At 45.4% G+C, this 141,316-nt stretch overlaps 6 protein-coding genes and 1 non-coding gene across 8 annotated transcripts; 4 read left to right on the top strand and 3 right to left on the bottom strand.

The window, feature by feature from the left end:
- The first annotated feature begins 4,909 nt into the window (after nucleotides 1-4,909).
- LOC133058222 (small nucleolar RNA U89) lies at nucleotides 4,910-5,190 on the top strand. Its single transcript, XR_009693322.1, has one exon. It is a non-coding gene; the product is annotated as a small nucleolar RNA U89 (small nucleolar RNA).
- Nucleotides 5,191-7,715: 2,525 nt separating this feature from the next.
- ATP5MC1 (ATP synthase membrane subunit c locus 1) lies at nucleotides 7,716-10,485 on the top strand. Of its 2 annotated transcripts, none has more exons than XM_061143805.1 (5): nucleotides 7,716-7,859; nucleotides 8,370-8,418; nucleotides 9,325-9,402; nucleotides 9,787-9,965; nucleotides 10,264-10,485. In XM_061143805.1, the coding sequence occupies exons 2-5, from the start codon at nucleotides 8,380-8,382 to the stop codon at nucleotides 10,376-10,378; spliced, it is 411 nt and encodes a 136-aa protein (XP_060999788.1). In that variant the 5' UTR covers nucleotides 7,716-7,859; nucleotides 8,370-8,379; the 3' UTR covers nucleotides 10,379-10,485. The 2 variants fall into 2 exon arrangements, with proteins under 2 accessions (XP_060999788.1, XP_060999789.1); XM_061143806.1 differs by having other exon boundaries at nucleotides 7,779-7,887.
- Nucleotides 10,486-17,888: 7,403 nt separating this feature from the next.
- On the top strand, nucleotides 17,889-33,081 carry UBE2Z (ubiquitin conjugating enzyme E2 Z). The gene is made up of 7 exons (XM_061143802.1): nucleotides 17,889-18,316; nucleotides 20,445-20,517; nucleotides 22,423-22,610; nucleotides 24,945-25,056; nucleotides 27,392-27,504; nucleotides 28,781-28,871; nucleotides 31,077-33,081. The coding sequence occupies exons 1-7, from the start codon at nucleotides 17,994-17,996 to the stop codon at nucleotides 31,245-31,247; spliced, it is 1,071 nt and encodes a 356-aa protein (XP_060999785.1). The 5' UTR covers nucleotides 17,889-17,993; the 3' UTR covers nucleotides 31,248-33,081.
- LOC133057362 (cytochrome c oxidase subunit NDUFA4) lies at nucleotides 28,051-28,584 on the bottom strand. Its single transcript, XM_061143804.1, has one exon. The coding sequence runs from the start codon at nucleotides 28,469-28,471 to the stop codon at nucleotides 28,223-28,225; it is 249 nt and encodes an 82-aa protein (XP_060999787.1). The 5' UTR covers nucleotides 28,472-28,584; the 3' UTR covers nucleotides 28,051-28,222.
- Nucleotides 33,082-34,455: 1,374 nt separating the features above from the next.
- SNF8 (SNF8 subunit of ESCRT-II) lies at nucleotides 34,456-42,143 on the bottom strand. Its single transcript, XM_061143803.1, has 8 exons — nucleotides 41,998-42,143; nucleotides 41,596-41,646; nucleotides 39,401-39,539; nucleotides 38,471-38,575; nucleotides 37,801-37,873; nucleotides 36,720-36,861; nucleotides 35,734-35,808; nucleotides 34,456-34,728 (listed from the first exon to the last, which is right to left on the bottom strand). Exons 1-8 carry the CDS (start codon nucleotides 42,049-42,051, stop codon nucleotides 34,591-34,593), a joined length of 777 nt encoding a protein of 258 aa, XP_060999786.1. The 5' UTR covers nucleotides 42,052-42,143; the 3' UTR covers nucleotides 34,456-34,590.
- An 11,550-nt stretch (nucleotides 42,144-53,693) lies between these two features.
- On the bottom strand, nucleotides 53,694-59,074 carry GIP (gastric inhibitory polypeptide). The gene is made up of 6 exons (XM_061141113.1): nucleotides 58,974-59,074; nucleotides 58,058-58,166; nucleotides 56,399-56,545; nucleotides 55,752-55,841; nucleotides 54,916-55,017; nucleotides 53,694-53,833 (listed from the first exon to the last, which is right to left on the bottom strand). Exons 2-6 carry the CDS (start codon nucleotides 58,147-58,149, stop codon nucleotides 53,824-53,826), a joined length of 441 nt encoding a protein of 146 aa, XP_060997096.1. The 5' UTR covers nucleotides 58,150-58,166; nucleotides 58,974-59,074; the 3' UTR covers nucleotides 53,694-53,823.
- A 25,133-nt stretch (nucleotides 59,075-84,207) lies between these two features.
- Nucleotides 84,208-125,151, top strand: IGF2BP1 (insulin like growth factor 2 mRNA binding protein 1). Its single transcript, XM_061140757.1, has 16 exons — nucleotides 84,208-84,496; nucleotides 84,777-85,106; nucleotides 85,523-85,583; nucleotides 108,264-108,312; nucleotides 108,831-108,882; nucleotides 114,715-114,778; nucleotides 115,928-116,209; nucleotides 116,930-117,064; nucleotides 118,033-118,155; nucleotides 119,024-119,159; nucleotides 119,784-119,906; nucleotides 120,264-120,383; nucleotides 121,161-121,235; nucleotides 121,946-122,077; nucleotides 122,486-122,599; nucleotides 124,293-125,151. Exons 1-16 carry the CDS (start codon nucleotides 84,208-84,210, stop codon nucleotides 124,383-124,385), a joined length of 2,178 nt encoding a protein of 725 aa, XP_060996740.1. The 3' UTR covers nucleotides 124,386-125,151.
- Nucleotides 125,152-141,316: the final 16,165 nt, after the last annotated feature.

The raw sequence follows: 141,316 nt of genomic DNA, 5'->3' as shown, positions 1-141,316 counted from the left end.
AGTTTTTAAAAAAATATATTATTTATTTATTCTTCAGTGCCAAGTCTTGGTTGCAGTATGTGGGATCTATTTCCCTGACCAGGGGTCAAACCCTGCACTGGGAGAACAGAGCCTCAGCCACTGGACCACCAGGGAAGTCCCTAGTTTTAGTTTTTTGTTTTTCCTTACTGAGAGTCAGGAATAGGCAGACAAGCTTCTTTGTCACCTCTGTGTGGATGGTAGTCCACATTTAAGTCCACCCTTCAAAGGGTGTAGCCTTCTGAGGATCTTAGGTTTATTTGGAAATTTCAATTCTAACTCCTCTTACATAGACTCCAAATCCTTTTCTCCCCATGGGGAATTAAAACTCAAGTCAGTTAATTTCTATAACTGATACCCCTTTCTCTATTCCACCACATTTCCAGACATGGCAGCTTCAGTTTAGTATACGTGTTTATAGCTTTAATTTTGTTTTCTCTTTCTTTAGGGTCTTTAAGGGTGCTCCTTAATTTCTGTGAGTTCAGCTATGCATTTAAAAGCTAGCATTTATCACCATGAATCATCTCTCCCCTAACCACTCCCCCACCAAAAAAAAAAACCCTCCTTTTATATTCATTACTATTGTTGTCACAGAATATATCATCACCAGCTGGGTCATTTGACAAAGGAGGTATTTTTTTCAGGCTGTGGGAAATAGCAATTTGGATATAATATAGAATATACTTTCTTTTAACCCTCAAAAACAAGGTTATGGGACTTCCCTGGTGGTCCAGTGGTTAAGAATCTGCCTGCCAATGCAGGGGACACAGGTTCGATCCCTGGTCCAGGAAGATTCCACATGCCTCACAGTAACTAAGCCTGTGCACCATAACTACTAAGCTCTCACTCTAGAGCCCGTGCTCTGCAACAAGCAAATGGCTCTGTAACCACAATGAAAAGCCCAAGCACCGCAACAAGAGAGTACCCCAGCTCGCTGCAACTAGAGAAAACCTTCGTGCAGCAATGAAGACCCGGAAGAGCCGAAAATAAATAAATAAAGATTTTAAAAAAAACAAGTCTATGCAATATACGTGTTATATTTTATGTAGTGTTTTTAGATGTCATAGCAAGAGAACTTTCAGCATACTTAATCTGGACATATTGCTAGAATTGGAGTGTGGTAGTCATATTTCTGCTGTCCCAAGACCATGACTGATTCGTCTAAGTTTGGCTACATCAGCTCTCCTGGGTTTCTACACATGTTGTTCACTCTGACTGGAGGATCTTCATCCATTCTCACTCTCTCCCTTGACATATCTAGGTAGCCTATTTTATCCTCAAAGCTCAGCCCAAGGCTTCCCCCCTGGCTGGGTGGTAAAGTATCCACCTGTCAATGCAGGAGACACCGGCTCAATCCCTGATCTGAGAAGATCCCACGAGCAATTAGAGTCACCCCCACTTTCCCCAACTAGAGAAAAGTCCATGGAGCAACAAAGACCCAGCACAACTAGAACTAATTAAATAAAATGATATATACGTTTAAAGAAAAGCTCAGCCAGAATTCTTTTTTTTTTTTTTTTTTCAGAAAGGTCTTCCTTGGTTCTCTCCAAATGGAGTCAGTCCCTCCCTTCGTTGTATCTTGCAAGTAGTTTTCTTGTGATGCTCATTAAGATACTAGTATTTAGTATTTATTTGCCTATTTATTTTCTTGCTAATTCTGAGATTACTACTAATCATTGGCAGGACTGATGCTGAAGCTGAAGCACCAATACATTTTGGCTGCCTGATGCAAAGCTCCGATTCATTGGAAAAGACCTTGATGCTAGGAAAGATTGAAAGGAAAAGGAGACAGAAGCAGCAGAGGATTAGATGGTTAGATAGCATCACAGACTCAATGGACATGAATCTGAGCAAACCCTGTGAGATAGTGGAGGACAGAAGAGCCTAGCATGCTACACTCCATGGGGTCGCTAAGAGTCAGACACAACTTAATGTGGAAACTGGTTCTACTCATCTGTGCATTTCGGCACAGCGCACCGCTTGAAGCTGTTAAGTGTTTTAAAATGTTTGTTGAGCTGAATTCCTAAAGGAAAAGTGAAACTGGATTCGAAGGAAAAGAAAGATGATCTGAGATCAGACTCTGGGTGGAAGAGGTAGGTTTTGAAGAGTCAAAAATGTCTTTAGAAAGAGGGACCTGAAAACAAAAAGAAAGAGGGACCTGAAAACAAAAAGAAAGAGGGACTTGCTGGTATTATTATGCACAAGTTTGCCCTCTGTCGCTGTCATCAAAAGCTTTTTTCCCCATACAAATGAACTTATTTACAAAACAGAAAGAGACCCACAGACATAGAAAACAAACTTAGGGCTACCAAAGGGGAAAGCTGGGGAGGGAGGAGGGATAAATTAGGAGTTCAGGATTAACATATACACACCAGCAAGGACCTACTGTATAGCACATTAGGTGCTATACAATACAAAATATTGTATAGCCAATTTTTGTAGTAAGGGAAAGAATCTGAAAAAGAAATATATATATATATATATAGATATATATATATAGATATATATAACTGGATCATTGTGCTGTACATCTGAAATTAACACAGCATTGTAAATCAACTATATTTCAATTAAAATTTTTTTCTAATAAACCACTTTGTAGCCATTAAAAAAAAAGCTTTTTTGCCTACTATGGAATCCTCTCACCTCTCAGAGTTCCCAAAGAAGTTTTTGGGCTTCCTCCAAGTCAGCTGGTACAATCCCGAGATATCAGGTCCAAATTTGAGGTTTCCTAACTACCTTCCACTTCCTATAGCTTCTCCTAGCTTACTAGTACTTTTTACTTCAATAATTAAATGAGCACCTCTACATGTACTACCTCACTCATAAAAATTCTTTCATAGATGATGACAGAGCCTTAGAGAGGTTAAGAGCCTTGCCCCAAACCACAAGGCAGTAAGTGGCAGTGCTAGGACTACTGTTTATTTAACTCCAAAACTCATGTCTAAGCATAGTAATGAAATATCTGATTTCTAGCAGGACACAGGATAGACTTCAGCGTGTTGAAGTTAAGCTATGAGTAAAGCTATGTAATAAATCTGGATATAGGGGGAAAAAATACATGCAAAGTTAGGGATTTCCTCATGAAACTGTAACTTGTCCTAGAGTAGTAACAGAAAGGGAATATTCACCAAATACCAACCTATGCCTGGCATTTATCTTATATTTCTAAAAGATGAATAGTATTAACCCTATTTTATAGATTCTCCAGTTTCAGGGAGGTTCAAGAACTAATGATTAAGCGCTTTGGACCCAGACCTACCTGGACCCACACACTGACTTTACCTCTTACCAAATATGCCAAACTGGAAAAAATGATGCTCTGTAACATCAGGGTAATCTGTAAAATGGGGATAATAATATCCACTTAAAGGGATGTTGTAAATATTAAATCATATAACGGGTAAATGCACTTAACCCAATGCTTGCCATATGGTGAGGCCTCAATAAACAGTAGCTTATTACACTAAAGCCAAAAAAAGATTTGGTAATCTGCTTAGAGAGAGACTTATCTAGTTATATGCTATAGCCATGATGGGAACTCAAGTCTGATTTCAAAACTCCATATTCTTTCCATTGTATGATTCTGGCAGGATATTTTAAATCTCAAATCTCAATCTTAAAATATTTTTTCTAAGAGTCCAGAGTTCTGACTTTCTGGATTGGCATAACTGTTAATACATACAATCAAATTGCCAACATCCACTGGATCATTGAAAAAGCAAGAGAGTTCCAGAAAAACATCTATTTCTGCTATATTAACTATGCCAAAGCCTTTGACTGTGTGGACCACAACAAACTGTGGAAAATTCTGAAAGAGATGAGAATACCAGACCACCTGACCTGCCTCTTGAGAAACCTGTATGCAGGTCAGGAAGCAACAGTTAGAACTGAACATGGAACAACAGACTGGTTCCAAATAGGAAAAGGAGTACATCAAGGCTGTATATTGTCATCCTGCTTATTTAACTTATATGCAGAGTACATCACGAGAAATGCTGGGCTGGATGAAGCACAAGCTGGAATCAAGATTGCTGGGAGAAATATCAATAACCTCAGATATGCAGATGACACCACCCTTATGACAGAAAGTGAAGAACTAAAGAGCCTCTTGATGAAAGTGAAAGAGGAGAGTTAAAAAGTTGGTTTAAAACTCAACATTCCAAAAACTAAGATCATGGCATCTGGTCCCATCACTTCATGGCAATAGATGGGGAAACAGTGGAAACAGTGAGAGACTTTATTTACCTGGGCTCCAAAATCACTGCAGAAGGTGACTGCAGCCATGAAATTAAAAAATGCTTATTCAAAAAAAAAAAAAAAAAAGATGCTTATTCCTTGGAAGGAAAGTTATGACCAACCTAGACAGCATATTAAAAAGCAGAGACATTACCTTGCCAACAAAGGTCCGTCTAGTCAAGGTTATGGTTTTTCCAGTAGTCATGAATGAGAGGAGGACTATAAATAAAGCTGAGCACCGAAGAATTGATGCTTTTGAACTGTGGAGTTGGAGAAGACTCTTGAGAGTCCCTTGGACTACATGGAGATCCAAACAGTCCATCCCAAAGGAGATCAGTCCTGGGTGTTCATTGGAAGGACTGATACTGAAGCTGAAACTCCAGTACTTTGGCCACCTGATGTGAAGAACTGACTCATTTGAAAAGACCTTCCTTGATGCTGGGAAAGATTGAAGGTGGGAGGAGAAGGGGACGATAGAGGATGAGATGGTTGGATGGCATCACCGACTCAATGGACATGAGTTTGAGCAAGCTCCGGGAGTTGGTGAGGGACAGGGAGGCCTGGTGTGCTGCAGTCCATGGGGTCGCAAAGAGTCAGGCACGACTGAATGACTGAACTGAACTCATAAAAATATAAATCAACTTCATTACACCATCCAGAAACAACTATTAATATTATTCTCTTTTCTCTTTCATCTTTTTCTCATTTTTCTTCACAATGCTATACAACTCTGCATGTACATCCTTAAAATTTGTCTTACATCATGTAGATTTTCTCAATATAAAATGTAAAACCAGAAACATGATTTTACTGGCCTTGCCTCAGTATCTGATGCTGCCTCCTCGTTCCTGGCAGCTACCCACAGGGAGGGTTCACAGAGGACCCAAAGTGGGGCTAGGCAGGAGCTATCTTAATGCAACCCTGGATCTGAGAGCCCAGAGGAGGGCTGGGAAAGAGGAGTGTGGCAGTGGAAAGAAAAAGAGAGGAGTGAGTTTCTTTCTTTCCCCTTCCTGAGAACAAAGAAAATAGAACAGTGAGCAGGCCTGAACAGTCCTAGTTTTTTTCTTTTTTTTTTCTACTTTAACTGCTCCTAGCTCTTAACTCTGAAAGCATGTACTAAGTTTGCTTTTCTGCCCCCTATCTCTGCAGGAACTAGACTTCGCACCTATTTTCCTTTGACTCTATGCTAAATGCATCCTGTATCTGGTGTTTACCCTTACAACATCCTTCCCCTTGTATTTACTATCAGAAAGAAGGCCACAGAGCACCGAACTGCCAGACACAATTACTGGGTTACTGACACCAGCCTACAACAATTTTTGACAAGATCCTAACACCTTTGTCCCTCATCACCGACTCCTGACTGCAAGCCATCATCTTATATAAGCCCCTATATACCCTCATAGAGGGTGGCACAGTTCTTGAGGCATGAGTCTACTTTGTTCCCTTCTTTGCCAGCTGAGAATTAAAGTCGCCTTTCTATTTCCTCCAAACCCTGTCTCTGTAATTTTTAGTTGGCTTCAGTGGGCAGAGAAAGTCAAGATATGGGCCAGCAACAGAAGTTGTAAGAATGGGGCCAGGGATTGAGACTTGGTCTTTTTGAACCCACCCTGCTCATCTCGGAGAAGGACTGAGCAAGAACCCAGGCTACACCAAAACTGCACAAGATCTAGGCAGCCCAGAACATCTCCAAGACAATCGCCACATCACACTATCATACCTACCTCATCGCTGACAACCTTGTGCTGAACCTACAGCATGAAAATTTCACCCAGGGAAGTGACATCAAGGGTAAGAAATGAGCCTGGTGACCCAGAACTTGGCCCCCAGAGAAGTGGATCTGTTTTGCCCCTGATTTTTGAGGAGACAGTTTGGGGTCCAGCACACTCCCCTCCTTCCCCCTAGCAACATTTGATGGCTCCCCTAGCATCTGCCCTCCCAATCCTTCTTGGATGAATGAGGACCGACCCATTTTCAGGGAAACAACTTTTCCTCCTTATGTTGGCCAAGGATGTTGGGACTGCATGATTTCCCAGTGATCTCCTAGTGCTCGCTCTTCTCCAGATTGGGTGCCCACAACCACTATCCTAGGATTTTTTTTTTTTTTTTTTTAATTTGTTTATTTGGCTGTGCCAGGTCTTAGTTGTGGCACACAGAATCTTTGATTTTTTTTGCAGGATGCGGGATCTGGATCCCGGACCAGGGATGGAAACTGCGCGCGCCGCCCCCCACCCCCCCTCACCCCCGTCCTGCACTGGGAGCAAAGAATCTGTCACTAGACTGCCAGGGAAGTCCCCCATCCTGGGAATTCTAAATAAATTTTTATTAAACTGAAAGAAAAAGAAACAAACATAATTTAAAATATCTGCTTATTTCATCAAGTGAAAATACGGCAATTTATTTAACCATTTACTTGTTTCAATAAATTCTTCAACATCCTTTGAAGAGAATCTTTGCATTTCTGATTTTTCCCTTCAAGATAGATTTCTATGAGCGATACTCCTGGGTAAAGGGATGGAGAGCTTAAAGGCTCTCAATTTCTGGAGAATTTCTGGGTCAAAGAGGGACCATTCAAAGTCTTTGAACAAATATTGCCAAATAGCTTTCAAGAAATGTTCTAATTCATATTCTCACCAGCAAGTACACAAGTACCTGGCTCACATTAGTAAAAAAAAAAAAAAAAAAAACTCTGCACTTTTGATCAGTGAGAAAAGTTGCATTTAAACTTCTATTTCTTTGTATGGTTTAATTGAAGATACTTTTCCTTCCATTTATATTTCTTTCTGCCTGTTCCCATCGTTTTCCTATCAGGATGTTAAGTGTTTTATCCTTGTAATGTTGTTTTTACAATACGAAAATACTTTAAACAAACAAACAACCAGTTGCTAGTCCATGACTGCTCAACGCTGGCAGTGGTCCAGAACGCTGGCCGGCCTACTAGCGAACTTACAAGGAGGCAGCCTGCCTTTACGCTTCATTGCGGAAGCAAGCCGCCCACAAATCTTGAGGGCGGGAATTGCTGCAAAGGCGTTGGCTCGCCCAGCCTGAGAGTCTCGCGGGATCTCAACCACCTCTGGGGCCTCTGAAGCGACTACAAATCCCAACAGACAACGCGCCTCAGGGCCCGAGCGCTCGAATGAAGGCTAAGGTCCAAGGTCATGTGTCTGTCTGCGTAAGCCGTCCGGTCTCTCTCTCACGCCTTTTTCTTCAGCTTTCCACCTTGGCCGCCATTTTGTGGGGAAGGTTATGGAACCTCTTAGTCCAGCAGACTCTATGGTCGAGCACTTCAGAAATCGGCCAATCAGAAGCCAGATCTCTGAGGAAAACCCCGCCTTTGCCCGCATGGAGGCGGGAACTGCCACGAAGCTCCTGTGGAGAGAGAGAAAGAAGTTGCGCAAGACCAATAAGAAAGGAGGACTCAAGGATGTTAACCAATGAAGGCGCGGGGGGATTGCGGCCAATGAGAGTTGGGGAACCCCGGGACACGTGGGTCCGGGAGCAGTGTGCCGAGTCCTAGAGCTAAAGCCGGGACGTGAGTCAGTCACCTTGAGCCGGGCGAGCGCTTTGGTCTGAGCAGGGGCAGCAGGGCAGTGGGAGTACAGGTGACTTGAAGCCGAAAGCCAGCAATCGGCAAGGATGTGGCTGGGTTGTGTGGAGGGGCATTTGTCCGTAGGGCCGGGGAAGCGATGGGTATCTGTAACCTTAACAGTTAATGTTAATTACCAACGGTAATGAGCGATTAACTGTCCCAGCTTAGGCGGGCGGTGGACTGCTGTTTGAAATGGGCAGGACCCTGAACGGCATCTGTCTAGTTCCTGCCTCCCCAGTCTATCCCGGAGATCATCCTCTTTGAGCATCATTTCCCTGCTGGGCTCGGGCCTTCTTTTACTTCCAATCTCCATGACCTTTCTTTACAGACCTGTCGCGCTGAAAGTGGTGGAACGGGAGTTTGCGCTGTCCCTCTGACCTCTAATGTTCTCAGCTGGGGCATGGTTCGAGGAAGAGCGTGGTCCAGGGAGGACGGGCGGGGTGAAGGGGACGACCGAAGGTCGCAACTGTAAGCAAACAACCAGGCTGTCAATGGATTTTTTTTTTTTTTTTCCCCTCTGCAGACTGAAAAAAATGCAGACCACCGGGGCACTACTCATTTCTCCTGCTCTGGTAAGCTGTGGCTCCTGGGTGCTCTGTAGCACCAGATGTGGGAGCCATTCGTGTTTAATGAATGAACTGAGAGGAGCTTGCATCCTGATGATGTTGCTCCTTTAGCGAAGCAGTAAGATGGATGCAGTTAACCCCTGGTTATTTGTACATGTAAACCAAGCTATCTTGGCTTGGGAATGTGGTCAGAGTTTGGATCTTACGTGTACCCCCAGTCTAGCTTGGCCACAGCAAGACTGTCCTCTGAAACAGTGATTCTCAACCTTGGCTGCACGTTGGAATCATATGGGGAGCTTTAAAAAATCTTGATGCCCAGGCTGCACCCTATGGGGATGAAATCCATGCATCTGTATTGTTTTTAGAACTGAGGTGATTATAATGTTCAACCAAGTTTGAAAACTGCCACATTGTATTTCTTAATATAGCTCAAGAAAGCTTTTTTACAGGAGTCTCTGCTTAGGTGACTGTTCCAGGAGCCTCACCAGGCTTACTGGCCCACTCCATTCAGGGTGTGTAACAGTGACTACATTTTTACCAAAATAAGATTTTCCCCTTCTGATTCCTTTGGTGGTCTGGATACAAATCCTTCCTGTACTTGATTTGATGTTAATGTGGGTTTTTGTGTGTTTTCTTCCCCCATTCTGGGATACTGATTAAGGACTGTGCCCATAGAAGTGAACTTTGTTACCCAGTTTTAAATGGAAAGATTGCCACTGCTGACCGCACCAGGGTCTCTGGTGTAGCCATGTCTGATAGAAACAGTAATGCATTGATTGACCTTGAAATACCTTGGACTTGTTTTATTTATAATATTTGTAATCTTTTTTGACAGAAGCTCAGCAATTAAGAGGGGTTTTCTCTTTTGTCTTCTTGCCTGATTTGGAGGAATGTGTGTTTCTGATTTTATAGATGCGCTCTTGTACCAGGGGTCTGATCAGGCCTGTGTCTGCCTCCTTCCTGAGTAGGCCAGAGATCCCATCTGTACAGGTAAAGGAGAATGGGCCCTGTTAAGAATGTCCCCAGACTAGGTTCCTTTAAGTTTGTGCAGTTGCCTTTCAGGCAAAGTGGGAGGACAGAGAATCTGACATGCTTTAATAGTTCTAAGTACCCGCAAAGTAAGCATTGTAGGTGACATCTGGAAAACTGAAATTGAGTTTTCATGAAATTTCCCTAGCCCTGTCTGGAAATGGACCCTAAGACTAATTCTAATCACACCCTGCGGTCTGAGCATTCTGTACTTGCTAAGCAGCCTTCCAACAATTTCTGGGCTCAGGTGGGTGGAGTGAGGGGCGGAGTCAGACACCTGTCCTTGAGCCTCACTATCTCCTTCTCTCTCCTTCCCTACTTCCCTCTCTCGCCTCCTCCTTCTAGCCTTCCTACGGCAGTGGCCCACTGCAGGTGGCCCGGCGGGAATTCCAGACCAGTGTTGTCTCCCGGGACATTGACACAGCAGCCAAATTTATTGGTGCTGGGGCTGCCACAGTTGGTGTGGCTGGTTCAGGGGCCGGTATTGGAACAGTGTTTGGCAGCTTGATCATTGGCTATGCCAGGTAAGGTCCAGGGTGGTCTAGAGCATCTCCTACTGTAAATTCCACCTTCAGCAAAAGATCCTTCTAGCTTTGCACAGATTTCATCGACCTCCTATTTTCTCAGAATTTAAATGTTTCCAACTTGGCTCACTTAAAACTTACCATGTTGGTACTCTGCTTACCTCTCCAGGCCCCAGGATATATGCAAGCTGGGCCCTCTCCCATTCAGCACTCCCATTCACCTAAACTACTTGAGTCTTCCACCACCACCCATGACCCACGCCCTTACCCTTTTCTTTCCTGTCTCTGTGCCTGATAGGAACCCGTCTCTGAAGCAGCAGCTCTTCTCCTATGCCATTCTCGGTTTTGCCCTGTCTGAGGCTATGGGGCTCTTCTGTTTGATGGTCGCCTTCCTCATCCTCTTCGCCATGTGAGGCTCCGTGGAAGTCACCTACCCACCCCTGCTGCTTCGACTCCAGGCCATGCCCCGTGCTGGAGTGTGCTAACCTTTACCATTAAACACAATGTTTCTCTAAACTCATATGCCAATGCCTCAGTCCTTTGCCCTTGGGGAGGGCCTTCATATATTAATAGAAAGGTGAGACAAGGAAGTGGGATTGGGGCAGCCATTGGTGGTTAAGAACTCCTCAGGGCTGAGAAGTAGCACTGCCATGACTGTAATAACATCTCTCAGAGGAGAGAACATGGATTTGTCTAATGATGATTGGTGCTTTTTTCAAATTTAGTGTAATAATATGTAACATTTTTGAGGGGCTTAATTTGCACCAAGCTCTTTACAGAGTGTTTTGCATTTGTTATCTCAGCAACCCTATGAATTATAAGTGCAGTGATTATACCTGTTTTGCAAATGAGGGGACTAAGGCTTAGGGAAATAAAATAACTTGTTCATCATCTCATAGCTGGTAAGTGGCAAAATTAGGGACTCCCCCCTCAGGCTAGCCTAAGCCTTCATCTGCTGTGTTGTCCCATCTATTTTCATTTTGGCCACACAATTAAGGTTGCATAGACAGGGAAACTGTCCTAAAGAAGTTGTATAGCACGTTGGAGGTGGGCCTCCATCTGCCAGCATTTGGCTCCACTGTAAGTTTCATTTCCATTCTCAATTAGAACATTTAGAGTGCCTAAATGTTCTTGAATAAAGCTGATGAGGGACATGGTCTGTGTTCCTGGAGAATTTAAAATCTTAGCTCTGCTAGAGATGAATAGGATGTTTTAGCAGGAGCCAGTGCAGGGTAAGCAGGCTTCGGGAGTTGGTGATGAACAGGGAAGCCTGGTGTGTTGCAGTCCATGGGGTCGCAAAGAGTCGGACACGACTGAGCGACTGAACTGACTGAGTGCGTGGGTGAACAAACTGCTTACAGAGCTCCTCACAGTATCTTCCCTGGTCTCGTCTGTGATCAGCCAGTGTCCCACACTTGGCTGAAGTGGACTTATAACCCAGGCAAAAGAAAGCTAAGCTGATATATCCATAGAATGAACTCAAGGGTGCTGGTAGACATGACCTGTCTCAAATATGAGACCCACTTTTTGAAAACCTGATACTTAAATATACTGTAAAACTGAACTAGAAACAATAATTAGCACCTTCCAGCTGAAGGGCAGCTAGCGAAGTTTAAAACGTTAAAAAAAAAATGTGAGTCAATAAGAATGAATTCAATTTACATGCAGTTTAAATACAGTCATGCAGGTATTTAGGTGTTAAGCATTCTCCTAGGAGTTTTGGGGAATGCTGAAAACCAACAGTGGAAACAATACCGAACAATGCCACAAATTATCAGCTCTGTGAGTAGACAAGCTATGTGCTGAAGAAGAGGGAAAGCAAGGAGGCAAGTGTTGGTTGCAATAAAACCGGCTAACATTTGGGCACTTGCATGACAGGCATATATGTGCATGTTAGTTGCTCAATCATGTCCGACTTTATGACTCTGTGGACTGTAGCCCCACCAGGCTCCTCTGTCCATGGAATTCTCCAGGCAAGAATACTAGAGTGAGTTGTCATTTCCTTCTCCAGGGGATCTTCCCCATTCAGAGATCAAATTTGGGTCTCTTGCATTGCATGCAGATCCTTTACCATCTGAGCCATCAGGGAAACCTCATGACAGGCATCAGCTCAGTCACTCACTGGTGTCTGACTCTTTGCGACCCCATGGACCACAGCACACCAGGCTTCCCTGTCCATCGCCAACTCCCAGAGCTTGCTCAAACTCATGTCCATCGAGTCGGTGATGCCACCCAACCATGTCATCCTCTGTCATCCCCTTCTCCTCCTGCCTAAAGTCCTTCCCAGCATGAAGGTCTTTTCCAAGGAGTCAGTGCTTCAAATCAGGTGGCCAAAGTATTGGAGTTTCAGCTTCAGCATCGGTCCTTCCAATGAGTATTCAGGACTGATTTCCTTTAGGACTGACTAGTTTGATCTTGCAGTCCAAGGGACTTTCAAGAGTCTTCTCCAACACCACAGTTCAAAAGCATCAATTCTTCAGCACTCAGCTTTCTTTATAGTCCACCTCTCACATCCATACACGACTACCGGAAAAACCACAGCTTTAACTAGACAGACCTTTGTCAGCAAAGTAATATCTGCTTTTTAATATGCTGTCTAGGTTGGATGTAGCATGACAGGCATGGTGATAAGCATTTTCAATTAATAACTTTAAAATCTCTAGGAAATAAGTCACTCTGTTGGTAAGGAAAATGAGGGAGGCACAGAGGTAAGGAATACTATGAAGGTCACACAGCTGGTTAGTAAAGCTGGGATTCAAACTCCAGAACCTGTATTCTAATCACTGTGCTGACTCATCTAAGGTCAGTGATATGCTCAAGGTCATATAGCAGGCCAACGGTTTCGATCCTAGACCACCTAACATTCAATAATCATGGTCTTCTCCCACAGGTTTGCTCACCTGGCACATTTGAGATCAGATAATTCATTGTATGAAGATGTTTAACAACATCCTTAGTCTCTACCCACTAGATGCCAGTGGCAACCATCCCTTCCCCGATTGTGACAGCCAACTGCGAAATGTCAGATATTGACAAATGTCTTCTAGTTAGGGGACAAAATCTCAACTCCCAGTTGAGAACTATTGGTCTACCATAATCTGCTGCGTGTCCTCTTAGCCTCTTCCCCTTATGTAACTCTCATGACGGTCCACAGCAACCCAGTGATAGAACCTAAAGCAGAGCCCAGGAATTTCGGGGCCAAAGAGAAGGAACCAGACTGAGGTTGAAGTGGTAGCTCAGGTATCATCAAGGGAGCAACTGATCAACGTAATGCTGTTGTGCAAATGGAATACAGCAACGTTTTGGAATGTCAGGCTGGCATCCTTGCCAGGTCACTACCCTTGGGCAGTAAATCAAGGAACAGCCCTTAGGGAAGATGGTTGCCTTTTCCTTCCTGTGAAGCCCTGGAAACCTATTTTTTCCCAAGGGGCTAAGAATTTCCTTTCATCATGGGTTCCAATCAGCTTTGAAACTGTTGGGGTTTCAGATCCAGGATTGGGAATGTGGTTTGTGAGCCCATGGAACCTCAGAGTCAAAAGAGAATGTGCTCCTAGCCCGAGCCAGGCAAATAGTCCATTACCATTGAGGTTCTTTTTTTTTTTTTTTAATTTTTTTCCCCCCATTAGGTTCTTTTTCTAAGGTCTATGGCCCATGGGTGGGATCATTTTGCTTACTGCAAAATATTTATGAGTGGAGATGGGTACATTGTTCTTGAGAGAGGGTCCTTTGTTTTCATTATATTTTCAAAGGAGTAATGACACTGAATAACCACTGCCTTAAACATGGTGGCAAAGAGCATGGACTTGCGAGTTAGAAGGGAGTGCAAATCTCAGCCCTGCCATTTCCTATGAAGTTAATTTTCTCTCCTGAGCTTTGATTTTCTCAGCTCTAAAATGGGGATGAGAACAATTCATGGTGGTTGTGACAACACAGTAAGATAATTCAGGAAAATATTGGGTTTCCCTGGTAGCTCAGATGGCAAAGAATCTGCCTGCAATGCAGGAGACTGGAGTTCAATCCCTGGGATGGGAAGATTCCCTGGAGAAGGGAATGGCAACCCAGGCAATCCCACTTGCCTGTAGAATTCCACAGACAGACCATGGGGTCACAGAGTTGGACACAACTGAGCAACTATCACTCACTCACATATGCAAATGATAATACATGTAATATATACATGTATGGATTTTTAATATACATGTACAGTTTTAATATATGTAATATAAAGATGTATTGATATATGTAATAACAATACATATATCCTTAAAAATTTTAATATAGCTATTATTACTTATAATCAGAAGCCTCAAGATACCCAGTCCAAGTTCTGATTTTTCTATTTAGTCCCCAATTTACAACCTGGGTGGGAGTTCTTCATCTATTCCTGGCATGAAGCCCAAGACAAAAGGCTAGGCACTGGGGAGGAGAGGCGCTCCAGGCAGCAAGGGGACACAGGACTTTGGGGAAGGACCATCTTCACGATGTATCTATCTAGAGAGGGTTGAGGCACAGCAGTGACCTGAACTCCAGGGTACTTGGTGGCCTCTGTCCTGGGGAAGAGTGCTTGCCAGGTTGCCATGAGTAAGGTGCTACCAAACTGCTGCACTAAGAGATGGCTCAGTGCAGTCCAGTGTGCTGGGGAGGAAAGAGACGCTTGGATCCAAGTTCCCATAGGGAGACTGCTTGGGTGTGTCATCTATCCCCAGAGGCCATGGGACTGGCTCCAGAAAGCACTCTTGCCCTCTGGCCAAGCTGCCAGGGAAAGGCGCCAGGTACTGCCTTGAAAAAAGTAGCACTGGACCAAGCAATGCCAGTTCACAAAGTCCTGCTAGCCTCTCCCTGGTCCTTCTTCTTTCCAGTTTAGAGGCTTTCTGGAGTTCCCTTAGGAGTTGTGGGCTGGTCCTTTAAGCAGCTGCAGCCCTTCAGGCCTTGAGTTGATGCTTCTTTGTACAAGGCTGGCCAGCCCTTTGGAAAGAAAACAGGCATTTCTGAGGAAAAGGAAGTGAAATCTTAAAGATCCATGGTAAGGGGAAGAGCAACTGGCTACCATGTCTTAATTTCCATTCTATTCACCATTTCTTCGATAACCACAGAATGTCAAGTCCTGGAGATGAAGGTAGGTCCTCCATGCTTACATCCCAGAGAATGCCATATGCAGTAACTAGACAGATGAGTAACAAAACCACTAAAATAAAAAGCAGTTATGTGCTATAACAAAAGTCTGAGTTACTTCAGAGGATGGAGTCGTTTTAAATGGCTAACTAATAATAATATTAATAATATGCCTGGGGGTGTTAAAGTTTGGCAGAGAAAGTAATATTACAGCCAGCTTTGACAATGAGTAAGAATAATAAAAATAATTACTGAACACTTACTCTGGCCAGGTATTGTGTACATTCATTATCACATTATCTCTTCTTTATAGCTGCTATTACTTTATCAATATTACTGATGAGGAATAGAAGCTTAGAGAGTTTAAATAACTAGGATTTTCCCTAATGAAGGGAAAGAGTATTCCAGGTAGAGAAAATTATGAGCACAGGCTCAGAAAAGGTACATGGGCAAGTAAGGTGCCAGTTATTTAGACAATGCTTACCACTTTGCAAAACACATCTGGAAGTGCCACACTTAATCTTCAGAAAAACTCTGAGAGGCAATAATTATCACCATTCTATAAATAGGCTCAAAGAGGATATTTGCAGAGTGGTAAAGATCAAAGGTTGAACCTCATTCTTCTCCTGTAAGGTTGTGTTTTCTGTCACCGTCCCGTTGCTAATGGACCTTATACTTGAAAACAATGGCCCAGTAATAAGGAAGAGACTCACTGAGGTGTCCTCTCACTCCAGGGCCACCCATGGGCCTCTGCAGTCTGTAGTCCTGGAGAAACTATGCTGCTGCTGCTGCTAAGTCGTTTCAGTCGTGTCCGACTCTGTGTGACCCCACAGACAGCAGCCCACCAGGCTCCCCCGTCCCTGGGATTCTCCAGGCAAGAACACTGGAGTGGGTTGTCATTTCCTTCTCCAATGAATGAAAGTGAAAAGTGAAAAGTGAAAGTGAAGTCGCTCAGTCTCCTCTGACTCTTAGGGACCCCATTGACTGCAGCCTACCAGGCTCCTCTGTCCATGGGATTTTCCAGGCAAGAGTACTGGAGTGGGGTGCCATTGCCTTCTCCAGGAGAAGCTATGGAGTAGTGTTTTTCTTTGTGTGAGGTTACCCTATGAGTTGATTTTTGATCATCTTACTAAGTAAGTAATAACCAAGAAAAATTCTGGAATCCTTGAAAAACAAATGAAATACTTTGAATAAGCAATAGATGCACAGCACATATAAAAGGTACAAGTGTGTGAATATGTGTGTGTACATATGTATGTATATTGCAACCAAACCATCAAAAGGCAACCACTGTTACCAGTTTCTTGAGTATCCTTCACAGATACTTGGGCACTATACCAACAAAACAGGAACTCTGTATAGTATATCAATTCATTTTGCTTCATGGTAAGTACCTAAGTTTATGACAGGGCCCCTGCTAGATTCATAGATAATACATGATCTAAAGTCTCAAGAAACAGGGTGGGGGAGTAGGAAGCAACAGGTATCAAATTAGTTGTACCATTACATACCATAATTAGTACAAGGTACAATGTGATAGTGTCAGAGAGTTCCAAGCTGTAACAATATGCCACCTATCAGAAGGGACTAATAACAATACTCACTTCACAGGTTTGTTGATAGGAATAAACAAGACAAAGTATATAAAGCCCTTAGCACATATTAGGCACTCAAATTTTTTTCTTTTTTTTTTAACTCAATAAATGTTAACACAATATTTTAATTCCCAATAAATGCTATTATCATTCAACTCCACAGTCCCCTGTTGGAAAATTCACAAAACTGTGAAGACAGGACTTCCTTTTTAAAAACAAATTTGGCGGCAAAAATATAAAGTGAAGCTATTTTAGTATGAATATTCATAAATTACCCAACCAGTATGAATATTCATATGCTTTCTTGCAGAAATATCAGTATATTTGGTTACTCAGTACTGCCCCAGCTCCCGCTGGGAGTGTTGTTAGATTATGATCCTGTACTCTTGATAGGGAGAAAAGGGAAGGCTTTTTTTTTTTTTTTTTTGATAGCTTGTGTTCCTTAGCCCATAATGTTTTTTCAACTTACATATCTCAATAAAGTCCTGAGAAATCCTTCCAGGATTTCAACTCACATCCCCTTGATTCCTGCATAAAGAATTGTGGGAAGAAATGCTGAGAGTGAAGTCAGGAGGCTTGATTTTTTTTTTTTTTTTCAACCAAGCTTCTCTAGGTCTGTTTCAGTATCCCTATGGCAACGCCTAGCAAAAGTGCCTGGCATTTAGCAGGCCCTTCATAAATATACATTGAATAAATTCTAAAACGAGGTAGTTTTTCCACTCGCAGTTTCTGATTCCTTCCTTCCTTCCTCTTGCTTCTGTTGCAGGCAGGGGGCAATGGCAGCCTGCCCTCCGTGAGTGAGGGTGCAAGAAGGATAAATCACAGACTTTCGGACAGGAAGGGCCCTAAGCGAGTCAACTCCTCTATTCAGCGCCTCCCCACAAAGAGGCTGGAGCCTCAATCCTCCCCCTTGCGCAGGTCTGAGGGTCGCGTTCCTAAATGTGGTAAATGGTCCTCCTCTCTTCCCCTTTCAACGCTTGAAAATAAAATATCCCTTGGAGTTGGGCACCCAACCACACCTAGGAGTTCCAACCGGCCTCAGAACCTACTCTCGCAAAGCGCGGGGTCCGCGCAGGCCCAGTACACACTCTTGCCCGGCGAGCTCCGACCCCCACCCTCTCTGGAGGACTGTGGGTGGACTCTCTTGCAGAGCGCCTCTCGCTGCTCTGGGAGGGGGCGGGCGGAGCCAGCGCCGCCCGGGCCGGGGAAGCGGAGGGTGGGGACACTCTGGCCCGGCTCTCGGTGGTGCAGGAGCGGGAGGGAGCAGCGGCCGCTCTGGTCGGCGGACGTGCTGCCTGGCAGTCCCGGAAGCGAAGAAGCGATGGCGGAGAGTCCGACTGAAGAGGCGGCGACGGCGACAGCAGGCGCCGGGGCGGCGGGCCCTGGGGCAAGCGGCGTTACCGGTGTTGTTGGTGTTAGCGGCAGCGGCGGCGGGTTCGGGCCGCCTTTCCTGCCGGATGTGTGGGCGGCGGCGGCGGCAGCGGGCGGGGCCGGGGGGCCGGGGAGCGGCCTGGCTCCGCTGCCGGGGCTCCCGCCCTCGGCCGCTGCCCACGGGGCCGCGCTCCTTAGCCATTGGGACCCCACACTCAGCTCCGACTGGGACGGCGAACGAACCGCGCCGCAATGTCTACTCCGGATCAAGCGGTGAGCCGGGGTTTTTCCTCCCCCAGCCCCGAGCTCCGGGGCTCGACCTTCCCCGCCCCCCCCCCCCACCTTTTCCCACTACCAACCCCCAACCCCCGCTGCCTCCGCGCTGCCCTCGCGGTGGCCCAACTCCAAGGCCCACGTCTTGCTTACCTGGAGCTACGGGATCCAAGTCCTCTTTCCCCCCGCCCCACAAGCACCAAGCCCCTCCTGGCCTGTCCAGGTCCGACCCCGCCCCTCGGTAACCTCTCGTGAGCCCTTAGTCTCCAGTCCGGACACCCTCCCCCCACACCACCCGACCTCCCGCCCGAAACCCGACCCTTTCGCGCTTCAGTAACACCCCCTCCCGCCCTCTGCACCGCCTCACCCCCCCCTCCCCACCCCAGCCTTTCTAGATGCTGCTGGGAGGCCCCACCCAGCGGTCCCCTGCGTCGTCTCCTCCCGAGCCCCGTTTGTAATATACACACAGCTTGCTTTGCCCGGCCTGAGAGTCCAGGCCAGCCTGGCTTTTTATTCCCGGCCTCCTCAAACCCCCTCCTCAGAGTCCCCTCCCCAAGTCTAGGTCTCTTCTCCCTTATGCCGGCAGCCTTCCCTTGAACCACTTTCCCAGAATCCCAAAACTGTCTGCTCTCACACCTGTTTCAGGAACTCAAGCTTTCTTCACGCTCCGCCCCCACCCCTAGTCTCACTTTGGCTTGTAATATCCCTCTCAAGACTTTGTTTTCTGTAGTCGTTCCCCTGAGTCATGTGATTTACTTTCTGAAGTCAATATACCCAATTCAAATATAGGAACAAAGGTCCAGGTCCCTTCTGTGCTTATTTCTTGGGTGACTGATCTTAGATCATATCATTTAATAGATAATGTTTTTGCGAAATTGCTTAGCGTATAGTACCTATCACAGAGGAAAGGGAAATGCTTTTTAGCTACTGTCAATCCTGAACCTGTTTGCTGACAACCAGATTCTCTCCTCATGCCCCCATCACAGTCATCTTCATCTAGGTAATCACATTCCCCACATTCCAAGTTCCTTCAGTTGTTTGTACCTACTGATTGTTCTGAAAATTAAATCGCATACTGTGTGTAAAGTACCTGGCCCAGTGCCTGACACAGTTTGCCAGCTCCATCGAGTTTGCCACCACTAACTTAAATTCATCACTCCTTAGCTCTTGTACTGCTTTGGCCATTTTCAGCCTTCCAATCCTGACATACCTCTCAGTTCTGCCAATACTTTTCTTTTCCTTTACTCTGTTGCTTATTTGCACTTTTTAATGTCCCTATGTATCCTCAGTTCAGTTCAGTCCAGTCACTCACTCGTGTCCTGACTCTCTGCGACCCCATGGACTGCAGCACACCAGGCTTCCCTGTCCATCACCAGCTCCAGGAGCTTGCTCAAACTCATTTCCATAGCAAGTCCCTAAACTTTCCAACAGAACATCCTTCTGTAAACGCTTGCTCACAACTGATCCATTCTAGTTCATGAGCTATGACCTGGAAGTTTTCTCATCTTATATAGTAATGGTTACATGTCCTCTTCCACATGTGCGATTCTCAGCAGTTTCAGAGGATCCCTTCCCCAGCCTGAGGACATTTGTACCCTGTTAGTCTCCTGGCCAGGAAGGCCATTATTGCTCCCTGTTAGCTCACTTGCTTCATATAATCCACATGCCAACAACAGTCTACTATGTGGTTTATAGAATTAGATTTTTAATGGAATTGATTAAGCTTTCCTAGTAACTGAGAAGTCTTCATTTAGCATTCAGGAGTAGTACCTGGGAATCTCGGAGGTGGGAGTGAATGAAGTCCCATGTGGGAGGAAGTGATAGTAAATGGGATGTGGCTTTTCCAGGGTGACATCTGATGCCATTGGGATGTCTGATTTCCGCCCCCCACTACCCTCCCCCTGAGGAAACAATGCCCCTTTGATAATAATTTGCTCTCTGCTTGCCTGACAAGTACTCCCTCAGCTGAGATTTCTCAGCCAACAAGACAGTGCAAACATTTGTGGTACCAAGTGCCACCTTCTCGAACCCTGGCCTCATTGAGGTGACAACAGCTGTCCTGCTCAAGGGATTCCCCTTTCTTCTCCTCTCCCTCACTCCCTTCCCACTTCCTCTTGGTGTTATACAGGGATATCATGTCCATTTATAAGGAGCCTCCTCCAGGAATGTTCGTTGTTCCTGATACTGTTGACATGACAAAGGTATGTACCTTGGTGGGGTTTGGGGAAATTGGGGCCATTAAGCTGGAAGAGCCTAAAAGAGATTATCCAGTTCACATCTTTGATTATATAGGTGAATAAATCAAAACTGCAAGAGAGTAAGTGGCTTGCCCAAGGTCACACAGTGAGGTGGAGCAGAGCCTTGAACAGGTTATTTGTTTTTGGGATGCCAAAAGGTTCTAGTTGGCTTGGAAAATCCCAGTTTATGCCTGTTGTCCAAGCCTAACTATTAATAGGACTCTCTTTCACTCTCAGAAATGCTCCAGTTTGGGTGATAAATTATATGGACATCCTATTGTACTACCCAACTCTTCCCCTATCCTGCCATTCTTGACCTTTAAATGTGGTGCTATAAATCAGATGGAAAGATGGTTGGGGAAGGGGCAAGCCTGAGTGAACAGTGTTTGTAGTTGCAGGACCTTTTTTAGGCTCCTGTCCTTACTGATCCTTTTGAGTATCCCTTCCACCCCAAAGACCATTCCTGTCTTGTCCACACACAAACACAGAGAAAGCTTAAATTCCACTGGCATAGATACCTAGACTTCTCTGTCACTGATTACTCTACCTTAGAGATGAATTTTCACTTAAACTGATATTAGGAAGAAATTGGATTACCTAAATCTTGTGTTGTTTAAATGAAAATTCCTGATAGTATCATATTTCTTCCAGTAGAAATTCAAATTTGGTATTTTTTTTTGGTGTCTATTTTGTTTTAAATAGGTTTCCCTTTAAATTGAGATTTTCCTTTTTACGTAGTTGGAAATTCTTTCCTGGGACGTCTTGTCCTTAGTTAAGTATCAGTGTTATATACTAGTCCCTGGGATCCCAGAGTTGATGTCATGTTGATACCATTTGAGCTTGCTATTCCAAAGAACTGAAGGCTAAAAGATAGCAAAAGATGCCACCAGGACAAGGTGGGGACTATAGATGGAGGCATTGGATTGCAGGTTCTTTTTCCCTTGCTGTTTAAATTCTGAGCAGACTTAAGTGCCTAGGAGCCTTTGCAGATGAAGAAATATAACTGAGCCAGTTAAAGTTTTCCTCCCTTGGAGAAGAAAAATCTTGTTTGATAATCACAGCTGGAGGAAGAGAGTTTAGTTCTAGGTGCTGATTTTTTTTATTATTATTTTAACCTATGGTGTTGGGGAAAGTTCTGGGGATAGTCTGTGGCTCCGAGTGGACCCTGAGTTTCCCCATTTTTCTTTGTATCTTTCACACAGTTGGATGCTGCCTGAGCCACATCCTCCACAGTAGGTTTGATCCTCTGCAGAGGAGACAGATACCATAGGCCCCCATCACAAACCTCAGCTCTGCCCTGTGATTGGCACTGTTGCTGTGGCCTCCAATCCCTTTCCTCTTTTCTGTTCATCTACCTCCCCTTATGCTACGTAACTGGAGGGTGGAGTTGCATCGTACACATGTTTAACCTAGGTGAATCCAAATACTAGTATTCAGTTAAAAAAAAAAAAGTATTGATTTCTTAAAATTAAACATTGCTAGGATAATATTTTACAGGTGTGTGTTATATTTTGCATGTTGGTGTTCTATTCATTTGTTATATAAAATGCTGATCAGGAAAGTCCAAACGGAAAACATGCTTTAAGGGACACCCAAGGGTGATTTTTGGCTTGATCCAATGTTCACCTTGGGCTCTAACTTTAGAATGTAACCCCTGAGTAAGATGCCACTCCACTGTAATGGGGTTTCTTAAAATTCCAAAAATATTTATTAGTGTGAGTGAGCACAGGCCATTGATTCTTCATGGTGAGGATATGGAATATGGATTCAGATGAAGGTCCTGCTTCTGGTGTGGGTAGCAAGTAGAAGTCAGGAGGGTTTGGGATGGGACATCACCTCACAATTTTGAGATGGGGTTTTATTTTGCAGATTCATGCATTGATCACAGGCCCATTTGACACTCCTTATGAAGGGGGTTTCTTCCTGTTCGTGTTTCGGTGTCCGCCCGACTATCCCATCCACCCACCTCGGGTCAAACTGATGACAACGGGCAATAACACAGTGAGGTTTAACCCCAACTTCTACCGCAATGGGAAAGTCTGCTTGAGTATTCTAGGGTAAGAGGAGACTCCTAAGTGGCCAAGTTGGTTGTCAGCAAATACTACTCTAGGCCAGCCTTTATCAACCAGGGTTTCTCATCTGAATCGCAGAACACGGAAAATAATTGGAATGACTGTTCCCTCAATTCTTCCCTGGATGGTACTTGATTAGTATCATTCTAGAGGCAAAAAACAGAATTTATGATGTACAATGGATGCCTTAGTGAAGTGGTTCACCCCGAGCAGCAGTAGCACCTGGGAATTTATAGCCATACAGAATCTGGGCCCCACCCTAGACTTGCTATATCAAAAGCTCTGAGGGTAGGGCCAGCAATGTGTCTTACAGGCTCTCCAGGTGATTCTGGTGCAGACTGTTGGAGAACCACTACCTTAGGGCATCAGGGCTTAATTCTTTCCTGAGCAGGTTGAGAAAGGCTGCAGATCCTGTGCCATTCAAGGGTGTGAATGTCTTATTTCTGAGTTTCTCGTGAGTGGCTTTGGAGGAAGTGGTGATTATATTTTAACAACTGAATGAAAAATGTTAGATTGGAAATCATCAGCTTTGAAACAAGTTTCAAGTACATTTTTGTTTCTAGGTGATGCTAAGATTTTGCTTCATGTAGTTCTCATCCATTCCCTTTAACCACCTTTGGGGGTTAAAAATTCAGAATGGAAATATCTTCTAGCATTTTCTGGATTGGTCTTTTTATTGTGGTCTGAATTTCCCTGAGTCAGAGAACAAGTAAAAACTGAAGTTAAGAAAGTTGCCCAGACTGGTGATACTGTTCTCTTTTTCCTGTCCAGTCCAATACTTTTTAGGTTTGTGTAGGGAAAAGGCAACTGAAACAAACTTCTCCTCATCCCCATTTCTCTCAAATGTAGGAATTTGTTCCATGATTGTGGCAGTGAGAAAGTCCTTTAAAGGAGATTGTCTTTAAAGAAGCCCTTTATCTTGTTAGGGTAGAGAATTGTCTGTGCTGGAACGATGGTGATATGTGTGTCCCATAGTGGTAAGGAGATTCACTTGTTGCTTCTGTATGGAAGCTGTTCTTGAACATGTTTTTGTGTTAAGTTTTCCTTCGTTAGGCCAGTATAAAACTATTTTGAGCAAACATCAGCTCACAGTAGAAACAGGGGAAGTAAGGGGAAGTAAGACAGTGTGGAGTACAAGTGGCACAAGTATTGGATGGAAAGGAAAGGAAGCTACTCTGAATTTGAAAATTTGCCATCAAGAATCAGAGGAGGAAAAAAAAAAAGAATCAGAGGAGAATATTCCCATGCATACTTAGTTGTCCATTCACTTTATCACCGTCATTCCTTTCCTCCTTAACTATAAAAAACATTGGGCTGACTTACAAAAGACATTGAAAGTTTACCCTGTTGACTTCAGTTCCCACATACTAGAGGCTTCAAAGAGTGTGATGTCTAGGGTTCCTGGGGGAGCAAAGCTGAGAAGCAAAGTTGAGAGGCACTGCAGCGAGCTCTGAGGGAGCTCCTGTTCCTCGGCACTTACTGGCCTTTCCTTAAGACCAGCAGGGAGAAGGACCTGGCCAGTTCACTTGAACAAGCCAGTACTGTTTTAGGTTATGTTCAGCTTCCAGCTCAGGTACCATCTCTTCTATTAATTGAGCTAAAACATAAATGTCTTTATGTCCAAGCTTCCCTCCTCCCAACATTCCATCAGGTTTATGAAAGAGGAGTAATTTTGGTGTTTCTCTGTTGTTGAAGATGTTATTCATGTATTATTTTTAAATCCTCCACACTCTCGGAATGCCCTTTATTTCCTTTCTGTCTTTTGTCAGAGTTATATAGTCTTCAGAGAACTTGACAATCTTTGGGGGCTTGATAGAGACTGGATCCCCGATCATCAGTGCCACCACATGGCCTCTATGTAACCAGATGGCTTCACTCCCTTCTCTGCCTCTGTGCTCAACTTCTCTCTGACTCCATCACCACCCATAAATAAATAAGTAAGCCCTTTGAGATCCATGGAGGTTAACATTTAGACTGTCTTTGGAGTTGTTTTCTTACCTTATTTCTTTCATTTTGGTGAAGGGAACCTCCCCTGTCTACTGTTTCTCTCCTAGCCCTGAAAAAATCCCTTCAAAGTTAGCATGCTTGCTTTACCCTCTTTTGTGCCACTTGATAAGAGGATTAGTCAGTTGACTGATTTCTGGTGAATGAGAGGAGATGGAGGCTGGGAAATTCCAGAGTATTCATAGTGAAGGAGAAAGTGAGTCACTTACGACGGTGCTGCCAGGCCCCAGGGTACTTGTTCACTGGTCTTTCTGTGTGGCCTTTCCCATCTCTCTCTGCCTCACGCGCTTCCCTCCCCTCTGCTGTGTTTTGCAGTACGTGGACCGGCCCTGCCTGGAGCCCTGCCCAGAGCATCTCGTCTGTGCTCATCTCCATCCAATCCCTGATGACCGAGAACCCCTATCACAACGAACCTGGCTTTGAGCAGGTAAGGCCAGGTGGGCCCAGCTCTTCAGTGTAGAATATTGAATATTGGGTTTTAATAGATCTGAAAGATCTGCTTGAGGGTTTTTGTTTCATTTTTGACCTGGCTCAGACCAGTGTATTAAACTTGTCACTGTTGGAACTGGCATGTGTGTGCCTTAAGAATGAATTTTTTTCTTACTAAATGACAATAACATTATCGAGTTATTTCCATTGACTTGGATTAATCTACCATGTGGAAGTCAGTGGAGTCATTTGGAAATTGATTTCCATGTCTTGTTTGGAAGGTTGCAGCCAGTGTTCTTCTGTATGCCTCCATTGTCCAGTATCCCTTTAAGGTGCTCCCAAGTGACTGCTGCTGAGCCAGACTTTTCTTCTGGAGTCCTGAAGTACTGTTACCTACAGAGCCAAAGGAGCAGTTGTTGGCTAGAGCAAGAATATTTTACAAAGAAAAGGTGGAGGAAACTCCTGTTTTCCAAGGGGGTACCATGTCCAGCCACTGCCAAACATTTATATGTAACTTCTCATTTAATCCTCATACTGTCTCTGCAAAATAAATGTTATCCCTATTTTCAGCTGAGGTAATTGTGACTCAGAGAAGTTAGTTAACTTTGACAAGGACACACAGATCAGGATGTAGTCCCAGGAGCCCAAAGTTTTATATTGTTCCAGAGACCCTTCCAGGGTTACTCGTGAGCACAGGAAAAGAATTCCACTGATATCTCAAAGGATAATAATTCATTTTATGTGATCAAAACAGCTTAATTCATTTTGAAACTATTTGAGAAAACATTAACGTTGGTGATTCCTCTGCAGACCTAAAGAAAGGGGGAAATACCCTTTAAGAATGAACAAAAATTATTCCCTAAGCCATCCTTTCAAACATATAGTGAATGCAGTTTCAGGAGTAGTAGAAATGGAAATGGACTGTGTTGGCTAACCAAGGAGCTTATTTTTACATATTGTTTGGAAATTCAAGACATGCGTGCGAAGTTGCTTCAGTCGTGTCGACTCTTTGCAACCCTATGGACTGTAGCCTGCCAGGCTTCTCTGTTCATGGGATTCTCCAGGCAAGAGTGGAGTGGGTTGCTGTGCCCTTCTCCAGGAGATCTTCGCAACCCAGGGATCAAACCTGCATCTCTTATTTCTCCTGCATTGGCAGGCAGGTTCTTTACCACTAGCACCACTAGGAAGCCCATGTCACTTTCAAGACATGTGACTTTTATTCTTAAATCTACCAAACATTCTTGGTTCACCGAACCCTCTTGTCTTGGTGGTTTTTCAGTTTCCCAGGCAGAAAGAAATGCCAGACTCTTCCGTTTGTTAAGTAGTTAGGTCCAAATCACTTACATCCTTCTCAGATGACTACAGTGACTTAATAATAGGATGTGTACACCTGTTGAGTGCCACACAACTTTTAAAATCATGGAATCAGATCAGAGCCACCACCCTCATTTCTGTTCCCTCCTGTTTTCATATGATACTTACTATTTATCAAAGTAGAGACTGAAAATCCAGCTTCACAAAAACAGTATGTCATCAACAGGAATGTAATACAGGTCAGTATTAAAACTGAACTGCTATCTCAAGGTAATAGTTAGCGTCGAGTTTTCTCTTGTTTTCCTCAAAAAGTTTACAGTATCCCACATTGCCCTGTGATTTTGCTCTGATGCGCGTTGGGAACTGAGATAGTAGGCTGAAAGCACGTTTATCTTTCCTGTTCATTTTATGTTTTGATCAGGGGCCAAGGCTCTCATTGATTGATGGTGGTAGGAGGGGGCAACAAGGGAAGAGTTAAAGGTAAAGGTTGGGACGCCAAGCTCTCACATTTTCACATCAGCTCTCTAAACCAAGTTTGGAGTTTTTCTTTTGAAATTTCGAGTTCTACATCTGATAGATAATAGTTGATTCAATGATGGTGGCACCAACGGGCATGTAAAGGAGTTAATCAGGAAGCATCCTGCTGTCTATAGGTTTTTCAGGTTGAGACTCCTAGCATCGTTTATAACTTTTTGTCCCACCATTATTCTTACATATGGTTATTTCCCACTTAATCCTTTCTGCAAGGCTGTTCATTTCAAGCTGAGGGAAATTTGATGCATCTGGTTTGCTGCTTGTAGTCAAATGATCCATAGCAGAGGATGGGTGTTGGTATGCATGGGGAGAGGTGAGTGGTCTCAAGCACTTAGTTCTTCATGTCTGCCATATAGCGGGAAAGGTATCCTCACAGTTAATTTGCTTGGTTCATATACCGTATACTAATCTAAAGTCTCTTCTCACTGGGTTTTCTTTTTACCTGAATTTTACATTTGGATACTGTGCTATCTGTCACATTGTAGGAGAGACATCCAGGAGACAGCAAAAATTACAATGAATGTATTCGGCATGAGACCATCAGAGTGGCAGTCTGTGATATGATGGAAGGAAAATGTCCCTGCCCTGAACCCTTAAGGTATGTGTAAAGAGAGCCCACTTGATACTTGGTATTCCTTTTGGAGATTTAACTTGTTCATACCTTTGGGGCAAAAGGAAAGATGTGGTTCATGCCTTTAAAGAGCAAGTGACCAAAGGGTTATCTAAGAGGAAGTTCAGAGAGCCTCTCAGTTTTTGGAGAGTGCCAGGCCTGATGGGAAAGATGTAGTTCATGCCCTCAGGGAGCCCTTGTTTGATGAGGACCTGGACATATTAAAGACATGGTGACTGTACACAGCCAAATGAGGTGTAGAGCACGTCATAATAAACCCATTTCTTAGTGTTCATGTCTACTTCTAGGTATTAAAACTAGATGAACAAAGAGTTAATGAAACAAACTTTTCTAAGATTTGAAGGGGCTACTTTTCTTTTTTTTAAGTTGATATAGGGTTCATGTACAATGTTTCAGGAGTATCTAGGAGAATTTTGAATAAGGTTTGGGATTAGGGATGGCCTCTGGAAAACGATTGAGCAAGTCATGAGTTGAAGTTGGGGTTTAGGTGATCAGTATTAACAATCACTCCCATTTTTTTTTTTTTCAAGTTTCAGACTATTTATTCACAAGTGTAAACCCCAATACAATACACCAACATGATTCCGTGCATTTAGAGGGGAAATATTTCCTGGTTAAGTGGAAAATTGTGCGGATGGCTTCTGGAAGACCTTCATTCTAAGCAGCTTTAAGTGAAATATTTCATTTAGAAGTCTGGACCTTCTTTCTTCAGTTTGCTGTAATCTACATTCACAGAGTAGAACTTGTACTGATCATTAGGACCTAGTTTGTTCCAGGGTTCTGGGTTATTCTTTCTGTCCCAACTGACATCGGGATTGAACAATGCCAGGCGTGTGACATACAGTGCTGCTCCAGTCCCTCCTGCTCCAATAAATATGAAGAGGGGGATCAAGCTAGGATGCTTCTTGGCCTGACCGATGATCTGGCGGAGCATGGTTGCGACAGAGGCCTCGAGCCCAAACCGAGAGAAAAACTAAGCCGCAAGGCCGGAGATTAAGCACTCACCGCACCTGTGAGGAGCGGATGTCCAATCACTCCCATTTTAAAATCCTTAAAATCTAAGGGAAATAAACCATGGGCAGTCAGTGGTTACTTTCTCTGTTTTCCATTCAAAGATCTTCGTAGGAAACCAAATCTGGTCATGGGAACTCTAGCTGCTTAATTTGGCATTAAAGTTAGATGGTGAAGCAGTGGATGCCTTCCCGTCTTGTGCCTAACTTAAACTTCTCTGCTTGTTTTCCAGAGGGGTGATGGAGAAGTCCTTCCTGGAGTATTATGACTTCTATGAGGTGGCCTGCAAAGATCGCCTGCACCTTCAAGGCCAGACTATGCAGGTAACAACGGAGCCCCTGCTGCTAGTTCCAGAGACCTTACAACCAGACATTTAAACCCCACCCCCCGAAGGGTGACATCCACATCTGTCATAGCATTCAGAACCAAAAGGAACATTTTGATGCATTTTGATGCATTTGAGTCACTAAGACCCAAAGAGAGTGAAGCCATCTGGAGTTAGTTCTAGGTTCCTGGCATAAAGTAGGTGCTCATGAGTAGAATCTGAATCATTCTACTTTCTATCCTGGAACTCCTTCCAATCTTGGTCAGCAGTCTTTTCAAACTAAGAATATCAGCCCTCTCAGAATTTAGGGATTGTAGAGTCAATTATTGGAATTTCATCCATAGTTCAGAGGGGTGTCAAGAGAAAGAATGCTTAGGGAAACATTGCGTGTGCAGTTATTATTACTGAAAGATTCCTGTTACAAGGATGGTAACCAGTTGTTCATTTTCTGCCAGAAATGTGCTTCTGCTTCTAGTAAGAATGCAGAATTCAGGCTTGTTTAAATGAAAAGGTTTTTATTAAACTAAATTGTAAATAGACTCAGATATAAGCAATAGGTTGAGAACCCTCCTGTCCTGAAGGACCAGTCCTGTGTCTTTTGGATCCTTTACTTGCTATAGAAAAGTGGTGACTTGGCTAAGTGACTAAGACATCATCAGGTTTTTTCCAGTTCTTTTTGGTCTGTGTTTCCACACACCCAACACCACCAGCCATGGGAGTAAATATCCTGTTTCCTCAGGTGCTCCTCAGAGATAGTAGTTTCCCTATCCTTCCTTCAAGGACTTCCTCCCTACCTGCCCCATTTAAACTCAGAAGACAGGGCCAGTTCAAGGTTGACTTGTTCCTGAAACTTTTTTCTAAGAGTACATTGAGGACACTGCATGCTTTAGCTTGTTCCCCATCAGGAATTCTCTTTGCTGGTATCTAGCAGTATATCTAATAGTCTGTGAAGGAAAAACAATTTCTGATGAGGGAAGGGTAAGAAAAGCAGCATCTGGGGAAGAGGAGAGTGGGTGGAAATGGAGCCAGTGATGAAAGGAGGAAGATTTGAGAAATTGACAGCTCCAGAGTAAGTGTGAAGTTCAGCCTCTGGGGACCATAACCCTCACATGTGGAAAGTGCAAGCTGTAGTCTCGAGACTGTGGTTTACATCCACTGGCCCCGATCATGAGGGTAATGTGTGTGCAGAAGTGTGGCAGGAGTTTATGTGGGAGAAGCAGACATTATGTGAGAGAGAGGATCATGTACTTTTTTGTAACTGCCAAGGAACGAGGTCTCCACTTGTGTAAACCTTGGCCCAGCTACCTTGCTGCCATAATCCCTATTTAACATTTTTAATTACTTTTTTATATTCTCCACCCCACCCATAGTTATTTTTGAGACTTTAAAGACAGTTATCCCCTTTCTACATGATGTTTGGTGATCTCTGATCTCAAATGACAAGGACTAGAGTGATGCCCAAAAATCTGGACAGGAATGTGGTGACTGATCCCTGGGGAGGAGGGCAGGTGCTTATCCAGAAGTCAGAATTCCTGAGTTCTCTACCCTCCTGTGATCTCAGAAAAGTAAATTACCCTTTTGAGTATAGGGAATGAAGGACAGTTTTTCCCTTGTATAGTTTGTATGAAAGTGAAGTGTTGGTCGCTCAGTTGTATCTGACTCTTTGTGACCCCCATGGACTGTAGCCCACCAGGGATTTCCCAAGGGAATGTCCATGGGATTTCCCAAGCAAGAATACTGGAATGGGTTGCAATTTCCTTCTCCAGGGCATCTTCCGACCCAGAGTTTGAACCCAGGTCTCCTGCATTACAGGCAAACTCTTTACCATCTAAGCCCCAGAGAACCTCTCATAGTTTGTATGAGGTTAACTGAAAACATTGCCATACTTAATGATTACAGTCCTCGTCTTGAATTTCTCTTCTCTCTCTCCCTGTTAGTGTGTCCCCCTTTGGCACGTTGGCTTGCTTTTGGGGAATGCAAACACATTTTAATGTTAGCCCAAGCCAGACCTGTCTGCTGTTGAACGTGCCACAGTATTCTTAAACAAGGATGATGTCTGCTGTTGGGAATCTCTGTGCTATGCCTTCCTCTGTCCCCATGCTCAGAAGTTGAGCATGTACTTCATGCGGGCCTAAAGCTCTCTCTCTAGGGTGAGCCACCCAGACTTGAATCTTCCTTCCCGATTGTCTCCTTTCCCCCACAGGACCCTTTCGGAGAGAAACGGGGCCACTTTGACTACCAGTCCCTCTTGATGCGCCTGGGACTGATTCGTCAGAAAGTGCTGGAGAGGCTCCATAATGAGAACGCCGAAATGGACTCTGATAGCAGCTCATCTGGGACAGAGACAGACCTGCACGGGAGCCTGAGGGTTTAGACCCTGCTCCCCTCACCCCTCCCCCAACTCGAGAGTCCCAGCAAAGTCCCTTTCCCCCACCCCAGGGATGGAGAGGCACTGTGTATCTCCCTCCAAATGTGACATCATCCTGCAAGATGGCAAGAACCAAGCAAGCTCGGATCCCAGGGTGTGGGAGAGGGGAGGCTGTTTCTGCTCTGACTTCCTTGGCTCTCAAGCATCTGGGACTGTGTTCATCCCAAATCAGGGGCCAAGGTACCTATGCAGAAGCACCTAGGGCGAGGGCCTCTGGCAAAAAAACAAAACCAACACACCTCTCCACGGGGCCAGCTCCTTAGGGACAGGTGGGAGACCGAAATTGCAATTCCTAGAGGGAGTGTGCCCAAAAGATTTATGGGAATATCTGGAAGGGAGCTTGGGGTGGGGGGCTGTCTGTGACACTTCAGCAGTCTGGGTGGTTGTCTGTCTGTCTGCAGTCTTGAAGCAGGGCTCCCCAGTGCCCTTTTCCTCCCTGCCTCTACCCCCATTTTTTCCCATGGGCCAGCGTAAACGTTTTTCCTAATTTATAGTCACTGTTCTAGACAGACCAAAGAGAAGGAACAGTGGTGGAGTCTAGGCTGCTGATGAGTAAGCTTTACCTAGCACCTGAGCACCTTTCTCCTCTGTCCCCCATTCCCTCACCCATTTTAGATTTAAGACAGAAGGTAAATGTGACTGGGACTGAACCAAGGTCGTGGTAAAGCCTGCACAGGCACCATAAGAAACTGAAAATGCCATTTGTTCCCACAATCACTGATTTGAAAAGTCCCCAACACAAGCAGCAGCTGTGTGTATGGGATTAGAGCCACTACATAGAATAGTCTCTTTAACAGATTTTTCATAAATACTAGTCACAATGAGGGTATTTCTCTGGGGGGGGGGGGGCGCATACAGAGGAGGCTGATGCTAGTCCTGTTGTATTTTGTTTGGCTGTCCTTGCATATTCTCACTTCAGCCTGTAGTCCCACCTTCTCACTTCAAAGCCCAGGGAGCTGTGGGGAGCAGAGGTAGCCAATGGCAGAGGGGTGGGGGCTGGGACTCTGAAGACTCCTCCCCTTCTCCACCCCGCTCACCTCTAGCTGCTCATCACTGACTGATGGGTGTTTCCCTGGCTGTGTTGCTTCTCTTATCTGTATTTAGCTGCAGTGATCCTTTAGCTGGTTGGCTCAGAAAAACGTGCTTTAGGTGCCCTGTGATACTGGGCATCAAGGGAACCCATCCTTCCGTTTTTGATGTGTTCTGTACTTTCCAGATTCTTACTGTTAGGGCTCCCAGTGGGCTGACAGTGAGCCACATGACGCAGGGCCTCAGTCAGTATCCAGCCACACGTAAGGGGAGGGTAACGGTCATTCATCCCCGCTCTGCCCGCTGCTAGGGAGGCCTCTGCCGTGGATCACGGAACCTCCCAGGGGTGGGAGGGTGGGCACAAAGGAGAATGTCCTACTTGGGAGGGCAGGAAGAAAAACTGGACAGTAAGTGGGCTTGGGGGATGGAGGTTTAGCTTTGTACCTAAAGGCTGGGTCTCTTCACAAGGAGACTCAAAAAGGGACCCTGCTTCCAATTTCCCCTCTTCATTCCCAGAGCTAGTACAGGGCTTAGAAGGATGCCCTTGGTCTGCTGGTCCGGTGTTGTCTGTCATCCATTTAAGTGTTCCCACTTTCAAGTGACAATCCTCCTTGGCCCTGCCATGGGCAGAGCATGTCTGGCATACCAGCCTGACTTTTACGCCCTAAATCTTGAGTTGAGGAAATATATGCACAGGAGTCAAAGAGATGTCTTTATATCTGACTGTACATAAATGAATTTTTTTTTTTTCCTTTTTGGTGCAATAAAGTTTGTTTTGGCAGAAGGAGGAAGCGCCTGTGGGTGTGGGAGGGTTTGTGTAAAAGGAAGAATATGATCATTTTAACAACCACACCTCTCACCTAGGCCTGAAACTGTCACATAAAGATAGTGCTCATTGGAGGCCAGAAACTTGGGTTACATAATGTGGTGTGGAAGCAGGACTGCTAGTGACAAGAGTTTCCATCCATCAGAAATACGGTCCTTTTTTTGAGGCTGTAACTTTGGCAGTCAAGGAGAGGAGTGCCATCTTGGTCTCAGTTGCTTTCAAAGAAATACCTATTCAGGAAGTGAACATGTCCTAAAGGACAGACAGAGCTAGCTAGTCAGACTATATATCCCCTTGGTAAGGGAAAGGTGTATCAGTATGGATATTCCAAACCATTGGGTTTTCAGTTTTCTGATAGCAAACCAACCCTTGGGAATTTAGAATTAAAGACCATGAAGACAGGGCTTAACTCTGGCCACCCAGCTCATCTCTATTTGCTATAGAAGGCTCTTGCTTTCTGGTAGAAAGGCTTCTCTTGGTTGACCATCTGTATAGGAAGAAATTAAATACGAAATCTATTAACCTGTGCCAGGCAAAGCTAGATAAAGGCAAGCCTGGGCTCTGGGGTTAGTTGGCCTAGGCTCTAACTTGAGTTCTGCTTAAGGTGGTAGGTGGCCCCTGTCAATTAAGATTCCTCACCTAAAAAAAAAAAAAAAAAAAATTCCTCACCTGAAAGGTTAGGACACCAACTTGACACTTAACACTGTGAGGGCTATGTAAAAGGTATATAAAACTGGGCGTCTCAAGGGTGGGTGTTCAATAAATGATTCCCACCAATAAGGCTAGAGGGACCTGGTGATCACTATAGGAGGGAAAGTCAGTAAGGAATTTGAGAAATGCTGCATCCACTACTGGTCGATTCCTCTCATTGCATTTCCTTTGCTCTAACCACCATTTAACATTGATCTGTATTTCCTTCACACTCACAGCCACGTCTGCTGCCGTAAGCTGGAACCTCTACAGAGGAAGCTGGAAGAGACTGAAAGTGAATATTTACTGGCCTATTAGGGTCTGCTCATTTGAGATAACATCTTGTGAGGAAGGGGTTAGAATTAACAGAGACTAGAATTTATGTCTCAGGGCTACAGAGACTAGACTGTCTTAGCCAGGAGATAAGACAGCCTTCATTCTAGGCCCGGCTCTACCATGACCTTGTAGTAGATGACCTGTGCAAGTCATTTTATCTGCTCGCTGTTCTCTGTTACTCAGGTTACCCTTAGTGGATAAACAAGGTTTTCTCCAATAAAAATGCAATGTGAAGGCACTTTAAAAAAATAATAAAGTAATGAATGAAGAATATTGGGGGAAGAAAAAAGCTTGGAATTTTTGGTGGGGTTTTTTTGGTTCTTTTTTAAAACAAAGTTGTCCAGGTTTTATTCACCACCAGCTCCTCCCTCTTCTCCCTGCCTGTTGCTGTGCCCACTTCATTCCCAGTCAAGGAAGGGCTTCTCTGGCCTCCTCTGCTGTAATCTCCTGGGAGTAGAGGTCTGTGAAGAGAGCTGGAAGCCAGTAGTGGGCCTCCCCTGGGGCCTGCAGGTCCAGCCAAGCCAGCCCTTCCTTCAGCAGGTGTTCCTGGTGGAAAAAGGAAAAAGTCCGTTGAGAAAGGGGAGTTTCCACAAAGTAGGGTATATAATCCTCAAACCTATCTTGGCTTCAGTAGGGTTTTCAAACTAAATCTACAAGAGTGCCTTCACATATCCACACAGCCAAACTGGAATGATGTGTTTAACCTAGATCTTTGCCCACTGTGTGAGAAATACTACCAAGTTGCTTAATCTGTGCTGCTGGGAAAGAGGATCATGACAAAGGGGGATGTTGTGGAAGGAAGGTAGGGCCACAGAAACATTTGCTACATGGCCTTGAGTAAATCACTGACTCCATTCCCAAAAACAAAATGGAGATCACTAACTTTCAGTTAACTTACTGAGTAACAGACAGCTACAAGACAGGGAAACCCTTCCGGAGAAGTTAATGGAAAGTCTGTATTAGAATGGACTCATAGTTCCTGTAACTGGAAATATGCTCCACATGGGTTTGTTTGACCCAATATTATTAAACAAATGTTTGTGTCATCCCCACTTCACAGATGAAGTTAAGTCTTTAGTTTAACTGCCCGGGTAAGGATATTGAAAGCCAGGGCTCCTACATGTTCATGCTACTCTCTCTTCACATTAGTCTTTCATTAGTACCAGGAAACTTGTATATATAAAACTATATATAAATGCACTAATCATAGAAATGTAATATCATTAATAGTTCCTTCACTCTATATCAACTATTAATTTCAGTCAAACCACATTAACCGTCTGACCAGGCTCTACAGGTTATGAGAAGGTGCTGGTGACTCCCCAGTGGCAGGCTGGCTGTACCCATGTGCCAGTGTTTGAAGCCCCCTCCTTTGTGAGTTCTACCTCTCTGTGCCATCTGCAGAGAAACACTGGGATTACTTCTGTGTGGTAGCAGCAGCCTTCAAGGCAAGAAGTTAGAAGCTGCAGCCCTTGCCTGAGTGGTACCTGTCTACCCACCTCCTCCCATCTGGGGGCCCATCTTTTCTCAGCCATTCCAAAAGTCACGTACCAGCACTTGCCGCGCTCGCTCCGTCTCCCATTTAAGACTGGCCTTGATATCACTGACAGTCACATAGCCATTTTTCTGAAGGAAGGAACAGGGAATGAGTTAAGTGTGTGCTTTCCCTTAGAATCCAGCATCTGCCCAGGGACAAGTAATTTATCCAGACAGGAGGGGGACCTGCCCTTGGGTAAAGCCTAAGGGAGCACAGAAAAGAAAGTTTAGAGGTCCCGGCAGAAGTAAGAAGTGATTTTCAGGATGACAGAGGTAGGCAGACTGAGGTGCTCAGTCTTAAGTAGAATCCCTGGTACTAAATATTAATGTAGACTTTTACCAGAGAATTCGAGAGTATGGCAAAGAAAGATTCAGAATGATTAACTGATAGGAAGGAATGATGATCATCAAAACTGATCATAATCTAAAATAATTAAGAATTCAGCCCTTGTCCAGCCTCACCTGAATCATTCCCCAACCCAGAAGAGCCCCCTCCCTCCCTTGCTCAGTTCTAGTCTACACTACAGCACTGAGAAAACGGAACATGTCTTCCCTAAACACGTGATAAGGATCTGCAGGAAGACGGTACAGCTTAAGGCACTATTAAGGAACAGGAGGATGGCAAACAAGATTAAAAATTTTTTTTCAAAGAATCCATAAAGTAGTTTTACAGAGACATCAAAAAAATCTGATCACCAAGGAAATTCAGTTAGTGGTCTGCATGTCTGTCTACTCCTCCACTAGAATGTAAGCTCTTTGAGAGCAGGAACTATGTGGTACCCATGTTTATTTGCCCCTACAGCCTGGCCCAGTGCTTTGCACTGTAGCTGCTCAATAAACATCTGCTAAATAAGCACAGGTCTGAGTAGTGCATCCATTAGACAGCTGCAGCAAAAGGCATGAGTGATGGTGGGGAGGAGATCAGAAAATACCTTCCCAGACTGCCATGTACATGTATGCACACGCACTCACACACACACACTAAGAAGGCACACCAGTACCTCTGCCAGCTGCAGCACCACAGTGTGATCCATATTGAGCTCAGCAGGTACAGACTGAATGAGGTAAGTGCCACCCACAGGGATGATGCCGAAGCCAGTGCCGAGTGCCTTTAGTTTCTTGATGGCCCTGATCAGGTCGTCTCTGAGGTGAGGAACAGCTGCGTAAAGATCCCTGGCAGACCAGTCCTAGCAACAGTGCAGTTTCAGCTCTGCCCTAGGCAGGATACCCTGATGGAAGACTCCCAAGTCTGCACAACATTTAACTACATCGGTAAAAAGGAAGGGTTAATGTGCACCAAATGGTGCCTGGACATTCAAGGGAGATGGTAGAGGAGTCAGGCTTTCCATTCAGCAAGCCATTCCAACACCAGAGATAAAAACTTGCTTCTAGGAGCCCATCAGGAAATGTGAATAAGCGAGCTGAACTTAATAGGGAGTAGTGTGAACTATGGCAAAATACAGAATGCTTATCTATTTGAAAGGGGGCAACCCAACTGATTACTGCCATTTGGAAATTCAGACCCAGCAGTGTTAGATTTTCTGATTTCTTAGTTGACAAGTGAAATTAGAGAAGAAAATCCACATCTGAAAATGTGCAGACCACATATGCAGTCTACAAACTGATCAGCTTTTTTCACCTTTTCTCAAATTGGAGTCATGCATAAAGGCTAGTGAACCACGGCAATTTAGACCCCATCTTCTGAGCTCAACTCCTTTCCCCAGCCTTTCTCAGTGCCTGCTCTAATCTCCTTGACCACAAATAACATCAAGAGTATACACCACCTCAAGTATGTTTTAAAAAAAATGTGCGTGTATACACACACATTCACATATTTATGCATGCTTAGAAGAAAATCAATCAAAATGTTTAATAGTAATAATCTCTCAGCTGAGAAACAATGGGTGGTTTGGTTTTTTTTGTATCTCTTTTCAGTTTTCTAAAATAAAAACGTTTCTTCTGATCATAAAGAGGAATAAAAAAGATTTCTAAACTAGCCAAACCTACAAACAGAAGAAAAGATTTCCACCTGATTTTTAAAGACCTTTCTATACTCCCAAGAGGTTGGAAGACAAAACCTACTGGCTGACATCCTGGGCGAATTTGCCCCTTCCTTTTAACACCTGTTGATGCAGTTCCTCCAAAGTTATCAGACCTATTGGAGAGGGGGGACAGAAAGCAGTTGAAGGATTACCTTTATGACTTTAAAAAGTCAGCATCATATCTGAAAAACTGTTCTCTTGACACCAAGGCTGTGTCTACAGCCAATGATTTCTAACTGGTTTTAAGCTTTAGGACCATTCAGTATGCTTATTAAGATGACACCACTGGATGACAATTTTGAAGGTCACATTTTGGGGAGCAAAGAGACTCAATTGGCATCAATACACCTTGGAGAAGCAGAGCAGGCCTATCGTTACTAAGGAGAAAATCATAACCCAGACATATCATCTATCGAGGGAAAGGCCTATTTTCTACCTCCCTATATGTTCTGTAACAACTAGGGGCTAAGCTTTCCTGACCAAAGACCTTTGGAGAATAGAGAGAATCATTCATGTTTACCGCTGGCCATGGAGACCAGCCATGAACTCAACTGCATGAAGCACTCATGTGCTTCTCAGGACCAAACAGCTTCTCAAGACCCTATTGGCCTGCAGACTGCCAGACAGGAAAAATCATTTTTCAAGATTTTTTTTTCCCTCTCAGAGAAGCCCAAAGTCCAGTCCACAGGACTCCATTCAGCCACCCTCACCTCCATTCCGGTGCTTCAGGGCCAGGCACACTTCAATAATCTGGACACCCAGCTCATAATAGAAGTCTCCCACGCCTAGCATCTCAGACCAAAATCCTTTTCCAGCTAAAAGACAAAAAGACAAAAGCTAGGTTATTTATTAGTTATAACTTTTTCTTTCAAAGCTAGATTAAAACATCTACTCTATGGGAAGTCTTCTCTGCCCAGTGTTAAGCCCTTCTGGACTCAGGATGCTCAATACAATCTGACTCTTGGTTATTCCTACTAAACAACAGGTTCAAAAAGTTTTAAAGGTGGGCAATATAAAAAGCAGTTCTATTTGGCTGCTATGTCTGGCTCAGGATATACAGAGTGAAATATAATGGGACATATGGTCTAGACAAAGCTAAGAGAAAGAATAAGCAGACATGGCATTCAAAAATCCACTGAAGATATTTTATTAAAAAATGCAGGTTATAAAGTAGTAATTACAGCATAACCCCATATATCTTTAAAAAATAATGTATAAATATGATGAAGGTGTCTAGAAAGTAAATATACCTTAACCATACTTTATCTCTGCAATAACGGGCAGGGTCAAAAGACTTTTACTTTCTCCTTTTATTTTCTTTGTTGACTAACTGAAACACATACCACTTTTATCAAAACTAAATATATTTTTTTTTAATAAAGGGAAAAAATAGTCATAAAAAAATTCCAGAGCACATCATTCCAGGGAAGATCATGTACACTGTCCACTCAGCCTGCACTCCAACCTCTCCATTGTTCCCATCAAACTGGACAGTCATCCTGCCAGGTACTCCCTATAGATAACATCCTCTAGATCTCCCTGTAAGCCTTTACAGAAGATGTTCCAGCAACAGTGATGACAATTAGGTGAACTCTGTCCCTTAGCAACCCTAGAACACCGCACCCCTACGGATTCCTTACAGGCCAGAGGATCCACTCCAATAGTGGCACACATGTCTTGAAACTGCACCCGGAACTCAGGATTCTTCCGGATCTCCTGCTTGTGTTTGCTGGCAAATTCTTCCAGGTTGGTCTTGAACATGTCCAACTGCTTTGACATCTGCAGGATGAACAAGGGGAAGGTTAGGGGCAACCCAAACAAGTGATAACTGAATGCCAAGAGTAGGCCCCTGGGCCAGTGGCACGGCAAAGGCTGAAATAACCTACTGTCTTCAGGACTACCATTATACTGTTAACTATTCCCTTCCCTTTTTTTCCTGCCTCTTCTTCACAGTTCTGCTATAACAGAAACAAGATGCTGTAATGCTGCTTCAATTCTAAAATACATTTTTTCCCTATGTGTTTCTGATCTAAAGTCAGTATGCATCTAACAATTCTTTCTTTCCCATTCTTTCTTTTTTTAAAAATTTTTCTTATTTACTCATTCATTCACTTCCTTCCAGTTTTATTGAGATAAAATTGACTTACAGCACTGTATATACAGCATTATACAACATAATTATCTGACTCATATACATCATGAAATGATCATAGTTAAGTTTTGTGAACATCTATCATTCAGATAGAAAATTACAGAAATAGAAAAAAATGTTTTTCCTTGTGATGAGAACTCTTAGGATTTACTCTCTTAACAACTCTTATTATATAACATGTTGTAAGTGCTTTTCTTTTCCTGGGGGGCGGGGGCAGGGGGGGGAAATGTTATTAAACTGAAGGACCTACAAACGATGACCTACTGTATAGCATAAGGAACTCTACTCAATATTCTATGATGACCTACATGGGGAAAGAATCTGAAAAAGAATACATATATATGTAACTGACTCAACATGCTATACATCTGAATCTAACAGAACATTGTAAATCAACTATATTCCAATATAAAATAAAATTTATTTAAAAATCTAATGAAATTAATTAATTGAAGATGCACCTAATAATCAATTTTGCAGCATTCACACAGTGGGAAATCTTCAGCAACTGACAGAAAAGCTAGATAGGAGAGTATGGAAGCCTGGCATGAATCAGGTGTGTTGTTGAATCAATCTGTGGGTCAAGGACCTCCTTGAGGCTAACCCAGGATAAAGAATCTCTGAGGAACGGTTGTGAGTCTACAGTCTACCACATTACATTCTAAAGCTACATTCTATTTAGCTTCAGGGGATATTCTGATTTCCTATTTGCATTACTCCTTCTCTTTCCCTAATTAACAAAGCCTATCTACAAGCCACCAAGAATAACCACTCCTGGCCCAGCATCTCATTTTCTCCTATTAAAAATTTACATGTTGGGAGAGTAAGAGGGAGAGGATACCATCTGAGTGGAAAAAAGAAAAAAAAAGGAAAAAAGAAAAAAAAAAAAATTTACATGTTATTATAGTCACCATTTCCAGTTGATTCCTGCATGTTATCTCCCTCTATGAGTGGGACCTTTGAAAGAGCACAGCTTGTGTCTACCTTCTTTCCTCAGTTCAAGGGCCCCATTTCCCTGCCTCACTGCCTCCTTTTCTTCACCAGGAAAAATAAGTGAGTACACTAGAGGGCATGTACAGAAAAGGGAAGTACTAGAGAAGGAAACTGCAGGAACCACACCGTCGTTACTGTCACACACTTCTGGTACACACCTAGATGTGATGGTGGTGGGTGTCAGAGGTTAGGCAATATTTCCATGTTATTCTTTGGCATTTAAAGTAAAAACTCAAAAGACGCAAATCAAAGACGCGTCTAATAATCAATTTTGAAGCATTCACACAGTAGGAAATCTTCAGCCACTGACATGGCTGAAGTTTTCTACCACTTACTTACCAAGAGAAATCTTCTACCACTTACTATCTATGTAACCTTGGATAAAGCACTTAACACCTCAGTGCCCTCAATTCTAAACTGCAAAGAACAGAGTTCTTTCCTGATAGAACTGTCAAGAGGAATGAACAAGACAGTGGACATATGCCTGGGATGCTAAAAGTAGGTAATCATTCAAAGATGTCAGCTATCATTGTTATTAGCAAGTCACCTAAATGATCTGAGCAGCACAGAAATCAGGATTTGCCAAATGCCCTATTTTTGGTTGATCCAAACAATCTGGTTTATATCAGAGGAGTCCTGCCCAGCCTTATGGTACCTCCTTTGTTACCTGGAGCCCTCCAACCTACTCACCTGGGCCAGTTGGTCCTCAGCCAAGACAGTCCCTCGCTCCTTGTACTTGGCCTGTCAGGCAAAGAGACCAGGATGAGTTGAGAGAATGGATGCTGCGGGCTCCCACTTGTATTGCCTCCGCAGAAGTATGAAAAAAGGAGGGTCTCGCAAATGGTTTTTCTTAGGGAGAGGAGGGAACAGACGACTCCCTTGTAATCAAACTGGGGGACGTGGGGGAAAGGACTGATGGTTCTGGGGATGGTGACATTCCAATCCACCGGGAGCTGGAGAAACTCAGCTCCCTGGGATCCAAGAAGCCCGCGTCAAATTCTTTGGAGGCTATTTGAGGGTACAGAGCTCTGCTCAGAGAGATTTGTCTCTCGCGAGTCAGGGGTGGCTGTGGGCCCGCCTTCTTCCCCTCACCTCGGCAAGCTTCTTCTTGGCGATGGCGCCAGCTCCCACCCCACGACGGTGCATCCCCGCCGTGGCCCGCGGGCCACCCCGCTGCCGGGACCCCGGGTCTCCACGTCCCGGGATCCGCCACCGGCTCCCTGACGCGGAAGCGCGTGTTATACGTCATCTTCGCGCGACGGAAGTTACGTCAAGACTTCCGGCTACGGGGGTGAGATCGCCCACCGCCAGGGGCCGAGCGGCCCCGCCTCTTGCGCCGGGAAGGAGCTGCAAAACTGCGGCCGGGTGTTCCTACCCACGTGTACTCCTCGGATCCTCTTAACTTCCTGTGACCGTCCTCAACTGCCACCCCGGCTTCCTAGTGGAGGTCCGCAACTGTTTATTGGCTGTCTGCTGAGTACCATTCGCTGAGTTGGACGCCAAGGATTCCGTGTTAAGCAGACAACGATCTATTCTATGCTAATAAGGTTTACCTTTGGGAATCACTCAGAGCTTCTGACTGGGGACGGCCTTATAGTTAAGAACTTGGACTGTGGAATTAGTTTACCTAGCTCGTAGCTTCCACTATATATGATCCAGTTGTTGTTTAGTCTCTTGAGTCGTGTGCTACTCTTAAGACCCCATGGACCATAGCCGGCCAGCCTCCTCTGTCCAAGGGATTTACTGGAGTGGGTTGCCATTTTCTTCTCCAAGGGGATCTTCCCCACGCAGAGATGGAACTCGTGTCTCTTGCATTGGCAGGCGGATTCTTTATCGCTGAGCCACCAGGGAACTTCAGGCAAATACCTTAATCACTTTTGTTCCATCCACAGTTGTGAAAGAGTAATAGCTACTCATGAATTATGAGAAATAAGCCAGAAAATATATAACAAAGCTTTTAGTACAATGCCTGGCACATGAATATCAGCTGTGTTTGTTATTCAGCAGGTCTGTGATAGAATCACCTCTCTGTTTAAAAAGCTCCATAGGTGATTTCCAAGGGCTTCTCTTGTGGCTTAGGTGGTAAAGAATCTGCCTGTAACGCAGGAGACCTGAGTTTGGTCCCTGGGTCAGGAAGATCCCCTGGAGAAGGGAATTGCTACCCACTCCAGTATTCTTGCCTGGAACATCTCATAGGCAGAAGAGCCTGGTGGGCTACAGTTCTTGAGGTAGCAGAGGGAGACAGAACTAAGCGAATAATACTTTCACTTTTTTTTTTTTTTTAAGTAGGTGATTTCCATAACATTATTGAGTCTTGCAAAGGAGGAGCCAGTAGAGGTTTGGAGGAGCCAATGGAGGTTTTGTTTGTTTTTTTGTTTTTTTTGGAGGTTTCTTAAGTCAGGCAGTAGTAATAAATTTTTGTTACAGGAAAATTAATGGCAACCTAGACTTAATTTTTGAGTCAGTTGTAGCAGTCCAAAGAAGAAATGGTAAGGGGGGAACTAAGATGGTGGCAGTAAGGATAGAGAGAATGGGACAAATTCAGGACGTATCAAGGTGGGATGGTAAAACTGATCAGACAGGGGCAGTGAGTGAAAGTCGCTCAGTCGTGTCCGACTCTGTGATCCCACACACTATACAGTCTGTGAAATTCTCCAGGCCAGAATACTGGAGTGGGTAGCTGTTCACTTCTCCAGGGGATCTTTCCAACCCAGGGATTGAATCTAGGTCTCCCGCATTGCAGGTGGATTCTTTACCAGCTGAGCCAACAGGGAAGCCCAAGAATACTAGAGTGGGTAGCCTATCCCTTCTCCAGCAGATCGTTACGACCCAGAGGTCCCTCACATTGTGGGCAGATTCTTTACCAGCTGAGCTACCAGGGAAGCCTGAGATGGGGGCAGAGTGGGTGGGAAAACTTAGCAGGATGTTCAGTTTGCTGGCTTAGGCAACAGGGTGGTGCCATTCAAAGAGGTAGAATAGACTACAAGATGAAGTTGAGGAAATAACTGAGTAGTTTTGAAAATGCTAAAATTGAGGTTTGTGTGACATCATAGGAGAAATGGCCAATTGTCATTCAGATGTACTGGTTTGAAGTTCTACAGAAAAATATGGGCTGGGCTGCATGTCAAGGCAAAACTGTGAATGTGAGTAATGTTACCAGAGTGGTTTCAAGTAAAAGGATAAAAAGAGGATGTGAGGGACTTCCTTGGTGGTCCAGTGGTTAGGAATCCACCTTGCAAAGAGGAAGATGCAGGTTCCATCCCTGGTTAGAAACTAAGATCCTAGATGCTGCAGAGCAACTGAGCCTCTGCACTACAATAAAAGAAGCCCATGGTGCCACAATGAAGACCCAGCGCAGCAAAAAAAAAAAAAAAAAATGGATGGGAGCAGGGACTTCCCTGGCAGTCCAATGGTTAAGACTCTCTGCTCCCAATTCAGGCGGTACAGATCGGGAACTAAAATTGTGCATGCCACGCGGCACAGCCTCAGGAAATAAAAGAGGATGGGAGCAGAGATAGGTGGCAGGATATTTAGTTGGCAGTTGGGGCCCTGAGGGATGGGGGAGCCATGAGTCCAAAGAGTCTAGGTCCCTGAAGATTTCATGGAACAAGCTGTCACACCAGCCCTAGGCTACCTGCCTCTACGTAGAGAAATAATGCTCTATCTTGCTAAAAATATTTAGCACTGTTATTTTGTGTTTTCCTTTCTTTTGAAGCAGAATGTAATGTTAATAGATTCAAGAACTAAGGCCGAAACAGTTATTCAGGCTATCATAGTCCTACCTTTAGGTTCACTCTGATGCATACCCTCAGATACTGAATATAGAACATAAGCCCCCTTAAACACAAACTTACTTTCACAAACACAGATTTGTCCCCTCCAACACATATATTTGACACCCTTTCATACACACTCAGTCCTCCATTTTACGTACCCACCCCGACTATGAAAAACACGTTAACCTCATACATACACACGTTGATTTTTACCTCATATTTTCATATTCTTACTATGCCACTGCTTAACATAAAAAACTCAGTCCTTTAGATCCTCACTGACGCCATCTAGACACACCAACCTCGTTTTTCACTCTGTGACCCCTTAACATGTACAGGCTGACCCCCTCACTCACACTCATTGCTTCAGAGAACTGTGGTGTTGGAGAAGACTCTTGAGAGTCCCTTGGACTGCAAGGAGATCCAACCAGTCCATCCTAAAGGAGATCAGTCCTGGGTGTTCATTGGAAGGACTGATGCTGAAGCTGAAACTCCAATACTTTGGCCACCTCATGGGAAGAGTTGACTCATTGGAAAAGACCCTGATGCTGGGAACGATTGAGGGCAGGAGGAGAAGGGGACAAGAGAGGATGAGATGGCTGGATGGCATAACCGACTCAATGGACATGGGTTTGGGTAGACTCCGACAGTTGGTGATGGACAGGGAGGCCTGGCGTGCTGCGGTTCATGGGGTCGCAAAGAGTTGGACACGACTGAGTGACTGAACTGAAGTAAACCCTGGGTTGGGAAGATACCCTGAGGAGGACATGGCAACCCACTCCAGTATTCTTGCCTGGAGAATCCCCATGGGCAGATGAGCCTGACAGGCTACAGTCCATAGGGTCGCAAAGAGTCATTCAGTGCTAAGACTGAAGAGACGTAGCACACCTGCACCCTCAAATGTACACATACTTCTTGAAGTACACACATTGGCCCTTGATAAACTTCATTGGCACCCATGAGCAGACATGCTTATTTCCTTCCTCAGACACATTTGTTCTCCTCTATAAGAGAAAGTTTGTTGACCAGTAACGTACTGGTAAATAATCACCTCTCTAGGTTGGAAGAGAGGTGCTCTGATTTATAGCATTTGCCAATTTCCATAGTGTAAATACTCTCAGTATGCCCTTTCAAGCTATTGTTGCAAGCTATCAGTGCTTTTGCAACCTGCTCACAAAATTACTGCCAATTTCACAATGCTCTTAGAAGCACTTTGGTCCAGTACACCACTGAATGCTGACCAACCCATATGCCCTCACTTCCTTTAAGTGACTAGTGAGTCACTGGTCTTAGGGCAAAGTGGCTTAGAGCATGGGCTTATAATTCTCTGCCTCATGGAGGCAGTATAGTGCATGGTTAACAGCTATTACATTATCATTATCTTGAAGGATTGTGATGAGGCTTTAAATTAAATGAGATCACCATGATTTTTAAAACTGATATTTACTAGTATGGACAAAAACAGTAAAAAAAAAAAAACACCAAAAGTTGAAAAAAGAAATGTTTAGCAAGTACTGAGCACAAATGCCTGGCGCATAGTAAGACAGTTGTACAAAACTTTTTAAAGTAACCGTTTCAGATTCATGGACTCACAGAGACACTCAAGACTGCAGAAATACAGATCCAAACTCCTCCTCAGTGCAGTCAGCTCTACCATGGAGAATCACTAAAATATATCCTCTGAGTAATGGCATGCTCTAAATTGTGTGATGCATACTTTTAGAACTCAAGGAGTCTATTTATTAATTTATTTATTTGAACTCAAGGAGTTTAAAGGAAAGGAAACCCAAAATGTTACAACTGGAAGAGATTGCAAGCTGGCAGCCCTCAGGCAAATTCAGTTCTCCAAGGAGTTTTATTTGGTCATCAGAATGCCTTTAGGGTCACATTTCTTTCCCATTTTCACAGTCCCAATCTCCCCTTGTTTTACATGCTCCTCACTTAGCTTATTTGGTTTACCAGCCCAGCCATTCAAGCAATCCAGTTTGCCAGTCCCTGATTTTAAACTAATACTTTGGGTTTTGTGGGGGGTTTTTTTGGCCCCACATGCAGCATGCAGAACTTCCCTGTCTAGGGATAAAACCATTTACCTCTGCAGTGGAAACACAGTGTTTTTTGTTTTGTTTTTTTAAATTATGAAAATATGATAACATGTACAGGAGACTTGGAAAATACAGAACAAGTTTACATATAGATCCACTATATATTAAAATTAGTTTTTAAGTAGATAAATTAAGATTTTTAGTTGGAGTTTTAATATCAAACTCTCAAGAATGAATAAAATGAATATACAGAGAAGTAGAAGGATATAGCAGACCTGAAAAGCATTATGAACCAGTTCAACATAATTAAGATTTATACAGTTTTCACAGAAGAGTAGGATACAAATTCTATTCAAGTTCCCACAGACTATAAACTAGGAAACACTGGAAAATATCCAGGGACATAAGACCAAGTGCAGAAACTTCATGGTCTAAATTCCCATTTTCTTTCTTTTTTTTTTTTTTTGGAACATAGTATTTCTTTATATTCTCAGCATTGGATTTGAAGTTTCAAGCCTCATTCAAATTTTTTCTTAAATCAGTAAGATAATAAACTTTCTAGACTTTAATCAGTAATACTAGATACCAAAGTACATGGAACTATATGAAAGTTTTGAATGAATATAAATTAGAAATCTAGCATTCTATTCATATTAAGTCGAACAAGTAGAATCAAAATGTCATAAATTGTTCAGCTAGGCAAAGATTGTAAGTTTTCCAAAATGTATATTATATATATTATTTATGTATACATATGAATACACAGAAGAACTATACAAAAAAAGATGACCCAGATAACCACAATGGTGTGATCACTCACCTAGAGCCAGACATCCTGGAATGTGAAGTAAAGTGGGCCTTAGGAAGCCCACTTGAATCACTAAGAACAAAGCTAGTGGAGGTGATGGAATTCCAGTTGAGCTATTTCAAATCCTAAAAGATGATGCTGTGAAAGTGTTGCACTCAATATGCGAGCAAATCTGGAAAACTCAGCAGTGGCCACAATACTGGAAAATGCCAGTTTTCATCCCAATCCCAAAGAAAGGCAACGCCAAAGAACGTTAAAACTAGCACACAATTACACACATCTCACACACTAGCAAAGTAATGCTCAAAATTATCCAAGACAGGCTTCAACAGTACATGAACCGTGAACTTCCAGATGTTCAAGCTGGATTTAGAAAAGGCAGAGGGACCAGAGATCAAATTGCTAACTGGATCATCAAAGAAGCAAGAGAATTCCAGAAAAACATCTACTTCTGCTTTATTGACTGCACCAAAGCCTTTGACTGTGTGGATCACAACAAACTGGAAAATTCTTAAAGAGATGGGAATACCAGACCACCTGTCCTGCCTCCTGAGAAATCTGTATGCAGGTCAAGAAGCAACAATTAGAACTGTACATGGAACAACAGACTGGTTCAAAATCGGGAAAGGAGTACATCAAGGCTGTATATTGTCACACTGCTTGTTTAACTTACATGCAGGATACATCATGCGAAATGCCAGGCTGGATGAAGCACAAGCTGGAATCAAGATGGCCGGGAGAAATATCAATAACCTCAGATACGCAGATGACACCACCCTTACGGCAGAAAGTGAAGAAGAACTAAAGAGCCTCTTGATGAAAGTAAAAGAGGAGAGTGAAAGTTGCCTTAAAACTCAATATTCAGAAAACTAAGATCATGGCATCTGGTCCCATCACTTCGTGGCAAATAGATGGGGAAACAATGGAAACAGTGACAGACTTTATTTTTTTTGGGCTCCAAAATCACTTCAGATGGTGACTGCAGCCATGAAATTAAAAAACACTTGCTCCTTGGAAGAAAAACTACAACCAACCAACATAGCATATTAAAAAGCAGAGACATTACTTTACCAACAAAGATCCATCTAGTCAAAGCTATGGTTTTTCCAGTAGTCATGTATGGATGTGAGAGGTGGACTTTAAAGAAAGCTGAGCGGCAAAGAATTGATGCTTTTGAACTGTGGTGTTGGAGAAGACTTTTGAGAGTCCCTTGGAGTACATGGGGATCCAACCAGTCCATCCTAAAGGAGATCAGTCCTGAATATTCATTGGAAGAACTGATGCCGAAGGTGAAACTCCAATACTTTGGTCACCTGATTTGAAGAACTGACTCATTGGAAAAGACCCTGATGCTGGGAAAGATTGAAGGCGGGAGGAGAAGGGGGCGACAGAGGATGAGATGGTTGGATGGCATCACTGACGCGGTAGACATGAGTTTGAGTAAACTCTGGGAGTTGGTGTTGAACAGGAAAACCTGGTGTGCTGGGGTCCTTGGGGTTGCAAAGAGTCGGACACGACTGAGCGACTGAATTGAACTGACTGATGAATACAAAAACTTCTAGTATGCTTGATAAAGGCTTGAGAAAGAACATAAAAAAAAAAGAGATGGAGAAATTAGAAAGCATAAACTAAATTAAATGGGAACACTGAATATGAAATAGAAAAAGTGAAACTAACTAGATAAAAGTAAAAAATCATCATATAGTCTAATTGTTTTTAAACATAGCTGTTCATTAGAAACACATCTGGAGCTTTGAAGAAAAAAAAGCAATACCTGGGCATTTGTATTTTTCAAAAAATTCCAGGATAATTCTGATATGCATCTGAATTTTAAAAAGTGATTGCAGGTTTTTCTATTAAATAGTAGTTTTAGTGATTTAGAATTCTATCATTTTCTGTTGGCCAGTCATGATACAGTGCTATTAAGTGAATAATAGTTACATAATTACAATAGTAAAAGATGCTTGTCAACTTTCACAATCAATAGTCAGGCAAAAAATAAAAGATAATTACAGTTGCAAGCCATAATGGAAACATGATTAACCTAACAATATAAAATAGTTACATACAATTTGGGGGGTTAAGTAAAGTGGTGTTTTAAGTGCAAGGGCATCCATGTACATATTTTCATCCACCCAGCCAGTCTATGTCTTTTGGCTGGTGCATTTAATCCATTTACACTTAAGGTAATTATAGGTATGTATGGTCCTCTGGGTGGAGAAGGAAATGGCAACCCACTCCAGTATTCTTGCCTAGAGAATCCCAGGGATGGGGGTGCCTGGTGGGCTGCCGTCTATGGGGTCACATGGAGTCAGACACGACTGAAGTGACTTAGCAGCAGCAGCAGCCTGGTCCTCTGGGTGTCACTAGGGGTAAAGAACCCGCCTACTAATGCAGGAGATGTAAGAGACGTGTGTTTGATCCCTGGGTCAGGAAGATCCCCTGGAGGAGGACATGGCAACCCACTCCAGTATTCTTGCTTGAAGAATCCCATGGACAGAGTAGGCTGGTGGGTCGCAAAGAGTCGTACTCTTGTACTGAAGTGACTTAGCATGCACATTATCATTTTGGTAATTGTTTGGGTTTGTTTTGTGTTGGTCTTTTCCTTCTCTTGTGTTTCCTGCTTAGAGAAGTTCCTTTATTATTTGTTGTAAAGCTGATTTGGTGATGCTGAATTCCCTTAACTTTTGCTTGTCTGGAAAGTTTTCCTTGCTGAGTGGCGTATTCTTGGTTGTAGGTTCTTCCCTTTCAACACTTTAAATAATCTCGTTATTCCCTCTGGCTTGTAGTGTTTCTGTTGAGAAATCAGCTGATAACTTACAGGAGTTTCTTTTTATTTGTTGTTTTTCCCATGTTGCTTTTAGTGTTTTATCTTTGTCTTTGATTTTTGTCAGTTTGATTACTATATGTCTCAGTGTGTTCCTCCTTGGGTTTATCCTGCCTGGGACTCTCTGTGCCTCCTGGATTTGGTTGACTATTTCCTTTCCCATGTTAAGAAAGTTTTCAGCTATTATCTCTTCAAATATTTTCTCAGGTCCTTTCTCTCTCTCTTTTCCTTCTGGAACCCCTGTAATGCAAATGTTGGTGCCTTTAATGTTGTCCCAGAGGTCTCTTAGGCTATCTTCATTTTTTTTTTTTCATTCTTTTTTCTATATTCTGTTCTTCAGTAGTGATTCGCACCATCCTTTCCTTCAGATCACTTAACTGTTCTGCCTCATTTATTCTGCTGTTGATTCCTTCTAATATATTGTTCATCTCTGTTTGTTTTTTAGTTCTTCTGAGTGTTAGTCATTCAGTCATGTCCCACCCTTTGCAACCCCACCCCATGGACTATAGTCCATGCGACCACATGGGCTGTAGCCCACCAGGCTCCTCTGTCTGTGAAATTCTCCAGGCAAGAATATTGGAGTGGGTAGCCATTCCCTTCTCCAGAGAATCTTCCCAACCCAATAGATTAAATATTCGTCTTTTGCATTGCAGACAGATTCTTTACTGTCTGACCTACCAGGGAACCATTTTCTAGGTCTTTGATAAAAACTTCTTGTATCTTCTCCATTCTGTTTCCAAGATCCTGGATCATCCTCACTATCATTCTGAATTCTTTTTCTGGAAGGTTGCCTATCTCCACTCATTTAGTTGTTTTTCTGGGGTCTTATCTTGTCCCTTCATCTGTGACATAACTCTCTACTTTTTCATCTTGATTAACTTTCTGTGGTGTGATTTTCATTCTAACTGCTGTGAGATTGTGGTTCTTCTCACTTCTTCTGTCTGCCCTTTGGTGAATGTGTAAGTTTCCTGATGGGAGGGACTATGTGGGGGAAACTGTGTCTTGTTCTGGTGGGTAGGGCCTTGCTCAGTAAAGCTTTAATCCAATTACCTCTTGATGGGTGAAGTTGATCCCTCCCTGTAAGTTTTTTGGTTTGAGGCCACCCAGCCCTGGGGTCTCTGGGCTCTATGGTAGGGTTAATGGCGAACTCCAAGAGGACTTAAGCCATGGACCAGCTTTCAGGACTGCTGCTGCCAGGGCCCCATCCCTGTGGTGAATCACTGCGAACCTGCCTCCACAGGAGGCCCTCCAACACTAGCAAATAGGTCTGGTTCAGTTTCCTGTGGGGTCACACTGTTCCTTTCCCTTGGGTCTTGGTGCACATAGATTCTGTTTGTGCCCTCCAAGAGTTGAGCCTCTGTTTCCCCTAGTCCTGTAGAAGTCCTGTAATCAAATGTCACTGTCCTTCAAAGTCAGATTCCCTGGAAATTTCCAAATTCCCTTTGCTGGATCCCTAAGCTAGGAAGCCTTACATGGGGCTCAGAACCTTCACAACAGTGGGAGAATTTCTTTGATATTATTGTTCTCCAGTTTGTGGGTCACCCACTTGGCAAGTATGAGATTTGATTTTACCATGATTGTGACCCTGCTACCATCTTGTTGTGGCTTCTTTGTCTTTGGATGTGGGGTGTCTTTTTTGGTGGGTCCAGAGTCCTCCTGTCCATGGTTGTTCAACAACTAGTTGCAATTTTGTTGCTTTTTTTATAGGAGATGAATGCACGTCCTTCTACTGGACTATATTGAACCAGAAGCCAGAAGCAACCAGAAGCCAGAAGCAACCAGAAGCCAGAAGCGCAGTCTTAACCACTGGACCACCAGAGAAGTCCTAATACCCCCATGTTTTTAAATTGATGTTTCACGTGTGAATAATAATAACAAAAGTTACTTTGTGCCAAGCATCTTAAAATTCTTCAACTCTATGAAGTGAGTACTTTTTAATCTTTTTACAGACAAGAAACTGAGCATCAGAGAGAGAGAAACTAACTTGCCAAGTCACAGACCTAGAGAGTGATTTGAATCTAGATGTGTTTGACTCTAGTCTGCTAAAACGTGACTAGATCAAGGGGAGAGGGGGGCATTAGCAAAGATAACCTAAACTAAGTGGGAAGGAGAGACAGCCTTGCCTTCTGTGGATGCAGGGCAGTGAGAGAAGGCAGCACACCAAGGTGGAAAAGTCTTGAAACACAGAAAGAAAGAGGTATTGACTTTTGGACAAACTGAGTTCTCCCACTTTGCTTTACCTTCCCTGCCATCTCCCTAGTGTGAAATCTGGAATCCTGCAAGAGGGATTTCATGTTCATTCCTCTTCATCTCAATATAATTCTCACCATCATCAGTATGATTGGAGATGCAAATAGATCTTCTCTGACTTCCCCCTGCTCAGACTCCTTCAAGGACCTGCGCTTACACTAAGGATAAAATCCCAAAGCTTTAATGTGGCCTTTGAGGCCCTGCTTCTGCCTACCTGCCCAGTCTCCACTTATTCTCTTCTCTCCACCCTGTTGCCCATTTTGCCATATAACAATACTATCGGCTAATATTTATTGTCTCTCCTCACCTTTTGGCCTTTTTATCCTTCAGATCTCACTCAGCTTAGGGTTTCCCTGGTGGTTCAGTGGTAAAGAATCCACCTGTCAATGCATGAAACATGGGTTCCTTCCCTAGTCTGGGAAGATCCCACATGCTGTGAAGCAGCTGAGCACATGTGCCATGACTACTGAGCTTGTGCTCCAGGGCCCAGGAGCCACAGCGACTGAGCCCACAGGCCACAGCCACTGAAGCCCGTGCACCCCAGAGGCTGTGCTCCGCAACCAAAGAAGCCACCGCGATGCGTAGCCCCCACACACAGCAACTAGAGAAAAGCCCACCCAGCAAGGAAGACCCAGGACAGCCAAAAAGAAATAAATACTTTTAAAAAATCTCATTCAGCTTAAACGTCATTTTCTCAGAGAGACCCTCCTGATTGCCTACTCCATCTATGAGGCTTCTCTGTTGCATGCAGAATCTTTAGTTGTGGGATCTAGTTCCTTGACTAGGGAGCAAACCTGGGCCCCCTGCTTTGGGAGTGCACAGTCTTAGCCACTGGACCACCAGGGAAGTCCGTGTTTGTATATTTAAAGATTAAGGTATGTCTCCATCACTAGACTGTAAACCCCTTGGGGACAATGTGTATACTTGCTGTATACCCAGTGTTAAGCATAATCCCTGTAAGTGTTCATGGAAACAACAGATGAATTAACAGATAGGTAAGATCAATACCTCCTTTTCACTGAGTAGTGTACACACAGAGACAAACGTCCAGTTAGTCATCAGTAGACACACGTGAGTAAGTTTTGACAATGAGCACAAACATTTATTTCAGCTTAAACTTCGTTTGGTTTCTTTGGAGTATCTTGGAGTGGAACTGAAGCAGGAGCAGAGTAAATGAAGGGCAGAGTCCAGTTCTGAGCTTGGGTTTGGTCAGAGTCACTGAAACCTGTGCAGAGTGGAGAGAGGAGGGGAATATCAGCTTAGAGTCAGCAAAGTAAGTGTATTCTGGCACCCAGCCATAGTTCAACTCCTCCTACCTCCAAATTGCCTTTCTAATGGTAATTATTCCAAAAAGTGCAGAGACTGTTACCCACTTTACCAAGGAGATTTTCTCATACTCTTTTCTCCATTGTTCTGGCCACATAGGGTCCTTCTAACCCTCTTAGAGGAAGCCATTCCAGATTTGTTCCCTCAATCCCTCAACTTCCCATCACAGAAATCTGAATTTGTTTTGGTTTCTGCACCTTGGTGTCTGCATCTTAAATGAATGTCCTGTCTCACTGTTCGAGTGTCTGGATCCCTCCATGGTTTTGAGCCATCCCTTACTTCTAAGACATGATGTCAATAAATTGAAAGACTTCCTAGATGAGGAGGAGGATTTGAGGATTATTGAGACCAGCTGGAGCTACAGAGAAGGGCAACGTTCCTCCAACTCTAGGGGTTTCATCACTGAGAAGTTGCCATGCATGGCACAAGAGTACTGAGGGAAAGCTGAGGATGGTATGGTTTTGGGTGGGTAGGGCAGGTGAGAGCAGCATCTCACCTGGAGGAAACTGAGGAAGAAGTGAAAATGGTACTAACATCTGTCAACATTGAAAGTGAAGTCGCTCAGTTGTGTCCGACTCTTTGCGACTGTAGCCCACCAGGCTCCTCCACCCACGGAATTTTCTAGGCAAGAGTACTGGAGTGGGTTGCCATTTCCTTCTCCAGGGGATCTTCCCAACCCAGGGATCGAACCTGGGTCTCCCACATTTCGCGCAGACGCTTTACCGTCTGAGCCACCAGGGAATCCACTCTTAATATTCTGCAGATGTTGCTCTCAGCCTTTTCCTAGCATTATCTTATTGAAACCCCACCAAATCCTATGAAGTGGTTTAAATAACCCTGACTTTCACAAAAATGCCAAGTTTCAGAGAGTCTAAGTAATTTGTCAGCCTGTGTTGGGGTGAAGATCTGAACCCACGTCTGACTCCAGAGCGAGAGCTCGCAACCAAATATGCAAGATGCCCAAAACTGCCAAACTCCCACCTGAGCCTGCAGAGCTCCATCTGATCCACCATCCAGGCCAGCAGCTCTCGAATCAGTAAAAGCTTTAGCAAATCTTCATCACTGGGGTTCTTGGGTAGGGAGCTACAAAGGAGAAAGCCTCTGGCAGGCCCCTTAAGCCCAGGCCCCACCCAGAGAGAGTAAATACAGGGGCTGGGACTCGCTGTGGTGGGACAAGGTGGGGCAGGGGTGGGGATGTGCAAGTCAACACAGCTGCCTCTCAGTTGTCTCAGCTTTCAAAGCTCCGCCCAGATCTGTCGCCAGGGAATATAGGCTCTTCCATACAAGCAAAGACAAACAATTCTGGTGGGAGACATCCAACCTACCCACCTCTACAAGTTTCCCAGAGTGTATTCCAACCCCCCCAGAGATTACTTTGGGAATGTTCACTCTTTAGAATAATCTGTGTCAATTCCTCAGCTTCCTACAGAGACAGGGTAACTGATTTCAGGGTTACCCTTGGGAGGGTCCTTGTTCCATAAAAGCTTTCCTGAAGCTTAGCAGACAAAAGGGGAGAAGCCAGTTTCTGAGGTCCCTATCGAGCCTCTCCTGGACTTGGTGACTGCACGTTAAGTCATCAATCTTAGAAACTCTAGCCCCAAATCCCTTCCCAGGACCCCCACCCCCATTCCTCCTGGGCTCTTCCCTTAGGCTTGGGCTGATCTCCAGGAGCTCCGTGAGGACCCCTCTTTGAATTCTGGGTAGAAGAGGACGCTTATCTGGGGCCTAGCCCTGCTCTGGAGTCTGGGAAAGGGAACAATGAGGTGGGAGTGAGTCAGAGGCCCCACCCCCACCCCTTCCCCTGCGGGCCGACTCACCCCTGCTCCTCCTTTGCCTCCTCCTTCCTGTTAGACTGATGGGCCAGCTCTAGGGCCCCTGCCTCCCTCTGGGTGATGTTGTGTTTCCAGCTGGTAAAAGAAAGATTAGGGAATAGGTGAAGCCAGGGGCGATTCCAGATATTCTCCAGTCCAAAGAAGCTCCAACCATTTGGTACCTCAACCCAAAGAGCAGAGGGTACCTCTTTCTTCAGTCAACCTCCCAACTGCTTGTCTCCAGCTGCCAGTGAAAAGCTTTTCAAAAGCTACCATGCAGGTCAAACAGCAAAGGCAGGGAAAGAGACTTTGCAAAGAGAAAACCGATGAGATCAGCTCGTCTTATTTCCAAAGTCTGAAGCTGCCACCACCGAATAGTCATCAGCAGCAGTTCAGCTTCCCTGCCTTCATCCCCAGCCCCCTGGGGATCCTTTCTGAGCCCAATACACCTTCCCTGACCCCTCCCCTTAGAAGAAAAGGATTGGAAAACTGCCCACGTCCTGCCCTCAGGCCATACTGCTGCCTGAGCCAGGAGCCCAGGCAGGACTGCCATGCAATTCAGCTCCCGATCAGCACCTAAGTGAAAGGCATCCCTGGACTTGTGCATCACACGGGGCACAAGGAGCAGGGGGTGGGGAGTGCACACGACTCACTCGCTCTTCTTCCCCTTCTGTGCCAGTAGCCAGTTCACAAAGTCTTGTTGGCGGATCTTGTCCATGGCGATACTGTAGTCACTGATGAAGGTGCCCTCAGCATACCTGGTTGCTCGAGGCTGGGAGTCACTGGCCTTAGAGTGGAACCTGAGGGGCAGGAAGGGGCGAGAGAGGGAAACCGGGGTGCCAGAGAAGGAGCAGAGAGTGCAAAAATAAATGATTGTCACCACCAGGTAACATTTGAAAAGGAAGCAGCCCGTTTCTTGGGAGTCAGTTTTTATGGAGTCACCGTCTTGTCCATGCATCAAGCCTCTGGGACTTTATCCTCAACTCAAGAGCCCACTTCCTGCATCCTCAGTATGTGAGGCTCTGGCTTCTGGGCAAAGATCAAGGGTTCCCCTCATCCCCAAGGACTGAATCACAGTTCCCTCCTTCGCTTCTTCTGTCCTGGTGCCGCCCAATTCAGTTATTTGGTTCTCAGATTCCTAAGAATGGGCTTCCTTGGTGGCTCAGATGGTAAAGCGTCTGCCTGAAATGCAGGAGACCTGGGTTCAATCCCTGGGTCAGGAAGATCCCCTGAGGAAGGAGATGGCAACCCACTCCAGTACTCTTGCCTGGAGAAATCCATGGACGAAGGAGCCTGGTAGGCTACAGTCCATGGGGTCACAAAGAGTTGGACACAACGGAGCGACTTCACTTTCGCTTTTCCTAATGATAGTGAGCTCTTATAAAACAGGACTTCATATGAGTCAGGTCCTCTACAATTCCTTTAATACATAAATTCACTATGTAGGAGGTAGACATACATGTCTTTGGTGAGTGATGAAACCACAACGCAGAGAGATTAATTTAGCACACAGGGTAAGCATGACCAGGGCTACCCTCAGCTAGTCTGGGTCCAGGTCTACAGTCTTTAACTTCTACACGATGTTGTCTCTCCTTGTACGTGTCTGACAGTCGTGCCTCAAAGGTACACGGCCAAATTGATAGGGCCATATGGTTTGTCCTTGCATCTGAGAAGGCCTAACTCTACTCAGACATGTCTCTCTTGATCTCCCCAACACACAGAGTCCCCTACTAAGTGTGTGCGTGTTCAGTCGCTAAGTCCTGTCTGACTGTTTGCAACCCCATGAACTGCAGCACACCAGGCTTCCCCGCCCTTCACTATACTTCCCCCTATCATATTCACTCATAACCTTCTCTGCCTCTCCTCACAGCACTCATGACAGTTTGAAGTTTGCTTAGATGGGTCTCTGTCTTTCCCTTGGATCTATATGCGCCATGAGGACAGGTGGTATTTGTGGACCACTCTTCATGTGTATCCCTTGTGCCGAGCACACAGGAAGCTTCCTATAAAATCTGATCAAAGGCACAAATAAATGAGCAGTTAAGGCTTTCATCAGGCAGATACTATCATCTACTTCAGACACTTCACTGCTGAGAAGTCCTTCCAGAGATTTAACTGCAATCTCTCCAGCTGCAACAGTAGCTGGTAAAAAATACTCCCTGGTTCTAGCCTCTCTCTGCACTCCGATTACTGTAAGGCTTTCCCTTGAGCATCTTTCTTCTTGACCTGGGATATCTCCCTTTCTTACCTGTCTCTTGAAAACCAGAACCCAATCATCCCCCCAGCCCCCACACCTGACCCCTCCTTCTCACCCCAGCTTGGAGTGGTCCTCTTCTTTCTCCCCCAGCACCACCGCCAGGAGCAGAGACACCACCAGCAGGGAGAAGGTCTTCATGGCCAACATCTTCCAAGGGTTCTTTCCTGAGATAAGAGAGAAAAGGACAAGGGTGAGAGGAAGCCCTGTGCTGAAGGAGCAGCCAGTTTGGTGGTGCACTTAGGAGACCTGGAGCCTGGAATCTGGAAGCTGGGGGCCAGGCCTTGGGAGTTGGAGCTTTTCTAAGACACTGGAGAAACACCTTGGGGATGGTGAGGGGTGCTGGCATTAAGTTAGAAGGGACATTAGAAGGTGTGTGGAACCTGGCCAAGGGTGAACCAGTTTTGGGGGTTTTAGGAGGAGTCTAAACAGGGAGGAAGGAGGGCAGTGGGGGGCAATCCTGGCAGGAGAAAGCAGCGAAGGCTTGTATGTCTGGATGGCCCCCTTTCCTGGCCCCCATGGCTAGACATCATGGGCATGTGAACTGGTAAGGTTCTCACCTCCAGAGTCTCCAGCTGGCCTTTCAGCTCTCAAGTTGGCTGTCACCTAAATCATCGCAGCCCTCTTGCCCAAAGTGAAAACCGCAAATAGGAGCCCCCTCCGCTTCTCCGACTTCACTGTCCCCACTCAGGGATGTCTGATGCTTCTGCTAAGGGCGAGCCCCATTTCCGCAGGGCATCTTCAGCAGAACTTTGCTTCCAAGCCCTGAGCACCAAAGCTAGCTCTAGAGATGTGTGGGCTGCAAGACCCTGCCTGCCTGCCTTGTCACCTGGGTGTTAAATTAACCCTTAGCACCATCTTCTTATTACTTGTATAGAAGAAAAGTGCTAGGGTGCTGAACACCTCAGGGGCGCTGAGACCCACCCCCCTCCAGCATCTCGTCCATTGCCACCCCTTCCCAGCTGCTCTCTTACCAGGCTTCCTTTCCAGCTCGCCCAGAAGGACAGAGCAGGGGTCTTCTCCTCCTCCTTCCTGGCCCTTCAGAGCCTGTCTCAGGAAAGTTTGCCCTGGCTCCTTTATATCCAGGCATCACCGATCTGCTGATTAGCCTAAAAGCATCTTATCTCAAGAAATTAAGCCCACAGCTCCCGCCACATTAAGTCCATTTTACACATAATAAAGTTGTCCTTTCCACTTGGACTGTGCTAATTGGTGATTAACATTTGGGAATCTCCAACTGCTGTCTGGGCTTGACCTGTGGGCAGGGTATCTTAAGTGCCCCTTTTCTTCTCCCCTTCCCCTTCTGGGCCCCAGTATCCCCCCACTTCTTTATAGGTGTCCTCGCTTAGAAAGGATGCCCCTGGTGAGGGCAGGGGCAGGTAGGGTGGCACTAACTGGAGTGGGGTCTCTCTCACCGGCCTCAGGCTACTCCTGGCTTGGAGGGCGTGGGGCTGCAGTGGCCTAAGGCTTTGTCAGCTTGGCAGTGTCTCCATCTAGATGTCTAGGAGGGGGTCCAGCTGGCTGGGGAAAGGGCCGAGAGTGACAGGCAGAGGGTTAAGGGAACATGAAGGATGGGGGTTTCCTAGTGAGAGCTGCGAACTGAGAACTTCCACTCAAGCTACCTTCCTGCTGAGGGGCAGGCAGAATGGGGAAAAGAGGCTCATGGACACCATGGGGACACAGAGCAAGGCAGGCCAGCTACAACTCAATTCTAACTGGAGAGATTTATGAACCCCAAGTCTCTCTGCTCAAATGCTCTGCTCTCCTGTAAGAGGGAAGTATATGCCCCTGTCTTTGCTATGGGAGTGGGGCCCCTGAGGCCCTGCTCTCCTCCATCACACCCTGGGCTCTAAGTCCAACACTGAGAACCAGGCTGTGTGCCCCATCGCACGGAGGCTTCCTCAGGCTAAGGGTGGTATCTGATCCTGGGACTGGAGACTTGTTGAGAGGCGCCCTTTTCTTTCTCCAAGCACCTAGTGCATGGCTCTCGGTCCAGAAGGGACAGGGCACAGCCTGCACGTTTGGCTGACCCCCAAGGCCTCCTTCCCCGACTGTCCCTTCTCCACTCACTGTGGGTACTTTGAACCCTAAACAGCCCTGCTAGCTGCAGGGCCGAGTAAAGGCCACTTTCCTTTCCAGGTCAACTCCCCAGCCTGGGAACCGGTCCAGCATGAAATTAAGTGCTTGTGTGGGATGAGAGGTAACTGACTAGGACAGCTACTCACCTCTGCTTCCTAGAAACCTCGCCCACCCATTACCCATTTTCCACCATCTCAGAAAACTTCTCTCTGGGAAAGCTCTGCAAATTCCATCTCCTAGCTAGCAATAGGCAGAGATTAGACATCAGTTCAGATTTGGCCTCCAAAGAGAGTGTGGGGGCTGCTTGTGATCCTGCTTCCTGGTGAGCAACACAGAAAATGGGCTCAGAAGGGTTGATGTCCAAACCTTGGCCTCTGCTGGAGGCACAGTTTATCCAAAAAGGGTGGACATCATTCCTTGGGACCCTTATGTCTCATGTCCAACCGAAGTCAAGGAAGGTTCTGGAATGGGTCCCATCAGTTCTGAGCCCCTGCCGGGTACTCTGGGGACTCGTATGGAGGAGTGGAGGTGCGGGATTGCTTGGAAGACCAGCTGTGCTTTTGGTCCCTACCTCACCCCCTCTTGGAACTGACCTTTATGTCGCCCTCCCCCCTTTTTCTCTTTGATTGGGGCTCTCATGCCCAGCAGTGGACAGATTAGGGAGAAATGTAGCCTGGGTCCTGGGGAAGAAGATCAGAGAAGATGCCAGACTCCAAGGGGAGCCCTCAGGTCCCTCTCCTTGCCAGGCATATTGGGAGGCCAGAGAATGGGAAAGATGACATTGGGAAGTTTCTGGGGATCAGAAGGGCCTGCTGAACTTAACTGAAATAGTTCAGTAGGGAATTCCCTCCAGTGGCTAAGACTCCACACTCCCAATGCAGGGGGCTCAAGTTCAATCCCTGATTGGGGAACTGGATCCCACATGCCACAACTAAGAGTGTACATAGATCCCCCATGCCGAAACAGAGCTCCAGTGGAGTCAAATAAATAAAATAAACATTGAAAAAATAGTTCAGTAAACCCAACTGGCAATGCAGTCGGCCTGTCAATGCCATGATGGGCAGTGCCCCGGTGAGCAGAATCTAGAGCAGTGCAGTGCAGGAGTGGGGCTGGGGCGTGTAGGCTCAGGAGGGAGCAGAGAATTCTACTGTGGAGAATTTCTAGGATGTGAGGGATCAGAGAGGACACAGGGGATGGAGAGGCAGGAAGACATGCCCCACTTGTTGGGAGCCCAGACACAAAGGCTGATGGCCCAGACAGGTGGAGAAGGTCTGTGGATCTGGGGTATCTGAGGAATCAGGGAAGTCAAGGAGTCAGAGCGGGGAAGGGAGGGTGATGGCAGTTCTGTTGCAAAAGAACTCAGCATCCTGCTTCCCTGGCATCTCAATTGAGGCCCTGGGGGCTGGAGCAGCAAAAGAGCTTTGGGGGCTTCCTGGCTTTTCCAGCTCGTGGAGGTGACTCACCCCTGCCCCCCACCGAGGCTTGCAGGGACACCACAGATGTTCCAGGCCTGGCTCCGAAGCCAAGCCAAGGTGACTCAGAGGGCTGGCTGCAGCTTCCCTGCCGTGGATTCTGTTCTAGAAATTCACTCAGTCTTCAAGCTTACCGACTGACTCAGGAAGCAGCCATCCCTCTTGGAGCTTCCTTACACCAGGTGGCAGATTTTATTCTCCTCCTGAAGAGGAGACAAGAGGTGACTGGAACCCTGACAAACTCTGCTGAGTCATCTGGTGTATCCTGATTGCTGGAAGGATTACCTCCAGCTTTCCCCTCCAGTCACATCGCAAACACAGGCGTAGTCCCAGACATTTTTCCCACTTAGCCTCCACTGCCATGCAGATTAAGATACTTTTCAGAAAGATCTTAAAGAAAGTATATACTACCTACAGCCTCTCTTGACCATCTGCTCTAGGGGATTGGTTTGGAAGTCCCCTCTGATGGCTCAGATAGTAAAGAATCTGTCTGCAATGCAGGAGGCTCAGGTTTGATCCCTGGGTCGGGAAGATTCCCTGGAGAAGGGAATGGCAACCCACTCCAATATCCTTGCCTGGAGAATTCCATGGACAGAGGAGTGTGGTGAGCTACACAGTCCATGGGGGTGGAAAGAGTCAGACACGACTGAGTGGCTAACACGCTCACTTTCTTTGCTCTAACTCCAGTCCTTCTTGCTGTTTTCAAAGGTTTGGGATTTTTTGTCTGTTTTGGGGTGGGTTTCTTATTTTGTTTTTGTTTTTGCCTGCTTTTGTTTGTTGAGAAAAGGGCTCAGTCCTTAGTACTTGCAGGAGAAGAGCAGTGAGGAACTAGAATTGGGAGGGGGTGGCTACAGGTTCTCAGTTCCAGGGACGGAAAGAATTGGCCTTTAGGTAATAAAAGGCTAAAGAGCTGGCCCTCCCAGAGAGAACAGCCTTCCTGAGCCTCTCTCTCCTGGGTAGGAGCACATCCCAATGAAAGAAAAAGAGGGGTAGGAAGTGAGGGCTTTTGCTTCCTTTTCCTTGCACGGGGAACATGAAGGATGAAGTGGTTTTCAGGGTCCCCAGTGAGTGCCCCCCATCCTCCCATCAACACAACACACACACTTTCCTGCAATGGGTATGGGGAGAGCCTTCTGCAACTTCAGAAAACATGAAGTTTTCTTTAGATTAGGGAGTAGCCTGGTAGGTTGGAGAGGGAGGAGTAGAAGGATTCAAGCTCCAGCTCCACCCTGTCACCACTCCCGGGGTTGTTTGTCTTTGTTTCCTCGAAGGCTTTACCCACACAGAGTCTTAGCTTCATTGTCTCTAAATTGGGGACCAGAAAACAAAATCTGACTGCCTAGCTTATGGGAAGTGTGAAATACGTGTCTTAATTTGAGGGCTTCCTGCCAGTGTTGGCTGGTGGTTTTCTCTGGAATGACCTTATCTACCTCACTCTGTCATGAGACTTAAATAAGATGAAATAATAAGTCCAGGTTGATTCAGTCCAGCATGCACAACATAGAAGATGCTGAAATTGCCAAAGAGGGCTGAGGGCTTTGGAGACAGGCCCACCTATAAGGGTGATTTGGAGTAATGTTTCTTCCTTGTGCTTTGGTTTTACCTTCCGGCAAAAGGAGGAATATAATAGTTCCTGCTTCAAAGCATTGGTTTGGAAAGCATTATACTTAGAAAAGGATTTGATTTAGGGCATACCTGAATGGCTTAGTGGTTTTCCCTATTTTCTTCAATTTAAGTCTGAATTTGGCAATAAGGAGTTCATGATCTGAGCCACAGTCAGCTCCTGGTCTTGTTTTTGCTGACTGTATAGAGCTTCTCCATCTTTGGCTGCAAAGAATACAATCAATCTGATTTCGGTGTTGACCATCTGGTGATGTCCATGTGTAGAGTCTTCTCCTGTGTTGTTGGAAGAGAGTGTTTGCTCTGACCAGTGCGTTCTCTTGGCAAAACTCTATTAGCCTTTGCCCTGCTTCATTCCATACTCCAAGGCCAAATTTGCCTGTTACTCCAGGTGTTTTTTTTTTTTTTTTTTACTCCAGGTGTTTCTTGACTTCCTACTCTTGCATTCCAGTCCCCTATAATGAAAAGGACATCTTTTTTGGGTGTTAGTTCTAAAAGGTCTTGTAGATCTTCATAGAACTGTTCAACTTCAGTTTCTTCAGCGTTACTGGTTGGGGCATAGGCTTGGATTACCGTTGATATTGAATGGTTTGCCTTGGAAACGAACAGAGATCATTCTGTCATTTTTGAGATTGCATCCAAGTACTGCATTTCACACTCTTTTGTTAACCATGATGGCTATTCCATTTCTTCTAAGGGATTCCTGCCCACAGTAATAGATATAATGGTCATCTGAGTTAAATTCCCCCATTCCAGTCCATTTTATTTTATTTTTTTCCAGTCCATTTTAGTTCGCTGATTCCTAGAATGCATTCACTCTTGCCATCTCCTGTTTGACCACTTCCAATTTGCCTTGATTCATGGACCTAACATTCCAGGTTCCTATGCAACATTGCTCTTTACAGCATCGGACCTTGCTTCTATCACCAGTCACATCCACAGCTGGGTACTGTTTTTGCTTTGGCTCCATCCCTTCATTCTTTCTGGAGTTATTTCTCCACTGATCTCCAGTAGCATATTGGGCACCTACCGACCTGGGGAGTTCCTCTTTCAGTATCCTATCATTTTGCCTTCTCATACTGTTCATGGGGTTCTCAAGGCAAGAATACTGAAGTGGTTTGCCATTCGCTTCTCCAGTGGACCACATTCTGTCAGACCTCTCCACCATGACCCGGCCGTCTTGGGTGGCCCCACACAGCATGGCTTAGTTTCATTGAGTTAGACAAGGCTGTGGTCCTGTGATCAGATTGGCTAGTTTTCTGTGATTATGGTTTCAGCGTATCTGCCCTCTGATGCACTCTCGCAACACCTACCCTCTTACTTGGGTTTCTCTTACCTTGGACGTGGGGTATCTCTTCAGGGCTGCTCCAGCAAAGCGCAGCCACCGCTCCTTACCTTGGACGAGGTTGCCCCTCCTGACCTTGAACGCGTAGTAGCTCCTCTCACCCCTCCTGCGCCCGCTCAGCCACCATTCCTCAGACGTGGGGGTAGCTCCTCTCTGCCGCTCCTGTGCCATCGCAGCCTGGCGCTCTTGGTTGCCGCCCCTGACCTTAGGCGTGGGGTAGCTCCTCTCAGCCGCACTTCTGCGCGGTCCCTCGCAGCCACCGCGCTTCTGGTACATTCACGTGTACCATATCACTTCCAAGATTTTGCTTGGCCCAGTCTTCTATACCTTGCTTCTTTCAACACTGTGAAACGTGTTCCTTCCATGAAGAGTTTTCAGGCACTTCAAATCTGGAAAATCTGCCTGTAAATCTCTGGCTTTTTTGTCTGCTTCTCAGTCACCTGCTTTGTTACGGATCCAACAAAGGTCCGTCTAGTCAAGGCTATGGTTTTTCCAGTGGTCATGTATGGATGTGAGAGTTGGACTGTGAAGAAAGCTGAGCGCCGAAGAATTGTTGCTTTTGAACTGCGGTGTTGGAGAAGACTCTTGAGAGTCCCTTGGACTGCAAGGAGATCCAACCAGTCCATCCTAAAGGAGATCAGTCCTGGGTGTTCATTGGAAGGATTGATGCTGAAGCTGAAACTTCAATACTTTGGCCACCTCATGCGAAGAGTTGACTCATTGGAAAAGACCCTGATGCTGGGAGGGATTGGGGACAGGAGGAGAAGGGGATGATAGAGGATGAGATGGCTGGATGGCATCACCGACTCGATGGACATGAATTTGGGTAAACTCTGGGAGTTGATGATGGACAGGGAGGCCTGGCGTGCTGTGGTTCATGAGGTCGCAAAGAGTCCAACATGACTGAGAAACTGAAATGACTGAACCGATACTTAGGAAATGCATTATGTTACATTATATCTTGATACATTAGGTATCTTATGCTGTTTATCAAAATACTCCAAATTTTATTAGTTTAAAGCAATGAACATTTATTTCTCACAATTTCTGAGGATCACCGATGTGGGAGAGACTTAGCTGGGTGGTTCTGGCTCAGGGTCTCTCATGTCGACTGAGTTGCAGTCTCAGAAGACTCATCTGGGGCCGAAGGCCACCTTCCAAGTTCACTCCGTGACTGTAGGCTGAGGGCTTTAATTCTTCATCATGTGGATGTCTTCACAAGGCTGCTCACTGTGTGGCTTCTTTCCCCCAGAGGCAGGGCACGCAGCTAAGATGAAAGCCCAAGTGTCTTAAAACCTAAACCTGAAAGCGATATACCACATACCATCAGGTCATCTGTGTGCTATTGGTCACAAGGACCTGCATTAGCACAGCGTGGGAGGGACTCCATAAATCCTTGACTAGCAGGAGGCAGGGTCATTGGAGGCCACCTTAGAGACTGGCTATCTTATGCATACTGAAGCAGGCCTTCTTGTCTCTCCTTGCTAGTCTCTGGAACTCAGCATTTAGTTGGGTGTACCTTTCCCTTTCTCCCTTGCTTTTCACTTCTCTTCTTTCCACAGCTATTTGTAAAGCCTCTTCAGACAGCCACTTGGCCTTCTTGCATTTCTTTTCTTTGGGATGGTTTTGTTCGTTGCCTCCTATGTAATATTACGGACCTCTGTCCACAGTTCTTCAGGCACTCTGTTTACTAGATCTAATCCCTTGAATCTATTGGTCACCTCCAATGCATATTCATAGGGGATATTATTTAAGATGTACCTGACTGGCCTAGTGGTCTCCCCACTTTCTTTAGTTTAAGCCTGAATTTTGCTATGAGGAGCTGATGATCTGCGCCACAGTCAGCTATAGGTCTTGTTTTTGCTGACTGTGTACAGCTTCTCCATTTTCGGCTACAAAGAATGTAATCAATCTGATTTTGGTATTGACCATTTGGTGATGTCCATGTGTAAAGTCATCTCTTATATTTTGAAAAAGGGTGTTTGCTGTCACCAGTGTGTTCTCTTGGCAGAATTCTGTTAGCCTTTGCCCTGCTTCATTTTGTACTCCAAGGCCAAACTTGCCTGTTACTCCAGGTATCTCTTGACTTCCTACTTTTGCATTCCAGTCCCCTATGATGAATTTGCTATTCAGTCACTCAGTCATGTCCAACTCTTTGCCACCCATGGACTGCAACACTCCAGGCCTCCCTGTCCTCACCATCTCCTGGAGTTTACTCAAACTCATGTCCATTGAGTTGGTAATGCCATCTAACCATCTCATCCTCTGTCATCCCCTTCTCCTGCCTTCAATCTTCCCCAGCATCAGAGTCTTTTCCAGTAAATCGTCTCTTCACCTCAGGTGGCCCAAGTATTGGAGCTTCAGTTTCAGCATCAGTCCTACCAATTAATATTCAGGGTTGATTTCCTTTAGGATTGACTGGTTTGATCTCCTTGCTATCCAAGGGACTCTCCAGAGTCTTCTCCAGCACCACAGTTCAAAGGCATCAATTCTTCGATGCTCAGCCTTTTTTATTGTCCAACTCTCACAGCCGTACATGACTTCTGGAAAAACCATAGCTTCGATTATACAGACCTTTGTAGGCAAAGTAATGTCTCTGCTTTTTAATATGCTGTCTAGTTTTATCATTGCTTTTCTTCCAAGGAGCAAGTGTCTTTTAATTTCATTGCTGCAGCCACCATCCACTGTGATTGTGGGGACCAAGAATAGGACACCTTTTTTGGTATTAGTTTTGGAGCTCTTCTAGGTCTTCATAGAACTGATCAACTTCAGCTTCTTCGGCACTGGTGGTTGGGGCATAGACTTGAATTACTGTGATATTGAATGATTTGTCTTGGAAATGAACCAGGATCATTCTGTTGTTTTTAAGGTTGCAGCCAAGTACTGCATTTTGGATTCTTTGATTAATTATGAGGGCTACTCCATTTCTTTTATGTGATTCCTGCCCACAGTAGTAATTATAGTGGTCATCTGAATTAAATTCATCCATTCCCGTCCATTTTAGCTCACTGATTCCTAAGATGTTGATGTTTACACTTGCCATCTCCTGCTTGTAACTGAGGATGGTGACTGCATCCATGAAATTAGAAAACGATTGCTTCTTGGCAGGAAAGCTGTGACAAACCTAGACAGTGTGTTAAAAATCAAAGACATTACTTTGCTCACAAAGGTCTATATAGTCAAGGCTATGGTCTTTCCAGTAGTCATGTTCTGATATGAGAACTGGACCATAAAGAAGGCAGAGCATCGAAGAATTGATGCTTTCAAACTGTGGTGCTGGAGAAGACTCTTGAGAGTCCCTTGGAAAGCAAGGGGATCAAATCAGTCAATCTTAAAGGAAATCAACCCTGAATACTCTTTGGAAGGACTGATGCTGAAGCTGAAGCTCCAGTACTTTGGCTACCTGATTTGAAAAACTGACATGTTGGAAAAGACCCTGATGCTGGGAAAGATTGAGGGCAAGAGGGCAAAAGAGGATGAAATGGTTGGACGGCATCACCGATTCAATGGACATGAACTTGGGCAAACTCTGGGAGATGGTGAGGACAGGGAAGCCTGGCGTGCTGCAATCCATGAGGAAGTCAGATATAACTTGGTGACTGAACAACAAGAACATCATATGCATAATCAGTACTAAAAAAATGTTGACCACCATTGTGGCTGTTATAGAAAATGCTAGATTCATTGTTTCTTTTCTATCATCATAAATTCTGGCTGTTTAATATCTCCTTATCCCTATCTCTCCACTTAACAGAGGACAGATAGCAGAATGAATTGCATTCCAAGAGGGTACTTGCTTGGGTAGGCAGCAAATCCTGCATGGGATGTATTTGTAATAAAAAGTGTTTTAACATGGTTGTTTATCTGAAATTCAGATTTAACTGAGCATCCTGTGCTGTTACTTGCCAAATGTGGCAACCTGAACTTTCCTAAGATTTTTAAAATCCTAGTGCCTCAGTGTTCCCAGAGACTCTGTGTGTCATTTGTCTGGAGATTTTTAAAACCTTCTGTTTTGAAATATGTTAAAACTTACAGGGAAGTTGTAAAAATAATATGGAGAACTCCAATATACGCACAGATTCACCAACATTCAACATTTTGCCACTTTTCTTCCATCACTCTATTATCTATCTTTTAAATTGAGAGTGGATTATGCACATTATGCACCTTTACCAGTTAATATTTTCAAGTATATTTCTTACAAACAAGGATATTCACTTATCTAACCACAATAAGTACAATTATGGAATGTGAGACATTTAACGTTGATATAAACATATATCAGTTATTAGAATTTTTTTCAGTTATCCTGCTAACGTCCTTTCAGATATTTCTCCTCCATTCATAGATCCGGTCCAGGATTGTGTACTGTATTTCATTGTTATGTCTCTTTATTCTTTTAATCAGCTTCTCAGTCTTTGTTTCTTTAATGATACTGACATTTTTAAGAGTATAAATTATGTTATAGACTGTTTCCCCATTTGGTTTTGTCTGGTGTTTCTTCTTTTTTTTTTTTCTGATTTCTGATTAGAAAGTGAAGTCGCTCAGTCGTGTCTGACTCTTTGCGACCCCGTGGACTGTAGCCCACCAGGCTCCTCCGTCCATGGGATTCTCCAAGCTAGAATACTTGTCTGGTGTTTCTTCTAGATGAGATTTGGGATATATGTCCTGACCAGAACACTGGAAAATGAAAATGTATGAAAATGAAATGTGTGAAAAGTGAAAATGTTTTTCTCAAGGTATTGCACCTGGAGGAATAAGGTGTCTGCCTTCCCATGACTGATGATAATTTTGATCACCCGAAGTTGGATTTTCCCACTGTACAGTTCCTATTTTTCTCCTTATAATTAATAAGCAATGTACACAGAGACATTTTAGGACAATGCACATACCTGCTTCTTCATCAGAATTCCCCCACCCTCAGACTTATTGAACAACTTTTGATGATTCTTGCATGAACTTATCTCTACTATGATGATGGAAAACGGTTATTTTTCCAATTCACCACTCCTTCCTCAGTATTGGCATTTTTTTTAACGGCATGGTTGAGGTATAACTGACACATACTTAACTGCACATATTTAAAGTGTATAATGCAATGTTTTGACATGTGTCTCCTCCCATGAAATCATCACTCCACTTAAGGCAGAGAACATAACTGCTGTCTCCAAAAGTTTCCTTGAGCCCCTCTCTCTTATGACTTACCCCTCCCATCACCAATCTGCTTTCTGTCACTGTAGATTTGTTGGTATTTTCTTGAATTTTATAAGCATGGAATCACACAGTATGTATTCTTTTTGTCTGGCTTGTTTCATTTAGCATACTTGAGATTCAGTCACATTGTGGCACAATGTCCATTCTTTTTTATTGCTATGTAATATTCTTCCATCATATGGATATATTAGTTTGTTTATCCATTTATCTGTTGGTGGACATTCAGATTATTTCCAGCTTTTGGCTATTACAAATAAAACTACTGTGAATACCTGTGGACAAGTCTTTGTATGGACATATACTCTTATTTGTATGGACATATAAAAGAACAATACCTAGGATTGGGGTATATTTGGCTTTTTAAGAAACTGCCAAGATGTTTTTGAAGTGGTTGTAACATTTTGCATTTCTACAAGTTGTATGAAAGTTCTACCATTTTGCCAAAACTGAATTTGGTCAGTTTTAAATTTTAGTCATTTTAATAGATACATTATATCTCATTGTGATTTTAATTTGCATTTCTCTAATGGCTGATAATGTTAAGTAGCTTCTTTATGGGTTTATTTGCTATCTGTATATCTACTGTGATGAAAGTGAAGTTGCTCAGTTGTGTCCGACTCTTTGTGACCCCATGTAGCTCACCAGGCTCCTCCATCCATGGGATTCTCCAGGCAAGAATACTGGAGATGGATACATTTCCTTCTCCAGGGGATCTTCCCGACCGAAGGATCGAACCCAGGTCTCCCGCATTGCAGGCAGACGCTTTAACCTCTGAGCCACCAGGGAAGTAATGTCTGCTTAAATCTTTCGACTATTTGGGAGGAGCGGTGGTTGTTTGTTTCCTTGTTATTGAATTTTGAGAGTTCTTTGGATGCAAGTCCTTTGTCAGATATATGATTTACAAAACTTTTCTCCCAGTCTATGATGTGTCTCTTTTATTTTGCATTTTTACTTTTTATTTTTCTCTTTCAGTTTAGAGGTATCATTGACATACAGCACTATATATCCAATCAGCACGATGATTGGACTTATACCTACATTGTGAAATTATTACCAGGGTGTTTAGCAGACATCTATGAAAATTTTAAAATGAGAAAAAACATTTTATTATGATGAGACTCTTAGGATTTACTCTCCTAACAACTTTCATATATAGCACACAGCATCATTGATTATAATATTCATGTTGTACATCATATTCCTAGTGCATATTTATCTTATAACTAGAAGTTTGTAACTTTTGACTGCCTTCACCCTCCCCTCCAATTCACCCTTCCCTCACCCACCATCTCTAGTACTACAAATCTGACCTTTTTCTATGTTTGTTTGTTCAAAGTATGATTGACCTACAACACTATATTAGTTCCAGGTACACAACATAGTGTTTCTACAGGATAATCACCACTGTGACTTGTCTTTTCATTTTCTTAACAATATCTTTTGAGAAGCAGTTTTTTTTAATTTTGACAAAGGCCACTTTATCAATTAGGCTTTTTTGTGAATTTTGCTTTTAGTGTCATACCAAAGCTTTGTCTAACCCAAGGTCACAAAGATTTTTCTCTTAGAAGTCTTATAGTTTTTGGTTTTTCAGTTAATTATATAACTTAAATGATTAGATTTAGGTGTATGATTAAGTTAACTTTTGTATATAGGATGGGGTATGAAAGGATATTTATTTTTTGCATATGAATATTTAATTGTTCCAGCACCATTTGTTGAAAAGATTATCCTTTCCCCATTGAGTTGTCTTTACACATTTGTATGAAATACATTGTATGTATACATGGGCTGCATTGGGATTTTTAAATGCTCCACTGATATAATGGCAAGTGCAAGGACTTATGTCTAAGCATACTTGGGTTAGACTCCTGGTCTATCTGTGGCATAGTTGACCTATAGAATAGAAACAATGATACACCAACCCCAGGGTGTTTACCACATTTTCCATTGTTCTTTCGGCATCTCTTTTTTCCTCTTCTGCTCTCCTCCCAAGCAAAGTACTGGAATTAGGAAAGTTGGTCCTGACTAATGTTTCTCAAATTCTAGAGTCCTCAGATGCAGGACTCTAAGAAGGAAGGAAAGAAGGTGGCATGGGTACAGTGTTATCCATGAGCTATTTTCAGAATGATTCAGTGGATAAAGAATCTGCCTGCAATGCAGGAGGCACAGGAGACATGGGTTCAAACCCTGGGTCGGGAAGATCCTCTGGAGGAGGAAATGGCAACCATTCCAGTATTCTTGCCTGAAAAATCCCAAGGACAGAAGAGCCTTGCGAACTACAATTCAAAAGGTTGCAAAGAGTCAGACATGAGACTAAGCATGCATGCACACTAGACATCAAACACAGATTATTCTAGGCACAGCTGTATGGGTAAATTCCAATGCCAAGTCCCTTTGCTTCTGGTGGAAATAGTGTAACCTCTTGCCACTTGTGTAGAAGCTCTGCTTTGTTGTTGAGTCGCTCAGTTGTGTACCGCTCTTTACAACCTTGTGGACTGCAGCATGCCAGGCTTCCCTATCCTTCACCATCTTCTGGAGTTTGCTACAACTCGCCCACTGAGTTGATGATACCATCCAACCACCTCATCCTCTGTTGTCCCCTTCTCCTCATGCCCTCAATCTTTCCCAGCATCAAGGCTTAGCCACTCATTTGTTACCACTTGATCAATGGAATTTTTTGATAACGCAACATTTTGAAAAATGTTGGGCTTATATATGCAAGCATGTTCAGTCGTGTCTGACTCTTTGTGAGCCTGTGGACTATAGCCCCCCCCCCCCCAGACTCCTCTGTCCATGGACTTTTCCAGGAAAGAAAATGAGTGGGTTGCCATTTCCTTCTCCTGGGGATCTTCCCAACCCAGGGATTGAACCCGTGTCTCTTGTGCCTTCTGCATTGCAGGCAGATTCTTTGCTGCTAAACCACAGGGAATTTCTCAATTGATCAATGGAATTTTTTGCTAGGCAGTTGTTTTCAGAATATTGGGCTTATAGGGAAATAATAAAGGAGATCTTAGGTGGTAAAAATAATGAAGCCACTCAGAGAAAGGAAACATGGATCCTGCCATGTGGTTTCCAATGTATTGAAGGACATGATCCCTCAGCATAAACTCCCAAGCTAATGAGCAAGAAATAAGCTTCACCCTATGGGTTTCCAGTGATGCAAATGAAATGCATCTGCAAGATCTAGGATAGACTGGGCAGGTGTGAATCTGGGTGCTTGCTTCCTATTATTCACCAGCTGGTCCTAAGTTGCAGCACAGACCATCTCAGTTTATTATGAATACACGTATAATTAATCAGACCTTTAGCTAAAGTCAAGCCACATCCGTGATTTGGCTTGTAAAGATATTTTGGGATGATTAGTTTAAATATCCATTTTACTTTTTTAAAAAAAAAGTTTGTTATAAAAATGTAATAGACAGTTGGGAAACCCTGAAAAATATAGCAGAGTAAAGAGAGAGAGAAATGGACAGTGGGGGGAGAGAGAGAAACAGGGAGGGGGAACAGAAAGAAATTCACTGATAGTCTTAAAACCAAAGAGTTATTGTTAGTGGTGATAATATTGAAATGTATAGAAATATCAAATCACTGTGTTCTGCATCAGGAGCTAACATAGCGTTGTAGGTCATTACTTCAAACAAACAAACAAACAGAAACAGAGATCAGATTTGAGGTTACTAGAGATGGGGGCAGTGAGGGGAGGGAGAACTGGATGAAGGTGATCAAAAGTTACCAACTCCAAGTTATCAGATAAATAAGTAGTAGGAATGTAAAGAACAAAATGATTAATATAACACTTCTGTATGTTATATATGACAGTTATTAAGAGAGTAAATTCTGAGTTTTCATCACAAGGAAAAACTATTTATTTCTTTAGTTTTGTATCTATATAAGATGATGAATGGTCACTAAACTTACTGTAATCACTTCATGATATACTTAAGTCAACTCATTACACTGTACACAAACTTATATAATGCTGTATATCAACTATAGCTTATTAAAACTGAAAGAAAAAACTATTGTTAACAATAGTTTTCCAAACTTTATTATTAATTTTTATTATGAAACATTTATACTTAACAAAAATAATGCAAACTACATAGAATTTCAGCAATAATAAAACAAATACTTGCAAAGCCATGACTCAGATTAAGAACTAGGACATCCATTCCCAATCTTTGAAGTATCGTATGAGTCTCCCGACATACTGTTTAGTTTTGCATATTTTTTGAACTTAGAAACCATAATGTGTATATTACTCAGTCTCTGGTTTTTCTTTTTAAAATCAAATTATGAAATTCATCCATGATGACACACATTGCCGAAATTCGTTCATTGTCATTGCTCACTAGTATTCCATTGCATAACTATACCTGGTTTTACTTACCCATTCTCCTATCAGTGAACATTTGTAGGGTTTCTAGGTTTTGTTATTATAAACAATGCTGATGTAAATATTCTTGTACATGTCTCTGGGTCTCCATGTACAAGAGTTTCTGTAAGGTAATTTCTAGTCCTTTATGCACATGCAATTTTTATTTTCAATCATACAGACTACATAAGCACAAATATTGTTTTGCGACATGCATTTTTTTATAAACTTCCTGTAAGTTTTTCTAAACTCTAAACATAATTTTGTTTTAACACAAATGTAGTTTTATTTTAATAAGATTTATGCTAGTAACTGAGTTAAGAATTTGTATACTCAGATAAGATAAAGGAGAAAATTCAAAATTGTAGGACTTATGTATTCAAGGAATGTTATACAAAATACTGACTCCAAATAATCTTCCCAAATTTGACTCTATGACAAATGCTAAAGTATCTCTTTTGGCAGTAAAACTAATATTACTGAGGTTACACTTTGAAATGATATTACCTCTTCTGTACTCAATTAAGGAAACAACATAATCCTGTGGCGTTTCTTTTTTTTTCTGTGTCGTTTCTTGAGCTGTCTAAGCAGAAAGTACCATGAAGTAGATTTATGCCTCTCTAATCACAGTCATCAGTGATGATCTATGGAATCTCATTTTCATATCACTTAATGAAAAACTGATCAAATAATTTCACAAATTCTTATTTAAAAATTTGGTCTACTTATAACTTTAATTTTAAACTCAATGTAAATCACAGTTCTCCCTCTACATTGTATGTTCAGGCTTGATCTGGAACTCTTGACAGTTTATTGTGAAGGATGGTAGGAAAGATAAGATATAGGTCAAGTATACAATTTGATAAGCTTTGTCATATGTATAGACGCAGGAAATCACCACCCCAATCAAGAACGTGATTCAGAGTATGTGAGAGCAGGACTTCCCTGGGGGCTCAGACGGTAAGGCGTCTGTCTACAATGCAGGAGACCTGGGTTCGGTCCCTGGGTTGGGAAGATTCTCTGGAGAAGGAAATGGCAACCCACTCCAGTATTCTTGCCTAGAAAATCCCATGGACGGAGGAACTTGGTGCAGGCTACTGTCCATGGGGTCGCAAAGAGTCGGGCACGACTGAGCGACTTCCCTTTCCTTTCCCTTTAAGAGCAGAGTTGCTGTTTCCAGCACCCTTCCAGTTCTTCCAAACACAAGTCCCACTGGCCTTGTGTGAACATAATTTTTAATGACTACATAATATTTTACTAATAAAGTTACTTGAAGAATTTCGTGTCTTAAAGCATTTATAATATATTGCCAACTGTATTTTCTTGACAGATACATAACACATCCTTATTCATTACGTTTTTTTTCTTTTTGAAATTTTCATTAATTTTTTTGCTTTAAAAAAATTTTTTTGGGGGGAAGTGGCGCACTGCACAGCATGTGAGATCTTAGTTTCCCACCCAGAGATTGAACCCATGCCCCCTGCAGTGGGAGCAGGGTCCTAACTAGACTGGACCACCAGTCCACTGGACCACCGGGGAATCTACCTTTTTTGCCTTTTTTAATCATGGTAAAATATATATAACATAAAATTTATAATTTTAACCATTTTAAGTGTAAGATTCAGTGGTATTAAATACATTTACAGTGTTGTCCAATCATTGCACTGTTTCAAGAACTTTCCTGTCCTCTTAAGTTGTAATTCTGCACCCTCAAAACAGTAACTACCCACCTCACCTCCTTCTCCCAAATCTTGGTACTTTATGTCTCTGAATTCATTCTAGGTATCTCAGGTAAGTGGAGTCATATATTTGTCCTGCTGTATCTGGCTTATTTTATTTAGTGTCATGTTTTAAAGGTTCATCTATATTGTAACAGTTGTCAGAAATTCATTTCTTTTTAAGGCTGAATAAAACGTTTTATATACTGGATTTTTGGTAGAAATGTTACTCAAAGTGCAATTTCTTAGTCAAATGGTATGAATTTTTAAAAGTGTTTTTGCTTTAAACTTCTTCTCTTCCACAGTTACATGGAATGTTCTATTTCCCTATATTCTTGCTAGTAAGGAGTATTATAAATTAAAAACCAAACAAAGCATTTTGCTATTTTCATAACTGGCTTAATTTTTTTCTTTAATTCAACCTGCTATTAAAATTTGTTTGCCTTCTCCTTGAGTGTTTATAGTGGTATTGATACCTGTGTGTCCGTACTCAGTTCTGACTCTTTGCTACCCCATGGACTGTAGTCTGCTAGGCTTCTCTGTCCGTGGAATTTTTCAGGCAGGACTATTAGAGTGGGTTGAAATTTCCTACTCTAGGAGATCTTTCCTGAACTAGGGATAGAACCTGCATCTCTTGGGTTCTCCTGCATTGGCAGGCAGATTCTTTACCACTGCATCACCTGGGAAGCCTGTATTGATAGCTAGATACTGTACTGATCTGCTATTGTTGGGTGACTATACCAGATTTTCTGAGAATTATCAAGATGGAGGGCTATCCTGGAATGACATTTTTGCTTTGGATGATGGATAATGGGGAGCCGCCTACATTCCAGAGGAAAGACCCAAAGAGGGATCTTGGCAGGTGGATGTAGATTGGGATTGTCATGCTGGCTGTGTGGCATCAAGGGAGATCAAGATCGTAAAGAGATTGACCAACTCTGTTGGTTGCCAATGACTGCCTGAAACTTTGAGTTGAGAATAACTTCAAGACTATTCCTTTGGCCAGACACGGAAAGAGGATGCTCCACATTGGGCATTGGGCACTGTCATGGCACAAGACTAGGGAGTGAAAAGCCCAGAGATGCCATTTGGTTGCTATTCTTGATGCAGGCCAATCAGTTTTTTGGACGGCTGCATTTACTTGTATTTCAACTGATGACTGTTGAGTATTGTATTTAAAAAAGAAAAGAGGAGGGGAAGGTAGGGGAAATGAAAGGAAGGAAAGAAGGGAGGGAGGAAGGAGGGAGAGAGGGAGGGAGGAAGGAAAGAAAATGCACTTATAAGCTGAATACAGCATTTTATCTGATTACATTGAGATCATCTTCTCAGGTAGCAGCAAAAGATACATATATATATATATATATATATATAAGTCATATATATATATATATATATATATATATATATATATATGTCAGACACCTGTTAGCACTGTGTCCCACTCCCTGGGTAATAGTCTTTGCTCTCAAGGATTTGATGCATAAAATGCTAATAACAAAATTAGTTATAAGCAACACAAGACACAGGAAAATGATACAAAGAAGGAAAAGTGTCTAGGGAATGTTCAGACAATATACACTGGGAGTACAGGGGTGAAGGAGCTCTGGGGTCTGAATAACCCTAGAGTTCTCAAAAATTTAACAAGTTTCCCATTTTGGTGTATAAAATAATTCAAGCATCTCTGTGTCCTTCCACTTCACCGGAAATAACAGTTTAAATGACACGTCAATGATAGTGGGAGAGGAAGCGGGAAGGAATGAAGAAAAGCATAGAAAGTTTGAATAGGTATACTGATTAAGAAGAGGAAAGGAATGGGTTAAGGGGCAAAAGACTCAGAGAATAATAAAAGGGGGAAGAGAAGTAACAAAGAAAAAAGAAAAATTGAAAAGAGGGTAAAGGTAAAGGGGGAGGAGGAAAGGAATTGGCAGTGTCGGGAGTAGGAGGAAAAATGGAGGAACAAAAGGAGAGGAGGGGGAAGAAAAGGGGGAGGGGTGGGGGGAGGGGCGGGGAGGAAGAGGAAGATAGGAAAAGAGATCCTGAACCTCATTTCAAAGCAATTTAGAAGCAACTCTAATATTTGTTCCCTACACACTTTGTAAGCACATTTTAGAAATGAAAAGAAATTCATAAAAAGTATTCAATCATTTATCACACACATGCTCATCAAATACTTTCAGGTTATGTTTAAAACTGGAAGTTGTGCTAATAATAATTCTTAAAAAAATTTTTTAGTATTTATGGGAGAAGTGGATGGACCAAAACTCTAGACTGTTAACCCATTAAAACTGAAATAACTTTTAGAACTGTGTCTCAAGTTTAGTTATACAACCTTTTTTTAAAAAAAAACAATATACTGTTAGGCTGGGTCCTTTTTCTTTTATAAAGAAAAAGTTTGTTTTACAAAGACAGATTGAAGTGTTTTTAATGAGTATTTTGCTGATGAACTATCAGTGAAAAGTATATGTATTAATTTTTTCATCTTAAATATATTTTCAAAAGTATCCCTTTTAAGTACTCAGAAATATTTAAACATTCAAAACACCTCCTTAAAAAAAGAGTCCAACTAGAAACAGGAGTAAGGTAAATTAATTTTATCATCAGAAGTAAAATTTTAATGAAGCAAACAAAAATAGTTTGAGTTCCAGATAGAAAAATTCTTTTAGTCTTGAAAAGCATAGAGGTTATGCAGATAAAATCAAATTAACTCCATGCAATTTAATGTTGTAACTTATTCATTTTGAATTAAAATCATTTACTTAGAAGACATGTAGCTTTCAAGTAAAAAATTGTCTTATTACTATTCCCACTTAAATAATATCCATGTATGCATTTCTTCACTTTTGTTGCTTGTTATAATTTGTTTTATTTGGGAAAATAACATTTACTCCAAAAAATAACATTTATTTCCTTGTCTTTTATTCAGTTGTACAATTTTGCCCCAAACATACCAACTATCTATTTTACATTTTGTGCAAAATAAAGACTAAATAAAGTTGTTTATTATCTTTTAACCAAATGATTTTGCAGTAAAAAAAACTTGTGTAATCTGAGGAATGTTATCACCATTTCTTTTACATGTGTGATTAGGGGTTAGTGTGGTGAAGTTTAATTGACTAACAAATTGAATTTGGAAGCATTTATTTTTTAAAAAGTTAATTAAATAAATTATTCTCTCCCTTATCTAAAAGTTTCTACATTGTAAACCTGAGCCAAAACCAAAAGTTAAGCAGTTTTTGTCACACACATTGTGTGACCCACAGAAAATAAATAACTGTTCTTTAAGTTTTTTTCCTCCATGAATCTCTTCTATCTCTGGAATAAACACATTTCTTTTCAAGGCTTTATATACTGAACACTTCAACAATAATTTGATGGAGGGAATCTCCTTTTCTGCTTATAATTCTCTTACATTTTATGAGTTATCTTAATCATATAATTATCCTTATTGACAGGAGAAAATGCTGAATGTGCTTTAATATTGGGACAAATTTATACTTTTTCAAAGTTTGTAGGCATTTAAAAGAACCACACTAAAACTTTAAGTTGCAGGAAGAAATATCTCAAGACAATAACAATGAAAAACAAGCAAACAACAACAAAATAAACAAAAACCAAGCAAACAAAAGACAAATTCTTTCAAAAACTTTTAAGTCAAAGTGGCCATATGTCAGGAAATGTGCAGTCTTCTTTTTCTGTATTTCATAGAAACCATAAGTTTATTTCAATATTGATCATGATTCATTAGAAAACAAAAATTGTAAAAATTCTATTTTAATGTATTTTCCTTTTAAGTGCTTTCCAATTTGTGTCCTCTTTTTTGCTAAGCATGTGAAGTTTTCGAAAAAGAAAGCCACTGACAACTTTTAGATTTAAAATGCAATATACATTCTGGGGATTTATCCAAAGGAGCTAATTTAAAAGAGGAAAAAGTTATATGCCCTCAAATACCTAGTCAGCAACACTAACAAAAGCAAAAGATTTGATGTAACTTACACACCTAAGAATAATGATTCATGATTAACACATCTATTAGGCTGAATATAACATTTTGGCTAAAGATGGTCATTATCAAAGCTTGGAAGCAGCATGGGAAAATACTTATGGTGCAAGAGTGAGTAAAAAATCAAGATATACAAATAAGATGACAAAATAAAAAATATAAAACTATTACAAATAAACTATAAAGAAATATTAAAATTAATTTGTGGAAATGCTCATTTTTTCACTTTATATTTAAAATTTTTAAGCTGTATTATCTTCTTAAATTTTTTTTTTTCTCTCTGCAAGTATTTGTATGTTTGCACTGAAGGAAAATGGATCAGAACCCCCATCTTTAAGATGGAGTCAAGTTTCAGTATTTCTGAATTCAGAAAACTGAATTATGTAACTAGACCAAACACTTCTTCAGGAAAAATAAAGAAGGAGGAAGAGGAGGAGGAGAACAAAAAGTATGGTAATACTTTTAAAAATCATTATTCTTAAAACAATTTACCCTGCAGCTATACTTTTAACTCTCACAAAGTAAATTTAACTTTGTATTGAAGATTAAATTTTCCCACAGAAGTGATGTAGAAAACAAAATGTAACAAATACAATGTTTACTAGTTGTCTTTATTTTTTAAAAAAGCCCAGGAAAAGAATTATGACAAATTATGGCATCCCAAGTCTTCCCACCCCTATTCCTAACCTGGGAGTGAGTCTTGACAAGAAATAACCCCTCTCTCAGGTTAATTTTAGAGCTAGACTCACTCAGAGGGAAGAGATGAAGCACCAATCAACATCATTCAGTGCCCCCAACCTCAGCCTAAAATAGCCAGGTCACTGAGGCAAAACTGATTTGGGGGGCTAAAAAGGTCTGCATCTCACCCAGCGGTCTCTTTCCCCCAGTGTTCTTGCAGCCTCCTCTTGCAGACTACACACACAAGCTCTTGGTGGTGGGGGGTGGGGGAGGGTTAGAATTCAGTGAAACAGCTGATTTTTAAAAAGTACCAATCAGTTTACGAGCAGTTGGTAAATTTTTTGTTTAATACATTTATATTTTTTCCTTTGTCATTTGAAAACATCTGAAAAAACTGAGTAATTTCAGCTAACCTTTACACTTCTATTATATTTTTAAATGGAAAAATCAAGCTAAAAGCAAACTGAATAATGTTCAGTTATTAACTTAAATTTGTTTCCCTTTGAATTTAGGATAGGAAAATGTGGGCTGCATTTTACAGGCGTTTAGAGAGCTGAATGGAGATTTTTGTGGGGTGTAACTTGCCTTTGTTTTAGGAATAAAGAGATAGAGTAGTGGATATGTTCCCCAGGGAGAAAACCTGAGAGGTGCTTCTATTAATTCCTGAAGATTTAAATTAAATGAGGGAAACAACACTTAAGGTTTCTGGGACCTGGAATGCCCCTCCAAGTACCCTCTTCCTTGTTCCCCAATATACAGAAAAGGTTTCAGGAAGCTGGGTTCCTATTTAGGGAAAGGCCAAGGAACACAACAGCCTTTCTGAGACCATCTTTTAGCCCTTTCAAAAGTAAACACACAGCACCAAGAAGAGTCCCCGGGCAACAGACCCACACATTCTGGCCAAGATAATTTTTTTCCCCTAGCCTCCTAATTTTCCTCTTAATTTTCTTCGCTCTACAGCTTGTATTAGCTTGCTTTTCACTTAAGAGAAATTATTTATTGAATGCCTACTATGTGGCAGGCAGTGGAAACTCGTTGGTTTGTTTAAAATTGTTTATGTCAAGAGCCAAGTATTAAGAGTCTGAAACGGGTAAGGTCGGAGGAATTGGGGGGTGGAATACAGATATTGCCCACCTTCTTGGATAGAAAACATTTTTTGTCTACTCAGCAACTGATGGCTTATAGTATTCAGATTTCTGTAGATCCATGGAAAGAAAAAAAATCACAGAAGTAAAAATTCTACAAACACGTGGCTGGCAAGAACAAAACGCGGATTTGGAGGGTGGGTTTGGAAGGTGGTGGAGATGGAGAAACCGAGTTGGAAGCCCTCCCCCACCCCATTTCTTTTCAGTGCGCGGGGAAAACGGGGTGGGGGACAAAGGTGCAGCGTGCGGTCCTTTAACTCCCGACTTTTGAACGGTGGAAAATCGTCTGCCAGAAGGGCGGTGCGCCGAAGTCGGAGCCGGCTCACTGACTCTGCAAACACCAAATAATAACAAGAAAAAAAAAAAAAAAAAAAATCCAAGGCATTCATATCGGTGCAGCTAACACGTGTTGCGGAGTCGGCCCGGGCCGCCGGCGACTGAGACAATGGGGTCGGAGACCGGGAAAGGGAGAGTGACCCCCTTCCTCACCTGCCCTCGCAGCACGCGTGCCCCCGACAAAATTATTTCTCCCTCTCGCAGAACCAGGGGCAAACCCCCAGCTTCCGCCCAGTTCGGGGAGACTCTGGCATTATTGGGGGTCCACCCCCCCTCTTTGCCCTGGTTCGCTGGGTAAAGGGGCTCCAGGGTCCCCGGGCCGCGCTTTCCACCACCCGCTGGCGCCGTCCCAGCCCCCGCCGCTGGAAACTCGTTGGCCTCGCTCGCCCCTCAGCCTGGGATCCCGGCTGCGCGTGGACCGCACGCCCGGCTCTGCGCCGCGCACCCGGGACTCCGAGACGCGCGGCCAACCGCCCCCTCCCCCACCGCCGAGACGGGGTGCGACCGCCCACGTGTCGCCCCTCGCCCAGTCGGGTCCGTCCCTCGGGCTCCCGGGGCCAGAGGATCCGGAACGAGTTGGTCAAAGGCGAGGGAAGGGACCAGGGCGGATCCGCTTCCCCCTCCCCAGGCGGGCGGGGGAGGGGCCGCCGCCCCCTCCTCCGAGCTGAGCTCCCGCCCCTCGCTTCCCCGAGCGCCGAGCGGAAATTACCCCCTCCCCCCGCGGGCCTGACCTGGGGACGTGGGCGGGGCTTAGCGCTCGGCGCCCCCGGCCCTCGGCCCTTCTCCCGCCTTCCAGCCAGGATCCAAATCCCGCACCCCAAAAAAGTTCCGAGACCCGAACCCGGAGCTGGGAAAGCTGCCGTCGCTGTCGCGAGAGGGACGGGCGGAGGGGACTCCACCTGTCTGCCCCCGCGTCTGGGAGCGAGAAGGGGATCCTTCGGATCTCCACCCTGTCACTCCCTCCCTGAGACCTCCCCCTTCGGTTAGCCCGGGTCCGCTCGTGCGACCACTCCTCTTCCTTCTCTCCACCCCTCCCTCTCTCTCGGGGTCATCTTGGGCCGGAGCCGCGCTTTCCCCCAGGACCCCGAGACGTTAGAGTTCAACAGCCGAACCCCGGGTGTGAGCCATCCTTTCTCCCGAGGGAATCCCGAAACACGCTTTTCTGCGGATCCCTGGTTTCCAGCCGCGATTCCCCGTGTTTTCCGGCTTCCCAGTCCCACACTCGCGGGGCCCCTCAGTCCCGGATTCCCCGAGGCGAGGGAGTCTCCTAGACCTGGGGTAGGGGAGGCCAAGGACCCCCCCCCCCCCAACACACAACACACACTTAAAAGATCTAGGGGAAAAGCGCCTTTCTTTTGAAATCACCGGCTCGCGCGACCCCCTCCTGAAGACCCCAGAGTCCTCGTTCTCTTTGTCTCTCTCGGCCGTCCCCCGCCTGTCAGTCGCTAGCAGTTAGCTGGGGTAGGGTGGGCAAACTCCCCCTCACCCCCGACCACTCGAATAAAAAATAACCGCACATTTTACCCAACCTCGTAAGAGGAGGGAGATTTTGGGCTGGACCACCCTCCCCCAGCTAGGGCCGGGGTAGGGGGATGGGTGGGGGGGCGGGGCGCCTCCCTAGGGGCCAGATTCTTGCAAAGGGGAGGGGGCAAGTAGAGCTACGCGACAGCAGCCCCCTCCTACCCAGCTTACCCGGGGGGTGAGTTGAGAGCCCATCCCACCACCCCCCCCCCGCCCCCGCCCCCGCCCCGGGTGGGAGTTTGGTGGGCTGGGCTGGATTGGAGGGCCCAAGGGCCCTGAGGCGTCGGGGGTCTTCCCCTGCAGGGTGGGTGGGGGCTTTCACCACGTGGCTTTGCCTTTTTTTTTTTTTTCCGCTCCATTTTTTTTCAAGTCGATTTTATTTAGAGGCGGCGCCAGGGCGGCCGCGGAGAAACGTGACACACCAGCCCGCTCGGAGGGGTTTCGGACAGAAGGGAAGGAGCCGCGCCGCGTCGTCCGCCTCCCAGCGCGCCGCGGGCACTTCTCCCGGGCCTCCCCGAACTCTCCCGCGACCTCTGCGCGCCCTCCGGCCGCCCTCCCCGCCCCGGCTCCGGACAACTTCAGGGGTGGGGTGCAAAGAAAGTTTGTGTCTGCTGCCGCCGCCTCCCGCCTCGGCCTAGGAGGCTCGCCGCCCGCGCCTGTCAGCTCGGCCTTGCCCGGGACCGTGTCCTGCCCGAGACCGCCACCATGAACAAGCTGTACATCGGCAATCTCAACGAGAGCGTGACCCCCGCGGACTTGGAGAAAGTGTTTGCGGAGCACAAGATCTCCTACAGCGGCCAGTTCTTGGTCAAATCCGGCTATGCCTTCGTGGACTGCCCCGACGAGCACTGGGCGATGAAGGCCATCGAAACTTTCTCGGGTAAGAGTCCACCCCCTCCCCGGAGAAAGCACCGCCTGAACAACGGGGACCTGCTCCTCCTCTTCCCCTGCCCGCCAACTCCTCTCCGCTCCCGGCCTGCGGGGCTCGGCCTGGGTACCGACTTCCACCCACCTCCTCCGACGCCCGCTCGGTCCCCCCTTTGACCCCCTCGTTGGTCCCTCCCAGCCGGAGATGAAGAGCTGGAGGTTTTAGTGAGGTGATCCGCTTACCCCCCCACCGACGGGGCGGGAGTCCCCGTTGGCAGAAGGGGGGGGAACTCGGCACCAAGACGACCCCCGCGTGGGCGTCCTTCTAAGTCAGGCCCTCGATGTCCGAGGCTGGACGCCCCCCTCCACCCCCCCCGCCAGCACTCCCTCCCCTTCCTCCGCCCTAGGCCTTTCCGGGCGGGGAAGGGTCCTCGCTCGGCTCCCGATCTTCAGGGTTTCCGTGGGGACTGCAGCTTTCGGGTTCGACCTGAGAGCAGCGGGGTCCCGCCTCCCGCCCAGGGCCCGGGGCTTGAGCCATTTTGATTTGAAAGTGGGGCGTGAGCTGGGTGGCGCGGCGGCGGCGGCGGGTCGCCATGCTGCTTCCCGAGACCCAGGCTGGGCCGAGAGGCGCGCGCCGCCGCCGCCGGGGACCCTTCCGCGGGGCCCCGCTCCGCTCCCCCGGGCCTCGCCTCCGGGCCGGTCCCGACAGGTGACCCGAAGCCCTTCTCCCTGGCTAGGCAGGAAAATAAAGTTTCATTCTGCACCCCACCCCCCACCCCCCGCCACACACTTTAGGAGAAACGGGGAGCCCTTTCTCGGCTCCCTCTCCCCACATCTGGGAGCTGTAAAGGTAGCCGGCCCACCCGGACGCCCTCGCATCTCTCCCAAATCTGGCTCCCAGAGCCGTCCACTAGTCAGCTAGCTTCAGTGAGAGAACAAAACACAAATTCAGAAAACGCGATAATGAATTTATAGAGTCCACCATTCCTCCAGCGACCTTCTCATATCCGGCTGCGGAACCCACTACCTGGATTCCTAGGAAGATCTCAAATCCCAGTAACCCCTGAATCACCCTAGTGTCTTTCTCCTTCCTTTTCCCGCCCCCTATCCCCTATCCAAGCCCTCATATTGTCTTTTTCAATTTAATCTGTAGGGAAAGTGGAGCTGCAAGGAAAACGCCTAGAGATTGAACACTCCGTCCCCAAAAAACAAAGGTAGGAACGAGCTCTTCTCTGGGGAGGGGTCAGCCTGGGGACGCTGAGAGGCTGTGTTCAGGGGTCTATCGTGTCTCCAGGGGAAGAAACCCTTTACTGGCCTTCCCACCCCCAACTCCGGATGTTGGGGGCTGGGAGGGAAGATTGGCTAAGATCTTGTAATGGGTGGTTTACAGCTTGTAAAAAAAAAAAAAGCTGGGGCTGGGGTGGACTAGGAGATGTTAACTTGGAGAAGTAAAGGGAAAAAGATCAATAGGGGAGAAACCTTGTGGAGTTTATTCAAGGTGTGTGGGGCTATTTTTGTAGGGAAGCTAAAAATCTTTTTAAAAGAGTTTAGACTCATGGACATTCAGCAACTTTCTAGCAGGCCTGTTTTTTCCACCCTTCTCTCACCATAATTCTTAAGTGAATTGGGAGAGGGGTCCCCTTTGACTTCCTAGGGGAAGTGGAATGAGTTCCTGCCCCCTAAAGAATTCTGTGCTGGTGCTTTATTTATATTTCTGCAACAGGCAAAGGCATAATTTTTTTTCACAGACCCCTACCTCTAGTCCCTCCCCTCAGACATCCACCCCTTCCAACTGGATTTTGCAAATACGCTTTGGCTGTACTATCCTTTCCGAGCCCCCCACCCCCACTCCTTCAGTCCATTGTTACAAGGGGACCATCTGGGGTGAGAGCTTTGTGTTCAGGCTGTGAGCTGGGGCTCTTTGGAGGGTCTAGAACTCCCTGGATGAATGGGTGTGTGTGTGTGTGTGTGTGTGTGTGTGTAAGTGTGTAAGAGAGAGACTGTTCAGATACCTTCCCGTCCTCTCTTTAGCAAAGGGGGTACCTCTCTCATGTTATCCCCAAAACTGATTCATGGTTCATATCTTTCATTGAACTCTGGCTGGGAAGTATAAAGGCAGAGTCTTTCTGCAAACCTCACTTTAAACGTGTTGACAGTGCAGAATTTTCTCTCCTGTTGCAGTCCCCAGTAAATCTTTGATCCTTTTCCCCCCTCATTTCAACTGGAAACTTGCTGCATTTCAGGATACTCCCTGGCTTTTTCTGGGTGGGAGGGTGGAGGTGGGTGACTGTGCTTTTTTAGGGCAGTTAAGAGGATCTACCAAGTTTAATGTGAGAAAAATCTGTTCAGTGCTTTAGCTTGAGATATTTAAGTAACAGGGAACTATTGTATCTATAGATGATCAATATGACTTGTAACTATGTTTATAGAGCTTGTGATTTAACCTCCAGTGCTTGAAATACACTGTTATTGGAAAGGCAATTAGGGTTAAGGAATAAAGAGGCAATAAAATCAGAAGAAAGAAAAAAGAAGTATTACTTATTATTTGGAAGCATTTCATGGAGATGGGAATAAGAGGAGTATGTACACTGACATCAGTAGATTTACTGAGAAGATAGTGGATTTTTGAACTGAAAGCTGAGTGTTTGAAACTTGTTGATGGGAAATAACCAGAATAACTGGAATTCTGAAATATGTGGAATTTTTTTTTTCCTTTTGCTCTAAAGGATGGTTTAAATTTTAAAGGGAATGAAGTGAAAAGCAAGAAAAATAGCAAAATGTGATGAAATGGAACCCAAAACATTTATATTTTAATTTTCATGGTGCTCTGTATATTATGGATCTTTTCCCCTAAGCCATCTGCTTGCTTTAAAGCCATTTTTAGGCTGCTTCTTGTTCCCTCCAAAATGTATTACTGAGGGCTTCTTTGAGTTGGGCAAGGGTGGGGTTTGTGAGGACTGGGTACAAAATCTTCCTTTCCACACCCCTGTTCAAACTTTTGTGTATTCTGCCCCTTCCTGAAACAATTTTTGAGCACAAACATTGAGTCAGTTGTGTTTTGTTTCTCTGAGTGGTGGTAAGGCACTTCATTTTTCTAGAATGAATCAATTTTTGAAGTTTTAGGATTTAAAAAAGGCTTGTTTTCCTGAAGTTGGTTTGCTCTATCATTTTGTGTTCTTTGAGGAAGCACGTTTTGGTATGTGTTTTCAGTCTGTCTGAAAAGTATTTCTTCAGTTGGTTTGTTACTGACTTTTTTAGTTTTGTGGATGTACAGAACAGGAACTAGTTAATTAACTATGACTAATGTATTCTAAGCAAAATGAACAATGGTGCATATATATGTATATATATATATATATATGTGGGATGTGTGTGTGTGTGTGTGTGTATTGTTTTCACTGTTTAAAAATAGAGGAGACCTCTTCTTGATGTACTGTGTTCCAAATGAACTATGGCTTTAAAGATTTCCAAGAGATTCATAAAAACCTCCCAACCTAGTTCCTGGGGTTTTTTTGTTTTTGTTTTTAGAAGGTGGGGGTTAGCAAGCAAAAGATACAATATTTTTTAGCAGTTCCCTCTGAGTAACTGATTCTGACTATTAGTATATTTTGTTTTAACCTTGTATCTATTTGAGAAATAGTTTGTTCCTTTTTAAGAACTCAAGAGAATGAACACTATACATTTAAACTGAAAACATTAAATTGAATTTTTTAGATGAGTGGCATTAAATTTCTCTTGAGATCACCTTTCCAAATACCCTCTTAGTCAGTGTTGGAATTTTAGTCAAGAGTTTCAGCTTATTGTTGAGAATTTATATAAATTTACTGTCAAGTGTTAAGACAAAGGAGGGAAAGCAAAAGCATTTTAGAAACAATTGTGGAAAGCATTTGTATTTATTTATTTATTTTTAAATCTGAGACACTTAAGTAGTGAAGGTAAAAGGGTATCATCCTAATGAGACTTGGGTATTTTGGAAGAAAATTCCTTAAAAGGGAATTAAATTTTTGTTTCATTGACCACTGTGTGTGACTTTTTCTAGAGGAATGTAGCCTAAAGATAGCATACCTCCTGTCAACTGGTGTCATCAAAATAAAAGGTGTTGTTAAGGGACAAAAAAGGAAAGATGTACTCCATTTCTCTAGGTGAAATGTGTTCAAGATGAAGACTTTGATTTTCTTAGGCAGGTTAGTGTTGTTTTCTCTGACTTAAAATGAGGTGGGCTAATTGAACACTTCTAACTATCAAAAAACACACAAAAAATGGTCTTCCAGCCATATGAAGTATGAGAACTCTCAGAAGAGTATGTATTAAAACTTTATTCTGATTTTAGGGTTTAATTTTTAAAAGTTGGTTGCTTTAAAAATCTCTATAAAGGGATGGCTTGTGTATGGCAACAAATATTTTTAAGTGATTTGTGGAGACACTAAAGAAATAATTGGATCACTGAAGGTATTCAAAACAAGACAGAAATTTTGCCTTCAGGAATGGGTTTCCCTTTAAGGAAAATTGTTCTCATGGGCTTAAATGAATTACAAGAACCAAGGGAATGTCTTAAAAAAAAAAAACAAAACTGCAAAGGAAGAAAAGTACTAGAGTGGGAGTCTTTGCAGGCACTTTTGCCTTAGTGGTTATAGCTGAAAGGTACATTTGACCAGGTCTTCAACAAGTAAGTTGATAGTAGTAATAGTTTGAAACTTCTAGTAAAAAGGTTTTCTTATAATAGAAGTTTTTTTTGAGTTTTAAATAAGTTGAAAAAAATCAGTTGATTCTTAATTTTTCTGCACTGTTTGGAGGAAAGGTGGGAATCAATTCACTCTTTCCATTTTAATTGTCACCTAGAAAGTAAATGTTTGCAAATTAATTTTTTTCACTGCTAGAGAAATCTTTAACTTAGCATTTAGTGCTCAGTATTTGAAGATGACTTTCCTAAAGACAGTGGTATAAGACTGTCCTTTGGAAGAGCTGTAGGTTTCCAGAATCCTTGGCTTTCTAACCCAAAGTAGATGAAATTTTACTCCATTGGTTTCCCAGATGGAGAACTTTTGCGTAAAGAGGTGGAAGAATTGTAATTCCCATCACTAATTTATTCAAAGTATAGTTAACTGCTCCAAATGTAAAATTGTAATGGCATAGACTTTGCTGGAACAAGAACAAAACATTCTTTCTTGTAATTATGTTTTAGAGGTGAAATACATGATGTTAACCATTGGAAGAATCTTGATTCAAAGCTTCAGAGCATCTAATCTTTTAAAATTACCTTAATATATGTCATTTGAATCATACTTTGTGTGTTTGGGTACTTTTAAGCCTTGTTGTTTTGAGCTTATTTATTCTATAATGTGTAACAGTCAGTTGACAAAGATACCACTGAGATAGGCTTGTGAGTATAAAAAAAAATTTTTTAGTATAAAATTTTTGAACCCTAAATTTTTTTTTTCAGATCTGATTTAAAGTGAAAAAAGGGAGACGTAAGTGCTATTTGTAGACGTTTAAGGGTTTTTATGATGAAAGATATATATTGGTCATACGTGTGTTGATTTGTGTGTGTGTAGGGGGGGTGGTGTTGGTGTTGGTCATGTTGTCATTAGAATAAATGTATGAACCAAAGGCGTTTGAAGAACAGACATTTTGCCAACTGTTAGAATTTAAATTACGTCTTGTTCGTTCCCCATCCTCTTAAAAGATTCTTAAATGTGGCTAATGCCTTCCAGAAAGTGCAGCTTAGATTTTGGGATGGGAATGTTTGGGAGAGAAAAGGGGAGGAAAAAAGCAGCAGGGGAGACTGGAAAAATCAGACGAGTTAGTCCTGGGTTGGAAATTCCAGACGGGGAAAAAAAAGAAAGAGATGGGGGTTGGGGTGGATTGCCCGCTTCCCTTTTAAAGAGGAGCGGCCGGAGGCGCACAGCGACCGACGGAAGAGGGGCTCTCAGACACCAGGTTTAGAAGACGGTGTTAGATTCAGCCCAGGGCAAGGCGATTTTTGCTTTCGGAGTTGCCTGCCTTCCCTTCGCTTTTTCAAAAAAGCAGAGAAAGTCGAGGCGGCGCTGGAGGCGCTTCCTGGAGAGCCCGCGCCGGCCCCGCTGCCCTAACCCTTCCCCGCCCGCCGCAGCCCCAGCCCAGCCCCGGCCTCGCAATCTCTGCCCGCTCCGCGCAGGGGCCCCCGCCTGCCTCTGAGCCAGCTCCTGCCCGGGAACAGCCGCAGGCCTGGGTCTCCGAGGAGGGCTTCCTTTCCCAGGGTCCCCGAGACCCCTGGCTGCGACGCGTCGGCCCACAGCCTCGTCTTGGTCCTGGGAGCCCCCAGATCCCAAACCTCGCCGCGGCTTACCCGGCCTTCCACACTAGAAGAGGTCCCAGGCCCCATGGTGCAGACCTTCCAGCGCCCGCGCTGCCTCAAGACGTTTCCATTCTAAGGCAAAAGCTAAAGGCTGGTGGGTGAATGTGGAGTGAAGAGGCAGAGGAGACAGGAAAAGAGCGGGTCAGGGGAAAGTATAAGAGGATCAGAGAGGTGGAGAGAAAATGGAAGTGCCTCTAGCTGCTGCCCTGTCCCATAGACCTGAGGCCCTTAGCCATGGGGCATAGAACCTTGGAGAGTTAACAGGGTGGGGTAATATTTAATCTTTAGTAGATGGACTGTGTGTCCCCACGTCCCAAAGGCTGACTGAAACAATAACAAAGGGGGTAATAGTAACCAGAGGATCTACCATGGGTTTTATTCAGTTGTAAATGATTGACAACAGGTCTTTCAGTTGGCCACTGGCGAGGCTGTGGAGATCTTTCTCAGGGTCTCCACCATTGTTTGACTCCATGTTACCGTCAGATTTGCATACCATTTCCACCTGTGTCCAGTCCACACCTTTTTAAATGTCTGTCAAAAGAAATAAGAAAAGGTCTGTCCTTGAAAAAAGGTGGAATTAAAATGTATGCTTTTTTTGGTAATTGATTTGATTTGGCTGAAAAACAATCATCCAGGAGAGCGCCTGTGATGGCAGCACAAACAGGGAGATATCCAGTCCTCGGTTTGTTAACTGCGTTCTAGTAGAAGAACCTGGAGTTTGTTCACAGGGGCTCTGTACTTTTTAGTAGGTCCAAGGGGTCATCCTAGTATTGAACAAGCAGAGTCAGCTTTGTAAGACCTGCTTCTCCTTTGCAGCCAGTAGGTTTGCAATAAAGAGGCATGGAGTGAAGGAAGAAGAGGCTTGAACAAGCTTTCACCCTAAATGCAGACTGCTGAAATAAGATGTGTGTTGATTATGGGTAAATCACAGGAGAAGAGTAGGTCTGGACCTCATCATTTTAATATAGTTGGAGAAAACTTGATTGCGAAACGCTGAAATGTAACTGTATACAGAACAAACACCACCAGAAACGCAGCCCTAGTGCAGAAGTCCAGGCTTCCAGAATCTGATGTTCTTGTCGTGTGGCAGAGAGCAGAGAGCATGGTGAGCCACCAGCAAACTGCTTTTGTATGAAATACAGAGCAAGTAACTGGAAGAGTACAAAAAGAATTTTTCACTAGATTGTCCAGATATTTTCAAAACCCCTAAGGACAAGTCTGATTTATTAGACAAGTGGCATTTTGGTGGCTAAAGGCATATATAAGTGACTGGTCAGGATGGGTGGGAACTTTGTTCATAGTTTGGCCGGGGGGTTGTGGAGAAGACCTCTGTTAGAGAGGAGACGGAAGAAGTGAAGGATCCCTTTTCATTTTCTCTCCCTCTACACCATATCTGTTTTGTGGATGTTAGTCAATCCTCTCAACATTTCCTTAGGAAAAGTGGGTTAAGGAAGACTTCATTTTTACTCATTTTGAGTTAGTTTCAGTTTTTAAAAATTAGTTTTTCATCCAGATGTTTTGGCTACTTGGAATGGAAAATGTTAAGTCTGAGTGAAGTTTGATTGGATGGTTTAATTTAGTTAATTGGATATAGTTAGACTCTTTAAGAGGAGAAATGAGAGAATTTAGAAATTTTTAAAAGATTGTTTTGTGTAAAGGTTGTTTATGGAGTCTGAGTTCTTTGGCAACAGGAGCAGGGAGGACAGGAATCATTTTCAGAGTTCTCGAGGCTCAAGGAGAGAGGAAGCACTATTATTAGGTCAGAGACTCATGACCTCCCCTAGGTCCCTACCTCAGTCCTACAGGAGTATGGACACCTTTCCCCATGTCTCCAGAGATCTTCGAAGAGTTTTGGAGTCAGGCAATGACTGGGAAACTGGAAAAGTTAATCAATCTCCTTGAGCCACCATTACCTTAACTGTAAACTGGTGCTACCACACATGAGCTGTTCCTATTCTTTGTTTTCGACATGGACTTGTGCCTTCTGTCTTTGGACTGGGTGAAACCATTGGGCTATTTTCCTAAGGCAGTAGGTAGGGTGTTCAAGTCCACTTCTGTGAATATGGTGTGCATTTTATGTGGAACAATGATGGATAGGCATATTGAAGGGGATTTGTGTGTAGGATGCTTTTGATAACCTGTGTGCTAAAAGGAAAGGCCACCTTTTGGGAGATAGAGATGAAGCTCATCAGGACAACTGCCAAGAACCCCTAGATATGGGCCCTACCATTGTCTCTTAACCATCCTTTTAGGAGAACAGAGCATATTTTCCATTGTTGATGCCCTCAGCTTGGACCAGGTTCCTCACTGAAATTTTACTCTGGTGCTACTGTCAAAGGTGCTTGTAGGCAGGGAAACTGGTGAGGGGAGAACTCCCCTAATTCTGCAGATGAGGTAGGTGCTGTGAGAATTCCGGGTGAAGGGGACTCCTAAGTCCTCTAGAAGGTCTGAGGAAGGAAGAAATAAGCAGCTTCCCCTCCCTGGTAGGAGATGGGCATGTTTGTCTTCAAGTTCTCCTCTTACTTAAGCTAACAAAGTAGGCATTCAGGAGCTGGGGGTCCCTTGGGTTCAGAGGTAGTGATTGTATCCATGGCTCCCCTCCATGTGCCCACTTAGATGGCAAAGCCGTGGTGGTCTCAGTTTGTTTCCCTGGTCTGGAAATAGTCTCCAAAGGTGTACTCCGGACCCACCTTCTTGTCCACTTCCTTTCTTCAGTCCTTTCTGCTCAAAAGGTACAAACATACTTACCCACAGACTTAGAGCCCGTTTCCACATCTCAGTCCAGAGAGTGAGGATTGACTCTTCTCTTAGTGGGGTGGGGAAGGGTAGGGCTTTAAATCCGGATGTGGTTTTTGGCCATTTAACAGGCTTGTGACTTTAATCAGTTACTATAAAGGGTTTTACAATTAGTTTATGTGGAATGATGTGTGTTGCCTCTTTTCTGGAGTGGCATTTGGGATTGCTTGGGGCTTGTCAACTTTCCATTAGGTACTCTTGAGGAGGAGAAAATGAGGGGAGACAGGAACTAAAGTGGGGGCTGTTGGGTGGAGTAAACTTGTTGGGGCTATCTATTCAGAATTAGACATTTATGCCACTTCCTCCTCCAGGTCTCTAAGTTGCTTGGGAGGAGAAGTCCAACTGTAATAGAGAGCAGTTGCCTTGGCAGGATTTGGAGACGGAACCCTAAATTAAAGGGCAAAGACGATCCTTCACAGACGTGGCTGTTGGTGGCTGCAGCCAGTTTGTTCTGAGCGAGGACTGGATGTAAATAAGATGTTGGCTGGGGAGACAGCAGGGTTCAGAAGAATAATCTTTTCACTTCTTTTCTGGAGTGTCCACTCCAGCAACTTTTTATTTAATGTGGAAGAAGGGAAAATCTAGCTGGCTGAAGTTTCATTTTGTATAGAGGGGTTTCCTCCCAATGTTTATTGCCATTTGATTCAAAGCTGCTTCTGCTGACTTTTTAGAATAGGCTGGAATGAGCTGTGGGAGGCAGGAGGGGGGATAAAATGATTTCACAAACCTCACAACCTTACAGATCTCTCTGATCATCTTTGTTTCACTTTCCCACCCTTGCCCCTGACCATCTTGGGTAGTTTCCTTTAAACTTACTTTTTTTGGTTGTGCCCCTTGGTGTGTGGGATCTTAGTTCCTTAACCAGGGATGGAACACCTGCCCTGTACATCGAAAGTGTAGAGTCTTAACCACTGGACCCCTAGGGAATTCCCTGAAATTTTAACTAGAAGAAGAATAGGCCCAAGTTCCTGTCTTCTCCTCTGAAACACCACACGGTCAGCCACTTTAGTCTGAGTGTGTGGGGGTCTTGCCACTCAGTCATCAGCCGTTTTAGGGGATGAAGTGGGGTGTAATTTTAAAAATACATACTTACAACTAAATCATGTAAGAAAATATTTAACTAGACATCTGATAGTTTGCATATTGCTCCAAAGCTTGGTACCTCTATTCATGCATGTATGCATGCATGCACTTATTTTTATCTATTCAGAGTCTGCTATTGACATGCCCTCTGCCAGGTACCAGAAATACAAAGAACAAGATGTAATACAAAGACAGACCTTAGTCTTTAGTGTGGAGATGCAAGGAAATGCACTTTATCAGATCATTTTTCTCCTGGAGCTTTTAGGTTTCCTCCTCTATCCTTGTTTTTTTTTTTTTTTTTGGATAAGCTGTGTGGCATAGTAAAAAAAATAACTTTAAATTTAAAAATTAAATCTTTATATTAAAAATTAAAATTAGTAAGCAATAATTAAAACAATTTCATGAAGTAAAATATATAGAGCATAAAATTGCGCGTTTTTAAGTGCACAGTACAGGTGTACTACAAATATTCACATTGGTGTGCAGCCATCCTCTCCACTTATCTCTAGAAATCCTTTCATCTTGCAAGAGTGAAACTCTGTACCCCATAAACAGTAACACCCCGTTCCTACCTCCCTCCAGCCGTATTTGCATCATCGGTTTTGATTTTCTTACACGGTGGCCACCTCCCCATTTTATATAAAATGGGAGTCTTTGCCTGACCCTTCTCCTGAATTAAACATTTGATTATTCATTGGTTTTTATCTAGCATTATTTGGTCTTTTTCAGGGCAGGGAATGGAGACATAGGGAGAAGGAGCTGCACAAAAAAGGTGCAAGATAACATTCCTGCCCCCCAGCATTTTCACTTTAGATCCAAGAAAAGCTGTGGGACCACAGAAGCCAAGAGACTGCAATGGGAGGCACACAACCTCAGGAACTAGCAGGAGGTAGGCTTTGAGTGAGTGTAAGCTGTGTTTCGGAGGATGGGCAGAAAAAATAGGAATGTATTTGGGAGAAAACTGTGGGCAGGCAGCGAGATGTTTGTGGGGTGATAACTCTTTTGGAAGACAGTGGTGGTATCCTAGTGGGGAGAGCAGAGCCCCCCTCCAGGTAGATACTGAATATGTCACTGTTATTTCTCCTATTGAACATCTTTGTGCTGTAGCTCAAAAGATGAGTGCCTTTTGCAATAAGCATTTATTGAATATCTACTCAGATGTAGGCATTGTTCCTACATTGACTTCTAAGAACCCTGAAGGCATTAGTCTTCACGCCACAGAAGGAGCTGAACCTCTAAGTGGTTATGGTAGCTTAGCCAAGGCTGTACCTTGAATATGGAGTGCTGGGATTCAAACGCAGACCTTTGTACCTTCAAGGCTGAGCTCTCTTAGAAGGTGGGAGCAGCTGATCCTTTAAGAGAAGTTGAATGTTTTTTGCGGGGGAGAGCATAAGGTTAGCAAATAAAAACATGCCTGACATTATTTTTTCCCGTGTTCTGAGCCTCCTGACTCTGTAGATGTTTTATACCTGCTTTGCATTGTATTTTCATCATTGGGATTTTCAGGCAATCTTGACTGGTTGAAGAAAACTAAGAATGTTCTCCCTATGTCTGGGCAGCTGTGATAGGAAATGGGAATTCTTCTCTGAATGAAAAACCTACGGAAAGGGAGCCAAATGAATTGGGAAGGACCTGAGTGGTTTAGGGTTCAGATGTCCATCTCAGCTTGCCCTCTGGCCAGATGTGGGTACACTTTGGGATCTGGGGTCAGTATCTTCTTGGGCCTCCTGCAATCTGAAACCTTCCCATCTCCAAACCCGGAAAATAAACTGGGTTTGTATGTAAGTTCTAAGAGCTCCCATCCTTTGGCATTCTTGGAGGTGCCAGGACTGGAGCTTTGGGCTGATGTTTTTTTTTTTTTTCCTTTCCTTTTTTTTCTTTCCCTTTTCCTTTTGTTTAGGTTCAAACCTGGGGAAAATGGGAGGCTGGGGGGAAGGGCAGGGCCCAAGTGGCTTCCCCTCCCACCCTGCCTCCTAGCAGGAAAGGACAAAGAGTTCACCTTTGTTACAAGCCTACAGAATCATAATTCATAGCTCATACACGTTTTTGAGGAGTGAGAACCCAGTTACCTTTTCCTGATGAGCAGGAGCAGGCTTCATGGTGTGGTGACACTTGCGGGCTAGTGTCAACTTGGGACTAGGCACTTAACCTTTGAGCCTGTTTTTGAGCTGCAGAATGAAAATAAAAATATTCTCAATATTCTGTCGTTTAGAGGCTCAAATCAACCTCTTGTGTTCTAGGCTCATAGGAGAGTGTGGATTGTAAACCTTACAGTGTTAGTGGCTCAGTTGTGTCCGCCTCTCTGCTAAAGTACTGTGTAAACGTGAGTTATTAATAAGACTATCATTAACTGATGACACCCCAAGAGGGCGGACAAAAGAATGTCATTCGCACCCCCAGACAAATGCTCTACTCTGCATGGAGGTGTGACTCTTTGATTATAAATTTTCTATAGTGGCTCCCAGAACACCCTGGGAGGAGGGTCTTTTTTTCTCGAGGCCCGGAAGGCCTCTTGGTTCCGCGCCCCCAGCCCACCCCACTCCCAGGCCTCAGTTCCTGCCTTCTCAGTGGGAGGCCTCCCGGCCCGGGTCCTGCCTCCTCCCACAGCCCAGCCGAGGTCTCTAAGGAATGCCGCCTCCCGGGCCATTTTCTCCCCTCCTGCTTCTGCGGCCCCACTTCCAGCCCCCTACCCCCAACCGGTTCCCACTTAAATGCTTGCAGGCCTGTTTGCAGGCGGGAAGCCCCCTCCCCCACAGGACCACCTCAGTCACAGCCCTGACCACAGGGAGGTCGGGTCTGGATTTACTAAAGGACCCCAGAGGGGGAGCCTGCCCCTCGCTGGCTGCCTGGCTCGCTGATGGGGTCGGGTTTCGGCCGGTGGCTCTGGAGAGAGAGACAAAGGGCAAAGTCCTGGTCCCCACCCCCACCCGGCAGCCCCCGGCGGCTGTCCCCTCCCCCTCCGGGCCCTGCGCGGGGAGCCCGGGGCCCCCTGGGCCGGGTGGGACCGGCTGTGGCGAGTCGGGAAGCCGAGGGGGTTCTGGCGGCAGAACGTTCTAGACCGCGGGCCCCGGGCACACCCTCTGTCCCCCTCCTTGTGCTCTGCCAACTCGGCCCACCCAGCAGCCGGGTTGGGGGGCTGAGCGCTCGGCTTCCCCCGGGTGAGGTGAGAGGGGCTGGGGGAAGGGGCCGGCCCACGTGGGGCACAGGCCCGGCGACGCCAGCCCGGCCGCTCAGCTGCTCGGCCCTTCTCAATTGCCCGTTCATGAGGACTCCCCTCCTCCCCCCCAGCTGCTGCCAGCCCTCCCCCACCCTCAGCTGCTGCCGCCCTTCCCAGGCACCTCTTTCTCCATGGCCTTGCCGCGCCTGCTCCCCGTTGTCCTCACCGCCCTGGGTCCCTTGGGCTCTTAGAGCCCTTGCCCCTGCTCCTGGCCCAGGATGAGGAGAACCATCTCGCATGACGCTGATGGGACGCCCTGGCAGAGTCTGGGACTGGGGAGAAAGGCCTTTGCAGAGAGGGCATGTGGCTCCCACACAAGCCGGGGCAGAACTCAGGGCTGCACGGCCGTGGCAGAGGAGAGTTGTTTTGATGCACTACCCACTAGGAAGAAACAAACAGCAGTTCTTGAAGTTTTCGACCACCAACAGGTCTGTGTTGGCAGCTGGAGGAGAGAATTCCTTGAGATTGTTAACCTCCTGTTGGAGGAACACAACCAGAGCGCCTTCCCACCAACAGGGTGAATTGTATTTTTCAACGTCCACTGGCATACCTTCCCATCCTTTCACAGGAACACTAGCAATTCCAAGAAGCACCCGAGTGACACCAAGGTCTTTCTTTCTCAGTGCAAATTGTGAGTTGCAGAAGAGAAGAAGGTTTTTCTTAAGACTGGTCTAGTTTCCATTTTCTTTGCTTCTCTGCCTCAAAATCTTAGCCTGGAGCTTTGCTTCAGAGCTTGCTGGTCCCTCATGAGGGGAGGACCCCCCTGCCCCCTGCCTTGCTTCATTTCTAAGGCACACCCTGGCAATGCTTTCCTCTGAGTGGCAGCTCCACCTTCAGCCAGGTCTCTGGCCCCTGAGGCCAGACCTTTTGGCCCTGAAGCTTGGAGAGATGCTGGTATTTCCACTGAGGGGATGAAAGCTAAATCAATCTCCATGAGGTCTTTCTAGCCTCCTCTACCTTTCCCTCTGTCAGAGTGTATTAGCCTCCGCCACTCTGAGGGAAGATCCTGGAAACACTTGCCGCTACCAGCCAGAGAATGAAGGTGTGCAGTGTCCCCAGTGGTTCATTTCTTACCCACAGCGTTGCTCCCTCCACCCGCAGGGTCGCGCTGCTCACAGTGGGCACCTCTCCTGTTTGTCTCCATGCATTCGACCTTAGTGCATGGCTCCTTCACACCCCGCACTTCACACTGTAGAGCTGAGGAGGCCAGCTCTGGCTCTGGGTAGCCCTCAGGTGAAAGAGCATGGATTCTAGGCAGAGAGAGCACTGTGGAGGGAGGGAGTGGCAATTGGCCCAGGCCGACTTGGAATTTGTCTCGAAAGAGCTCCACTGTCTCAGCTTCTGTTTTGGCTTCCTCTGGCGCTGCCCAGATGGGCAAGGAAAAAAAAAAGTGGGCTCTCTAGTCAAACCATGTATTTCCGAGATGAGTAAATTGAGCAAAGGATTTATTTCTCCTTTGCTTGCTCTCCAACACCAGGTAGCGCCTTCCCAACTGCCTGTCACCTTTGCACTCCTGCCTATCCCAAACCAAGATGAAATTTTGTAAGACAATATTTGGTGACTGTACTTTTTCTCTGCTAACAAATCTCTCTGACAATCATCCAGCCGTATTATAGTGTAGTTAGCTCTTCTGCAAGTTAAATCCTGTGCCCAAATTGGAGCCGCATGCAATAAAAGCCAGTTGGCACGCACTTAGCCATACAGAATATGGGCATTTTTCCTGCTGCTGACATTGGGGCTATACAAGCTTCTGCTGTGTTAACACTTCTTGTCAGAGAGAAAGAACCGAAGTTTGGTGAGATGAGCAGAAACCAGCCTGGGAGGAGAGCTGAGTTCTAGTCCTACCTCAGTTTCGAAGTCTCTTTCCTTTTCCTGTGCCTCGGTTTCTCCTATAAAATGAGGGTGACTATTTAGGATTCTGTTAGACCTCAGTGTCTACATCTGATTTCCTCTGTGTAGGAGTCTGATTTTCTTCAACTGGGACTTCCTGTTGCTGGGTTAATGATGTGTGTGTGTCCTTGGTCATCTGAGAAGCCTGATGAATCCGTGTCGTCTTTCCTGATTCCATGCAGACCAGGAGCACTTTAAACACAGCACAGGAGCCTTCCAAAGAGGGAATACGATTCGTCCCAGAGTTTCTCCCCAGAATTTGCTTCCTTTCCTCAGCATTAGCTCAGGAGCACACACGGAGCACGCGGGCCGGTGTGTGCGCTGCATACCTTTAAAAGACCATGCTGGAGGGACCAGGGGTACGTTCCAGTGCTGTCCCTGCTGTCCAGTTCCCCCAATACTTTGACCCCTTGGTGGTGGCATCTGCTCTGCCTGGTCTTGCATCTTCCAGCAGGTCCGTGTTTTCCTCTCCAGCCCCTACCCTGCCCGTCAACCCACCCGGCTGCCTGCCTCTCTGGCTGCCCTACCTCTGGATCAGCCTGGCACAGAGCCCTGGGCATTGGGCCAGCTTCTCCTCCCCTCCCCAGCCCCGCCCCCTTTCTCAGCTACTGCCATCCTTGGAGCGTGCCAGGTCCGCCCCCTTCAGAAGCTTTCCTCCACAATTATTTTTTTCTCCACCTCTCCACTCTACAGGGATAAGGAGGCAGGGTGGGGAGGAAGGACTGGGTCAATGGTGATCTTATGGAAAGGGCAGAGGTTGGCACATTAGGACATCTTTTATGTGTGATTTTTCAGTAGGGCAAAGCAACTGGGATGGAAGCCAGCTTTGGGAGGGGGGCGGTGCCTCTTCTCTGGTGTCAGCTGCATGGGACTCTCTTGTTGAGGAGTCGACAATATCACCCACTTCTGAAGGGTTACTGTGCCCAGCCCACCTCCTCAACGCAGTTAACCTCGTCTGTTCCCTTCTCCCATCCCTAACCAAGCTAGGGTGTCCTGCTGGACTGTAAACTGAAAGCAGAAGGCTTGCCTAGCTTCCTCATCCCTCCATGCTCTGTACTGCAGCGCCCTGCCTTGCACTGTCCAATAGAAATGTGAGGCAGGGCACATATGTAAGTGTAAATTTTCTAATAGCCACATTGAGAAGAAACTGAAAAAAAAATTAAATTTATTTTTGGCTCTGCTGGGTCTTCATTGCTTTTCCAGGGCTTCCTCATTTCGGTGGCTTCTCTTGTGTGTAACATGTCCTCACTGGTTGTGGTTCACGAGCTTAGTTGCTCCGAGTAGTGAGGAATCTGCCTGGACAGGGATCGAACTCACGTCCCCTGCATTGGCAGGTGTTGAGCTCATATCCCCTGCATTAGCAGGTGGATTCTTAACCACTGGACCACCAGGGAAGTTCAAAAAAAGTTAAATTAATGTAGAAGGTTAACTCAACAATTATTTTTAAAATTTATTCAAAGATTATTGTCAGCATGCAATCTGTATAAACTTACTTTTACTGCTTTATTATTAATTTTTGGGGATACTACCTTCCCTGGTTGCTTGGCAGTGAAGAATCCGCCTGTAATGCAGGAGACCCCGATTTGGTCCCTGGGTCAGGAAGATCCCCTGGAGAAGGAAATGGCAACCCACCCCAGTATTCTTTGCCTGGGAAATCCTATGGACAGAGGGGTCTGCTGGGTTGCAGGGTCAGAAAGAGTCAGACATGACTGAATGACTGATCATGATGAGCATGAAGTCTTAGGAACCCAATGTGTAATTTATTTTCCTGTGAGAGCCTGTTCCAATTCATATGATAAGTTTTCATTGGACGCATTTGATCTGTATTTAGAGTTCATAAAATGTAGAGAAGAAAAAGTTAAATTATATAAAACCTTTATTTTAAAGAAAAAATTCAGTTGCTAATTTGAAGTGCTCAGTTAGCCACATGTGATTAGACTAATGGCTATTGCAGTGTGGACAACACAGGTTCAGTGCATAGCAGGTGCCAAGAAAGTCTGGAATGAATGACTCCAGCAGCTGGACACCAGAAACCTTAAGAAAGTGGTAGTGACCTTGACTGCTGATTAGAATGAAAAGAATATGGTGTCACTGCAAGTTTGAAAAATCTTAATTAGTTGCTCACTCTTCTAAAATAGCCAATAACCCCAGCCGCATCACCAGGCAAGCTTCGTTTTCTAATTGCCTTGGGCTTGTTTCTTCCCACGTTTTGGAGGAGGTGCCTGGAGGCTGGAGTGAATGTGGGTATCACTGGGGATGAAGTTAAGTGTGGGTGTGTGGGAGAGTGTCTTAACTTCGGGCTATGGATGGATTCCAAAGCTTTCATTAACCCATGAAATCTTTAAATTGTGTGCAGAATGTTTGCATCTTTCTGGTGAAGAGTGTTCTTACCTTTTATCATATTTCCTAATGGGAATCTCCAGGGGAAAAATTGGTTCACAACCACTTAGGTAGACCATTAAGACACAGAAAATCACTCTAATTAAAAAAGTGTAGGAACTTTTAAAATTAATGGTCCAGTGGTTAGAACTTCATGCTCCCAGTGCAGAGTGGCCTGGGTTTGATCCCTGATCAGGGAACTAAGATCCCGCCTTCCACAGCAAAGATGCTACAGTGAAGATCCTGCACGCCACAACTAAATAAATATTTGGCACAGCCAAATACATTTAAAAAAAAGAAAGTGTATTACTGTAGGTGGACAGGGTTGATCTCTATCTGGGAACACAAGATCCAGATTTGGATCCCAGATTTGGTCCCTGGACCAAATAAAGTAAAATAAATTACACATTGGGTTCCTAAGACTTCATGCTCATCATGATCAGTCACTCAGTCATGTCTGACTCTTTCTGACCCTGCAACCCAGCAGACTCCTCTGTCCATAGGATTTCCCAGGCAAAGAATACTGGGGTGGGTTGCCATTTCCTTCCCCAGGGGATCTTCCTGACCCAGGGACCAAATCCGGGATCCCTATGGACTGATCTATGGGGACCAAATCTCTGATCCAAATCTGGATCAGACCAAATGGACTGATCCTAACCCTTGTTTCTGTGATGTGAGGCACTGAGGTCTGGAGAGTTGCAGGCCTGACTTGCCCAAGAGCATGCAGCCTGCTAGTCAGAGAACCATGACCTGGGGGAGAGGTGGAGATGAGGGTCTAATCTGGAGAATCTGACTTAATCCTAGTTCTCTGGAGAGATGAAAGCCTTGATTTGATTCTGATAGGAGGCTCTGGGGGTTGGGGCCCCAAGCCTGAACAGTTTTCCAAAACCTACTATTGCCTCTTTCCCCACAACTGGCTTGCTCCACCTTGGTGTAAAGGGAGGCTTTTCTCTAGGGCAAGATGAGGTCTCTAGCATAATTGAAGGTGGCATCCTACTCTCTGCAAATGGGGGTGGAAGGAGGAAGGACGTGGTTTGTCTGCAGGGGTTAGAACAAGAACACTTCCCGGGGCAGGCAGCTTTTAGCTGTCCTCCCGAAGACCCCAAAGACTTCCCAGGGCGTGTTCTGTCCAGGTGTGCATCCTGCCGTCTGGGGAGGCCCCCTTCTGAAAGGGTCCTACGTGTGCATCTGCCTGTCTCTCTACTGGACCTCAGCCCCGTCCTCCCTGCCCCCATGAGGCACATCACCAGGGCCTGGATTCTTGCAAATAAAAGAAGAAAACTTCATTGGCTTCGACTCATTAATTTGGAATCTGTGATGACATTAAAATTGGGTGAGCTAGAATTACCTTTTTTTAAAAAGTTTTTGTTATGGAAAAAAATATTTTGAAAAGTGGAAAGGATAATTAAATAATTGCCCCGCGTACCCATCACCAAAAATTACCAAATCATATTCAATCTGTATTAATTTTCCCCCTGGTTACTTTAAAGTGAACCTAGACATGACATCTTATCTGTAACTATTTCAGTATGTATTTCTGAAAAATCAGTATTCTATCATTTTGGCCATGCGTTGAGGCTTGTGGAATCTTAGCTCCCCTACCAGGGATTGAACCCTTGACCTCTGCTGAGTCCTAACTGCTGGTGTGAGTGTCTGACTCTTTGCCACCCCACGGGCTGTGGCCCGCCAGGCTCCTCTGTCCATGGGATTTTCCAGGCAAGAATATGGGAGTGGGTTGTTATATCCTACTCCAGGGGATCTTCCCAACCCGGGGATTGAACCTGTGTCTCTTGCATCTCCTGCATTGGCAGGTGAAATCTTTACATTTTGCCATCTGGAAACCCTCTAGCCACTGGACTGCCAGGGAATTCCCTGACTTTTTTTTTAAGAATCTAATTTTTTTTTAAATGGTACAAATGAACCTATGTATGAAACAAATAGACTCACAGATACCAAAAACAAACAAATGGTTACCAAAGCCTGTTATAATATTATCAAATATCTAGTCAGTGTTCAAAAACCATAGAATCACTTTTCAACTAGCTATGGAAATATGTGTCTTAAGAAGTTACAGGAGTTGGAATAGGAGCTTGCTCCGTCCACTCCACGCATCGACCTGTTATTGAAGTACTTCCAGGAACGGTGCACTACCCCCCCGAAGGGGGGGAATAAAAAAAAAAAGTTACAGGTGGGGTGTTTTGACTTCCTGGAGAGCAGTACCCACTCAGCATGTCTGCTCTTCACTCTGATGCTTGAACTCTATGAGTATTTTAAATGTGTCCTCAAGCCAAACCTTTCCTGTATTTTGGCAAAGACTTTTGTTTCCTTTCTGTCATCAAAAAGGCAGCACAAGGGGGCAAGCCTGGAAGAGCCTGGAACCAGACAGCCCCTGTGTTTCAGTACTGACTCTGACTCTGGGTATCTGACTTGGCAGATACTTAACCCCTCAATCTCAGGGCCTTGGTCTGTAAAGTGGAGCCACGGTTACCATGGGCATGGATAGTGGGAGGCTTCTTGGAGGTGTAGAATCTGCACCTGGCGTCTGGTAAGCTCTCCTGAAATGTTAGTGTCTTCCTTAATGAACTGTTTTCCTTCCCATTCAAGGTCAATGACATGGGACCAGAGCTCCCTGCCCTGGGGGAGCTTCCAGTCATACTTCCCGGTGCCCAGCTCCTGTTATTCCCAAATCTCTTGTTTTCCTACTTATCTCCTTAGCTGTTGCTCAGATGCCCTCTCCCTCTTGTCTCTCCTGGAATCTCCCCTGGGCTCAAATGAGGTCACTTGGTCCCTGTGGCCCTCCTGTCCCCTGCTTGCCCCTAACCACATCAGAAAGGAACATCCCCTATGATTGCTCTGTGTCTGGGGAGCTGCCCCGGGCCCTGCTGGTTAGGGCAGGCAGAGGGGGTGAGAAGCCACAGGGTGTTGGCATCCAGGGAAATAATTTGACTTGTGCAACCATTGCCTTCATCTCCAGGGGCTGGAGGCTTCACTCTTTCACCTCACAGGTGTATCAGCTCCAGGATGGGTGGTGGCTTCTGAACCTCTGGGAGTTCTCTTGCTTTTCTGAACCGTGGGTATTGGGTATTAGGGTCCTGTCAGTGTGCGGTGCCCCGTGGCCTGTAGTGAGAGGCTCCCCTCTAAGCTAGTGGAAGCCTGTCTCTCAGTGGAGCGCTGGATTGGGGCCCTTGGTTGTCACAGGAGGTGGGGGTGTGGGCTGCGGTATTTCCTGCTAGTTTCCCATCAGCGCAGAAGCCTAACCATTTTACTATCACAGGTAGCCACTCCGTGTCAGACTTGCAACCTCTTCCCAGGCTGGTCTCCTGGGGACTGGAACTGGGGCTGGGACTGAGCACCCAGACTGCGCACCATGACTTAGCAGGCCCTGCCCATTCCAGGTCCTCAGAGAAGCCCTGGCAGTTTTCCATAGGAGGAAACTAAGGTACTGAGTCAGGGCTTCTTAGCTTCCATCCTGACCCTCCAAGCCTTCAGCACCCTGCCCTGGCCCAGCTTGTACTGGGCAACCGGAAATGCCTGTAGGGTGAACGAGTTAGCCATGGGTTCCTGGAAGGGAGTTGAGTACTGGGTCCAGTTCTCAACATGGCCCCATGTGCTTTGGGCCGGAAAGAAATTAGGTGGCACCATATGTAATACAAACCAGGCCAAGGGCTTAAAAGACAAAAGTTCTTGATCTCTGTGTTTTTGTCAAGGTTTGCCTTGCTGGCCAGGTTCGAAGGCCAGAAGTGGTTTGGCGTGGGTTCCCAGGATTGGGTGTGTGTGCCCTGGAGAGGTGGGTGAGCCGTGCCTGTTGGGGGTGGGGGAGGGCTGCAGGATGTCTTTTCTTTCATTGGTTGGGTATCCCTGTCCTCCTCCCCCCTCCTTCTCCTGGAACATTCCAGACATTCCAGACTGCCATTGCTTTCAGGATATGGATTAACATCCCAAACTGAGATTTGATTTCACCTCCCCATCCCCTCCCAACTCTTCCCTACCCTGAAAAGAAAGCCCCTAAAAGAGGGAGTTTGAAGTAAGAAGAGGGTATTTTTGACCCTTGACCTGAGATTATAGTAAGGGACCATCCTGAAAGAGTGCTCTTCAAACTAAACTTCCGTAGGGGGCTGCTTTAAGCCCTTACTGGTTTGAACTTCAGGCTGGCAGCCGCCCATCCCCTTGTGGTCCTTCCAGAAGCATTTGCTTGAGGGAGGTCATCCCTCAGCTTGGGTGACCCCTGTCACTAGCATTAAGGTAGATCAGTGTTCTCAGTCTTCTCATGGTGTAAATCACCTCTTCAGTTTGCCAAGAGTTTGATTTTCCTCTTGTGAAGGCTCCTGCTTTTTCTTTGCCCATTTCATCACAAAATGAGTTGTTTATGGGAAATCCCATATGGAGTGTCATGCAGATACCATGAAGCTCACTCTTGGCCATTGAATTGGATCCCAAGAAGCTGGCGTGGTGTGGGACCCGAGGACCTGGAAGTGGAATTGTTTCTGATGCTTGTTCTTTTCTCCTACTATGATCTAACCTCCTTAGATCAGGTTCATGAACCAAACCAAAGTAAAGAACCATTATGTCACATTTCCCTTAAGTTATTTCAACCCCAGAAGAGATTTCATTAATATATTTCATTGATAAAGACTCTCTACCCTAAAAACTGCAGAACTAGAAGGGCTCTTAAAGATACTTCTGTTTCTGTTCTACGTCTAAAGACTTGGTCACGGGTGAAATGAGTGAACTGGCCGAGGGCAGAGAGCCAAGATCAAAACATTTACAGTTAGAGTTTAGCATCCCTTCCCTTGCTGTCATGTGTGTGTAGGGTTTTGTTTTTTTATATTTTCTTGGCCATGCCACATGGCACGTGGGATCTTCATTCCCCCACCAGGGATGGAACCCATGCCCCTTGCATTGGAAGCATGGAGTCTGGACCACCAAGGAAGTCCCGCTCTCCTGTGTTTTGAGCATGCTTTCCCCCTAACTTGGCAAGAACTGACTTGGCCCTGTTGCATGTCAGCCAGGAACACGGGGCCTAAAGCTTGAGTGGCTTAGTCAGGACAGCCAGTCGGGGGCAGTTGAAGGGCTAGAACTGGACTTTCTTGCTTCCTGCTCTAATTTTTCCCTCGTGGCCCCAGAATTTCGTTGGACCATGTCCCAAAACTGAGAGTTTTGTAATTGAGGATACACAAAGACAAGTGACAATTGACCAATGCAGATCAAGTCAATTGAAATGTTTTAAGCCCAGGGATTAGGGCATTGATTTGGGTGGTGAGCAATTAATTGCCCTGGGAATCAACCTCGAACCTGAAAGCCTTCCTCAGGGAAAATTACATTTTTAAGAGGCATTTGAAAGATGGGAAGGAGGAACTATAATAAACTGGGAGGAGGGAAGGGGGTGGTCACGATGCTGGATTGTGTGTGTTAATCACTTCACCTTAGTATCCACACGTGTGTCTATTATTATATTTTAAGTACGATGCTTACTCCAAACCCTTTGCTAAGCTCTTGATAATATTATCTAACATCACTTTATACCTCCCTGTGAATAGGTATTATCCCTGTTTTACAAAGGAGAAAACTGAGCCTCCAGTTAAATAACCTTTTAAAGATCAGTGCTAAGTGGAGCACAAGTTTAAATCTGTATCTGCACAAAGAAAGAGCTTAGCTACTGCCAACTGTCCTGCTGTAATTTGTTTGCGTATGTTTCCCCTAATAAATTGTGAGCAGCTTGAGGCCAGGCACTTTGTTTTGTTTATCAATTGTGTCCCCAGCATGTAGAACAAAGTCATTCAGCATGAAGTAGACACCGATTAAAAAGGTATCAGGTGAATGATTCATGTAATAATTCGCGTAGCTAGCTCTGTTTTCCTAGAGTCTGAAACACAGTGGGTGGTAACGGATGGTTACTGAGTACAGTATAACTAGTGAGGAACCTAAGAGAGATGAACAAAGCAGATATGATTGGGGGGAATTATGTTATCCTAGTGCTTAGGGCACCTGGTTTTGGCTTTCCTATCTGTGGTCGCACTGTATTTCACTCTCTAAAAAGGCCAAATTTCCATTCCCAAAGGTTATCATTCTTAGACTCCAAGGCTTTGGTGTTGAGTAGAAGGTAGGAAGATAGACTGGAACGAGGACTAAAACCTGCAAGATCACAGGCCCCTAAAGTATCCAGAGCTGTCACTGATGTTTTCTCTCTAATTTCAGGAGTCGAAAAATACAGATCCGAAATATTCCACCCCAGCTTCGATGGGAAGTAAGTGATTAGGGGAAACTGTTAGTGGGGTCATGGAGACTGGGAGGGAAGTCTTGGTTAGCCTGAGGTGGCAGAGATGACTGGGAGGGTCCTGGGGGCTTGGTGCTAGGCCAGAGATGCTGGGGGAGGGCCTGGGGGGGGTGGGCAGTTGGATTGCATTCTCAACCTAAGACTTCCAGCATGAGTTCTTGGGCATTCCCTCTGGTGAGAGGCAACAGGGAGGTGGGAAAGGGTATCCCCTGAACCCCAAGCTTAGTGATGACAGAGGACTGGCTGGAGACCCAGGTGCCACAGGTCTGCTTCCAAAAAGGACCTTAAGTTCTTTTTTGAGCTGAAGTACATTCTGTGAAGAAATTCTGATGGATTACCACCAGCATTAGTACCTGAGAAAGGGCAGACCAAGCAGGTAACATGTTCAGTCCCCACCGGAGGCTTTCCCAGTGCTTTGGGGTGAGGGGTGTGCCCAGTGATGACTTGGGGTTCTCAGGGCAGCCGTACTCCCTCCCTCCCACTCTCAGGTACTGGACAGCTTGCTGGCTCAGTATGGTACAGTGGAGAACTGCGAGCAAGGTAAGAGTGGGCAGAGGCGGCGGGGCAGTGGGGTAGGAGTAGATGGATGTTGGAGGAGTTGCGGGGTGGGGCGGAAGGACGGAAATCTGCTCTGCTTCGTTTTCTGGTACCACATCTCTCTGGAGCACCAGACAAAGACAGCCAGAGGGTACTGTGAAGAGAGGAAAGGTGGAGTGTCCCAGTTTTGGCTCTGCTACTTCTCTGGAACTGGCTTCTCCTCTGGTTAATAAGAGAATCAACAAAGTCACTCGTTCCCAGAATGGGGTCTCCCTGGCCCAGCCAAGGTAGAACCAGGTCCCCAAGATTTTAGGAATAGGTTCAGAATGGAAGCTTTGCATGCAAGCTAAGTGAATCTGTAGCCATTTTACTTAAAAAGCTTCATAACTCTTGGTTTTTGTCTGAAATAATCAACAGGTTGTATTTTTTGAGGGGAGGGTGGGCGGATGTCTTTGGTTAATAAAAAAAAAAGAACTTTTGCACATATTGATGGGCAGGCAAAATCTTTCTCAAGACTGGGCCCACGGGAACTTCCCTGGTGGTCCAGTGGCTAAGACTCCGTCTCCCAATGCAGGGGGCTTGGGTTCGATCCCTAGTCGGGGAACTAGATCCCACATGCCACAGATTACACCTGGCGCAGCCAAAAAAAAAAATAGTAGGCCTACAGAAGGAGAAATGATAAAAAGAATTCTAGATCATGAAAAGTTTGCTATGATTTTTGAAGTTTCTCTATTGCTTAAGATTATAAGTTATTTTCAGAGGAAATGAGCTAAAATAAAATGTGGAGGACTTCCCTGGTGGTCCAGTGGTTAAAGAGTCCACCTGCCAGTGCAGGGAATGTGGGTTTCATCTGGTCTGGGAAGAGGGAAGATTCCACATGCCATGGGGCATGGTGCAGCAAAGCCCCAGGTGCCGCAAATGCTGAAGCTGGCTGTCTAGAGCCCTTGAGCTGCAACTACTGAAGCCCTTGCGCCTCTGGCCCACGCTCTGCAACAAGAGGAGCCACAGCAGTGAGAAGCCCACCTACTGTAATGGAGAGTAGTCCCTTTTCGATGCAATTAGAAAAAAGCCCGTGTGTAGCAGTGAAGACCCGGCTCAGCCAAAAGTAAATGAATGAATGAATAAAAATTTGAAGTGGTTTGGGCTGGACATAAAGTAGAGCTTGGTCATTAGGCAGACAAAATGGTTTGAGTTTGCAGATCTTTAAGAAACGTGGACGAGACAAAATATTCATCTCCAAATTCTTTGTGGATAGGGGCAAGCTGTAAATCATTACAAATGATTAAAATCCTCGCCTGCACAAAGATCTGAGGTGCTGAATCAGTCGAACAGGTTCTCTTCTGCTCTGACTCTGGAATTTGTTTTTATTATAAGCACCAGGACATACCTGGAAGCACTGATAGCCATTGCTCAGTCCCTGATAACCACTGTCCAGTCCTGCTTACGTCTTAGACTGATGACTCAGTTACTCCTGGACAGACAGCAGTGGTTTGGGAGCACATTGGAGAGCTCACTGGGGGTGCCCGGCAGGGGTCACTGCTAGTTCAGAGGCTCACCAGAGAACCATAACACACCGAATCTGGGGGCGATGCCTGCTCCCTGGAGAAAACAGAATGGGAAATGTTTGCTTTTGTAACAATAAACTCTTCGTCTGCACAAATGCCACTTACTAAGCAATGCCCTTTCTGTCCACCCTACGAGAAATTATACCCCTAACCACCACCTCCTTTTCCCTGATTTGTATTTCTCCATAGCACTCAACCCCTTCTACTTTTTTTCAGGGAGAACATGAATTTATCTTTTTTTATTGAAGTATAGTTGTTTTATAATATATTAGTTTCAGTTACACACCATAGTGATGCAGTATTTTTCAGGATTATACTCCATTCAATGTCGTTACAAGATAATGTCTATAATTCCCTGTGCTATGCAATATATTTTTGTCCTTTGACTGCTTTGTTTACTTATTTATTTATTGGCTTGTGGGATCTTAGTTTCCTGACCAGAGATCCAACCCAGGCCCTTGGCAGTGAAAGCGCTGGGTCCCAACCTCAGGATTGCCAGGGAATTCTTATCATTTTACTTTATACATAGTAGTTTGTATCTGTCAGTTCCATACCCCCTACCCCCATACCCTTGATGTCCCTCCCTCCTTTTTAGTAATCACTAGTTTGTCTTCTGTATCTGTGTTTCTGTTTTGCATGTATATTCATCTGTATTTTTTAGATTTCCTATATGGGTGATATCACACAGTATTTGTCTTTCTTTGACATTCCACTAAGCATAATGTGCTCTTGGTCCATCCACATCTCTGAAAATGGCAAGATTTAATTTTTTTTCATGGTTGAGTAATGGTTCATCACTTCATGGCAAATAGATGGGGAAACAGTGGAAACAGTGGCTGACTTTATTTTTCTGGGCGCCAAAATCACTGCAGATGGTGATTGCAGCCATGAAATTAATTAAAAGATGCTTACTCCTTGGAAGGAAAGTTATGACCAACCTAGATAGCATGTTAAAAAGCAGAGACATAACTTTGCCAACAAAGGTCCATCTAGTCAAGGCTGTGGTTTTTCCAGTGGTCATGTATGGATGTGAGGGCTGGACTATAAAGAAAGCTGAGTGCCGAAGAATTGATGCTTTTGAACTGTGGTGTTGGAGAAGACTCTTAAGAGTCCCTTGGACTGTTAGGAGATCCAACCAGTCCATCCTAAAAGAGATCAGTCCTGGGTATTCATTGGAAGGACTGATGTCGAAGCTGAAACTCCAATACTTTGGCCACCTGATGCGAAGAGCTGACTCATTGGAAAAGATCCTGATGCTGGGAAAGATTGAGAGCAGGAGGAGGAAGGGACGACAGAGGATGAGATGGTTGGATGGCATCACCGACTCAGTGAACATGGGTTTGGGTAAACTCTTGAGAGTTGGTGATGGACAGGGAGGCCTGGCATGCTGCGGTTCATGGGGTCGCAAAGAGTAGGACACGACTGAGTGACTGAACTGAACTGAATAGTCCATTATCTTAGCATCTTTTCACAGTCTTTGCTGCTTATACTTTTTGCTTTCTCTTCTTACTAGTATGTTTAAGCTCCATGAGAGCAGAGGTTTTGTTGGTTTGATTCACTCCTGTATTTCCACTTAACTGGTAGAAGATTCTTGTAGAATCTTCCTCTCCATTGAGATGGGAGAGCTCTACTGACAGGCCAGAGGGGCTGAGAGTGGTCTGCACTGCAGTTTTGTGGCGATGAGTGCCTTTGGTGTTGTAGGGGGAGGGGTGGATTTTTTTTTTTTTTTTTTGTCCAAGTCCCCCATGCCAGGGCTGAGCAGGTCTCAGTTCAGTCCAGTTGCTCAATCTTGTCAGACTCTTTGTGACCCCATGGACTGCAGCACGCCAGGCTTCCCTGTCCATCACCAACTCCCAGAGCTTGCTCAAACTCATGTCCAGCGAGTCCGTGATGCCATCCAACCATCTCATCCTCTATTGTCCCCTTTTCCTCCTGCCTTCAATCTTTCCCAGCATCAGGCTCTTTTCCAATAAGTCAGTTCTTCATATCAGGTGGCCAAAGTATTGGAGCTTCAGCATCAGTCCTTCCAATGAATATTTAGAGCTGATTTCCTTTAGGTTTGACTGGTTTGATCTCCTTGCAGTCCAAGGGACTTTCAAGAGTCTTCTCCAACACCGCAATTCAAAAGCATCAATTCTTCGGTGCTCAGGTTTCTTTATGGTCCACCTCTCACATCCATACATGACCACTGGAAAAACCATAGCTTTGACTAGATGGACCTTTGTTGGCAAAGTAATGTCTCTGCTTTTTAATATGCTATCTAGGTTGGTCATAGCTTTTTTCCCAAGGGGCATGCGTCTTTGAATTTCATGGGTGCAGTCACCATCTGCAGTGATTTTTAAGCCTAAGAAAGAGCCCTGCTTTCTTGAGCCCGTCTGCTGCTGCTGCTAAGTCGCTTCAGTCATGTCTGATGCTGTGCAACCCCATAGACGGCAGCCTAACAGGCTCCCCTGTCCCTGGGATTCTCCAGGCAAGACCACTGGAGTGGGTTGCCATTTCCTCCTCCAATGCGTGAAAGTGAAGTCACTCGGTCGTGTCCAACTCCTAGCGACCCCATGGACTGCAGCCCAGCAGGCTCCTCCATCCATGGGATTCTCTAGGCACGTCTGAAAGTTTAGTCGCTCAGTTGTGTCCAACTCTTTGCGACCCCATGGACTGTAGCCCACCAGGCTTCTCCGTCCATGGGATTTTCCAGGCAAGAGTACTGGAATGGGTTGCCATTTCCTTCGCCAGAGGATATTCCTGACCCAGGAATCGAACCCAGGTCTCCCACACTGTAGGCAGACGCTTTACTGTCTGAGCTACCAGGGTACTTGGTTCAGTTCAGTCGCTCGGTTCAGTTCAGTTCAGTTCAGTTGCTCAGTTGTGTCCGACTCTTTGCGACCCCATGAACCGCAGCGCACCAGGCCTCCCTGTCCATCACCAGCTCCCGGAGTTTACTCAAACTCATGTCGATTGAGTCGGTGATGCCATCCAGCCATCTCATCCTCTGTTGTCCCCTTCTCCTCCTGCTCTCAATCTTTCCCAGCATCAGGGTCTTTTCCAATGAGTCAACTCTCCACATGAGGTGGCCAAAGTATTGGAGTTTCAGCTTCAGCATCAGTCCTTCCAATGAACACCCAGGACTGATCTCCTTTAGGATGGACTGGTTGGATCTCCTCGCAATGTAAGGGACTCTCAAGAGTCTTCTCCAACACCACAGTTCAAAAGCATCAATTTTTCGGCGCTCAGCTTTCCTGGCGCTCAGCTTTCCAGCTCTCATATCCATACATGACCACTGGAAAAACCATAGCCTTGACTAGACGGACCTTTGTTGGCAAAGTAATGTATCTGCTTTTTTTTTTCATTTATTTTTATTAGTTGGAGGCTAATTACTTTGCCTTTTCTTTTATGTCTTGCTTTTTAATATGCTGTCTAGGTTGGTCATAACTTTCCTTCCAAGGAGTAAGCATCTTTTAATTTCATGGCTGCAATCACCATCTGCAGTGATTTTGGGGCCCAAAAAATAAAGTCTGACACTGTTTCCACTGTTTCCCCATCTATTTCCCATAAAGTGATGGGACCAGATGCCATGATCTTAGTTTTCTGAATGTCTAGGGGACCCAAAAATCACAAGACAGTGACACATAAAGCAGAGGTTAATTTTATTAATTGAAAATGGGGGAAGAGTATGTGGCCAGATCACATGGAACTCTTAACATCCAACCCAAGTCCGTTCCCAGAACCTGCCCCCTAGACTCCATGGCAGCCGCTCCTGTCAGCTTCCTCAGCTCGGTGCTGACATACTTGCATTTGATCATTGAATCCTCTCGGGCGCTGTGAAGTGGGTACAGGTGTTTTCTCAGGTCTCTTCAGGGAGGTCCTTACAGACGTTTTCTTGGCCTGATCTCACTCTGTGTGTGATTTTTAACTAGTTTAAATTTCTTTCTAAGAATAAATTTATTTCCAGATTCGGGTGTGTGTGAATGTGTGTTCTCTCTGCTGCATAACTGCTGATATGTTGACTGCACATCCGTTTGTATGCCTGGCTCTCTTGAGGGCTGGCAGGGAAATCGAAGGAAGGCATATTAAAGTTAAAGGAAAATGATAGGCTAATGTCAATTTTCCAGGAGTTGTGATGAAAGGGGCCTGTAGGGGAAATGCTCTGCTTTGTCTTTCAAGGATTTCCTTCCTGACTGCATGGCCCTCAAAGATGAGCCTTTAAAGAACATCATTGGTGCCATCTCCAGGACTCACTGCTCTAACCCTGATCTCTGGTTTGCTCCCCCAGTGAACACCGAGAGCGAGACGGCAGTGGTCAATGTCACCTATTCCAACCGGGAACAGACCAGGCAGTGAGTGGACCCAAAAGTGGGATAGGGAGGGTCTTTGTGGTTGTTGGGAGCCAGGTGCCCCTGCTTTGACAAGGATGGGGTGTGGATGGGCACCAGTCCCCGCCTAACCTCTCATTTTGTTGCAACCAGTGCCAGACTCTTTGTCTTTTGGTTCAGGAATCTCAAAGGTTCAGAAACCTCCCTGGGATTGATAGGATAAGCTTTGAAGGGAGAGACCCATAGACGTCCCCTGAGAAGGTGGGAAATCCTCTTTAGAAGATGCTGACTTTTGATAGGTCTCTGGTTGCAGAACCATAGGGTCCTTTGCTGTGTTGATGGCGCCATCTAGTGGTGATGAGAAGGAACTGAGACCTAAAAGATTTGTGATGTGGCAGAAGCAGACATTTTATTAATGTCTCAGGAATGACCTTGAGTCCCATCACATCCACAATTTCTGGCTCCCTGGCTGTTTGGTTGAGTCACCCTGCCCCACCCCATTGGTACCGATAGACTTCATTTATATTCTGTTATGGGCCTTTTGCCACATTTTGCTTTCAATGGCTTTCTTGTTCCTTCAACATGTTGCCTCTATCCCATTTGTTTCCTCCAACCTAGTTTAGAACTGTACCACTTTCTCAAACCTTCGGTTTTCTTTCAGGTGTCTGCTGTGCTCAGAATTTTCTGGAGGTCCCTGCGGCCAATCTATGGGCCTTAACTTGGTTTTAAGTCCACACTTGCTTACTTCCTAGTGCATATTGTTGCTTTGTTAACATTTCTAACCAGCATCAGCCCAGGGAATGGATGGCGCATGGCCCCTCCCTTCGGTGTTCACTAGTCCTGGTTTGCAGACATTCCAGATAGACTTAAACTTGTGCAAGCCATTCTGTTTCCACTTCTTCTATTTCCATGGAGTTTACTTGGAAACTTGAAATTAACAAGCCAATCCCCAAATTCAACGGAATTAGCTTATTTTTGCTATACTACCTTATTTGATGTCTTATTTAGACAGGAGGTGTCTCTAAGGTGGAGGTGGGAATGTGGGCAGGAGGTCATGTCCCTTTCTTCTGGAATGTTCCATGTTGTAACCCAACTGAGTGCTTTATACCTGGAGAGCATTTGGTGTGATTGGCATGGATTGGAGTGACCGGTAGATTTTCTCTCTGTCCTCAGAGCCATCTTGAAGCTGAATGGCCACCAGCTAGAGAACCACGCCTTGAAGGTCTCCTACATTCCTGATGAGCAGATCACACAGGGTCCTGAGAACGGGCGCCGAGGAGGCTTTGGCTCTCGGGGTCAGCCCCGCCAGGGCTCCCCTGTGGCAGCTGGGGCCCCAGCCAAACAGCAGCAAGTGGACATCCCCCTGCGGCTCCTGGTGCCCACCCAATATGTGGGCGCCATCATTGGCAAGGAGGGGGCCACCATCCGCAACATCACAAAACAGACCCAGTCCAAGTGAGTCTTGGCCGCAGGGGAGGTAGAGGTGGGGCCAGGAAACAGTGGTTGGTGCCCAGGAGGCGAGGCCCCTCCTAGAAACACACGGAGGGGGTTTCAGCTCAACTTTACCTCTTAGGAAATGTTGGGAGATAGAATAAGCCTGGGATGTGCCATTTGGTGGCAATGGCTGGGCCACACACTAGTTGTAAGAAGGGTTTCTTTGTAGAACTTTACATGGAGCAAAACTAGTCTTGAGAAGAAAGCCTCTCCTTAGTGCTCTGTGACCTCAACACTGATTATCGGTGGCAGCAGGACAGGCCAGTCAGGGACCTCAGTGAGAGGGCGTAGTCCTGACCTGTCTCCGATTGCACACAGCCACCGCTCTTCTTAATCTTTATAGCCGATCTGTGGAACAGAGCAGGTCATTTTGTGTTCTGATTCATAATGCACCCTTTTATCATTTGCTTTTAATTTGACACAGTGTACCTTCCCTTTATAGTTGTTTCAAGGGGGAAACGCAGCTTCAGAGCTGAGGGCTGCTGATCCCCAGCCCTGGATTCCCGAGAGATGCCATCGTTCTCGGCTGCCGCCTCCTGACTGAGACAGAATCCATAGCAACAGGCTGCCCTTCTCTTGCCTGTCTCAGTTCCGCACTTGGCCTTGTTCCAAGAAGAGCAGGCCTGTACTTTGGGTTGAGGAGCTTCACCAGGGACAGCTAACCATCCATGTGCTTGTTAGGATCGACGTGCACAGGAAGGAGAATGCCGGTGCTGCCGAGAAGGCCATCAGTGTCCACTCGACCCCTGAGGGCTGCTCTTCTGCTTGTAAGATGATCCTGGAGATTATGCACAAGGAGGCCAAGGACACCAAAACGTAAGGCGCTAGCTTCTCTGGGCACTGCTGCCTCCTCAACTCTTAACACAGACAAATAGGGGACACAGAAATTGTACAACAGGGTGAAAGCTGAAAAATGAATCCTCCTCCTTGTAAATAAGGCCCCGTGTATCCTAGCAGTGCTGTGCCCTCGTAGGCACGTGCACATGTATGTATATGCATGTGTTTTAGCACAAATAGGATCATCATGAACATGCTGTTGTACAGTCTGTTTTTTTCATTGTCGTGCATCAGTATACAGGCTCACCTTGTTCTTTATTAGCTGCATAGAACTCTGTGAAAGAAATTGCACAAACGTGTCTGACTCTTTGCCGTCCCATGGACTGTAGCCTGCCAGGCTCCTCTGTTCTTGGGATTCTCCAGGCAAGAATACTGGAGTGGGTTGCCATTCCCTTCTCCAGGGGCTCTTCCCGACCCTGGGATCAAAACCGGATCCTCCTGCATTGCAGGTAGATTCTTTACCAACTGAGCCACTAACCCAAAGGTACATAGAATTCTGTGAAAGTGAAAGTTGCTCAGTCATATCCAACTCTTTGCGACCCCATGGACTATACAGTCCGTGTAATTCTCTAGACCAGAATACTGGAGTGGGTAGCCTTTCCCTTCTCCAGCAGATCTTCCTGACCCGGGAATTGAACCAGGGTCTCCTGCATTGCAGGCGAATTCTTTACCAACTGAGCTAAATTCTATAGTATGCCCCCTTGAGAGTATACACTTGGATGAGTTTTTAATACAAGTATATTTACAGAAACCATCACCAGTTAAGGAACACACCCATCATCCATAGTGACCTTGTGCCTTTGCCATCTGTCGCTACTTCCCATTTCTCTCCCACTGATCTTCATGGTTTTGTTTGAAAACACGATTTGGTTCTGGCGTTTGTCCCGGAAACCCCCATCTGCAGCGGCCTGCCATCTAAGGAGCTCTTGTCCCTCACTTTTCCCAAGGGCTGACGAGGTTCCCCTGAAGATCCTGGCCCATAATAACTTTGTTGGACGTCTCATTGGCAAGGAAGGGCGCAACCTGAAGAAGGTGGAGCAGGACACAGAGACAAAAATCACCATTTCCTCGTAAGGCACTTTCCTCTCCCTCTGCGAGTGGGATACCTGGGCCCCCAGGGTGGCATAGTTCATTATCCATCCTTAGCACCTGCCCCATAAGTCGGATACAGTTTCTGCTTATTGAAGGATAGATAAAGCAGCGATGAAGAGTATTTATCTGTAAGGGCTGGAGTCCTTCCATCACCGCTGTGGGAGGGAGGGCTGTGGTTAGGGTGCTGCCTCTTCAGTCCTCGGCAGCTGCATCCTGTCTCTCTCGCTCTGCATCTTGGGGAGAGAGCCTGCGGCCAGGGGCCAGGACGGGGGAGTGTTCCCGGCACAGTGCCAGGCCACGGGGAGAGGATGGACCCAGATCCTTTCCTGAGCCTTGAGCAGGTGCTCTGTGTGATGGCCTGCTTCTCAGGACGGATCCGTTAGCCCTTCTGTGAACACTGTGTCTCTTGACTTTGTGAAGAGACTTAGTTAAGTCGCTCAGTCGTGTCTGACTCTTTGCGACCCCATGGACTGCAGCCCACCAGGCTCCTCCGTCCGTGGGATTCTCCAGGCAAGAACACTGGAGTAGGTTGCCATTTCCCTCTCCCTGTGAGCAAATTACCTGCTCTGCTTCAGAAAGGCACAGAAGATGGATTGTCTAGCACCACTGGGGAAGTTTCCAGTCAGGAGCACCCTCCTTGCTTACCAGTCTGTGCCGAATGTCCTCACCTCCCTGTAGGGAAACCTTGCCCTAGGGACGCGCTGAAGGCCAGAGACAGAGCTATTCATATTTGCCCCAAACTAAACATCATGTGGAAACAGCGTGGCTGTGATGTCCTCAGCCAGGCTCTTCTCCTGGTCCTGGCCTGTCAGCTGAAGCTTGATGCTGCTCTGCTCCCTGCCCCAGGCTGCAGGATCTCACCCTCTATAACCCCGAGAGGACCATCACTGTGAAGGGCGCCATCGAGAATTGCTGCAGGGCCGAGCAGGAGATCATGAAGAAAGTGCGGGAAGCCTATGAGAATGACGTGGCTGCCATGAGCGTGAGTGTCAGATGCCTCTGAGCCGGAGCCGTAGCAGAAGTGGGTCTCCAAGTGGGTGGGTGTTCACATGCTGGGGTCGTGGGAACATTGACTTTGCTTTTGGACCTCAAGATTGATCAGTCCTTTTAGCACTGAATTAATAGGGGTTTTTCATTTGATTCCTGGGTGCAAGTGGGGATCCAGTCTTGGGCTTTGAGGTCTGTGGTTCCCTCTGTAAACTTCATGTTTATGTACACTTTAGTGGGGGAGAGGGTTCCTAGTTTTCATCTGGTTTTTAAAGATGAGTGAGGATGTGGGTCACATGACCAAAAACGTGAGTCCTAGAAGTCAGAGACCCAACTTCCCCACCTTGTCACCTGAGGTCTGCCTCCATCAGAGGGGAGGGACTGCTGGAGAAGAAGGACGTCTGAGGGTCTAAGACGGTGTCCCTTCACCTCAGAGGTGGGAACCCTCATGTTCATGTGAGAGTTGTGAATACCAGAGGGGCAGGCAGGTTTGGGACAAAAGCATGCCATTCTCCTGTTTTGGCCCATTCACCCTCCTGTTCAGCCAGCACCATGGACAGGCGCTACCAGGCCCCATCCGAATGAGCCAACCTCTTTCTCTTCGTCTTCTTTTCCTCAGCTGCAGTCGCATCTCATCCCTGGCCTGAACCTGGCCGCTGTAGGTCTTTTTCCAGCCTCCTCCAGTGCAGTGCCACCGCCTCCCAGCAGCGTCACCGGAGCTGCGCCTTACAGCTCCTTTATGGTAGGTGCAGGGGACCCTGGGTGTCCGTGAGCTCACTTCGGGCCCAGCTCCTTGTGGGAGACTGATACTTGGTAATTTACAGGGAGAGGGAAGGGCTCCCAGCCACTAGCGCTAGCTGTCCAGAGCACCAGCCCTGTGGACAGCAGCCTCGGATGCCGGCAGCACTCTTCCTCTTCGTCTGGCCCAGCTTTCGTTTGTCCCTGTGGGGCATCGGGAGAGCTGCAGAGCATGTCGCCCAGGCTGGTGTCTGGGTGCTGCACCCCTTCCTCGTTGACGGTGCAGGGCAGGGCCACGGAGGGGCTTCTGGGCTGTGCCCCTTGACTGGAGCTGCATTAATGACATATCCTGTCTTGGCAGCAGGCTCCAGAGCAGGAGATGGTGCAGGTGTTCATTCCCGCCCAGGCGGTGGGCGCCATCATCGGCAAGAAGGGGCAGCACATCAAACAGCTCTCCCGCTTCGCCAGCGCCTCCATTAAGGTAACCAGCTCTGTTCTCCTTCTGGTTCCCGGGGTGTGAGGGCGCTCTGCTCCCGTCACCCTCACATTTGGTTCTCAGACACCCCATCTGCCTAGTGTTAGGGCTCTCTCCTGTGGGGTCCCAGTTCCTTTTGCTTTCGACTTCGCTTTCAGACTAAGAGAGGAAGTGGTATCATAGCACAGGAGAGCTTCAGTTCAGGCAAGACTGACTGGGTTCAGTCGCAGTTTTTGAGCTATAGTACCCGAGCCTTCCTTTCCCCGTCGGCATAGTAGTGATGAGAATACTCTGAAATGATGCAGCCAAAGTCCCCAGCTCAGTGCTTGAGGCACAGTGGTTGCTCGGTAAATTTTAGCCATCTTTCCACCTTCCCTGGTCAGGGAGAACCTGTTACAGTGAAGGAATGCTTTGTTAAATTTCACAAATCTAAAGCCATTGGTTTCAGTGGTCTGAAAGGTTTTGGTCAAACGCAGTGTATGTTCTTTGGTGAATAAGGGCTCCCAGAAATTCTCTGGGAGGCCAGTCCATTCCCCTCTACCACCACCACCACCAGTGGTCCCTCTTGGCAGGACTCAACTAAACCCTACTTAGAACACGTCAAGAAACAAAGGCACTTATGTCCTCGTAAGATTTTTGGCACAGGGGCGATAGCCTTGGGTCCGGGGTCTTTGTTCTTCACTCCCCAGGCCATCAGAAGTGGGGAGTGGAAGCAGGGTGTTGGTAGGGTTCTGGAGGAGGGGGCGATAGAGCGCTTATCTGTGACCAGTGTTTGCTTTGTAGATTGCTCCTCCTGAAACTCCAGACTCCAAAGTTCGTATGGTCATCATCACTGGACCCCCAGAAGCCCAATTCAAGGTTCTGATCTTTATTGTTTTTTCGAGTAGGACCCAGGGGAATCAAGTTTGTGTTGGAGTGCAAATCTGCATCAGATATTAAGCTTCCCTGTAAATTCAGGGCTGCCCAGCTGCTTTCAGACTGACATTCAACTTGCATTCTAACGCCTTCCCCCTCTGCTTCCTGAAAGTGAATAGGCACACGGAAAAGAAGGCCATCTCCTTGCCCTCTGCTGTAGTGACTAAGGAAGGCTCTTCTCTCCTTTATGTCCCTACTACGTTCCTAGGTTCTCGGACTTCTGACAGACAGCTAAAGAGCTGATATAGAGTGGCTCATTCTGATCTAGGGAGGGCTGGAGACGGGGGGCAGCCCTAGGCTGCGTGCAGTGACAGCAGCCTGCCGCTGAGTGACCCTCCAACCGCCACTCAGGGCTTGACTCGCCATTCCCTGCTTGTCCGAGTCCATGCAAGCCTCCCAGACCCCTTAGGTCTGGTTTGTAGTTTAGGTACTGTATTCGTCTGGGGAGTTATGTATTCATATTCAGTTACTTTGCCCAGGCCTCCCAGTGTTACAAGTGAGCAGAAGGAGTGTTGACAGGTTAGTGCTGTGGACCTTTCCTGTCACCTATTCTAGGTGGTGGTCCACCCCGCACGGGGGGGTGGGGCTTGGGGAGCTTCCCTTTTGTCACATATATGTGTACTGCCAACGTAACAATGACCTCCTTTTCTCAGGCTCAGGGAAGAATTTATGGAAAACTCAAGGAGGAGAACTTTTTTGGTCCCAAGGAAGAAGTAAAGCTGGAGACCCATATCCGGGTGCCAGCGTCAGCAGCCGGCCGGGTCATTGGCAAAGGTGGCAAGACGGTGAGCCATGAGGGTCAGGCTGAAAGCTCTGGATGTTGGTCCCTGAACCTGACAGCTCTGCCCTGGCCCCCTCCTTCCCCACCCTGAGTGATCTCTGAGTGTGAATCACTTAGTTGTGACTGACTCTCTGCAACCCCATGTAGCCTGCCAGGCTCCTCTGTCCATGAGATTCTCCAGACAAAGACTGCTGGAGTGGGTAGCCATTCCCTTCTCCAGGGGATCTTCCAGGTCTGCTCAACCTTAGTTCTTGCACTTTGCCCCTTTACTTGATTCTGCTCTCCAAGCTCAGCTCCTGAATCCTCCAGTTTCTGCCAGCTAGTGACTAAACCTCTTGCCCCTCCGTGTTTGACACTGTCAGCACCCAAGCACTTCTCTGACCTGTCCTCCTGCTCCCACCCCTGCCCCCAGGTGAATGAGCTGCAAAATTTGACAGCAGCTGAGGTGGTGGTGCCAAGAGACCAGACTCCTGATGAGAACGACCAGGTCATCGTCAAGATCATTGGGCATTTCTATGCCAGCCAGGTACCTACGGCACTCCCCCATCACAGGAGGGTGGCAGGAACCTGGGGATCAGAGGAGCAGGATTCTGCCTGCCTCTGGCCTGGGTCACTCTTCTCTTCTAGGTGTAGGGTGTGATGTGTAGATGTCTTATTCCCTCTTAAGACTGTAGGGACAGTGATTTGACTTACTTTCGTAGATATATGTTATGTACAGTGACTATTAATGTTACATGTTGTATGTGATATGTTGATAGTCTTCACTGTCATCTAACCACAGTCCTTCTCTTTTGCACTGGAGAAGAGAAATGTGTCTTGGCCACTGCCCAGTCTGGTTTGTGGGGTAACACCATGGGTTGCCCTTTTCCAGTGCATTTCCTTCCTCTTTCCCAGAACCACTGCTCCATCCTGTTTCCAGTTCTTCAAGCCTCCTGGTCTCATCCTGGCACTCACCGTCCATTTCTGTGCTGCTTCCAGTGAGCCCGTCAGCAGTGCCCAGCATTGGGACTGACCCCAGAGTCTAGAAAGGAGGGCAAATATCAGATTCAGATTACAGGGTGATTGAAACGACTGGGGTTTTCCTAACATTCATTTAACATTCAACATTGTTGAAGCTGGAAGGCTGTGAAGGCTATTGGATACCACCCCTTCCATTCCCAGAGGATAAGCCTGTCACAGCAGGTTTGTGGCCCATCTGAGGCTGCTCATGAAATCAAGAGCCAAACAGGAACCCAGACCCCAGTGTGGCATGGTGGCTTTCTCTGACAGTCCTTTGGGAACAATTAATAGCCACAAAAACTATCTTAAGATTTGTGGGTGCTCCTGCTACACCAAGCACCATTCTATGTGGTGTCTCTTAACTCATGTCGTCCTCATAACAACCTCATGGTACAAATGAGGAACATGAGGTTAAGAGAGTAAATGATGTATTCAGGGATGCAGAAGAGCCAGGATGTATTAAATACTGAAGGGGGGGTATGTTTTGTTGGTTAGACTGAGAACTAAATGGAAAACTTTATAAAACATTAAGCACAGGGCTGATAGGAGGCATTAACATATAAAAATGTCAACTCCACATTCATTCCCCAACTTAGACCAACTTTTCTCTTTAACCAAGAAAATCAGTCACTCATCTTATGGAAAAGCAGACATTCTGGTATATTTCTGTCAAGTGAATCACAGTGGACAGTTGGTTTCCCTCACAAAACCTTTGTTCATAGGGAAGAAATTTTTAACAAGGAAAGAGTTAAAGATACCGGTCCTTTGTTTTCTCCACTTTCACGGTGGAGCTTACTTCACTACCTTTTGGTTATCCCATTTCATCCCCTTTCCCTGGATATTTAGATGCATAGTGGAGTTGTGATTGGTGACAAGGCCTCCTGATTTTTGATCTTCTGACAACACATACTCCTGGAAACTTAGGGAGTTCCCCCTTGAGTTGAGAAACATGTGTCAGCTTGGTCATGTTTTAAATTCTGATGAAGGACTTTATACTGCTTTTCTCCTCCATTCCCCTATATGAATCCAGTGGGTGCTCAGGGTCTGCTCAGAGGCAAAGAAACTTTCTGTCACTCTAACCCTCAGCCCTCTCTTACCTTTCTTCTAAGTCCCGTGTGATCTGTTTGTTGCCAGGATCCAGACCCCGGTGGCCTGTCTCACCAGTCGGGCTGTCTCTCCCCACCTTTAAAGATCCTCACTCTCATGTGTTCTTTCTGCAGATGGCTCAGCGGAAGATACGAGACATCTTGGCCCAAGTCAAACAGCTGCACCAAAAGGGACAGAGTAACCAGGCCCAGGCCCGGAGGAAGTGACCAGCCCCTTCACGTCGACCCCCATCATGTCGGCTGAAGGACAACAGGCCGAAATCGAGAGCATGATCTCCCCAGCAGGCCTGAGAATGAGCGGGAATCAGGGACACTTGGGCCGGGATGTAGATCAGGTTTGCCCACGTGCTTGAGAAAGTTGTTCCAGTGAGGAACCCTGATCTCTCAGCCCCAAACACCCAACCAATTGGCCCAACACTGCCCACCCCTGAGGGTGTCACCTTGGAAATTCTAGCTCAGGGTGCTTTTAAACGTGGATTGTTTTAAGTTCTCCAGGTCCCATCGAGAGGGTGGGTCAGACCCCAGTGGGAAGAGAAATAAAATTTCCTTCAGGTTTTTAAAACATGCAGAGGGGTGTTTTAATCAATCTCAAAGGATGATTTACTTCTTGACCCTAAAGCCCTTCCAGCCTTCTCCTCCTTGGTTTATTGATTAAAATACCTCTATTCTCGTGCCCTGACATCACCTCTTCCTGTATTCACACTGATTAGCTCATCTTTCTGCTACTGGCAAAAGTGGGAACCAGTGCATTGCTTTGTGTATATTATTGACTCGAAGGGAGAAGACGCATCGGCATCTGTAGATTAATTCCGATCCCTTCCTAACCAACCTATAGGAACAGCGAGGAATAAAGAATGGGAGAGACAGATGATTAAAATATATAGTAATCCACGTTTAAAAGGAGTGCCCTTGTGGCTGATGGATTCCAGATCACCACCTTGAGAAACTGGTGCAGTTCAAATTGCCCGCGCGGTCGGGGCTTCCCCACCAAGATTCCTGCCCCGTTCATGTCCCTCTAACCGTGAGAGTCCCACGCCATGTCCAGGAGCGCATGGGTGGTGCTGACTGCTCAGCGGGACAGGGGCTGACCACTGTACTGTCCCTGATTCCTGCCATTCTCAGGCAGATTTTATATTTTTTTAGTCTATTTTAATGATTGGATACGAGCACTGGGAAGGGGACCCTAACTCCCCTTGATAAAGTCTCAGTTCCATGGAGGACTTGAGTGGCCCCAAAGGCTGCCACTGTGCCCTCACCCCGGCCCATGTGCTCGCATAAGGGCTGGTTCCCAGAAGCGGGGGTTGCGGGGCACTCCCCCACCACGGCACTGTTCCCTTGGTGGTGGTGGGATGTGCAACCCGACCCTGAGCTCCTGAAAAAGCTGAAGTCCATCATTTGGCATCTATTATGAATATTCAGTAAATCGGAGAGTATTTGCTTCTGTGTTTATCCTAGAGGCGTATTTAACTGATGGTTTCTGCCTGCACGAGTCGTTGGCGTGATGTTATGTGTGCCTAAAAGAAACAAAATTCAAAATACCAGCAGCATTATGCACAAAAGGGTAAACAAGCTTAATTTATTAATTTTCCAGGCTCAAGTAAGGTCCCATTTTAAGTTCAGCCCTCATGGAAGACAGCAGCCGTCAGTTAAATGAGGTTTGGCCTCCCCTCCTCATGTGCTGATCGTCAGCGCAGATTAGCCGGGTGGTGCACTTTAGCTACCTTGGACAATGCTATCCAGTGTGCTGGGAAGGGAGGAAGGCCTCTGCGTGTGTGGAAGAGCCCACGCTAGGGACTCCCCTCCTTGCAACATTGCAACAACAGTAACAACCAGACAACCATGACATGTGGGCGGAGTCAGTCAGGTAATGCTGTGCGCAAAGTAAACTACCTCAAGGTATGAAGTTACCTCAGCAATTACTTTCCTTTTTGTTCCCCCCACCTCTTTTTTTTTTTTAATCTTTTTTTCTTTGCGGCTTGCTGATATTTTATATAAAAAAGAAAAGCAAAGCAAAAGAGAAGCTGATAGTCTTGAATATTTTATTTTTTTAATGAAAAGAAAAAAAAACGAGAAAGTTATGTTTCATAATTTCTTACAACATGAGCCAGTGTAACTCTTTTAGGAAGTCTCTATGGAGAACAGGCCCTGTGGGAAAGGCCGCCGGCGCTGCCCCTTGGAGGGAGGCTGGGCCCAGAGGGAAGGCCCACGTGTGAGAGAGCCCAGGGCCAGGCTCTGATCTCTAAGCCACCCACCTCTCCCGGGAAAATCTTGCCTGATGAGGTTGACAGGCCCAGCAGAGCTGTGGCCCCAAGGGCGAAGCAACAGCCTCCAGCAGCTGGCCTGTGGTCTCCCCTCCCCCCTTTGGTTAAAGGGCACCCCGGCTTTTTCCCACCAGTGGTGCTGTTGAGATATTTTAAAGTATTGCCTCCGTTTTATCGAGGAGAGAAATAATAACTAAAAAAACATACCCTTAAGAAAATGTACACTTCTCTAAAAATATGGGAGCCAAGATTCCATTGGTGGAAGAGACAAAGCCACCCTCTCACCCACAGAGAGGTCCACCTGGTTTGTCATTGCAGTGCTTTTCATTTATTGTGACTGTTATTTCATTTTAGTCCCATCTTGCCATTTTTGGTCTTTATCAGTAGACCAAGGGACAAACAGATAACTGGCCCTTCTGTCTCCTCATCTTCTTTCAATTGATGTGATTGATTCTAACAGCGGGCCCACACTTATAAATCCTTGATTTAGGGTGGTGGGTGGCAAGGGAGGGGCAAGGGATTTGGGAATGTAGCTGGGGACAGGTTCCTGCCTCATTGGTGTCTTGTTACTTTCTTCCCATGACGTTCCTTTGTAGACCCCCAGAACTGTCTGCCCCAAAGAGGAGGAAGCAGGAAAGCCTTTAGAGATGATACCAGGCCAGTTTAATTAAGCTTCCCACCTGTCCAAACCACAGAAAAGGGTCTCCCAACTTGTATTTCTGGCTCTATATGCTTTATTCCAAAATGAAGCAGATAACGTTCAGACATCGGCCATTTAGTGATTTAAGGTGAATTTCCAGCAGCAAGCATGCTTTGATATCTGGTTCAAACTGCCATCAGAATAAAACCCCCACAGTACCTGAAATGGGATTGTTGCAGTGTTCAGTTTGCTTGGGATCCTGCTCCCATCACACCTGCAGCCCACATCCTTTCCCTCTGGCTGGTTCAGCTCCCAGAAGAGACCAGGAGTGTGGCAAGGGACTGTCAAACCTGGATTCGGCATGGCTGATATTTGCCCAGCAGGAAAATTGTGCAAGTTACGCTACCGGAAAGCAAAGGAATATGGTTTGGTGGTTAAGGTTTAGCAGGATAAAGGGCTTGTCTTGGTGGTTCCGCCTTTGACCTCTGGGCCAGGTCTTGGGGCAACTCTGCCCCCTGCACATCACCTCCATTTCCCCATCCTTGGTGAGATAACAAGTTAATGTGAAATGCACTTGAGAGATTTGGATGATCTGAAAACAGTGACTTTAAAAAAAAACAACTTCTGTGCTCTGATATGTGTGTGAGCTACATATATATTTTTAAGAAAAGACCATCACTTTTAGGGTGTATTTTTTAATTCTGTGGAACACGTGAAAAAACCAAAATGGTTTGATTCCCTGACTTTGAAGCTGCATCTGACGGTGACACCCAGTGGCCCTTGAGGGTCTGGCTGCCTTTCGCGGTTTGGGTTGCGGACTTGGCTCCCGGAGGGGTCTGGGGAGGAGAGCGCCGTTTTCAGGGACAGGGAGTTCATCACCTTCTTCTCTTTTCCTGCGCTCCTCCCGGTCCTTTCTCAGTCTTTTTTTTCCTTTACCCTGAGCTCTCCACTTCTGGGAGCAATGGGGGCTGTTCTGTTAAGTTATGCCTCACGATTGGCAGAAGAGACCCCATGTAGAACCCGGAGAACCCTGGAGGGGAACGCTCCAGTTGGTTCTGTGTGTCCATTTTCCCCTGTGCCAAAGACAGGCTGTGAGAGACGCCATCTCTGAATCAAAGCAATAACCATCCTTTGAACCTAAACCTGGGCTGTCTGAGAGGGGGAGAGGTCCCGGGAACTGTATGGGCTGAAAGATCCGGCCCTTCCCTTCTGAGGCTCCTGGGGGACGTGGGGGCGGTGTGTGCCAAGGCACAGGGAGCTAAGAAGGGGTCCAGTGGCTCCGGTTGCACTTTGGGGAAGGAGGGGGGTTGGGGGCTCCTCCCTGTGAGGCTGCACTCCATCCCCCGCCCCCACTGCAGAGACAGCACTGCGAGTTCTCTTCAGGCCTGGCAGACTGGCAACGAGGAGGGGCCTCAGTTAGCTCTGCAGGGTGCCTTCCCCTCCTCCCACCCCAGACATACTCTCTGCCACACTGGGAACAGCGGTGCTGCGTAACTACCTCACAGAGCCCCCCAGGGACCGCCCGAGCTCCTGCCTCTAGTCCACCTTCCCTCCTTTCTCTCACTCAAGGGTGGAGGTCCCCCTTCCCCCTGAAGTGTTGATGCGGAGATCCTAGAGGCTTTGATGTTCAAAACATGCCAATTTGTTGAAAACCGGTAGGAGGAAAACAGCACAGCCTGCCCCAGTAACTGCAGGAAGATGGAAGAAGGATCCTGGGTGCCAGGGGACATAAAGCCATTTCCCTTCCAAACTCTTGGTGATTTAGAGGCAGGGCTTTTCTCTTGTATTCAGACTTAGGGCAACACCAGCTGAAAACTGCAGTTTCTTTCTTTTGGATACATAAGACTTCTCTCTTGGGGTACAGGACAGGGAGGAGGCCTCATGACTGAAGGCGGATTCAGAGGGTGAGGGCCAGAGCCCCAGCCCTGACCCTCAGCCCTGTGCACCTCCTTGGGGGCACAGTCTGATGGCGCCGTTACTGGTGCCTTAGTCTGGTTGAATCTGGATGGACGAGACAAAATAATTTTTTTCTGAAATGAAATAGCAGGAAGCTCCTCGGGGCATGTGTTTTGAGTAACCACAGATGATGGATGCTACGAGTATAAATGGATTAACTACCTCAATCCTCACAGTGAGATTAGAACCGAGGGCTGGGACTGGTGAATGAGGGGGTAGATCCCAGCCAGGAGGAGTGAGCTGAGGCTTGTGCCACAGAAGGTTTGTCCTTGAGGAATGGGCGTGCCTGCTAGATACTCATTGGTTGGGTTGAGAGGACTGGTCATTAGGCCCCCGCCTTTCTGCCTTCCTCGCCCCGGGGACCCTTGCTTTACCTCTTCCCTGCAGCCTGCCCTATCTCACCTGCCATATCTTGTTGGACCAGAGGGGGAAGAGAGGACAGGCCTCCTGTCTTCTACCAGAGCGGGGCAGCCTCCTGTCTTCTACCAGAGGGGGGCAGCCTCCTGTCTTCTACCAGAGGGGGGCAGCCTCCTGTCTTCTCACCAGAGGAGGCTGCCAGGAGGTGAGATGTGGGGCCTGGCCTGGGACCTGCCACTCAGCCCCACAGCCAGGAAGCCTGGGGAAGCCGGAGCTAAGACGTCTTCAACAGGGTTTCTTTGAGATTCTCCACCTCCTCTACCCCTTCCCAGTCTTCACAGGGACGGTGGGCTCTGGAGAGGTGGAGCAGGATCCCTTATCCTGAGAGGCCGAGGGCCTGGTCCTCTGGTCCTCAGGAGCCTTTGTAGTCGGGGAGTTCCACTGGGCGATCCCAGCCCCTCCCCACCCTCTAATGGACCTCCTCATAGAAGCCCCATTTCACTTTTGTTTTATCTACCTCTTAGCAAGACAATAGAGATAAATTAGGTAGTGGCAACTCCACTTGCTTAGATTAGGGGGGGAAAAAGATTTCTTTTTCCAAAGGAAAAAAAAAATATTACCTTAAAAATACTTTCCAAAAAATTAAAAAAAAAAAAAAAAAAAACCAAAAAAAAAAAAAAGTTCTTAAGAGGGAGACATTTTCCAGTGACCGCTGGATTGTTTTAATTCCCTAAACTTTTCTCTTTTTTTTTTCCCCCACAAATAAGTTTCACTCTTCGGCAATTTTCTCCACCTGGTCTGAGATAACGTGCTATTCTAACAGGTACAGCTTTCGCAGTCTGCCCCCCTGGCTTGCCCCACCCTGCACCTCATTCCTGTCGGTGAGTTCCTATCTGTGCTCTCCCTGTTGCTTCTTAGCCGGGTGACTTCACTCAGCCCCACGGAACGAAGGCTTTGTGTGTGTGGCGGTGCTGAAGTCTGGACTCACCATTTCAACCTGTGGAGGTTGGGGGGGCGGGGCGGGGGGCACTAGTAACCCTTTTGTGTCAAGTTTCTATAACCTACTGCAGTGTAAAGGTGTTCAAAATGAATTTCAGCAGATAATGAGTTAGCAGGAGGAATAAACATTCTCTACCACCACTTAAATCCTCCCCTTACTCCAACATGTTGATCCTGATCCCAGGAACCAGAATAAGAGAGTCCCTTCTGAGGCAAAGTGAATTGCGTTCAGTCCTGAGACATCACTTAGGAAAGTGGAAGATTATTTTTATGAATGCAAAACTTGGTGGGGACTGGAGGGGGGACTTGTGCCTGTGATTGTGTGACCCTGTTCTGTAACTGTGGCCACTTTGGAAGTTGTACTTTGCTGGGGATCGGCCAGCCGTCACCACCAAATTTTGATTGTACCCTTTCTCCCACCCTTTCATCTGCTCTGTGCTTGGTCTGGGAAGATGGGGCGGCTGGCTCAGACTTTTGGAGTTTGTTCTTTTGCTGGATGAGCACTCCAGTTTTCTTTCCCATCAAAGTTGTTTCTGCTACAAATCACTTGATTCCGTTGTTTCAATTTCAAAATAAAAGGAAACTTATATTGAAAGCTGTGAGAGAGTGTATGTCTTGGAGGGTTTGGGGGATCTGGTTGCTGAGATGGTCAGACTTCTGGGGTTGGAGCTTTGGTCTCCAGGGACCAGAGCCACTCAGGTTTGAAGTAGGCATTTTTCTTATATTTACAGGATAGTAAAAGAAGAGTGGCTTTTAAATGGTGCCTTGTTCTTAATTCCCTTGGCATATTGGTATAAGGCCTTCACTATTAAAAATGTCGAGTAATGTCTGCAAAGGAATTACAGCCGCTCTTCCTGATACCTACTGTAAGAAAAACGATGCCAATGGCCTTGATGGGGGAGGGTTCCTGGAAGGGAGATCGGTCACCATCTACTGTGACCTTGCCCTCTCTTTTTTTCCTTTTTGAAGACTAGATGAGTGGAGGGACAGCCTTGTACAAGACAACCTGGACCCTGACTTGGCTCTCCTGATTCTTGGTCCAGCCTTTTCCTTAAAAGAGGAACAACTCCCCATTTAAAGTGTCATTCCAGGTTATCTTGGGCTTAAGGTAAAGAATCTGCCTGCAGTGCAGGAGACTGGGGTTCCATCCCTGGGTTGGAAAGATCCCTTGGAGAAGGGAATGGCTACTCATTCCAGTATTCTTGGCTGGAGAATACCATGGACTGAGGAGCTTGGTCGGCAACAGTCCACAGGGTCTCAAAGAGTCAGACGTGACTGAGTGACTCAGCATGCACGCAGGTTATCTTTTGAGTGGACAGATGTGGCTACCCTTAGAAGTCGGGTAGAATGAACACACTAAGAACTGTCCCTCCCCCTGTTTTAAGCAGCCCCAGATACTGAGCACATCAGTGAGACCTTGACTTCCACAGGGGACAGTGGGAAATATTTACTAAGTACACTGACACCACACCTACCCTCGTTCTCTGCGCAGTGACTCTGGATGGGATGGGATAAGGCTGGACTAGTTTTAGTATTGCTGTTATAGTGCCTCCCCAAATAATTGGGTAGATGTTGGGGCATGATTCTCAAGCCTTAGGGGAAGATTTATATAGCAGTGAGTGACTGAAAGTTGCTAAGTTGTGTCCGACTCTTTGTGACCCCATGGACTGTACAGTCCATGGAATTCTCCAGGCCAGACAACTGGAGTGGGTAGCCTATCCCTTCTCCAGGGGATCTTCCTGACCCAGGATTTGAACCGGAGTCTCCTGTATTACAGGCGGATTCTTTGCCAACTGAGCTATGAGGGAAGCCCAAGCAGAGTAGTATTTATTTGTTCCCTGACTTGTTTCAGGAATAATTAAGGTAGGAAAGGAAAAAAGAAAAAACAGCTTTAGGGAATTTCCCGGCAGTTGAGTGGTTAGGACTTAGTGCTTTCACTGCCTGGGCCCAGGTTCAATCCTTGGTTGTGGAACAAAGATTCTATAAGCCACATGTAGCACAGCACCCCCCCCCCCCCCCGCCCCACCAAAAGAATAATTAAAGTGGTTTAACATGGGAATGAAACCCTGTGGATATTTCCTAATGGTGGCTAATATTTGTTGTGATAAATATTGTGCTTGTTAAGGCATTTAAGTCTATATGAGGTATTATTTATTTAACCCTGACAATAATCCATGGGAAATAGATGGGGAAACAGTGGAAACAGTGTCAGACTTTATTTTTTGGGGTTCCAAAATCACTGCAGGTGGTGATTGCAGCCGTGAAATTAAGATGCTTACTCATTGGAAGGAAAGTTATGACCAACCTAGACAGCATGTTAAAAAGCAGAGACATTACTTTGCCAACAAAGGTCCGTCTAGTCCAGGCTATGATTTTTCCAGTGGTCATGTATAGATGGGAGAGTTGGACTGTGAAGAAAGCTGAGCGCCGAAGAATTGTTGCTTTTGAACTGCGGTGTTGGAGAAGACTCTTGAGAGTCTCTTGGACTGCAAGGAGATCCAACCAGTCCATCCTAAAGGAGATCAGTCCTGGGTGTTCATTGGAAGGACTGATGCTGAAGCTGAAACTCCAATACTTTGGCCACCTCATGTGAAGAGTTGACTGATTGGAAAAGACCCTGATGCTGGGAGGGATTGGGGGCAGGAGGAGAAGGGGACGACAGAGGATGAGATGGCTGGATGGCATCACCGACTCGATGGGCATGAGTTTGAGTAAACTCTGGGAGTTGGTGATGGACAGGGAGGCCTGGTGTGCTGCGATTCATGGGGTCGCAAAGAGTCGGACACGACTGAGCAACTGAACTGAACTGACAACAATCCTAAAGTAAATGTTATTCCTTTCTTACAAATGAAGCAGTTGAAGTTTAGAGAGGTTATTAGAGTCACATAGACATTTTATTTGGGAAACTATCTTTCATAAGGCTCACTGGCACCTCTGCAAGAGAAATCTTCATTGGTGAATATGAGACAAGATGAAAGTTTTACTGGAAAGCCTTTTTCTTCTTTTCACCATCCATGTAAGTAATTAACTATACATTTCTTTCTGTCTTTTCTGGTCAGATCAGTCAGACCTTGGCCTCGCCCTGCTTTGTCATGGATACCTGAGTGTGACAAATTTGGTGCCCAGCATGGGGCTCATAAAGTGCCCTTGAAAGAAGTCTGGAAGGGGGTGGGAGGGAGGTTCAGGAGGAAGGGGCCATATGTATACTTACGGCTGACTCACGTTGTATGGCAGAAAGCAACAATACATTGTAAGGCAGTTACCTTCCAATTAAAAAAAAGACTGGAGTATGTGTGGGCCAGGATAGAGAGTAATGTATGTGCCCCAAGATCTGGTAATTCAGTGGTGGGCAAGAGGGTAGAGGTCCTTCTATTCAGGGGCTGCATGCTTCATGGGACAGGACTTCCAGGGATCTGATAGCTATTGCCACTTGATACAACATTGGAGGTCAAGCAGCTGGAGGTAGGATTGGTGCTTTCAGGTGTTAAAAGTGAGTTTGAGGCTGAATTAATGGCCACTTAAAAGCCAAAGTAAGTGCAAAGCTGCTTCTTGGTGCAAGTTGTTCACTCAGCTTTCAACTACTGCCCTACCTGTGTTTCCATGAGAAAGCACCTACTAGAGTTTGGGCAAAAAGTGAAGAGAGGAAAAAAAAACAAAAGTAACTTTGTAGGTGAAGGGTCTAACCCATTCATTCTATAAATCTGTAGTTGGTATTGAAATGTGTCACCTGTTTGAATTGTGACTGCATGAAGTATTAGAAAATTCCTCTGGTGTCCAAAATTTTCACTCTACTGATGTCTTGTGTGGCAAGTTAAATGTCTCCTTCTGAGTGGCCTTGGATGCCTGCCAGTGGTGGCAACCACAACCCATGAGCTTCATTGAGATGCAGATATGCTTACCAAGTCAAGCGTCTTAAAACAATCATTTTCTCTGTCAAGAAAAAAACTGCTTTTTTTTTTTTTTTTTAAGTGAAACAAGAAACTCTATGTTCCTAATTCTAAACTTGTAACTCTTATCAAAAGTTGGTCAAAGTTGGCCTATTCACAGGGGTGGGGTAGTTGCTCTGGGTCTTCATTGCTGCATGCAAGGCTTTCTCTAGTCACAGTGTATAAGCTTATTATGGAGCTCTAATGGTGTGATCACTCACCTAGAGCCAGACATCCTGGAGTGTGAAGTCAAGTGGGCCTTAGGAAGCATCACTACAAATGAAGCTAGTGGAGGTGATGGAATTCCAGCTGAGGTATTTCAAATCCTTTGCTGTTAAAGTACTCACTATGTCAGCAAATATGGAACACTCAGCAATGGGCACAGGACTGGACAAGGTCAGTTTTCATTCCAATCCCAAAGAAAGGCATTGCCAAAGAATGTTCAAACTAGCACACAATTGCACTCATCTCACACGCTAGCAAAGTAGTGCTCAAAATTCTCCAAATTAGGCTTCAACAGTATGTGAACCGAGAAGTTCCAGATTTTCAAGCTGGATTTAGTAAAGGTAGAGGAACCGGAGATCAAATTGCCAACATCCGTTGGATCATAGAAAATGTAAGACAATTCCAGAAAAGCATCTACTTCTGTTTCATTGACTACACTAAAGCCTTTGACTGTGTGGATGGATCACAACGAGCTGTGGAATATTCTTCAAGAGATGGGAATACCAGACCACCTTACCTGCCTCCTGAAAAATCTGTATGCAGGTCAAGAAGTAACAGTTAGAACTGGACATGGAACAATGGAACGTGGAACAACAATTTCGTTCCAAATTGGGAAAGGAGTTCGTCAAGGCTGTATACTGTCACATTGCTTATTTAACTTATATGCAGAGTACATCATGTGAAACGCTGAACTGGATGAAGCATGAGCTGGAATCAAGATTGCAGGGAGAAATATAAATAACCTCAGATATGCAGATGACACCACCGTTATGGCAGAAAGCGAAGAGGAACTAAAGAGCCTTTGATGAAAGAGGAGAGGGAAAAAGCTGGGTTAAAACTCAACATTCAAAAAACGAAGATCATGGCATCTGATCCCATCACTTCATGGCAAATAGGTGGGGAAACAATGGAAACAGTGAAAGACTTTCTTTTCTTGTGCTCCAAACTCACTGCAGATGGTGATTGCAGCCATGAAATTAAAAGACGCTTGCTCCTTGGAAGAAAAGCTATGACCAACCTAGATAGCATATTAAAAAGCAGAGACATTATTTTGCCAACAAAAGTCCTCTAGTCAAAGCTATGGTTTTTCCAGTAGTCGTGTATGGATGTGAGAAGTGAACCATAAAGAAAGCTGAGCATTAAAGAATTGATGCTCTTGAACTGTGGTGTTGGAGAAGACTCTTGAGAGTTCCTTGGACTGCAAGGAGATCCAACTAGTCCATCCTAAAGGAAATCAGTCCTGAATGTTCATTGGAAGGACTGATGCTGAAGCTGAAGTTCCAATACTTTGGCCACCTGATGGGAAGAACTGACTCATTGGAAAAGACCCTGATGCTGGGAAAGATTGAAGACAGGAGGAGAAGGGGACGACAGAGAATGTGATGGTTGGATGGCATCACCGACTCGATGGACATGAGTTTGAGCAAGCTCTGGGAGTTGGTGATGGACAGGGAAGCCTGGTGCGCTGCAGTCCATGGGGTCGCAAAGAGTCGGACACAACTGAGTGATCTGACTGCTGACTGAGGGCATGTGGGCTTCAGTAGTTGCGGCTCCTGGTTTCTAGAGGATAGTCTGGGTAGTTGGGGCACATGGGCTTAGTTTCCCTGCAGCGTGTGGAATCTTCCTGGACCAGGGATCCAACTTGTGTCCTGTGCTTTTGCAGGTGAATTCTTAACCACTGGTACACCAGAGAAGTCCTGGCCTATTCATCTTGCTGTAAATGAGGCCATATTAGTTTCCTTGGATAACTGTAACAAGTTACCCCAGAACTGACGGCTTAAAACAAGTCAGATCAGGCTGTCACCAGGTCTATTTCTTCCAGAGGCCCTTAGGGACATCTATCTCATGTCTCTCTTCCAGCTTCTGGTGGTTAATAGCAATCATTGGCCCTCCTTGGCTTGAAGACAGATCCCTCCAATCTCTGCCAGCATGGTCTTCTCTGTGTCTCTGTTTTTGTGTCTCATAAAGATAATCTTCCCTGGATTTAGGGACCCCCTCATCTAGGATGATCTCATGATCCTCTTCAAAGATCCTTATTTCAGTTAAGATCACATTCTAAGGTTTGGGGTCGGCATATCTTTTGTGGAGACACGATGCAACTGACTATAGAAGCCATACCACTTGGGGCTTGGGCCCATCTTGTCATTGTAGCCAGTGACAGGCTGGCTACATGGAATTTTTTAATCCTTCTTCCCCTGGAGGTTGATAAGACCACAATGCCCTTTTGGAAAAAGGCAGCTATGGATCAGGATTCTCAGAGGGTGGCACCCTGGTTACTGAAGCATTTGGTGACAGAATAGTGGCACTTGACTGTTGCCCATGGTTAGAGGATCCTATAACACTAAGAAAAATATAGTATGGTTGCTCTTCACCCGTCTGCTCCCTGGGAAAGCAAAACTGCTTCCTCCTACCTATAGGGGTGACCTGATATAAAATTCTCCCTGGTGGTCAGGTGTAGTCGGTTTTGCAGAACTGTCCTGTGGTCTGCTCTTACACAGTGGGAAAGGAGGAACATGAGGTTTGGACAAAAGCCCAGTGTCTTAGCTGGGGCTGCTATAACAGTTAAGTACCATAGATTGTGTGCCTTGTAAACCACAGAAATTTTCTGTGGCTGGGAAGTCCAAGATCAAGTTGCCTACACATTTTGTGTCTGGTGAGGACTTGCTTTCTGGTTCCTAGATGGATGTCTTCCACTGTGTCCTCCCGTCAGAAGAGATGAAAGGATCTCTTTTATAGTGATACTAATTGCACTCATGAGGACTTCTTTCCATGACCTAATCACTGCCCAAAGACTCCTCCTCCAAATACATCACTTGGGAATTAGGTTTCAATATAAGGATTTGGGGGGACACAAACATTCAATCTATAGCCCCCAGTGAAACTAGAGGGATTGGCACTTTAGCTGTAGTGAAGGAGGAAGCTATACCAGTTGTGTTGGATGAGAAAAAGTAGAAAACATTTGGTTGTCTAATGACTGATGTGGAAGCCTGCCTGGCTGATGTTGTGAACACGGAGGGAGGACTTGGATGAACATGGAATGGTTTAGTGCAGTTAGTGGGTCTTTACCTCCACGATGAAACAGTGGCCTACCTCACAGGAGCTTACCTTGTCTAGTAAGCATCCATGGGTGATAGAAGGGGAACCTATACATTTCCTTAAGGTAACTGTAATTATATGGAAACCATGAGTACCCAGGTGATGAGATAGTCACTAAGGGTCTGACTGGCTTGTTCAGTTGGCACCAATTATTAGGGACAATTAAGTCCAGAAAACTCTTTAACAACTGGGCAGCCAGCTCCCCACAATAGAGGCCTGACACAGGGCAAAGTAAATGCCCTTCAGACTAAAGAGGAGAAAAACGGGTTGAAGATTCAGACTCTAGGACAATGTGGACATAGCATTTACGCCAGGGAGACAGGAGATTGATGACTTGCCCATGAGGGAAGTCCTCACTCAGGCCAGTAGAAGGCCACAAATTTAAAGATCTGGACCATGGCAGGTGAAGATGCCAAGCCAGCTGTGCTGTTTCCTGTGGACAAACAGGAGGGCCAGGAGCACTGAGAGACCCTGCTGAGGTCTGCGCTGTGCATACTGGTGCAGTCTGGTGCCTTCACACCATCTGTCTGACCAGACGTCACCCCTTCAAGAACAAATAAGACTAGGGCAGAAGCCAAGTTCCTCTCTTCCCTAAGGAGGGCTGACCGTGCTGGTCAAGGTATGCTGGGGACTTGATGGCAACCAAGGTCACCAAATCTTTTCAGTCCTTTTGGGCACAGAAGTACAAGTCTATAATGCCAGGAAATACCCAGGGACATGGCTGGGAAACTACTGCCATTGAATTTAGGACAGAGTCTCAGCTTGGACAGTGGACTACTGTAACTCGATGAGTGGGCTCTTTGGGACAATACACACTGGAATGGTTGTCACTGATACTGCTTCTGACCACAAAGGAGGTTCCCAATGGGGAAATGCCACAGCTGGAAAAGTGGCAGTGGAACAAGTCCGCAGTCTTGTTCCCAACAGGCTTCCCAGCCCACTCTTATGACTAAACTAGCACAGGATGCTGGGGGGTGGGGGTTGGGGGGCAGGGAAGGACAGGATGTCACTAGACCAAGAAGCTAATGGAGGCAGAGATGTTTAGAAAGTGTTGTCACCTTATAATAACCCTATGTGGCCAGTGAAAAAGTCATTGGTAACTGATGTCTTCCTGTGGATCCCTACAAACTGAATGTGGCCTAATGCCCTGTTGTGCAGACTGGAGCAGCTTCATGCACTGTGGAGACCTCACTAACCCTGGCTCCAGCATCTCTCTGCATCCAAATGATCAGAGACAATTTGCCTTCATGTGACCTAGATTAGAATGTGTCACTAGGCTGCTGCAAGGCAACGTAATCTCTCCCATAACTTGTTCCTGGTGGGTAGACCAAGACCTGAAGAGGCTGACATCTCACCAGCAGGGTCCAGTACCATTACCTGGAGACATTATTCTGACAGTAAGGGCTAAGGCAACATACTGACTGCCTTAGGTAAGATGGTTCAGTTTCTGAGTGAACAGGGATGGAATATTGACCTCAGCATGAACTGGGACTAGTAACCTAACCAAAGTTCTTGGAAACTTATGGTCTGAACTGTGTCCCCTTAAAATTCATCTATCAAAACCCTAACTCCCAGAATTCCCTGGCAGTTCAGTGGTTAGGATTCTGTGCTTTTATTGCTGGAGGCCAGGTACAATCCCTGGTCAGAACACTAAGATCCTACAAGCCATGGGGTGCTGCCAAAACAAAACAAAATAAAAAACTCTAAGCCCTAGTACTCAGAATTAGATTGTGATTGGAGAGAGGGGCTTTAAAGAGGTGGTTAAGTTAAAATGAGGCTGTTACAGTAGATCCTAATCCAGTCTGCCTGATGTCCTTATAAGAGGAGAAATTTGTAGAAAACCAACAAGGACCTACTGTATAACATGGGGAACTCTGCTCCATAGTCTGTAATAACCTAAATGAGAAAAAGAATATACATATATATAAAACTTAAGTTATATATATAACTTAATCACTTTGTTGTACATAAGAAACTAACACAGCATTGTAAATCAACTATAGTTCAATATAAAATAAAAAATTCAAAAAAAAAAAGTAAAAAAAAAAAATAGAAGAGGAAATTTGGACACATAGAAATACCAGGAAAGTGCAACACAGGCCATATGGGGACACAATGGGAAGGTGGCCATCTGCATGCCAAGGACAGAGGCCTCAGAAGAAACCAAACTGACTGACACGTGATCTTGGACTTTTAGCCTCTAGAACTGTGGGAAAATAAATTTCTGTTGTTTAAGCCACCCAGTGTATGATATTTTGTTGTCCATCCCTAGAAAATGGTTTCAGACTGCATGGGCAAAAGAATTGTGCACAGTGGTCAGAGTGCAGGCTGTGGTGCTTGTCCTGAAAAGACTCCCCCAAATGGACCTTGAGATCTATTTATTAACACATGGGACTGACAGTGTGGTCTAATGCCTGGCCAGAGGCGACCGGATCATCAAGTCTCAGGCTCTGTGGGGATGAACATTATGGCAGCAAGTTGTACAAGACCCACACCTCCTGTTCACGGCCCATGTAGAAAGAGACCGTCCAAAGATAAACATCAGTGGCATCAACAAGCTGATCTACACTGCCCAGGTGAAGACTACAACTCCATGGATTCACTGTCACACAGGGCGTGGTCATCCATATACAGTTCAGAACTGGGCCTTACATCTAGGCTTAATGATTCCAGCCTAGGAGGCTAAGGAAGCATGGAAAATGTGCCCAGACTGCCAGCTTCATAGTGAAGTAGCAAAGGGAACTTTAGAGTGTACAGTTAGGGCTACCAGACCAGCCTGGCCCTAGCAAGTAGACTGTGTTGGCCCCTGCTTCTCTTGAGGGCGCTGCAGGGCACTGGCTACAGGAGACAAGTGTTCTTTCTCTATTGCTGCTGTAATAAATTGCCACATGTTTAGAGGCTTGAGTCAGCAGACAGTTACTATCTTAGATTTGTAGTTTGGAAATTCAAAATAGGTCTTGCTGGGCTAACATCAAGGTGTTGACTGGACTGCATTCCTTCCTGGAGGCTCCAAAGGAGAACCCTTTTCCCTGCCTTCTCTAGTTTCTAGAGGTTGCTCCCACTCTTGACTCCTAGCCTCTTCCATCTTTAAAGCCAGCAGTGGCCGATCCAGTCTTTTTCACACACATTATTCTGATACTGACCCTCCAGCCTCCCTCTTTCACTTATAAGAATCTTTGTAATTATATTGGGGCCACCTGCAAAGTCCAGGATAATCTCCCCATTTCAAACCGTGTGCATGTGTGCTCAGTTGTGTCTGACTCTTTGCAGCCGCATTGACTGTAGCCTGCCAGGCTTCTCTGTCCATGGAATTTCCAGGCAAGAGTACTGGAATGGGTTGCCATTTCTTTTTCTAGGGTATCTTCCCGACCCGCGGATCGAACCCACATCATCTCAAACTAAGCAACCTTAATTCCACCTGCAACTCTAATTCCTCTTCCCAGGTATCATATGTTCACAGTTTCCACATACAATTAGGGTGTGGGTACCTTTGGGGGGTCCATGAATATATTCTTGGGAGTAGCACAGGAGATGGGTGCTATCATACTATCCAAGGACTCTTAGATGGACTGGGTCATGTCTTTGGATTCCCTGAGCACATGCAATCAGAGAGTGGCATTGCCTTTGCAGCAAAAAGTACCCAGCTGTGGGAAACACTTGGAACATTCGCTGGATCGT

The sequence above is a fragment of the Dama dama genome, chromosome 5 (assembly GCF_033118175.1).
Source record: "Dama dama isolate Ldn47 chromosome 5, ASM3311817v1, whole genome shotgun sequence".
NCBI classification, from domain to species: Eukaryota; Metazoa; Chordata; class Mammalia; order Artiodactyla; family Cervidae; genus Dama; species Dama dama.
This window is presented reverse-complemented; position numbering and strand designations above follow the sequence as displayed.

Coding starts and splice junctions, on each gene's coding strand:
- GIP (XM_061141113.1), bottom strand. CDS start 58,149: ATGTTGGCCATGAAGACCTTCTCCCTGCTGGTGGTGTCTCTGCTCCTG. Junction 56,546..58,057: donor GAGGACCACTCCAAGCTGGG/GTGAGAAGGAGG, acceptor CCTGCCCCTCAG/GTTCCACTCTAAGGCCAGTG. Junction 55,018..55,751: donor GAGGCAAAGGAGGAGCAGGG/GTGAGTCGGCCC, acceptor TCTCCTTTGTAG/CTCCCTACCCAAGAACCCCA.
- SNF8 (XM_061143803.1), bottom strand. CDS start 42,051: ATGCACCGTCGTGGGGTGGGAGCTGGCGCCATCGCCAAGAAGAAGCTT. Junction 36,862..37,800: donor TTCGCCCAGGATGTCAGCCA/GTAGGTTTTGTC, acceptor TCCTCACCTCAG/AGACGACCTGATCAGGGCCA. Junction 35,809..36,719: donor TGGTGCTGCAGCTGGCAGAG/GTACTGGTGTGC, acceptor TCCTTCCTTCAG/AAAAATGGCTATGTGACTGT.
- IGF2BP1 (XM_061140757.1), top strand. CDS start 84,208: ATGAACAAGCTGTACATCGGCAATCTCAACGAGAGCGTGACCCCCGCG. Junction 114,779..115,927: donor AACCGGGAACAGACCAGGCA/GTGAGTGGACCC, acceptor CTCTGTCCTCAG/AGCCATCTTGAAGCTGAATG. Junction 119,160..119,783: donor ATGACGTGGCTGCCATGAGC/GTGAGTGTCAGA, acceptor TCTTTTCCTCAG/CTGCAGTCGCATCTCATCCC.
- ATP5MC1 (XM_061143805.1), top strand. CDS start 8,380: ATGCAGACCACCGGGGCACTACTCATTTCTCCTGCTCTG. Junction 8,419..9,324: donor TACTCATTTCTCCTGCTCTG/GTAAGCTGTGGC, acceptor CTGATTTTATAG/ATGCGCTCTTGTACCAGGGG. Junction 9,403..9,786: donor CAGAGATCCCATCTGTACAG/GTAAAGGAGAAT, acceptor TCCTCCTTCTAG/CCTTCCTACGGCAGTGGCCC.
- UBE2Z (XM_061143802.1), top strand. CDS start 17,994: ATGGCGGAGAGTCCGACTGAAGAGGCGGCGACGGCGACAGCAGGCGCC. Junction 27,505..28,780: donor CCCTGCCCTGAACCCTTAAG/GTATGTGTAAAG, acceptor CTTGTTTTCCAG/AGGGGTGATGGAGAAGTCCT. Junction 28,872..31,076: donor TTCAAGGCCAGACTATGCAG/GTAACAACGGAG, acceptor TTTCCCCCACAG/GACCCTTTCGGAGAGAAACG.
- LOC133057362 (XM_061143804.1), bottom strand. CDS start 28,471: ATGCTCCGCCAGATCATCGGTCAGGCCAAGAAGCATCCTAGCTTGATC.